We start from the raw sequence: 144,179 nt of genomic DNA on the forward strand, positions 1-144,179 counted from the left end.
ATAATTTGATGAAAACAATGTCATTTTACAGCATACATTACATTACATGTCATTTAGCAGACGCTTATTCAAAGCGACTTACAATATCATATTTTGTTAACAGTAGGCTAGCCTAAGTCAAATATGCAACACCGTCAATGACAGCTAAGACCTTTTGAAGGAATAGAGTAGCACATGTAGAAAGTCGTTTCAGAAGGAATGACATGCAATATGCAGCCTAGATTGAATTTGCAAAGTCTACAGATATATCATCTCATCAAATTAGATTCAATTTAAAGATGTATGACTTGCAGATTTGCATAGCCTATGTGCATCTAGCTATTTACATGATCAAAAACACCAGATGGAGGAATGCACAGAAAAAAAATCACAGTTCATCGCAGAAAATATTTTAATTTAATGTTTGAATATTTCAGTGACACCCAATATGCAAAGCCAACTCAGCCGAAACAAAATTAGCCAGAGCTAATTCTTTATATCAAGCCTGTGAATGATCTCATGCAGGTGATGTCCAAAATGATTTATACCATGGTCTGGGTGAATACTCAATTCTGATTGGTTGCAGGGTGTCCATTAATTTGTAATAACGTACAGTGATAATGTACACCTAGCTAAATGATCTGTTCACCATTCATATCAATGCGCCAGGATCACGATAGAGCCGTTTGAGCTCTATACCACCGTTAATGCTTAATATGGCACTTTTATAAGTTTAGAAAAAAATTGAGTCGGTCAAAGTAACTATTTAGATTACCCCTGTGTGCTCACTTTAACAAAATAACGGCTAGATTTTTTATTTTCGTTTTCGGAGATCTGATGTTTATGTTAGTCAGCTCAGCTGACAGAAGCCGGCTCTCAGCTGTCAACTGTCAAACCCTCTGTTTACAACTGCAGCAAGCCAGCCAGGTGCTCTGGGAGAGCGCACGCGGTCTATCATTGAACGCACGCACGCACACGCCTCTTACGTCGCAGACGTTAACGTAATCCCCTACAATGCGAGTTTAAGTCAAGTCAAGTCAAGTCAAGTTTATTTGTATAGCACATTTCATACACAGAGGCAATTCAAAGTGCTTCACATAAAATGGTTGACAGGAAAAGAAAAGAAAAGAAGAGAATAAAATGGACATTTAAAAGCATCACAACAAAACTTAAAAAAAGAGTATAAAAAGTGCATTAAGCAACAGGCGCAGCAGTTGCAGAAAGAGCTAAAAACTTATAGAGGACTCATTGGGTTTGCATAGTAGCTGTCAGCAGTTAAAAGCGACGGTAAACATAAAAGTATTTAGTCTATTTTTAAAAGTAAGTAAGGTTGGGGCAGATCTGAGGTCTTCAGGCAATTTGTTCCAGCTAGCAGAAGCATAGTGGGTAAATGCAGCCTTCCCATGATTTGATTTGATCCTAGGGACAGTTAATAAGCTGGACCCTGTTGACCTAAGAGTTCTAGACGGTTCATAGCGTGGGAGCAATTCAGCTATGTATTTTGGGCCTAGGCCATTAAGTGATTTATAGACTAATAACAGTATTTTAAAATATATTCTATGACACACTGGCAACCAGTGTAAGGACTTAAGAACTGGAGTGATATGATTAGCTTTCTTAGTCTTCGTTAGAACTCTAGCAGCAGCATTCTGAATGAGTTGAAGTTGCCTAAGTTCTTTTTTGGAGAGACCAGAAAAAAGGCTATTGCAATAGTCTAACCTACTATAAATGAAGGCGTGAATTAGTTTTTCTAGATCCTGTCTGGACATGTATCCCCTAATTCTTGCTAAGATTTTTGACTTGATCCTTAGGCTTCAGGGATAGAGACTCAAGGCGTACAGTGATTTTAAGCCTTTGTTCTTTGGGGCCAAAGACGATCACCTCTGTTTTGTCTTTGTTTAGCTGTAGGAAATTCTGGCATATCCAGTTATTTATTTGATCAATGCACTGGCACAATGATTCTATGGGGGCATAGTCAGCTGAGGAAAGAGTTACATACAACTGAGTTTCGTCTGCATAGTTATGATAGGCTACTTTGTTTTTTTGCATAATTAGGCCTAGAGGGAGCATATAAAGGTTGAAGAGAACGGGCCCCAGAATGGATCCTTGAGGCACCCCACAAGTCATCCTAGTTAGGTCAGATGTGTAATTGCCAATGGAGACGAAGTACTTCCTGTCTTGAAGATAGGACTTCAACCACTGGAGGACCGTACCCGATAGCCCAACCCAGTTTTCCAGTCTGTCCAATAAAATTGAGTGGTCAACAGTGTCAAATGCAGCGCTAAGATCCAGTAGCACTAGAATCGAATTTTTGCCTGAGTCTGTGTTCATTCTGATGTCATTTATGACTTTAGTAAGCGCGGTTTCTGTGCTGTGATGGGGGCGAAAGCCTGATTGGAGTTTATCTAGGAGATCATTTGAGGTTAGGAATCTATTGAGTTGTAGGTAAACAACCTTTTCAATTATTTTGGCTATAAAGGGGAGATTAGATATTGGTCTGTAGTTACTGATTACCGATGCATCAAGGCTACGCTTTTTTAGTAGGGGTTTAATAACTGCAGTTTTCAGGGACTCAGGAAAAGTGCCGGTCAAAAGGGAGCTATTAACTATTTGCAATAGGTCCGACGACAGACAGTTATAAACGCTTTTAAAAAAGCTTGTTGGAAGGGTATCGAGACAGCACGAAGATGATTTAAGGCCTTGCACAGTTTCCTCTAAGATGTCGTGGTCGATAACGCTGAACTGGGACAAATTTATCGAACTAGGGATCTGCGGGTACGATGATGTCACAGCATTTCTTGGTGTGGAGCCACTAATAGCCTGCCTGATATTAATAATTTTATCCGTAAAAAAGGCAGCAAACTCATTACATTTGACAGTAGAGAGGAACTCTACACAGAGAGGCGGGTTAGTCAGTCTATCAACTGTGGCAAATAGAGTGCGTGCATTGTTCCACATTTTTGTTAATTATCTCGGAAAAGAACGATTGTCTCGACCTTTTCAGTTCGAGGTTGTAGGAGTGAAGGCTTTCTTTGTAAATATAGTGAATGTGAAGATTAGTTTTGCGCCATTTACGCTCAGCTTTCCTGCAATCTTTCTTTTTGCATCTAACGGATGCAGAATTTCGCCAGGGTGCTTTAATCTTGCCAGACAGCAATTTTAACCTAACAGGCGCCACACTATCAATAGCATTCAGAATTGTTGAATTGAAGTTATCGAGAATGTCACTGACAGAAGCTGATGTGGGAGGAGATAAAGAAAATGTCTCCATAAACAACACGCTGGTGCCTACATTAATGTCTCGTCTTTTAACGGTTTGTGACCTATTAATGATCTCAGGGGAGATTTCCATTTAAAAAAAGATGCAAAGATGGTCAGACAACGCAACATCAATAGTCGACACAGAAGAGGACTTGAAGCCCCTAGTAATAACTAAATCCAGGGTATGGCCTCGGTTGTGAGTAGGCCCTGAAACATGTTGAGACAGATCAAAAGTATCAAGTAAGATATTCAGTTCTTTGGCAAAATTATCCGTCGGGTTATCAATATGAATATTGAAATCCCCAGCAATAGATATACAGTCATATTCCATGAAAATTAAGGAGAGTAGATCAGCAAATTCAACGAGAAAGCTGCCTGAGTATTTTGGTGGTCTATAGATATTCAGCAGTAACACAGTGGTTGAGCATTTCAGAATAGCAGCAAGGTATTCGAACGATGAGAAGTCTCCAAATGTTACCTGCTTACATTGAAACATATCAGAAAAGACAATCGCTACTCCCCCCCCCCCCCCCCCCCCCCCCTCTTATCAGCTCTGGGAGTGTCAATGAAGCTATAATTAGGCGGTGCTGATTCGGACAGAACAGCCACTCTGTTGTTCATATCGAGCCAGGTTTCGGTGAGGAACATTAAATCCAGATTATGACTGGTAATCAGATCACTGATGAGGAGAGATTTATTTGACAGCGACCTAACATTAAGGAGTGCGGCTTTAATATTTTTAGAGCCTGGAACTTGTATCGTTTGCTTCACAAGGGGAATGGAGATTAAGCCTGATTTAGAGACAGATCGTGTTGGGGGGAAAGTATTATGTCTGTATGAAATCAAGACTGGTATCGAAGCATTGGATCGATAGACCAATAGTGGTTTATCGCAGCCAGTTCCACTTCTAGTGTGTGCTGGTGCAGTTCCTTAATAAGACTGCTGGACCTTGTTTCTATCGGGACAGGCCGGGATGGAGGGGTCTGGCGTCGGGCTGGTCGACGCTTGGGGACTTGGACCACAGAGGGGGGGGCAGATTGGGGGGGGTCTTGGACGGGCGGGGGTGGGGCGTGTTGACTCTTGGGGGACTGCAACCACTGCCGACTCTGCCGATTTGGGGTCGGCAGTGGTGGGTCGGGGGTGGGTCGATGGCAGTGTGGGAGAGGGCTGGAGGGCATGTGAGGGAGGGGATGGTCGGGGGGCCAGGTTCGGGGTCGGGAGTGGTGGGTCGGGGGGGCGTGGGGCATGGCAGTATGGGAGAGGGCTGGAGGGCATGTGAGGGAGGGGACGGTCGAGGGGGCAGGTTTGGGGGCGGGAGGGTAGAATGAGGGGGCTTAGATGGACAGGGGGACTGGGGGATCATAGACAGTCCAACGCTTATCAGTTCGTTCAACCTGCTGGAGAAAGGAATGGGGGAGGGGGGTGGGGAGAGGTGGAGGAGCAAAGAGGTAGAGGAAGGGGCAGCGTCCTCCGCTTCCTGGAAGGAAGACGTCATGGTTGGTTGTTGATGAACTGGGAGTTCACGGAGGGGTGTAGGGGCTCCGAAGGGGGGGGGGGGGATGGGATAAGATAGCCTCGAAGCAGAGGGCAGGAGAGGAGGAGGGGGGGGGCAGCGTCCGCCACTTCATCCCGGAAGGAAGACGTCATGGTTGGTTGTTGATGAGCTGGGAGTTGGCGGGGGGAGTAGAGGCTCCGAAGGGGGGGGGGGGGGGGGATGGGCTGAGATCGCCTGCATGGCAGAGGATGTTTCGTCTAGTCGGCTGACCTCGAGTTGTGGCAACAGGGATTGTTGTTGATGAGATGTGTCGTCTGGTAGCAGTGTGACCTCGCGGGGAGGGTTGGAGATAGTGGAGAGGGGGGGGGGGGGGGGGGCGCATTCCTGGCCGTGGAGTTATCAGATGTTGGATGATTGATGTTGTAGATAAGGTTGGCAGTAAACAGCCTTGTGCCATCTCTGTTGAGTCGACCATTACGACTGTAGAGATGGCTGCAATCCCAGAAGAGATTGTTAGAGTTTAAGAGCCAGTTGCATTCTTAGACATTGCTGTTTGATTTATTTTGTATGTTATTGTTAAGAAATACATACTACCGCATGCGCTGGGACGCGTCATCAGTGATGTTAACTGGGGTCGTAAGGTGTTTCGGGTCTGTCGAACATCATACACCCTCGCCCAGTAGACCCAGCCGAGGCCGATTAAGACCCCGACTCGCATCTCAGAAGCAGCCGCTCACGGATCAGCCCTCCTACTCTGTCTGCAACGTTGCCCGCGGAAGGGCCGATCACGCCCAATCCGCTGCAATAGAGCCAGTGCTACACCGCAGCATGAAAGACCCTTCGATGCATGGAGGCTCAGGCCCTGTGGGTTTACTCCCAGCCGCGCTCCTCCTTCGTCTCACCAGACCCTCCTGGGGCAAAGGCATCCAGAGGCAGAGAGGATCCCTTCAAGAAGGTCTGTGCGTTGCACCACATTCGCCTGCGGCGAGCACCTCGCTCTAGTCTAGCCTGAAGGACCCCAGGCTGCGCCGATCTTTACACAGATTTTCAGGAGGCTAATCCGTAGCGTTTGTGGATTTCTCCCTCACGAGAGAGCCAGGCTGGGGTGCTAAACCCATCCGGTACCGGATGCCGTCTCTCCGACCGTCAACTGTCTCTCCAGCTTGTCACCAATATATACCTGGTTGTCGCCTAGTCTATTCCTAAGTGTCACTGGTCAGGGGAGCCAGAATTCTATGTTAAGAAATACATACCGCATGCGCTGGGACGCGTCATCAGTGATGTTAACTGGGGTCGTAAGGTGTTTCGGGTCTGTCGAACATCATACACCCTCGCCCAGTAGACCCAGCCGAGGCCGATTAAGACCCCGACTCGCATCCCAGAAGCAGCCGCTCACGGATCAGCCCTCCTACTCTGTCTGCAACGTTGCCCGCGGAAGGCTACAATTGGCTAAATTATTAGTTAGCTTATTGTCTAGAAATTCTGCAAGGTGCAGGCACTAAGCAGCCATTTTATCCAATGATAGCCTAATCTTGAGCAACCGACAGGACTATTTTGTCTCGCCGGTTCTCAACTCATATTCAAGGTTATGAAAACTAGATTTTGATTGCAAAATGCATGAAAATATAAATGAATGGTCTTGTTTAGTTTCTTTGGCAAGTGACCATGGTATAAGCGGTGGTGTAATGCACTTTGAGGTGTCCATTATCAGAAATGAATGGACTTCGCGGAAGCCACCGTCCTCGGCGAAAGGTTCACGCCTCCGCGTCGTCCATTAATTTCTGATGATGGACAACTTGTTGTGCATTAACCCTTACATAGGTGCCAGACACACATAGTGATTATTATACCCTGTTACCGATATTCGCACCTCTTGGGTGACTCTCTCTCTCTCTCTCTCTCTCTCTCTCCTTTAGCTAGTCCAAAACCTTTTTTTTTTAGCAGAAGACACAAAGGAGGCTTCAGTGGAGTAGAGCTTGTGTTTTTTCCCTCCTTTTTTCCTAATTTTTAAAGCGAGCTGACAGCGAGCCAGAGTTGGCTGTGTCAGAAGCACCCAGTAAAACAGCAACTGGCCATGGTGAGTGCTGTCTGTTTATGACTCATTTCTACCTGCCGTCAGATGGGAGGGAGAAGCGAGCGCGGGAGAGAGAGAGAGAGAGCCCCGTGGCAACAAGGGAAGAATTGTTTGACGATAGAAGACGGTGTCGTGTGGTTGTCAAGCAAACAAGGTACAAGTGAAACCTATTAGAGATGGGCCATTTAGTAGCTGATATTGGCTGTTCTCTGCCCAGTATGGTCCACACATGGGCATCTTTATGAGGCAGCTGCTGAAGTGGGGGGGGGGGGGAGAAGAGAGAGGATGGTTCAGCTCCACAGTGAAGACATTCTAACTGTGTGGAAAACTAGAATGATTGAAAATTAACCGATTGTTTTTATTAACATTAAAGGGGGGGGGACTAATCATGACTATTTGCCTCGAAATGTTTTTCGCTTTGTGAAAGTCATACACCATTGCACACAGGCTTCTGGGAGAAATATTGGTGGTGTCTGGAGGCAAGCCGATGTTTTCAAATTCAACATAAGGTTCGCCTGGATCCCTCTTCATGAATGAAATGTTTCATTGTATCAACACGGTGAGGAAATTATGGGGGTTTTGAAAGGTTTACTACACACAGTCATGCATCCTTCTGAGAAGGGGGGGCTGAATACATGTTTCCATACATGAGCAGCACATACTGTAAAGCCAAAAGCCTTTATCCACAACACGAGCTGGATTTGAACTGTCATCATATACAGTATATCAGTGGCATACAAAAATAAGGTTAATATCAAGCTTGAATTCAAAAGTATAACCACCATGAAGGCCCAATTGTTTCAGTGAACCAAAGTCATCATATCTTCAACTAATGCTTGAACTAGTTAACTGCTAGTTTCAGAAATCAGTCACTAGCCAGCAGCTTCATTCACTACAGCCAGCAGCTTCAGTCACTACAGCCAGCAGCTTCAGTCACTACAGCCAGCAGCTTCAGTCACTATAGCCAGCAGCTTCATTCACTACAGCCAGCAGCTTCAGTCACTTCACTATAGCCAGCAGCTTCAGTCACTATAGCCAGCAGCTTCAGTCACTATAGCCAGCAGCTTCAGTCACTATAGCCAGCAGCTTCATCCACTACAGCCAGCAGCTTCAGTCACTACAGCCAGCAGCTTCAGTCACTATAGGCAGCAGCTTCAGTCACTATAGCCAGCAGCTTCATTCACTACAGCCAGCAGCTTCAGTCACTACAGCCAGCAGCTTCATTCACTACAGCCAGCAGCTTCATTCACTACAGCCAGCAGCTTCATTCACTACAGCCAGCAGCTTCAGTCACTACAGCCAGCAGCTTCAGTCACTATAGCCAGCAGCTTCATTCACTACAGCCAGCAGCTTCAGTCACTTCACTATAGCCAGCAGCTTCAGTCACTATAGCCAGCAGCTTCAGTCACTACAGCCAGCAGCTTCAGTCACTATAGCCAGCAGCTTCAGTCACTATAGCCAGCAGCTTCATTCACTACAGCCAGCAGCTTCAGTCCCTCCTGCTGAATAACTCCCTCCTGGCTCAGACACACCATGGACCCAGTGGAAAACCCTGAACCGCCTGAGAACAAGAACGGGACGATCCAGGGTTGCTCTGGAAAAATGGGGCTACGAGACTGGACCAACCACCTGTGAATGTGGTGAAGCAGACCACACCATGAAGCACTGCCTCATCTGCCCTCTACTACCCAACCCCTGCAGCCAAAAAGACCTTGCAGAATTCAACACACACGCAAAGATCTGTGTCAAGAAATGGGAGACTGTCGTATAACATCGCTTTGAAGAAACGAAAGAAGCAGCTTCAGTCACTACAGCCAGCAGCTTCAGTCACTACAGCCAGCAGCTTCATTCACTACAGCCAGCAGCTTCAGTCACTACAGCCAGCAGCTTCATTCACTACAGCCAGCAGCTTCAGTCACTACAGCCAGCAGCTTCATTCACTACAGCCAGCAGCTTCAGTCACTACAAATTGAAATACAGTGTACTAAACAAAGTACAGACACGGATCTCAAAGAATAACATCAAGGATAAAGCACAATAAAGTCAAGACTTATTTCCATTGTGGTCCTTGGTCTAAAACAGGTAGATAAAAAAACAACAATTGTTGTTGTTGAACAATATAAACATAAAATAATTAACAGAAGCATTCAATACAGTATGATTTATGCAATGAGAGATGAGAAACATACATATCAAAATACACAAAAGAAGCTGTACATCAGAGCTTAGACAAGGACTTGTTCAAGAAGCCACAATTTGACCTTCTTCTTGAAAACACCTTGGCTGCTTGTACACTTTAAGTGGAGGGGCAACATGTTCCAATTTTTAGCCCCGATAAATTTAAAAGAGCACTTACCTAGGTTTGTTTTAAAGCCAGGTAGACGTAAGTCAGCAGTACTGGCTCTAGTGTTGTGGGAGTGTGTATCTCCACTCCTCTGAAATGATTGCTAAGATATTCAGGGGCTCTGTTGTTATAGATGTTATGAACAATGTTAAGTTGGAGCTGGACATATCTAGCATCCACGGGGAGCCAGCCCAGCTTCTGGAGGAGTACTTTTCCCACATGGTCTCTAGGGGCTAGGCCTAGAGTTAGCCTTACTAATTGGTTCTGGGAAACCTGCAGTTTCTCCTTCAAAACTTTGGTCAAACCTCCGTACCAAGAAGAGATGGCATAATCAAAGCAAGGAGAAACCAGAGAGTTGGCTAACAAAAAAAAGAGTGGCCTGGTCCAGAAAGGGGGCTTTTCTGGCCAGAAACTTGGTTCGTCCAATCACTTTGGTAATTGTTTTTAGGGCCATGGTATCGCCTCCTAAGCTACTGTCTAGGTGGCAGCCTAAATAGCTAACTGAGGCTTTTGCCTCAAAGGACTGGCCCTCAAGGACAATGGTAGACGAGACCAATTTGTGTAACCTGGGTTTAGAACCAAAAATAATATATTCAGTTTTGGCCATATGAAGGGAAAGTTTGTTATCAGTAAGCTAGGCTTTTATTTTCTTAAATTCCTCACATAGAGTAGCTTTAAGTCTCTCCACGTCCTTGTCAGAGGACAGGATGGCAGAATCGTCGGCATACAGAAACATGTTGACATTGCATGCAGTTTGTAGATCATTAATGTAAATTAAAAATAATAAAGGGCCTAAGACACTCCCCTGCGGGACCCCACAGGTCACAGGCAAGGCCGTGGATATTTGATCCTGAAAGACTATTTTTTTTATCTCTACCTGAGAGGTAGGAGATGAACCATCTCAGACAGGGGGGGCTAACGCCTAAAGCAGACAGTTTAAAAAAGAGCAAATTGTGGTCGACAGTGTCAAAGGCCTTTTGAAGATCGATCAAAATCATGCCGCAGAGCTTGCCAGCATCCATTTCTGTTCTAATAAATTCTGTTAAGAAAAGCAGGCAGGAATCAGTAGAGTGAGACTTTCTGAAACCAGACTGGAATTTGAATAACAGTTTAGAGTCGTTTAGATATTCATACAGCTGTTTGTGAATGACTTTTTCAAGGACCTTGGAGGTGACACTGAGAATAGAAATCGGCCTGTAGTTACCTGGGTCAGACCTGCAACCTTTCTTAAAAAGAGGAATAGTTTTAGCGTGTTTCATGTCATCAGGAACAATTCCTTCACTACAGCCAGCAGCTTCAGTCACTACAGCCAACAGCTTCATTCACTACAGCCAGCAGCTTCATTCACTACAGCCAGCAGCTTCAGCCAGCAGCTTCAGTCATACAGCCAGCAGCTTCATTCACTACAGCCAGCAGCTTCATTCACTACAGCCAGCAGCTTCAGTCACTACAGCCAGCAGCTTCATTCACTACAGCCAGCAGCTTCAGTCACTACAGCCAGCAGCTTCATTCACTACAGCCAGCAGCTTCATTCACTACAGCCAGCAGCTTCAGTCACTACAGCCAGCAGCTTCATTCACTACAGCCAGCAGCTTCAGTCACTACAGCCAGCAGCTTCATTCAATACGGCCAGCAGCTTCATTCACTACAGCCAGCAGCTTCAGCCAGCAGCTTCAGTCACTACAGCCAGCAGCTTCAGTTACTACAGCCAGCAGCTTCAGTCACTACAGCCAGCAGCTTCAGCCAGCAGCTTCATTCAATACAGCCAGCAGCTTCATTCACTACAGCCAGCAGCTTCAGTCACTACAGCCAGCAGCTTCAGCCAGCAGCTTCATTCACTACAGCCAGCAGCTTCATTCACTACAGCCAGCAGCTTCAGCCAGCAGCTTAATTCACTACAGCCAGCAGCTTCAGTCACTACAGCCAGCAGCTTAATTCACTACAGCCAGCAGCTTCAGTCACTACAGCCAGCAGCTTCATTCACTACAGGCAGCAGCTTCATTCACTACAGCCAGCAGCTTCAGCCAGCAGCTTCATTCACTACAGCCAGCAGCTTCAGTCACTACAGCCAGCAGCTTCAGTCACTACAGCCAGCAGCTTCAGCCAGCAGCTTCATTCAATACAGCCAGCAGCTTCATTCACTACAGCCAGCAGCTTCATTCACTACAGCCAGCAGCTTCAGCCAGCAGCTTCATTCACTACAGCCAGCAGCTTCAGCCAGCAGCTTCATTCACTACAGCCAGCATCTTCATTCACTACAGCCAGCAGCTTCAGTTACTACAGCCAGCAGCTTCAGTTACTACAGCCAGCAGCTTCAGTTACAGCCAGCAGCTTCAGTCACTACAGCCAGCAGCTTCAGCCAGCAGCTTCATTCAATACAGCCAGCAGCTTCATTCACTACAGCCAGCAGCTTCATTCATTACAGCCAGCAGCTTCAGTCACTACAGCCAGCAGCTTCAGCCAGCAGCTTCATTCACTACAGCCAGCAGCTTCATTCACTACAGCCAGTGAAAATTCGGGGTATGCACGGCCAGGCGAAAACCCTCCGCACGGGAGCCTTGCGGAGGGGCGTGTCTGCTGATTTTCCGTCACGTTTCCGCACGGACACTCGCGGTCCTCGCCGATGCAGGAAGCATAATTCCAGCTTTAGCCTACAAAAATATGTCATCCCTCTATCCCTCTATAGACATACATGTATAAAACGGAGTAAGTGGGTTTTGCGATTTTGGTCACGTTTTTGGTTACACTCGAGCAATTGTGATGTCACAATGTCTTCTATGACATCATCAGTGATGTCACTCGACCACTCAATGATGTCATCAGTGATGGTAAGTATTCTTCTTCTTCTAATGGCTTTCTGGCAGACTGGATGCCTTGCGGCACATTGCTGCCTCTCACAGTTGGATGGTCTCACTCTAGACCTGGTTCTTCTTTTAAGATTCCGGTGTTTCTCACACCTCCTCAATCTTGGCTGTTGCGCCTCGCCTCATGTTCCTCCCCACCTCATCCCTCCTGAGCAACGAGCCTTCACCTTCATGAAGGGTCTCCTTCGTGATGTAAGTGGGCGCTGTCTGTGATTTTGGTCCACGATCTCAAGCAATTGTGATGTCACTGATGATGTCACAATGTCTGGGAGCAATTGTGATGACAGTGAGTGAGAGCGCAGACCTCCGCCAAGACCAATTAGTCCAATCTGTTATGATATGCAAATTCTGCGAATCAGATCCGATCAACTCCAAAATGTAATCCGTTCTTGACCTTCCTTGGCCAGTGCTACACACCCTTCCACAAAGTTTCGTGAAAATTGGACCAGTAGTTTTTCTCTAATCCTACTGACAAACAAACAGACATGGTAAGAAAACATCACCTCCTTGGCGGAGTAATAAGACAGTGCCTAGAGTTGGTGGAGTCAGTAGCGCCGGAACAAGTTTGCAATTAGGGGGACAAAAGCAGGAAGGGAGTCAATTTTACACCTGAGAGACAGAAAAACGTTAATTTATTTTGCCGGCGCCCCATCTTAAAGAATCAGAATCAGAATCACTTTTATTGCCACAGTATGCAAGTTACATACGAGGAATTTGTCTTAGTGTCTGTATGCAGCGTAGCGGTCACAGAGATAAGAAGTAGGAAGATAACTAAAGACAATCACAAAGTTGCAAGTGCAATCAAATCGAGTAAATATATACAATATGTACATGAGTGGTGAAGTGTTCTGTGGATGATAAATATGAATTTACGTTGAATTTACATGAGATTTACAGACTGAGTTAAATAGACGTTAAATAGGCAGTGGATTTACATGAATCTATCATCAAACTTTGCTGGTTCTATATTTTCTCGAGAGTGGGTACTTTTTATTTTATTTTTTATTTTGTACGTAATCCTTGACCTGCAATTATCAGAGAAGTTGTCCCTATGTAAACCATATTGAACCAAATTTAATCTGGTGGGGAAAAAGGGGAGGGGGGGAATCCACCCAGCAAGATTTTACATTTTTAGGCCTTCACACTCACAGAGCCATTGCGAAAGCATGCATCAGCATCCCTTCCCTGTTTCCCACTGATGATGTCACCGATGATGTCACGGTTGATATTGTGACATCATAATGTCCCCCGTAGACCGTAGATCTCCGTGAAGTGAGCAAAAATCTCCCCCAGTTTGACTTCCGGTTTAGCGGTTTTAACCCTAAACCCCCGTAGCGCGTCCAGCTTGGCAAAAATCTTGTCAATAAATATCCAGAGTTGTTCAAAGAGCAACAGAAATAGCGGATGTGATAGATAAAATTATTACATTCCCTCAAATAAGTCGTCAAACGAGTGTATTTATTGTGACAAGCAACTTTTTTTTTCCAGCGTCGTTGTTGCAAGCTGCAACAATCAGTCACGTTCTGAACCGGACCTGAGGAGCGGAGGAACATGAGACGAGGCACAACAGCCAAGATTGAGGAGGTGTGAGAAACACCGGAAACTTGAAAGAAGAAGAATCAGGTCTAGAGTGAGACCATCCAACTGTGAGAGGCAGCAATGTGCCGCAAGGCATCCAGTCTGCGGAAACCATTAAAAGAAGAAGAATAAGCTACTTGACTGTGCCAAAAGGAAGGGACCAGCCCTCTCCAATCCTGAAGCCATGAAAGAAATTGGCTTGAGCCAGAGAAACTCAGCAGTGAACTGTCGAGGAAATCTGAAGGAAGATTGGAACTCCAACCCCATATAATGCAGGTAATAAGATGTGATCTCCCCAGAAGTCTGCTCCAAGCACCTCTGTCCCGTCATCCCCTCTGCCTGCCACAGTACCTGTATCTTCAGCTTCACTCACGTTCAATAGAGCAGAACCTTCTTTTGGCCGAGGCCATGGCAGAGGTTTTGTGAAGAAGACCCCCGATGTTGGCACCCAGCACTTCTGAAGCTTCAAACAAAAATGACACCCGGCACTTCTCAAACCTCTCCAGTAAAAATGGTTCATATTGTTAGTCTCAACCCCTACCAATTCCAGTGGACAATCAGAGCTTGAGTCACCAACAAGTCCAGCATCTGCACCTGGAGTAACTCTAGAGGAGAGGGCAAGCTATTCTTTGAGATTGTGGATGAGAGTGGGGAGATCAGGATCACAGCCTTCAACAAGGAGGTGGACAGGTTTTTCCCTTTAGTGGAGCAAGGCAAGGTGTACTAACATCAGTAAGGCCACATCAAGCTGGCCAACAAGGAGTACACAATGCTGAAGAACGATTACTAGATGATGCTTCACACTAATAGCTTAAATAGCTTGAATGCCCTGCGGTGACAGCCAGGGCATTCCCACCATGCAGTGCGACTTTGTGCACATCACCTATACCCTGGTAAACCAGCCGGTCACATGAACTCGCATTTCATTTCATTCTACCAGATCGTTTGGCCTCAAGCTTTCACCCAGTGTTTGCAGTGGGTGGAAGTTGGGCGGGTGTACTTGCCTTGACACACAACTCCTTCAGCCAATCAGCGTTGGATCCAGTCAAATGCAAATCCAATCGGGAGAACGGCATAAACATATTTTCCGCCGAGAAACTGTTGCACACTCCTGTAATTGCTTAATTGTTGTTATTGAGTCTATTTCTGCAATAACTGCACTTTATGGCTGTTTAAACTCGACGAACGTTGATGTGACGTTACTGCTCAAGGCGGACTAGGCACCGAGGCATGCCATTACTGTTTTGCCAGTGGCATTCCTGATTCACCAGTTACGATGTCAACTAATACTGCATTTGTTTATGGTAGGAGCTGGCAAGTGGCAAGTGGCAAACGCGTCATCTCCAACCTACGTGCGTTCGGGCTTCAAGCTTCAAGTCACAAAACCATGGATGCTAATAGCTGTTAGCTGTCTAAGCTAACAGCTAATAACAACATTAACGTTTTAGTTGTATGGGTTTAACCAACTATTGTATTGCTATGCTGATTGGACTGAAAGCTTACTATTGTTGAAAAGAAAAGAAAAATGTGTAAAAAATGTGTTTTAAATTCTTAGTGGCCATTCACACCACATAAAACTCTCGTAACGGACAAGCCCGTCTTTTATTGTCACACGAACACCACAATACATGCATGCGGCCACAACACACTCATGCTGACGGTGGCCGGTGAAAAGTGTCCTCTGCATTTAACCCATCCATGTCCTTTCCTCCGAGGGGCAGGCCAGGAGCAGTGGTCGCTTTCTCGTACAGCGCCCGGGGACCAACTTCGGATGTTGTCGTCACTGGTCGGATGACGATGACGATCTGATCTTCTGCATGTTTTTAGTGGGGGGGTTATATACGGAGGAACCCCCTGGGGGGTACGGGGAGAACATGTAAACTCCACACAGAGAGAAAGGCCCTTACGACGAGATAACCCACCTGGGCAGTAGGCACTGAAGATATGGGGGGGAACACAACCACAGCGCTCACAGTGTCCCAGGCGAGAATCGAACTCAGGACCTTCTAACTGTGAGACGACAGCGCTACCGACTGCGCCACCGTACCCCCCACATGCCGAAACAACGTCAAAGTCACGCTGAAACCACGCAGTTTCATTTCGGCATCCTTGTTAACAGGTGAGACCGTTCACACCAGCCGCACGCCACGCCACGCTGAAGCCACGCCAATGCCGTGGTGAAGCGATGGTTCAGGATTCAGTCCTATTTTCCAGGCGTGACGCGTGAAGCTTGAAACTGCCGGGCATGATTTCAATGGGAGTTGTGGGCGGGTTCAAGGTGCGCCGAGGAGCCGCTGAGAGGAAAAGAAAAGGCTTCTTGTGTGAACGGTTAAGCATCAGCCTGCCTCAAGCTTCAGTTCTGCCTATGCTCTGCCTATTGTGTGAACGTGCACTTACAATGGTGGGTGCCACGAATTATGTAGGAGAAGAAAAGCCAGCACTCTCAAAAATGTCCTTTTGTTAATTTAATTGAAGCAGATGGCAGGTACAAACGTTTCGACAGAAGTCTTCCTCAGTGTACAAAGAACCAGGAAATGATAGACCCTTATATACTGTCTGTTACTTCCTACTTCAGCTTTTCAAAATAAAATAAAATAAAATAAAAACTTAACAAGTCATATATAGATAAACACAGTAAAGTAAATAAAGTGTCTATGGAAATAACAAAGTAAGATAGAAACCTATAACGCACAGTAAAGTAGATAAAGTGCATGAGCAAACAATACAATAAAGACAAAATCCAGATGATAAAGCACAGTGAAGTAGATAAAGTGCATGAGCAAACAATACAATAAAGGCAAAATTCAGATCATAAAGCACAGTGAAGTAGATAAAATGCATATGAAAAAATACAAGAAGTCAATAAAAATACTAGATCCTAAAGCACAGTCAAATAAATAAAGTGCATATGGAGACCAAGACTAATAGAACATAGGTAATGAAAATATATAACATTACCTAGAGAATAAATAGATAACTATCAAAAATACAAAATTCATAAAAAAACATCCCAGTAATAACTCCTCATTAAGTCCTTTAGGAAACTCAGTCTGTAGTTGGTGTATCCAAAAGGCTTCTCTCTGTAACAGAGCTCTATCACGGTTGCCTCCCCTACGAGGTGTACCTACCATCTCAATACCCTGGAATCTAAGTGTACAAACATCGTGACCTGCTTCATTAAAGTGGCGAGCAACAGGGGATTTAACATCCTTGTTCCTGATGCATCAGGAACAAGGATGTTAAATCCCCTGTAAAGATTTTGTCTTTATTGTATTGTTTGCTCATGCACTTTATCTACTTTACTGTGCGTTATAGGTTTCTATCTTACTTTGTTATTTCCATAGACACTTTATTTACTTTACTGTGTTTATCTATATATGACTTGTTAAGTTTTTATTTTATTTTATTTTATTTTGAAAAGCTGAAGTAGGAAGTAACAGACAGTATATAAGGGTCTATCATTTCCTGGTTCTTTGTACACTGAGGAAGACTTCTGTCGAAACGTTTGTACCTGCCATCTGCTTCAATTAAATTAACAAAAGGACATTTTTGAGAGTGCTGGCTTTTCTTCTCCTTCATAGACCATTTTGAGCCGTGCACCCACCAACTGTTTTTTGTGAGTGTGCTTGCTTTTCCCCCTTTTTCATTGCCACGAATTATGTCAAATGACGCACTGGGAGCAACTGGCGGTTGAGAAATCATACCCAAGTTTGCGAGTAGGAACTCCCAGTTAAAGTGGCATTTTATTTGATTTTTGCTAGTAGCAACTGGCAATTTGCCACTTGCCAGTTATAAACGAATGCAGCATACAAAGCGGGTCGCTGATTGGCTAGAGCACTTTGTTCCTGGACCTCTCGGCCCTCATGCCAGTGTGCCGACCTCCCTCGCTGCTCGACGGCTCCCGCATCAAATCTTTTTTTTTTTTATAATGAAATTTTTATTATTTTTCACAGATTACATCATCATTTATTTAGAACAAAATGAGACTAGTAAGTCTATGATTAGTAACCCATATAAAAGACAGACATCACACAAAACATAAACACATCCCAATACAAATACATCCCAAAACACAACAAAACACAAACACATCCCAATACAAATACATCCCAAAACACAACAAAACGACAATAAATAAATAAATAAAAGACAACAAAGTGGGGTGGGGGGTCAACACTTTTGTCTTGGATATCCTCCACACACACACACAACATCACTGCTTGTTAGGCTACCTACACACACATGCTCTCTTCATACAAGCAACTTTCCATTTCAAGTGAAACGTAAAAGGGTTTCTGGAGCTTTCCACTCTACCGCCGTACTTCCTCTTTGGAGTATATTGCTTAGATAATTTATTAGTGGCTGCCATATTTTCATAAAGTTGTTTTCATTATCTTTCATTCTGGCGCTGAGTCTCTCCATAGGAAGTGCTCTCAAGATTTCTCTGTACCACTGCGTTACATATGTTTTTTTTTCTTGGATCCAATTTAATAGTATACATCTTCTTGCCAGGAAGAGAAGTTTGTTTAATAGCTTAGATTTTTGCAGATCTAGCACCCCTGATGTTGGAGGGAGCCCCAACAAAAACTGCCCTGGATCCGCTTATGATGTCATAACCTGATGCCACTGATGCTATAGCAGGACGGCACGGTGGCTCAGTGGTTAGCACTGTTGCCTCACAGCAAGAGGGTCCCGAGTTCGAACCCCGGTCTGTCCCAGGTCCTTTCTGTGTGGAGTTTGCATGTTCTCCCCATGTTCGTGTGGGTTTTCTCCGGGTGCTCCGGTTTCCTCCCACCATCAAAGACTAGGGTTAATACTCCTGTCAGTGCCCCTGACCAAGGCACTGGCAAAAGAACTGGAGTTGGTCCCCGGGCGCTGCACTGTGGCTGCCCACTGCTCCTAGTTCTAGGAAGGTCCCTGGTAGAGGATGGGTCAAGTGCAGAGGATGAATTTCCCCATGGGGATAAATAAAGGATAACTTAACTTAACTTACACCCACTGATGGTCTGGATGACATGGCATGAGTTGACATGCATGAATTTGGTCAAAACCAAAACAAAGTGTGCCCAAGTGTGCCCATCGTCTCCAACCTAGAATCGAGCACATCTCTGGTTTTATTCAATTATATTTTATCTCTATTTTATGGTTCTTACCCTGCTTTTTGTTACCTTGCTTTTAGTTGTAGATTGTATCACTCTGTTGGTTGGTCGGCCCACAATTTTTTTTCCTACTTCAGTAGTAATGCTGCCTTTCATTGAAAGTCGGATGTCAGAAGTTCTGACACAGTATTTCCGTATTCCGCTCTAAGGGGGTGGCCACACTGATCCGTGGTGTCTGTCTGTCTGCGTACATTTCTCTGTTGACTTCCATTCATTTTCAAGACAGCTGTCGTGTTAAGAGGGCTGAACTTTTTCTGGATGGATCATGGACGTATCGGATCGACGGATAGTCACCGTCCATTTAGCTAATCAGAGTCGAGGAGGCGTTCTCAGAATTAATCGCATGAAAAAACGCAGGTCAGAGTTTCTGCATTAGTGACATCATCACCAATCATCAAGGAGCACTGATGTCATACCTCCTAGGGACAACATTAGAGAGCAGTGATGTCATCGGTGATGGCACATATCGATGACATCATCAGTAGTTACTGTCACAATACTGAGTGACATCATTAGGGGGAGCAGTGGCCTCCGAAACGGTAGCTGGATGTCACCACAGTGGTAGTCTCAACGCCAGACCCATGAGAGTTCTTACGCTGATACACTACGTTACTGCATGCTGCAGATCTCTATCTGGGTCTGGGACACTTTCCCTCAGCCAGCTGGGGTTGGAAGTGAACCGTTCACTTGGCCAGTGATTGGCCAGTGGTGGATTCAGTCTTCCCCAATCAGTAACGACTTTGCGATCAGACGACAGGAGAGAGGCCCAGTCCATTTTCCCAACCGCTCTCTCATTGCTGCTACGACCTGTCACTCATTCAGTTTCAACCCCCCTAGACCTGACCTCAAACCCCAGAAGTGGCGTGACTCATTTATGTAGTACGCGGAGCACAGCGATTCAACGTAATGAGTCTGGGTAGGGGAGAGACTACCACGGCGGTGATGTCACAATAGAAGTGACATCATTAGCAACACGTATCCAGATGGTTTGATTGATGCCATTGATGCCATTCAAAAATCCTACATTGATGACACTCACTTATTTCACCTTTAGGCTATTTAATCATGGTATTAAAAATAATTGAGTTTGCACTTGTTTAACCTTTGGAAAGTGGTTTGTAGATGTGTTTTGAAATGTTTTATATGAATAAGGTGGTTATGGCTTTGTTTTGCTTCTAAATAACAAAACAATGATTGATACATTAGTATTAGTAGCCCTTTAATGCCATTATCCTGGGGATGCTGAGGCGGTCGCTGATTGGTCATTCCCTCCCTACTCTGCTGCATCCGCTTCCTTTCCTCGAGGTAAAGATGGCAGAGTACGACCTCACCACCAGAATTGCCCACTTTTTGGACCGGCATCTCGTTTTTCCTCTGCTGGAGTTCCTGTCTGTCAAAGAGGTATGCACCGTATTTACTTGTAAAGCTTTCAGTGTGTTCTGTGCTATTTGTAGGGACACGTAGATGGTCTTTATCCAGCCCTGAAAGCCATGTGCGAGAGACAGAGAGACAGTCTCAATTCTGCAGTAGCGTCAAGCCAGCCAGAATAGAGCCGGAAGTCTAGCGATTCTGCTTTCAACATAAAAGTGAAGAAAGTCACCGTTAAAAAAAACATCGAAAGTATGCATTGGAATGCATTGTGCACAACCAAATAATAGCATAATATTTAGTAGAGTTGTAACATTATACATGGAGTGAAATACAGGTGAAAAGTATACACAAACGATAGTAAGCTGTGTCATTGTGCATGGCATTTCAGTAAGTTTTTAATTCTGAAAATACATGACCGGAAGTTGTGATTTAGGTTTGACACTGTTTAATTCATCCTGGCGCTGTTTCAGCTGACTGTAGGAGCGCTCGTTTCAGAACTCGGAGTAATAGGATGTAGCGTTAGACATTCGGCGGGCGGTGTTCCCTAAAGCAAGCTACTGAATAGGGCCAATAATGTTGCCGCCCAGTTGGAAAACACAGGGCCATAAAACGTTCGTATTTTCTGTCCCTGAACGCAATGCTAACAGTTAGCTTTGCAGCTGGCTGCTTTAACCTATTTTAACCAAATCCATGGGTTGGATTGGGTAGTACGGCAACAATTGGGAAGCATCAGTAAATAACGTTAGGTGGAATATGTTTATTATAAAGATCAATATCTGTGTCAGTAGAAACAAGCAGGGCCTGCCCGACACCCAGCTAACGTTAGCCGGTGTGACAGCCTAACTGGTCGCTCCACTATCCTGTCTCCATACGCGTGCGTGTGATTGTTGTTTACTTCCTGCAGCAGCTGTTGTGCACTTCTGTCCGCAGATTCACCACAACTCCACAATGAAACGCTGAAGTCTCCGGCGGATGAAAACGACCCTTCTTTGCTTTTTACCATCTTTTAATCTCCACTGTGCCTGTCCAACAAATAAACTCATAAACACAGGATAGGCGGTGGGTGTGACTGTGGTGTTGGAATGAAAACACCTACTCTCTTCCTACTTCCTGGTGTTAAAATATTGAATTCAATTCAATTAAAATGTTAAAATCCGCTTTCATAGCGATCGACACGAGTATATTGGTGATCTGCATGATTACACCTTTTCAAAGCAGTGATCACTGCTAAAATAATAATAAAAAAACGACTCACCTGGCTGCGGGTTTCGATCCGCAAATTCAAAAGGATTCAGCACTGTAAACCATGCACCTACTGCTCTATGCCACCAGTCCATTCACCGTTGCTCAGTTGTTCACCTCATAACTGAGCAACATTGGTGACTGGTTGAACTGAAGCTTGTTAAATTAACTTGTTGCCCGTGAAAATATTGGACTGAATTTGCTCTAATAATAATAATAATAATGATTGGATTTATATAGCGCCTTTCCAAGTGCTCAAAGCGCTTCACAGAATCATTATTCGTTCACACCATTCGTACCGGTGGTTCGAAAGCGTGGCAGCCACACATCGGCGCTCAACGGCCCCTCCGACCACCATCATTCATGTCTACATTCATGCCAATAGACCCTTCTCACGGGGGCCATTTTGTGTCGAGAGGCCAGGGTAAACACAGGTGCAAGCTAAACACTAATGAGGGTTTCCAAATCCCAATCATGGAAGTTGGAAACCCTCATTAGTGTTTTGCTTGCATCTGTGTTTACCCTGGCTTCTCGACACAAAATGGCCCCCGTGAGAAGGGTCTATCATACGAGGCAAGGAGGGTTAAGTGTCTTGCCCAAGGACACAACGACGGCAGCTGGGAGGGAGCGGGGATCGAGCCGCCAGCCCTTGCGTCATTGGCTGACCCGCTCTACCTCCTGAGCTAAAGCCGCCCCACAATCTATGCTGATAGATAGGGACTTCACTTAGAACTGGCAATATAGGCTAGTGATCTCTGGCACGAGGCAACTGAAAATAACTTGAAATATCATAATTATTTTCCACATCCTCTGTTTTCTTATCAATGATGCTCCGCCTTTAAATGTAGTCTGAATGAGCCCACACGCCCTTTTGACAAATTGGGAACCAGATAGACTAACAGCAGATTACATGCCCAGTCAGTCTGCTCTTATTTTGTTTATCATGTCACCCCTGTTTCTTTATTTAACAAAGCCTACTTGGCCATATCAATTACCTTGATAGATATTGCATTATTTTAGAGTTTATGTTATAGAGCCACTCCAGACAGCTCTCGACAAGTGAAAACAAAATATTGTCAAACAAGCGCTGCAGTCGGTGGATTTTCATCATTTGCAATTATGGCATTACATCATTAAAGTCATTGAATTTGATGTTGAAGAAGCTGTGGGAACCCTGTCATGTTCCTCGTTGTTCAGTAACATTGTCTAGGGCTGCCAACTTTTGACTTCAGTTTGGAGTGAGATTTGTTCCGGGAGGACAACACCTATTCTTGTTCATAATAAAATGAGCATTATTCGTGGTAACGTTAGACCTCCCTGTGGCCTTATGAACCAACACCTTTTTCACAAGACTTTTTCTTTCTTTCTTTTTTGCTAATGTATATTTATTGCGTAGCATTTATTATATACACTTCACATATTACCGGTACTCATATTTTTTTCAAAACAGGATAAAAAAGATAAGAAGATATGCTTTGCAAGTCGCTCCCATCATCCAACACCCCCCCCCCCCCCCTTTAGTGTCTCAGACCTATCAAAATAGAAGTAATATCTGAATAAATTATCAAGTTAATACAAAACCAGAGAAACTAGTGGTAGAATATGAATACCACACAATATGAACAAGCATGGGCACCTGGTTATGTTTTAAAATGAGGGCACAAACTTGGAAAGATACATGTTTGGGCCAACAGATACAGTCGGTGTGTGCGTGGCCGTGGGGGGAAACATGAGGATTTTCCCCCACGCTGCCCCATTGACCACGTGTCTATGATGAGACACTGCCTGAATGTATAGGGAGTTCCCAAACGTTTTCATCTTGGGACCAAAAATAAAAATGTATGTGAGAGAGTGTGCATGGGTGTCTCACTCTCATTGAGTGAGAGTTGGCACCTTGTCACCCTTTATGTTCTCAGTACTACGAACACCAATATTATTTAGGGTATGGATGGCAGATACAATTACCATGTCTGTGAGGAGTTGCTGCAGTTTACCAGGTGGAACAAGGGGCATCAATTCTAACCCAATAAATAGTTTTTGCCTTGTTTCTAATAATCAAATTGATTGCAAACACATCTTTCTTTGTAGCTGAGTTAAAACACCTGCGGCCAGTTGCACCAACTGGTCTTACACTGGTCTTAAGCTAAGTTGGTCGTAACTTTACGACCTAACAGCTACGCCGGTTGCACCAAGACGGCTTAAGCCTTCTGTTCACTACGACCAGGCGTAACTCTTACGCCTGGTCAGGAGGAGGAGGCCTGCCTGTAACAGAGATCTCCGCGGAGACCTTTTTGAGTCCTTACCGTCATCGTCGTAACACAGCCAGTTCTCCGTCTTTGAAGCACGATGTTAGATTATAACTAACTAGTTGTGTGGCTTAGCCTTCCCAAATGTTGCCATAAATTTTTTAGAATTTAATACATAGAATTGGGAACGTTACATTCAATTTCATTCAGACTGTCTGTCTGGCTCAATCACCGCCATTTTTCCCCCGGAGCGAGGGAGGATGGGATGAGGGAGGGTGTAGTGATGCACATACAGTAGTGGCTGAGAGAGCGTAGTGGCACAGTGACGCTCCAAGCAGGTCGCGAGGCACATTTTTGCAACATCATCCAATCAGGGTGCATTCCCTGGCAATTCACATGGTCGCGCATTGCTACGACCCACGTAGTTAAGACCAGATGTAAGCCGTGTTGGTGCAACAGGTGTAAATCCACTCTAAAGACTGGTCTTACGACCAGGCATAGTTAAGACTAGGGATGTTCATTTTGAAAAATGTCCAAAATTGAAAATCGGGGAAAATTAACGATCAATTATCGATTATCGATCATATTAATAATAATTATATATATATATATATATATATATATATATATATATTTTTTTTTTACAAAATGAATGCCTATGGCAGAAAATACGAAAGACAACGTGTTCTCCTCAATGAACTCTTTATTTCAATGTGTCTCCTCTCCAACACTCTGCTGTCCCCGGCGCATGCCGGTGTGAATTCCCCATGTTTAAAACAAAGGCCCGTGCCCAGCCAGAAAACTAGAGACTATATGAAGATCCACCTCACGTTAGTCGGCTGTGCAATTGAGTGGGGCGAGGAGGAACGAATTCCACCCAAACCTAGTCCGCAAAAAAAAAAAAAAATTTTTTTTTATAATAACAATAATCGATAAGAATTCCACATGATCGATTCCATTCCTTAACGATCAATTATCGATTTTCGATAACTGATGAACATCCCTAGTTAAGACCACTTGGTGCAACCGGCCCCTGGTAAGATGAGAATATCATACAAGAGCATCCACCTCACCTCGATCGTCTGTTATTGCCTCTGTCAGATCTACAATGAGAAGGAGCTGCTTCATGGAAAGTTGGACCTACTTAGTGAGACCAACATGGTGGACTTCGCCATGGATGTGTACAAAAACCTCTTCCTTGAGAAGGAGATTCCCCACAGTAAGTGCTGTGTCTAATGGCTTCTTTACATGTTAACGTTACATGCCTGAGAACGAAGCTCAGTAGCTACTGTACACACTCCCCCCCCCCCCCCCCCATCTTTTTCCCCCCAGCACACGCAAAATGTATAAAACATGCATCGCCACCAAGAAAGATATTAATATTGCTTGATAGGCTTCAGGCAGGAATACTGTGCTACACCACTCAATATTGAGTGGCTATAATGGTTGTTTTATCAACTATGTAATAAGATTTTATCAGTTCAGTGGTGGAGCACAGACTATATACTGGTTGGTTTATGGTGTTGCTACAATAAAAACACTCTTTATCCTTTGCCATAATAAAAACAAACACTGTATCCTTCCTGTGTCATTCAGCTCTAAGGGAGAAGAGGACAGCAGCTTAAGCAGCTCCAGTCTGAGACCGAGCCTATCGTGAAGATGTTTGAGGACCAAGAGACCACAAGGCAGATGCAGTCCACCAGGTGAATAACAATATCATCATCAAGTATATTGACTGAAACTCGAGAGTCGTCAGCTTTTTTGTTTTTGCCAAGACATCCCGAAACATTACTCTATCTTTAGATGTTATTAGGCGTATTGCAGCTAATAAGATCGTTAGATTTATTAGTGGTCTTACTTGAATGATTCTAGGATTAGTGAAAACGGTTTATGGCATGGCAGCATCGCAAGGGGATTTTGTAATTCAAGAATCAACCACTTTCCCAACTGTCTTTGGAGGGTTTCATTGAGCGAAGTCAGCAAATGCAGAAGGGAAAGGAGACAGACACAATATGCTGCGGCTAACGTTATTAAGGCTTTTGTCGTCTGCGGTGATTAAAATAGTTTTGTCATATTCAGTCTTCATCCTTTCCTTTGTTTCTTGGCGAGAGTGAGCACAGTTAATCAAAAGCATTTTTTATTTTGATCCTCTTTCCAGTTTTTTGTTGTTGTTGTTTTTTGTTGCTGAGTTGTGTAGACATTTGTTTATTTAAGCCAAAGTTTTGCAGAGGTTCCCGTTGAACTGTTATGTGAGAAGTGAAGCCTGATAATTGCAACGTAGACTTAGCTCTTGTCTGTGTTGTTGTTAGTTTGCTGTCAGTTTGCAGTTGGGGGAAATCTCTCTTTTGGATGAAGAGTCATGTTTCTGTCTTTAGCACATGAATTGTTTTTGATACCAATGGATTTGTAAAACAATAGGAAACTCATCTGGGGTCACTGAAGAATGTTGTCTTAAGCCAAAGGACAAGCAACGGTCTAATTCAACTATTGTGACCTATCAGTTTAAGTTATGCTTGATGCAGTTGTTTGTTTTTGACAAGATTTCTGGATTTATACAGAGGATCATCCAGTACTGGAAATGACAAATGGTTAGATATTTGAATCCCTTAGCTCTGTACATTTGGGTTAATACAGACCGATTTTGATATACAAATTATTTTACAGTGCAGTAGAGCCTATTAGGGTTAGTCTTTTTATTGAACAGTTAGCAAATATGGGCCATACCAGACTTTATTTGGATAGCAACTGAAGCCAGAAATCTCAGGCCAAGCCAAGCCATCATACTCAATCATGTTATAGCCTAATCTATAAACAATCTGTCATTATTAGAAACACTTTATGGATTAGGAGTAAACTGTGTTCTAATTTGTTTGGATTTGTTGAAGTAATGAAAACCACTTTAAGGTTTTTGTCCCAGCATCTTGCCTGTGCTTCCTTGACTTGTTTGGTGCAGAAGGTGGCAGTAATGCTGTGCAGACTTTTGTGTGAAGGGCAGACACTTGATGGACATCTCAGCAGCAGTTCTCTCATCTAGGGCCTAACTAGTTTTGACACTGGAGAGATGTTTTGCATTACCATTAGAGCATGGATAATAGGGATGCACTAGGGATGCACATTTTCCACAAATTCCAAACTCGATCATTGGTAACGTTAACGAGCAATCAATCGAGTAATTGTAATTAAAAATAACTAAATTTTCCAAACCAAACCAAATGCGTTTTTTCCTCAATAAAACCTTCATTTATACAGCAGCAACTTATTGTATATTTCTCACAGCATTGCATAGCCTACCTACGCTCTGAAACACATAAAAACGTAGAGGCATAACTTTTAGACATGTCAACATTTGCCCAGAATCCCCGCCGCGGCCACAGGGGCTCACTTACCGCACGCAGATTGTTTACTTTTTCTGTTGCAGTGCGTTGCAGCTCTTAAACGCTGTTGCCGAGTTGCTCAGCTCCAGTCCAGGTGAGACTAGGATCTGAATGAACATTGTTCAAGTGATTGTTGTTGTACGTGGGTCGCGACTCTTCCTCTTCATCGCTGAGCTGATGGTGGGTTGCTCCAGGTTTGAGGAAGAGGAGCCAGCCAATTTATCCGAATTAACACTGTTCAAGTAGAGCCTAGATCCTCGATGCGCGGCTCGCGAGACGATGGCAGCTCTAAACTCTTTCATTGGCGGCTCGCAGCCCGCGAACCCGGTCCAATTTTTTTTTTTTTTTTTTTTTTACAAACTACAAACATAAATAAACGTCAACTTGAAACTATGTTTCAACTACCACACAGCCTATAATATTATAGCCTATGTTTATAAAAATAATATATATATACACTGTATATATTAAAATTGACAACCGGTCCGTGACTTTCCTTTTCATCTATCTACCGGTCCTTGGCACAAAAAAGGTTGGGAACCCCTGGTTTAGCCTACTGAGCTGGGTGTGGAGCATCAACATAAATAAGGTGTGGAGACCAGGGGCCTGTACTACGAATGTTGTATAAGAAGATCCAGGATCTGTCCCTTGATCTGGTTTGTCTAAACCAGATCAGCTCGATTGTAGTTAACTTGTACTACGAACGTCGATTGCCACTCGTTAACTCGAACCAGGTTTTTCTAATCAAGCTCTCAGCTCGTGCACATAAAAATGCCCGTGCACTGGAGCTCGTGCCCGCAAAAGAGGCGTGGTTTTTAACAACTGCCAATCAGAGTGCAATATGGACTGCTCCAACTCCTACAGCGCAAGACACGCCTATTTCCTCATTGAATGAAACCGCAAATGCAAATCTGCGTTGGATATTATTACTGTTCCCGAATGACTGTCTAAAGTGACCACTTTTATCCACACCAGTAATTTCTTTGAAGAGCGGTTTCGTAGGCTATCTACAGCTCTCTATCTACAGTCTTTTGTGGAAGCAATGTGTAATCTATCTCAGTCCAAAATCCGTATGTAGCTATAGACCATTTAGGCTCAATGAATAATAATGATCCGTGTCTGTACTTTGTTCAGTATATTGTATTTCAATTTGTAACCGTCAAATAAAATAAAATAAAATAAAATAAAATCAATGTGTTTAGTCGCACTGATTGAATAATTCCTATAGGCTAATCAATAAAAAAAAGAATGATAATAAAATAAAATAAATGCTTCTGAACTGAATCGACACGGTACGTGCGGGCATAGATTTCATTTATAAAAAATAGCCTATTTTGTGGTCACACTTATTGTCAGCAGAGTCGCACTCTCCTGATGAAGTGCTTAAACTCATCAGCTCAAACCGAGCCACTTACTGCCCCCTCGATCCTATCCCTTCCTCTCTCCTCCAAACCATCTCACCTAACATATCTCCCTTCCTCACTACCTTCATTAACTCCTCTCTGTCCTCTGGTCTTGTTCCACCTGCTCTAAAGACTGCAAGAGTCAAGCCTCTGCTTAAGAAACCCTCCCTTGACCCTACTGCTATTCACAACTACAGACCTGTCTCTCTTCTCTCATTCCTTTCCAAAACCCTCGAACGAGCAGCGTCCGAACAACTTTCTCTCTATCTCTCCCAAAATGACCTCCTGGACCCTCTGCAGTCCGGTTTCAAGGCCTCTCACTCCACTGAGACAGCTCTTCTTGCTGTCACAGAGGCCCTTCACACTGCTAAGGCCTCATCCCTCTCTTCTGTTCTTGTCCTCCTTGACCTGTCTGCTGCCTTCGATACAGTCAACCACCAAATCCTTCTTTCCACTCTGTCTGACCTCGGCATTTCAGGCTCTGCACTCTCCTGGTTTGCTTCCTACCTCTCGAATCGCTCATACCAGGTCTCATGGAGAGGGTCCCTCTCCAGATCCTGTCCTCTTACCACCGGTGTCCCCCAGGGCTCAGTCCTGGGCCCCTTACTTTTCCTTCTCTATATCAGATCTCTTGCCTATGTGATCTCTTCTCATGGCTTTTCCTATCACTGCTATGCTGATGACACCCAGCTTTTCCTTTCCTTCCCCCCCTCTGACACGCAAATCGAGGCTCGCATCTCTGCATGCCTCAAAGACATTGGCGACTGGATGTCTGCCCACCACCTCAGGCTCAACCTTGGTAAGACCGAGCTACTCTTCCTCCCAGGAAAAGACTGCCCTCTTACAGATCTCTCCATCTCCATTGACAACACCACTGTACTTCCCTCCCAAACAGCCAAGAACCTTGGGGTGATCCTTGACAACCAGCTGTCTTGCTCTGCCAACATAGCTGCTACAGCGCGCTCCTGTAGGTTCTCTCTCTACAACATCCGCAAAATCCGTCCCTTTCTCACAAGAGAAGCGACTCAACTCCTGGTCCAGTCTCTTGTCTCCTCCCGCCTGGACTACTGCAACGTGCTTCTGGCCGGCTTACCTGCCACCGACATCCGACCGCTTCAGCTCATTCAGAACGCTGCAGCCCGTCTGATATTCAACCAACCCAAATTCTCTCACGTCACTCCCCTCTTCCAGGAGCTCCACTGGCTTCCCATCTTGGCCCGCATCAAATTCAAGACACTGGTACTGGCCTACAGGGCAGTACACCAGTCTGCTCCCCGGTACCTGCAATCCATGGTCAGGTTCCAAACCTCTCACCGCTCCCTTCGCTCCTCCACCAGTGCAGGTCGCCTCGCCCCTCCTGCGCTACGGGGGCTCAAAAGTCGCTCATCCCGATCTCGACTCTTCTCGTCCCTGGCACCTCAATGGTGGAACGAGCTTCCACCTTCGGTCAGGACTGCTGAATCACTGCCGATCTTTCGGAAAAGACTAAAGACACACCTTTTCAGGCTCCATCTGGGCCCTCCTTGATCTAACTTCGTCTCTCTCTTTCCTTATATAAAAAAAAAAAAAAAAAAACTAACCAACCTTGTACCACTAACCTAAACTTGTACCACTGTTCCTTCAGAAGCTGTAGTTGTCACAGACTGTGCTCCATAGTTGATTGTTCTATTGCTGACAAAAAATGTGTTATTGTAAGTCGCTTTGGATAAAAGCGTCTGCCAAATGACGTAATGTAATGTAAATGTAATGTAATATCTCCATATTTCATATAATGATGCTGGAAATATGAAGTTCAATCGAATCATACAGGCCAAAAGCAACAGAGTTGCAGCTGCAAAATGCAGGAGTAGCCTAGATATGAATCATCTTAATATGGGATCGCCTGTGTGCAGGTGATCCCATATTAAATTGCTTAGATGTAGTAGGCTATTCCAGCATGTAGGCTATGACCATTTCAATTCCAACCCAACGTCAGTCTCAGCTCCGTTGCGCACACGGCACCATGCGCTTTGGAGAGTTTATGTAACCTTTTTATGCCGGTTTAGTGATATTTCTCCACTCACTATTCAGCTGCAATCGATCAGCGGGATCAAACAACGTATCTAGGCTACTTAAAAGCACAAAAATGAATATATAAAAACATATTCCAAAGTGGTAAGTAGGGCTTAATTAAAATAGCCAACAAGTGCAAGGCTTTAGTCCTTGATTAACATTAACATTGATTAACATTACTCATTCAACATTCAACAATTCGTGCTCCTTCCTAGATGGGAAACTCATCCAGAAAGGGGTTGGCCATTTTTCCAAACTGCTGATTTGATTGGTTCGTGGGCGGTGTATTTAAGGTCTAATCTTATCCTTGCAACTTAACCTGCTGCGGACCAGGTTAAGTGTGAAGCATAAGTTGCTATGGAAATATATGTCGGTAAGAAGTTAACTTGCTTTGTAGTACGGCCAAACCAGGTTTAAACCTGAAGTTACCTCGCTAAACCACTAATCTTGCTTTGTAGTACAGGCCCCAGGAAAACACAGGCTGTTTACTGAGCTGGAGGTGTGTGGAGCTGCATCCCAGAGAGAGACAGACTGGACATCAGAATTTTTTCATATATATATTTTTAATCAAGTCGGTGTGAATGTTTTCATCACTTTTATCAGTTTTTTATTAAGTCGGCCTGAATGTTTTTTATATTATATATATATATATATATATATATATATATATATATATATATATATATATATACATGCATACATACATACATACATACATGCATGCATATATATATATATATATACATATTAGGGGTATAATGGTACACAAAAGTCACGGTTCGGTACGTACCTCGGTTTTGAGGTTTTGTCTGTATTCCAGCTGTTTGACAGGGCAAAGGCATTTCCCCCCACTTTAAATCTTTATTGTACACAAGTTTGTAAACAGAGCACATGTGTGGAGTAGCCTACTCCCACCAACCCCTCCCCCACTGTCTGACACTGGTGGGTTTCACTTTCCCAGTAAGTAGGGCGTACTTAGTACTTAACTAGCTAGTACGCTAACGTTATTGGATGCGGGTTTTGTTTACCATAATGATTACGTTCGGTCATCGTAATGGATTATTGGAACATGACAAGGAGTCATCCCCTCTTCCTCACCGCATCTTGCTTGTCATCCCACGCAATGTAAGTTGCTGGTTTACAAGTTAACAGCTTTGTCAGTGTTATGTAACGTTTAGCCGCAACGCGCAACTATAAAGGACTTTGTCGCGGCTACCGAACGTTACATTAGCAAGCTTACATCGTTGGCTTGATGTTGACAGAATTTGCAAAACAGCTTATCGCCTGAGTCATAAAAGTCATTAGGATACTGCTCTGCACTTTTTTGACGACGGTAACGGGAGAGCAGCTGGACGCTTCAATACTGTTGTGGTTTGTTCTCTGTTCTGGAGCGACCCCCGGGAATGTTTCCTCTCCACAAAACGTTAGATTCTGTGAACGCGGATTTCTATGGCCCTTGTATTGTTTTCGTGTGTCTTCTGTGGCGTTTAATTCAATTCAATTCAATTCAATTCAATGGCGTTCAAACAGCATTTAGGTGCTCCTGGATTTGTCGTATTTGTCGTGTCGTTACGTGAAACCCGTACCGTGAACTCACGGAAGGAATACATGTACCGTGAAACCCCTAATATATATATATAAAAAAAAAATTATAAAGTCGGTCTGAATGTTTTTATGATTTTTATAATTGTTTCTAACATTTTTATCATTGGTTCTACATTTTTTATTATTGGTTTCATCATTGTGCTGTGTGGTTTTGCGGTAAAAGTGGCTCTCCTCTTGACTTTGACCGGCTAGTGTGGCTCTCATGGAGAAAATAGTGAGGATCACAGAAGTAGAGCATCTTATGACTTGTCTGAAAAGGGCTAACGTTATAGGTTAAGCTGGTGTGCTTAGGGGGAGGGCCGAGCAAAGGAAGGGGTGCGCTTGATTTATAACACAAGACAGAACGAGAGAGACAAGAGCCGCAAAATCGTTTGATGTCGATTATCTTGTTTTCATAATCGTGGACAGCCCAAATCGTAATCTAGATTAAAATTCGATTAATCGAGCAGCCCTACTTCATAATGGTGCATACATTTCCAAATACCAACACTGAAGATCACATGGAGAGAAGGCCATAGAGTCAAGGGGACATTCACACCAAAAGCGTTTTTTTCAGTCAGAACGCTATGAAAATCATGTTGAGAGCGCTTCCATTGTGCACAAAACACAGCGCACGGAGCGTTTTTTTGCGCTCCGTTTGTTTTCCCCTGTAGTCGCGTGCAGTACAGATCAGAACACAACGACCACAAGGACGGTAGCCAGCTAGTTTTGTCTGTTTGATGTTGTTCACTGTCAACATGAAAGCCAGATTATTGCTAATTGTGGCAGAAGCGGAGGTTGGAGGATCCCTCAGGAGGAGAAAAGGTAGGATGAGTGGAAATGACGAGCAGGGCGCTTTTCCTCTAATGTTCAACTTTTTTCAGCTTTAAAACGCCCACAGCGCTCCTCCAAAAACAACAGATGCCACCAGCGCTTAAATGCCAGGTGCGTTCATTAAAAGAGGAGCACGTCTAGCGCGTCCTTACATAGAGAATGAATTGCAGAAAGACGCTGGCAGCTCCAAAAACGCTTTTGGTTTGAATGTCCCCTAAGACTGTACTGAGAAATCAGGATAGATTTTATTCACCAGATGTCATTTGTTAGACCTGGATTAGATTTGTAGTAGCCAAACCAAACATAATGAACAGCCCATCACTTTGCTTTAAATGTGAAATGGAAAAATACACCTGAATAAGGCTCCAAAGACCAGGATGTCAGCCAACTGGCGACTCCAGTTAAATGGCTTCTAACTACAGGAACTGTTGGGCTTTTTTTTTCAGGGATGGACGGATGCTGTTTGACTATTTGGCAGAGAAACACAACGTAAGTTGGCTTTGCTTTGCTGACATCTCACTTCTCCACTGCGTTTCCCATGACTCCTCTGTGAACCCATGGTTGTTTAGGGGTGTAGTGGGAGGGGCAGGGAAATGCAAAATTACTTCCCAAAACCCTTAACTCATTTTGGGGGTTTGTATGGCTTGCAGAAATTCTGCGGACATTTACATTCTGTGGTGAATTGTTAAGAATAAACGGACTAGCTCGGGACTCGTGGATAGAGCCGCAAGAATGCCGGAGGTTCTATATTTGGCGTGATGTTTGGCTTCTTACCCTCCCCTCCGTTGGTTCCCTCCCACTCCGGTATCCCGTTGACCTGCACCCTGTCCTCACTGCACCTCCACACTGCCCAGCCCGGGGGCCCTCAGCCTCTCCTCACTGCACCTCCACACTGCCCAGCCCGGGGGCCCCTCAGTCTGCCTCTACACTGACCAGCCCGGGGGCCCCTCAGCCTGCCTCCACACTGACCAGGCCAGGGTCCCCTCAGCCTGCCTCCACACTGACCAGGCCAGGGGCCCCTCAGTCTGCCTCTACACTGACCAGGCCGGGGGCCCCTCAGCCTGCCTCCACACTGACCAGGCCAGGGGCCACTCAGCCTGCCTCCACACTGCCCAGGCCAGGGGCCACTCAGCCTGCCCCCACACTGACACAGCCTGCTGTGGGACAGGCTTGGAGCACCCGCTGCCTGTTACAGCTACACTGAATCTCAGTGAAAAGCCTCTGTTCACACTGACATCAGCACAAACTGCTCTGAGAAACTGGACAACAGGAAGGATGTTTAAATATAGGCAGACATGTAGGCCTGAAATGTTATCCCATACATATCATGTATATACATACACCTTATTTAGTTCACATGACCACTTCTTGGTGTGTTTGTTACACAACAATTGGAATGTTCTAGCTTTGTGAACTTTAAAATAGATGTACTTGTGTTGATTATTTTTTGTAGTATTCTGGTATGGTTGGCTATTTCTTTGTTCTGTACACTGCCCATGCATGACAAAAAAGACTGCTGGCACTTTGGGGGGAGGGAGAGTTATGCTTAACCTCTGGTTATGTTTATTTTTTTCTGTGGTATTGATACTCTTGTGTTTCTCTTGAAGTTCCGGCAGGAGTACTTGGACACTCTGTATAGATATGCCAAGTTCCAATATGAGTGTGGAAACTACTCCGGTGCTGCAGAGTACCTCTACTTCTTTCGTGTCTTGGTAAGTTTGCAGGCTTTGTCAGACACACATAGCACAACAATAATCATTAATCGTGATTTCTGCAGATTTTTATTTCACAGGACAGACTCAAGGGTAATAATTATAGTAATAACCGTACAGCTTGCCTTGCTTAACAATGTGGTTGTAGTATTGCAATATTTTCATGGATATGTTAGCCTGAGGCATTTCTACTATGACATATTAAAATGGCATACCACATTTTGTTTGCCAGATTACTTTAATTCTTCCAAAGGCCGGTGCTTGCATCGAGGAGGAAAGGAACACTTACAAGTAATTGAATGTGAAAAGCTTACGTCATTCCCTGTTCAATTCCCTGCACGTCTTCTGTATTAGGGGGCGGCTGCTTCTCTAGGACTTGCGTAGGATCTTTTTACTGGGCCAAGTGATCAGTGGCAGACTGCATAATCTCTCTTTAGTCTTGTCACTGGCCGGGCCTCAGTAGACAGCGTATTGATTTGAATGCTGTGGCCAGATAGCTCCTTGTCACGATTCCTGGGCTCATGGTGTGCTCAAGTTATGCAGGGCATCCCTTAGTAAGCCTCAAGAGGGCTACATGTAGTCTATTCTATTTGAGTAGAACTGAGAGGGCTACATGTAGCCCTCTCAGTTCTACTCAAATAGAATAGACTACATGTAGCCCTCTCAGTTCTACTCAAATAGAATAGACTACATGTAGCCCTCTCAGTTCTACTCAAATAGTATAGACTACATGTAGCCCTCTCAGTTCTACTCAAATAGTATAGACTACATGTAGCCCTCTCAGTTCTACTCAAATAGAATAGACTACATGTAGCCCTCTCAGTTCTACTCAAATAGTATAGACTACATGTAGCCCTCTCAGTTCTACTCAAATAGTATAGACTACATGTAGCCCTCTCAGTTCTACTCAAATAGAATAGACTACATGTAGCCCTCTTGAGGCTTACTAAGGGATGCCCTGCATAACTTGAGCACACCATGAGCCCAGGAATCGTGACAAGGAGCTATCTGGCCACAGCATTCAAATCAATACGCTGTCTACTGAGGCCCGCCCAGTGACAAGACTAAAGAGATGTCCATCACCAAACCCTTTAATCACAACTCTGATCAACACACGAGACTAAGATGATGTATTTTCCTATATGTTTTTTTATGGCTCCGCCGGCGATAGCCAGGCCAGAGCCTGGCTATCGTCCGTCCGATGTTCGTTAATGCGATATCTGAGGAACAGCTTGACGGAATTTCATCAAATTTGCCTCAAACATCGACTTAGACTCAAGGATGATCTGATTAGATTTTGGTGGTCAAAGGTCAAGGTCACTGTGACCTCTCGAACGCCATTTTCAAGCTTGTTAACGTGATATCTCAGAAATGCCTTGACGGAATTTCATCAAATTTGCCTCAAACATCAACTTGGACTCAAGGATGAACTGATTAGATTTTGGCAGTGGTGTATAAAGTACTCAAAATCCATACTTGAGTAAGAGTATAGATACTTTACCAGAAAATTGCTTGGGTAAAAGTCAAAGTCACCCATTAAAATATTACTTGAGTAAAAGTCTTAGGGCCCTATTCTCCCACAGGCCTTAGGCGCAAAAACTGGCGCAAAAAAACGTGCCTTGCGCCTGCCTCGGGAAGATAGCAACATGGCTTTAGGCCCCGAAATACGCTTTACGCCAAAGAGGCATGGCGTAGTGCCAGAATAGGCCAGAATGGGCGTTTCGGCCTTAAATACTGGCCTAACGATATCTTCCGCCCTGGCGTTAATTTTGCGCTTAGCGCTTTTCAAAACCAGGCCTATTCAGTGCGCCGGTTGCGCGGAGCTCTCCTCTGCCATCTCACTCTCTGTCCCCCCTCTCTCTGTGTCACTCCCTCTCTCTTGCTCATCAGACAGGCACAATGACTGATGGAAAAAATGTTCGCCGGTTCTATTATTGTGCGTAATTGCGCGGACTCTCCTCTGCCATCTCACTCTCTCTCTCTCACTCCCTCGCGCATCAGACAGCAGACAGGCACAAAGCCACACATGTGAAATGACTGATGGAAAAAATGTTCGCCGGTTCTATTATTGTGCGTAATTGCGCGGACTCTCCTCTGCCATCTCACTCTCTCTCTCTCACTCCCTCACGCATCAGACAGCAGACGGGCACAAAGCCACACATGTGAAATCTCCCAGCATGCATTGGGCTAATACATTTCGATAATAAATAGCAACCAAATGAGCCTAAATAGATAGAAAGGTAGATAGAAATAATGAAGTAATGTTAACACAACATGCAATGTAGAACATTTCAATATTGGACAAAATAAAATCTCGAAATCAAAACACAACCCTATGTGAAACATATATGTCATCCTGGTGGTATATATATCCCTCGCAGATTTAACGTAATTTAGGAGATGAGTGACAGCCGTAACTCGGTTCTACTGTGACTTCCTACTGTGATGTCGCTCCAATAAGACGACTTACTTCACATTTTCTTTTACAATAAAAACACATTTATGCAATGACTTTACATAATGTAGGCTATATTTATGTGCATCATCCTACCTGTGCAGCAGTGGAGAGAAAACGATATTCTGGACAAACTTTCACCAATCTAATCTCATCATGACATAGGGATAGGCTTTTTCTAGCCAATGCGTTTAGAACATTCTTTTCACTTTGATCTTGCTATAGTGTAGCGTATTTACATGCTTGCAGTATTTAAACTGTAGTTAGATTGGTTTGAGAAGCATAATAATATGGAATAATAGCCTATATATGGAGACAGACAGACGGGGATGAAAGGGAGGGGGGGAGCAGAGCGCTTGGCTTTTCTGGCTTTTCTGGCTTTTCTGGCTTTACTGGATCGCTCCGTGGAATTGGAGCTTAAAAGGCAAGCTTGTGATTCGTTTACTGCACTTCCCCAATGAGCAGATTGTGCATAATTTTACGCTTAAAAGGCGTGGTTATAATGCTTAAGGCCACCTGTAGCGCCGACACCAAAATATCGAGTGCGCTGGTCCACACCCACTAATCTGCGCTGCGCCTGGCACTAAGCGCAGTTTTTAGGCCGTTGCAATGATAGAGCCCATAAAGTAGCTACTAGCTAATATTTTCTGTACTTAAATATCAAAAGTATTTTTTTATATTAACTCATTGAGTGCCATGGACGAGTATGTTCGTCATTTCGTTTAGTAACGTAGAGTGCCAAGGACGAGTATGTTCGTCAATTGCGTTTTTTGACGGTGGGACGTGGATCAAAGCATCAGGCATCTCCTGTACAAATATGGGAGCTATTGAAGGTGTATAACCTATTTTACGGACTCATTAGGTGGCGACAGTGCTCTCCAGATTACAGAAAGGTCCGGAAAACTGCAGCAAAAAGCCGTGATCAAAGAGAAGCCGATGCATGCTGCAGCCAGAGCCATATAGATTGCTCTGTCTGCAGCTGACGTCGGGCTGCGAACATCAGTCAATCCGCGCACACAACTGAGCTCCTCTGCCTCTGTCTGTCTGCATATAGTTTCTCCACACGATTACCCGCCAGAAAGGCAGCACCCGACGCCGAAGGGCCAAACCTATCCCTGCAGTCCCGTTTGGCATTTCCTTGTCGCGCTGGGAGCCGCCCGGGAGCCGCCCGGCGCAAAAACGGAGGCTCCAAAAATAGACTGGGTGCGTGTGGGGAGGAGTTTGCAGCTGAGGCGGGGAGAGGGGGGTGGGGCACGCAGGCTCCACAGAACTACACCACGTCACTACATCAGAAAATATTAGCTAGCGTCAGTGAATGTGCTTGAAATGCTGCATTTCACAAAAGGCTGAATATCTCAGCTTATAATTTGAAACCTGTCTTTTTGCTCAAAACAGCCTATCTTCTCCGGCTCATAACTAAAGAACGGAAAATGGGATCAATAAACTTTTTTTTGCAGATGATAGAAGAGAGTCTCCTCGTTCTTTGTGCGTGTTCGGTCTTTACATAGTAATATCACACAATATTCTGTGGGCCTCGAGAAATCACTGAAAACGCTCTGAAACTCTGGCACTGGGAGCTTCCGTTCTCCAAAAGTGGCTGGCACTCAATGAGTTAATGTACTTAAAAGTATTGAAAGTAAAAGTACAAGTAAATCCTGTTTATAAGAAAGCAAGCGGTCCGGATTTTCTGAATTTTTAGCTTTATTGTGAGTTTGCTTACATTACATATTTACCTGTCTGCCATTTGAACTGACTGCAGCTTTTGGCACAAGTGCCTGCTTTAGGCTATCATGGCGATGAGATATTTCCATCAAGGGGAAATATATAATAATAATCATCATCATCATCATCATTATCACCATCCATCATGGATATCTCCTCCATATAGCTATATGCCTGGATATTGTCACGGCCAAATAAACAGTTAATCAATGTAATCACTCTATAGAAAATAGAAATTGAAACTGACGTTACCTTTCTGAAACACATGACATTATTTGGGCTGTGACAAAATAGCGACAGTTACACCAGAGTAGCAACGGAAATAGCACAATTTACTTTCAGAATAAAATGCTTCTCACCTTTGGAGAAACAAATACATAATTTCAACGAATGAAACGGAAAATCAAAATACTTGTTTTGATGTTAAGATTACATATGGCATTAAACTGTGGCTGTAAAGCATGACTCAAGATTCATATTAAGTATAAGGATTTTATTTTGAAATCCTTAAGCGGAAGACCTATACTTTTACATTCTGGCTCCGTGGATGCTTGACCAATTTGAAGCTTACCTCAAGAGACACTTGTTTTCGGGTTTTCTGGTGGCATATTCCCTCATTTTTGTTCCATTGGACAAAATGTAAAGACAATTTAAAGTAATTAACTGTCGGATTTCAGTCTGTGGGAACTTGTAACATGGATGAAAAGACTTGAAGAAGCGCTGACGGTAAGCGATTGGCAAACGCAACTTGTAACACAGAAGCACGGATTCGCTAGCCAGGCTACTGATTCGCCACAACACCAGGTGTTTGTTTATTTTATAGTAACGACTAACTAAGGTGCTTTTGGGAAATGTATCAGAGTAAAAGTATAGATTTTATTATGAAAATGTGGTTGAGTAAAAGTGAAAGTTGAAAGAAAAATAAATACTCAAGTAAAGTACAGATACAAAAAAAAATGCTAAGTACAGTAACGAAGTATTTGTACTTTGTTACTATTTACACCACTGGATTTTGGTGGTCAAAGGCCAAGGTCACTGTGACCTCTCGAACGCCATTTTCAAGCTTAACGCGATATCTCAGGAATGCCTTGACGGAATCTCATCAAATTTGCCTCAAACATCGCCTTGGACTCAAGCATGAACTGATTAGATTTTGGTGGTCAAAGGTCAAAGGCCAAGGTCACTGACCTCTTGAACGCCATTTTCAAGCTTGTTAACGTAATATCTCAGGAATGCCTTGACGGAGTTTAATCACATTTGCCTCAAACATCGACTTGGACTCAAGGATGAACTGATTAGATTTTGATGGTTAAAGGTCAAAGTTCAAGGTCACTGTGACCTCACCCAATTTCCAAGCTGTGTAACACAACATCTCAGGAGCACCTTGACGGAATTTCTTCCAATTTGCCTCAAATGGCGATATTATATAGTTTATATTATATATTTTTATTTCATTAACGGAGCATGTGAACTTGGGCATAAGGGAAATTAATAATCCATCCACATATAAAAACATTTTGGCAAAATACCCAAAAGCAGATTGCCAACATTTTCTCCCCCCTTACTCATCAGAAGTATTTGCATGCATAACACATTTGTTGAGACAAAATGTGATGAGCAAAAACAAGAAATCAATCCACAAGCTATTAATGCTAGGCTGTGAAAAATGCTACCTTATCTCTAGAGGGGAGACTCGTGGGTACCCATTGAACCAATTTTCATTCAGATAAATTGAGCTGAGAGGTCAAGGGACCCCTTTGAAATAGTTTTCCCTTGCCAAAATCTATCCTATGTTTGGAGTGTTATTTAGCCCCCTTGCCAAGAAGCTAGCATATTATGCTTGGTATCAATGGATGCTTTAGGTCTTCTAGTTTCTTCTGATAACAGGATCTCCACTGTAGCTTTAAAAATTACCCTGCTACAGCCATTTGATTGCCCGCGGAAATCGGGAATGTTGGCAGACCACTCGGGGCCCACCTGCAGTACCTCCACGGCCCACTAGTGGGCTGCGGCCACAGTTTGGGAATCACTGGTCTATACTATTTGAGCAGAACTGCTTGTTATTGAGAGGGCTACATGTAGTCTATACTATTTGATAGGGCTGTGGCGATTCACTTATCTCCCGATTCGATACTATCACGATTCTTGGGTGCCGATTCGATTTATATTGCGATTCTTAAGTATTGCGATTCTACGATTATTGCGATTCGATATTACGATTTATTGCGATTTTTGTTTATTTTTTTCTTTTCTTTTTTCAGTTTGTTTGCTTTTTTACACTAGATTAGAACATGGGAAAAGTTGAATCATACACTAGAGACTGTATATTATATATCATGAGTAGGGCTGGGCGATATAGTTAAAAACAGGGGCGGACTGGGATCATAATTCAGGCCGGGCATTAGATACCAAGCAGGCCAGGCCGATATGGGCCAACGCGCGTGAAATTTGGGCCGTTTGAAGCCAGATTTGGGCCGTTTGAAGTCCAATTTTACAATGAGATGCACCCACTTTAACCCTGAAGTGTAATTATTACTTCAGACTAACTAATAAAGTAATAAAACCACTAGTAAACCAGTAGGCGGCGCCTGGCCTGCTGTTCAGTGAGTGGCCTGACTGCAAGCACCCAAAAAAAATTTTTTTTTTTTTTTTTTTTTTTTTTTTTTATTATTATTTGCGATTATCGATTCTGGAATAAAAGATCGATCCAAAAAATCGTGACATTAAAAATCGCGATACTTAGGTGAATCGATTTTTTCCCCCACCCCTACTATTTGAGCAGAACTGCTTGTTATTGAGAGGTCTATTGCAGCGGTTTTCAAACTGTGAGGCACGCCTCCCCTAGGGGGCGCGAGAGAGCTTCAGGGGAGGCGCCAAGTGATGGGAAAAAAACTGAAGAAGAGAGAGGAAAAAAATAAACTCTGGTAGTAGAGATGTAGAGACTATGAAAATTTCACGATTATCATGACCAAAATTATCACGGTTATCGTATTATCACGGTATTCGTAAAAAATAGCTGAAAATGTTCAAAAAGTACTGAGAGACTCACTGAAATCATTTTACAATGTTTTATATTGAAAACTCAGACCCAAAAAGGATTGATACACTCACTGAAATAATTTCTCCAAGGCTGCACGTTTGCATCTGGGAGACTGTTGCCAACTTTGGTTGATGATGGACAGTATTTACGATGTTTTTCAAAGCACTGTAATCACGGTACCACGGTAATCACAGTACCACGGTTTTAATGATAATGAAAATTTGAAACAGTATGTTATCATAAAGAATTTTATCGCGGTTATCATTAAAAACCGGTTATCGTTACATCCCTATCTGGTAGAGTAGAGTAGAGTAAATCTTTATTTATCCCCCCTGGGGCAATTAATGTGCAGCATAACAAAAAAATGTATTTAAAAACATACAGACATGAAACAGTAAAAAGTAGGGATGTCTTAAAACATAGTACCGGTACATTTAAAAGGACACAAAACCATGTAAGTTAAAACAGAAAAGGGGGCATGAAGTAGGCTACTATTCGATCCAACAGTTCAGACAGCGAATAGCCTCAGGAACAAAAGAATGGCTGTATCTGTTCCTGCAACAGCGGGGCATCCTATTAGCCTGACTCCGCCATATGGGGGCGGCATTGTTCCACAAATTCACAATCCCACCTCTGTCTGAATTTGGCTCAACATTGGAGTTTAAACCGGTTTAAACCAGGCGACCCAATCAGCGTGAGCTACGGGTGGCCCTTAGGCGAGACCGGGTGTGACGCCACCGAGAAGCGCCTGTGCGTTTGTATTTCTTTCACTATTCAACATGGCGGCGGCTACCGATGCTAGCTCCAGTGGGCTAGTCAAACATTATTCAAAACAATAAGCTAACATAAACGTTAAACACTTGATCTTACAGTGAGTACGAAACCGTAACTGTATTGCTGTAACATTATCAACTATGAACGTTAGTAAACAAGACATTGTTGTAGAATTTGGGGAGATAGCCTTCAGACCGTTGCTAGGCTGGGAGAATTTAGCAGCCATCAGCTAGCTGTAAGGCTAGTGAATGGCTAGCCGTTAGCCATTCACGCAAGTCACACAAACGCAAAGCCCTTCTCACCACTGCCCAGTAAACATGTAATCTGTTATAGTAGTTTAAACCATAATTTTTGTTCCAAATAGAAATAAATCATAACGTTAATCAAAATGCCACTGAATAGCTAATCAACACAGAACTGCAAAGATCAGTGTGATGTATTGTCCCTTTACTGTTAGCTGAACGCAGTGTATTCTGCTATGACTGGCATGATTGGAATGTTGGCTGCTGTTTAATAAACCATGTTAACTCACGTTGGTGTCCGAGTGACATATTATGTTATACAGGCGAGTTTAAAGATCTCAGGATATAACAATCAGTTTATCTGATATTTTCCCCCGTATGACGCTTGCATAAATTATACTGTGAAGTGTGAATATAGCTCTCACAAGCATATTGTAGTCCTTTATGTCTGATATTTTGGAGCTGTTACTCAAGAAATTGGTTTATCGATAGAACATAGCTTAAGATTTTGCACTTGCACTTTTGATAGGGGGTAAACAAACGGCATGGGAGCCAATACTAGGAATAAATAAACAAGGAACCATTCTTAAAGTTTGAGATTATATCCAAATACATGCTGCATGGTGTAGTTTTTCCTCTTCTCTGTGCATTCCTTGATACCTTGACGTCCTCTGGGCTCCAAGCAGCTCCCTTTCGCAGATTCATCCGACATCAACATCTTTATGAATTTACATCATCTTATCATTGTATCCAATCGTGCCTCAAGACCAGCAGATTATGTAACAAGTAACAACACCACACACGGTCTTTTCTCCGTTTAGTTTATTATCAGAAAAGTAAGCAAATAACATTCTCCAGTCATGCGTAAACATCTACCATTCCACTGACAGATATGCTAAAATTCACCAGTCCTTAATGCTAAATAGTAGCGTTAAATCATTATATTGGCTAGAGAGCGTTGCGTCTCCATGACGTTAGCCGTCCAGGGTGCGTGCCACTCGGTGTCATATCGTGTCATCAGTTCCCTGAAGAAACAAACAACGATATGTGTTAGTAATTAATCGCTGTTAACGTTAACATTAATCATCAATCATCAGACGTAGCACCCCAACCTCCGGGCGGGCGGCGCCTGTGCCGGGAGCCCCCCTCCCGGCCGCGGGCACCCAGCACAGCCACCGCCCAAGCCAAGAGCCCCTCGCGTGGGCGGTGGCTGCCCTGGGTCTCCACAGCCGGGAGAGGGGCCCCCGGCACGGGCGGCGCCCGCCCGGAGGCCGGGGCGGCTGCTAGCTAGTTGTGGATTGCTGCTGCCAAGCTAACTCGCAAATGTTGCTAATGTTAGCGTAACATCAGTTAATCCAATCATTTACATTTAACGTGCAAAATGGCCTACCTGCACTTCATCCTCAGTCAGACATCTGCAGTTATTCTTCTTTGTTTTGGCAAATTGAATAGTCAATGTTTGCACCCAATATTCACCTTACAAAAACAGCAGAAATCTGCGACCTCCATGCTAACTATTTAGCAATTGTAGTCCTAGCTAGCTGTTTACCAGGCGCTGCCGCTGCTACGTCATGAAGGCAAGTCGATCTGATTGGTTGGTGTTGGCACGCCCAGACGGTGACAGACAGACGGTTCATCCAATCACCTGCCAAGTAGCTTGAAAAAAGTGACCGCCCTCTTCAGCAAGGTAGCTTGGCCAAACCCAGATGGATGTTGGTTGTGAAACAAATGTGAACGAACTTACATCCATCTGGCAGCGTCAGGTTAGCATCCTATACCTGTGCCCAAAAGGAAGGAGGGAGCTAACGTCAGCTATGTGTGCCATGCAATGTAGGAATTTAGCCAGGGGCAAGGGCAAAAATGCCCCCAAGAAATCTCAGAATGCCCCTAAAAACCATGATCCGGGGTCAAAAATTGCCCCAATATTTAATTAGCAACATTCTGCCAATTGATCAAGGTGGATTCACTTGCACTGTTGATTCTGGCTGGCAGTTGACAACTCCAGGTACACGACATCCAGAAAGGAGAGGACCCAATGTCTGATGGTGAGAGAGTGAGGAGGCTTCCAACGTAACGCAACCATATTTTTAGCAGCTGTAATACCAGCTAGTACACTACGCCTTGCAGCCTTCGACAAATTGAGCCCGGACAAGTCATTCAACAGTAAAGCGGGTACAGTTACTGGAACAGTTACAGATGTTAAGTCAGATAATTTAGCAGCCACCTTCGTCCAGAACTGTATAACCGGTGGACATTCCCACACCATGTGAATAAAAGTGCCAGCAGCATTCAAACTACACAGACTGCAAGATCGGATCATTTATCAGTTTCATAGCGTATAGTCTAGGTGGGGTCAAATAAGTTCTATGCGCGTAATAAAATGAATCTGTTGGTGGTCTGGGTTACGGGAAGCCTCCCTGATATTTGCCCACACCTGATCCCACTCAAAATCGGGGTCTAGCCCTGGGAAGTCACACCAACACAACCTGTCCAACGATAAATCAAAGTAAGAAGACGCAAGCAAAAAGTTATATAATTTGGAAAGTAGGCCCCTGTTATTTCTTTGTGCAGTAAACATGTTAGCTTTGCGGAATTACCGGTACCTCAACACAATTTTGTATCAGCTTTAAATGTCCAATATATACAGCATTAAACAAACGACCATCAGCATTCAAATGTGCAAAAACGTTATATTTATTGAAATGTCGTGATCTCATGTCACATTACATACCGTTATGCCCAAATGTTCTACTGCCCAGAAGCGTCACTTTACATGTATGGTAGGGAATTATTTTCATTATGTTAAACCAACATTTATCTTCCATAATGCATTCAATCATAATCACAATGCTATGAAGACATTAGCTAATCACCACAGAGCTGCACAGACCAGTTTATCAGATAATTTTGCCGTAAAATGTGTCCAGGTGATCAGCTCTGAAGCCCCGGCTTGTATGGTCGCTGCCCGTCCGCTAAAATCCGCTTTCGATATAGGTGTTATTTTGATAAACTGACCTCATAACCGGGATCTATACTGTTACGTGTGTCTACTAACATCATTAAAATATCATAAAGATAATGCTGTTTCTGGTAGTTTACTTTTAATCTATGGCTACGTTGCTAGGCTAGCTAGCCTGCCTTGGCAACTGGCTGTGCTGTGGTTGGGATCATCTGGTTTGCTGTGGCTGGTGTCAATCAAGGAAACTTCGCTCCAAAAGTTAGTCTTTTTTATCGCCTCTTTTACTCAACTTTTACTGACTTGAAATTGTTTATTCAGACCATAAACTCATTCGAAAAATGTTTATTTAAGACACAGACCGAGAGACAAGTCTGCTCATTTTTCCATTGAGGACAATGTACGTGACGTCACTTGCGGACCGTGACGTGACCATGACGTGCGCCCCCTCCGGCCTTTTGAGAGAATGAAATTTCAGGACCGGCTTCACAGCCCCATTGTGTTGGCCACTGTTTAGTACCTATGAGAGAGGAGACAGCGTCTGGTGCGAGCAGAAAACAGAGGAAGTATGACCCTGATTAATTATTATTTGGACTTACATCGTTTGGTCCCGAGGATGCTCCCCTGTCACAGTGTGGACTCTGCAAAGAGGTGCTAGCAAATGACAGTATCCCCCACCTCTCCAAAAAGGCTATAAAAGTCCTCATCGCCTTCAGCTCAACATACCTGTGTGAGTGCGGGTTTTCCGCATTCACCATGATTAACAGCAAGTACCAGTCAAGACTGCAGGTAGAGGATGATCTGCATTTATTCCTTTGTACAGTGTGTCCATCACTCGTATATGCGCATCCAAGACATAGACTCATTGTTATGCCTCCGCCTGCAATAGCCAGGCCGAAGGCATTATGGTTTCGGGTTGTCCATACGTCCGTCCGATGTTCGTTAACGCGATATGAGGAATGCCTTGACGGAATTTAATCAAATTTGCCTCAAATGTCAACTTGGACTCAATGATGAACTGATTAGATTTTGGTGGTCAAAGGTCAAAGTTCAAGGTCACTGTGACCTCACGAGCGCCATTTCCAAGCTCGTTGACGCGATATCTCAGGAACGCCTTGTAAAGGATTTATGCAGTGTTGAGACATTGATATAAAAAGCAATGCTATGGTGCACAGATATTGCCGAGAGCGTACATAAGGATTTACGCACAATGGGTAAGACAGCTCTGAAAATCAGCTGTCTCACCCATCATCACTCATGCACAGTGATGATGTTTTAAAATCTTAAAAAATAAAGATAAAGATGTTTACAATATTTTGCAACACATTTGTATGCCTGAGTGCATACAACAATTATCTATCTTTTTTGGGTGGGGGGGGGGGGGGGGGGGCGTGACTGTCTACATGTTTTCTCAGGGGAGGTTATTGAGAGGACTTGCAGACATGATCATTTTGCAAAGTGTGTCCAGTGGGCCAGTTTGAAATTGGCCTAATGAAGGCAGTGTCATTTCTTCCTCACCTGTATTATTCTACTCAATTTTTGAACTGAACTTTATAATGATGATGAGTCAGGTCACAAAGAGAGAGGTGTACAATATGGAGACTTAGATTAAATAATTTTCAAGAGTTTAAGTATTTACAAAATCAGATAATACAGTACCACACTAGAGTAGGTTTTTGTGGGGGAAGATAATTACAGTTCACAAAGAGTACTGGCAGTATTCTCGTTACACATGCGTACTCCTTATTTCCTCTATAAACAAAGAGACTCATTGCCTGGGCTCTGGCATTTGTGGCCTCTCTCCCACCGCCCTCAGAAATGAGTGAAAGATGAACTAGGCAGTGAATAGGCGAGGTGCTGCAGCAGAACTGTGACGGCTATACTGCCTCTCTGAGGACTGGAAAGCCCTTTACTGGCCTTGGTGGCAAATTGAGTGAAGAGAGGGGTGTTTGGGTCACAGAGTTGTGTCACATTAGATTAGATACCTGTAGGTCCTGGGAATGGACAGTGAGTGATGTTTTCATTCTGTGGAAGATGCCATCAAGGCTTTTAGAAATGCCTTCATGAGATTATTGACCTAGTAGTGGTCCTTGATTCTTTTTTGTGTGTGTGTTTTACTTCCTTTACATTCTCTTCGGAGGTTATACTTCCATTTAGAATGAAACGCAACACCGCCCACATGTATTATCGATCAAATTGCCAGCAGGAATTTAGCTCCATTTGGACTCCTGTGGTGTTATCTTGCACCAAGTGTTAGCAAGTTCAGCTCAACCGACTGTCCTGTAATGACCGATGGAACCAGCCGGCATGGTCGGTGGTTTCCAAGTGTCACTCAGTTGTCTTCTTGTTTTTGTTTGTCTTCGGTTCGCCCTCGAGCTTTGCGGTAAAACAAAGACTCGTGCCAAAGCCAGTCCTGAAAGAATGGGCAAGAATAAAATCAACATTTTGTCTCTTCATTAGAGTGGAAAACATTAAGACCATCTTTTGTTCCTATTCTAATTGGCATTTGATACTGCACTGCATTGTCTCTTGTCTTGCAGATGTCAGTGACTCTGTGCATCTATGCAGATGGACGGTGCTGGAGTGTCCCTACTGAAAAGCTTGGCAGAGGCTCTGAGCCATGATGAGCCCTCTTGGCGATAAACAGCCCTCTTAACCCAAAGCAGTTGGGTACTTCATTTGATGGCTTGTCTCACTGATGTACTATAGAAAGAAGACAAGATGATGGCTAATTCACCCAAGATTTCCACTTCCACCCCTTCCTAAAGAAAAAAAAAACATTAAGAAGAAAAGTCTTCAAAAGCTTGCAACGGACATACCCCCACCGTACCAAAAACAGTTGTTTATGGCTTTGCAACTCAGTCTAAATAAACCAAAATTGCTCTAATTGAGGTATGTTCAGTCCAGCATAGATTTTTTTTTTTTACCCCTCACATCATTAGATCCCTCATTTTAGGTTTCAGCCAGAACAGGCTCGGTAACTAGATATCTGTTGCTTACTCTTGACAATGCAAGAGGCTTTTCAGAAGGGGGGAAAGGTAGAAATGGATTTCATTAGTGCAAGTCCGTATACTGCACTCCCCCTCGTCTCTTTTTGGTGTTTTGTTGGACCTCCCATCTTCACAGGCCCCTCGCCTCCCTCCCCCTTATGGGAGAGGTGAGGCTCCACAAGTCATTTAACGTGGGAAACCCAGTCAATTAAACGAAGGAAGCCAGCCTTGCAAAATCCAGGCCTCAGGTCCTGTTACAGTGTGGCCTAGCGCGAAAAGAGCAACTTATTCATATCATCACTTAATGCAGGGATTGGATGTTGAGAATAAAGATTGAGTATCCCGACGGATCCCTAGCACAGTCAATTTATTGTTGCTGGTCAGTCAGCGAAAATGTGCCCATTTCGCAAACCAACGGAAACTTAAGGTAACTGCTGGAAAAACCCAGGTATTGAAACTTTTCTAGCATGGCCACTAGTGAAAGCCAGGCAGTGTGTGTGGAGAAAGCTGCCATAATGACCTGGAGGTCAGCCAAACGAAGCAGGCAGTGGCTTCCAAGAGAGGGAGAAAAAATAACAAACAAAACAAAACACTTCAACAGATGAAACACACTGACCTTTATACGGGCAGTGCAGCCAAACTTCTCTCTCGCTGTTACAATGCTGATCTTTCTTGTGACTTCAGAACTTAAAAAGTAATTGGGAGCGGACCTGAGTAGGGCTCTCTGTGATCAAAGCAACTCCGCTGCTTGGCCTGGGTGGATGGACATGTCGTCTGTGCTCTCCTGTCGGGGGAATACCGCAGGAGATTCCCCCCACCCCCACCGCTACCTGCCATGCTCTCATACAGCAGTTTGTTGAAATGTTATCAGAGTATAAATGGCGAAGTAAAAAAAAAATAAAAAAAACTTTTATATCCGAATAACCTTACCAATTTGTGGGGTTTCCAGCGGAAACCTGATCTTTTTTGGTGTTTCCTCTACTTGTGGCTCTGTCGTGTCTCACAGTCCACTCCAGCGGCTGTCCGCCGGTGTATGGGGGTGTGTGGTTAGCGTCTAGGTTTCTCTGGCCGCGCAGCAGACACCCACTCTGACTTCCTGCTTGACTCATGTCACTGTGTCTGGCATTTGGTGTTATCATGGAGAGCTTCCCATGAGCCTGAGGGTGTAGCCTAACGTCCACTACAGAGTGATTGCCCTACTGAGGTTCAGAGGCATTCTCAACCTGCGTTTGATTACCTGATTATGTTGTTTGTTTTAGCCCTTTCTGGAAATCAAAAACGGTAGTCTGCAACCTTTTTTTAGGGTGATTATCCTCACAAAGATGTGTCTTGTTAGCGTCAGTTCATATTTCAACCCAATTAACTTCTGATAACGACGGAGTTGTCCCAAGACTTTCAAACATAATTCACACACGGATGTTTTTTTTTTCTTAGGTAATGGATGGAGATTATCATAATTATCATCCACGTGATTGAAGTTGACTAGAGTTTGTTTAAACAGTCTAAATGGAAGCACTATACTGGCAATGTACCATGCAGAGTAGGGGCTGTTATTTGCTAGGTTGGTGGTAAGTTATTTGCCAGTGATGTGCAAGTGCCTGACAACCAGCTAAGGACATTGCTTGAGTAGCATGTGATACTACTTGAATTAATGAATTGTGGAGAAACACATTCTGATTAGGTTCGACCGCTCTCTTTCTCTCACTCGTCTTCTTTTTGATGTCTCTCTCACTCTGTCCTTATTCACCTTATTCTTTGCCCACACATGGACGCTTCCGCATTACGTCATTCCGTAATAGTATTTCCGTTTTGACTTGCCAAAAACTCCGCAGGCAAGATGGCTGCGCACACTCCGCATCTAAACTGGCAGAATTACTCCGCCATAAACTAACATATCTTGGCCAATACGTATGTAACATGCAAAATAAAACAACCCGTAATATCTTAATTTTATGTAGAATGCAGAGGATATGTAACTGTTTAGTTAAACTTGCATTCCAGGAATATTGTGCTCTTAAGATGACGTTAGTGGAGTCGAGGCTGTTGCGTCCTGAAACCCACTAGCGTAACCTATGTGCGATTCGAAATAATGCATCCGAGATAGAAACGTTATGAATATAGCCACGTTATAAACAACAAACTAACGCTGGTGATCCGTATGGAAACAGTGTTACTCGAAATGGTTAAAAGTTATTATCAATTTGGTCATTCAGTGGCATTTTACTGCCATATAACATAACTAACTAGTGGCTAACCACAGAAGCCACAGAAGGCAACTAGCGCTGAAACGGAAGAACAAATACGTTTGCGTTGGAACGCGGAAGAGAGAAAAAGTGGGCGTGGTGAATAAGGTGAATAGTCTTGCTGATCAAAGCTCTCAGACATGTGTTTCACCAACCAGCAATAGTAGCAGCAGCAGTAGTGGTGGTGGTGGTACACTTCATTATAGAACATATAAAAAGTAGAGCGTGCACATCCACTCAAATTGCAGGTGCAGGACAAAAGCAATGAAACATATAAAAAGAAATAGAGTCCGCACACTGCTTGACTTGCTCCCAGTCGATTTATTTTTGACGTTTCGGTCAACAAGGACCTTCTTCAGAAGAAGGTCCTTGTTGACCGAAACGTCAAAAATAAATCGACTGGGAGCAAGTCAAGCAGTGTGCGGACTCTATTTCTTTTTATACACTTCATTATAGAGCCCTCAGAGAGGCCAGTGTCTTGGGGTCAGTGCAGAGTCAGACGAACGAGGGATGCCCCCCCTCCTCCCTGCCCTCCCCATCCATACCCTTCAGATTGATTGTTATTCTTTTAGATTGGTGGCACAGCTCATTTTCACTTAATTGCAGTTGATTATACAATTTCAGCTTTTTTCAGGTATGGGATCTAGGATAAACCAAATGTTTGATGTAGAGGATCTGAACACAACCATGCCTGTCTACAGCTCTTTTATACTGATTAGGATGCATCTGACCCATGTCGTGCTGTGGTATGGAAATGTCAATGACCACCTGACTTTTGGCTTTGTGACCCTGTCTCATAACATCTGAACTTTGCAACTTGCCAAAAAGTGTTAGTGACCAAAGGGGCAGGTTGACCTGGTAAGAGTTGGGTTAAATTATACTTTCCACTCTTATATCCAATTGAAAACAGTTAAATGGCCTTTGGAACATTTGTTGCAAATACTGTAGGCTTATGTAGAAGCTTATAATGCAGGCTTTCATTTTCCATCTCCACATTTTAAGACCTTCAGCATTATGCTGGATAACTAAACAAGACTACTACCAAATGTTTTAGCGCTAGCAAATTGTTCAGACAGCACAGAGACACATGCTTCAAATATGCCTCTACTTATTGTGGTAATCTGAAAGGATCGCACAGTATGGTCATCTGCAATGCAGCGGTCGTAGTATCTCAAAGTGCAGCAAATTAGGTTTTATAAAAAGCTAAACAGTCTTTCATGATCCATTTCTCTTTTTCTGTCAAGCCCCATTCCCTTAGGATGACATAATTTAATTCATTTATCCAGTATAAATAAGAAAAGTGACTACACCGTGCAGCAGTGCCACTGAAGCCAAGCAAGTGGTGGCAACAGCCCGGCCTCACTGTACGGATGCAGATGTTATTGAACAGTCAGTCAGCCAGGATGAGGAGACTTTTAATCAGTATTTAGTCTGCCAAGTAATGTGGAAAAACTGTTGTTTCATATGTTGGGAGAGCTGCCAGTGCCAGGTTTGAACAAGTGTGTCATGTTGTCTGTTCTCTAGGTCCCGTCTACAGACAGGAATGCCCTGAGCTCTCTGTGGGGCAAACTGGCATCTGAGATCCTGATGCAGAACTGGGAGGCTGCCATGGAGGATCTGACTCGCCTGAGGGAGACTATCGATAACAACGTAAATGCCCCACTTCTCAGAATCTGATACGCTGTTTAGATTCCCTTACATAGACTCTCATATTGACCACTTGGCATTTCAGCACAGCACTGCTGTGGTGGTTCGTTTTTTTTCTCTCTCCCTCCCCACTCTCACTCATCCCACTACTTAAGAACTTGGATTTGAGTACTTACTGGCTGTAGGTATTTGACTGATGGCTGTTTAGGAGGCAAGAACATTTCTTTTGCATTACTGGAGAATGTGTGAATGATCTCTTTATCTCTTGTTGCTTGTCCCTTCCTGGCTTTTTCCCCCGTTGCATCCTGCCCTTCCACCTTTGTCCTGTCCAGTCTGTCAGCTCCCCTCTCCATCTCTCCAGCAGAGGACATGGCTCATTCACTGGTCTCTCTTCGTCTTCTTCAACCACCCCAAAGGCAGAGACAATATCATTGAGCTTTTCCTGTATCAGCCTCAGTAAGTATGATTTACGACAATATTGTTTACAGTCTGGTTTCTTGTTTTACCCCTTGCTTTACACCCAGAAAATTGCAATACTACACCAGATCTACACTTGGCTCTTGGGCCAAGCAGGAGGTGGTTGTAAAGATAAGACTCCGTTTCCACAAAGCAAAGGCTGCATGGCCACAGGAAAGGCAAAGCAGAGTGCTGCAGCTCAGTTGGACCTCGACTCTCAGGGTTGTTGGCCCAGGAAGGTGAATCTAAATGGGCATACAGCGACTTCATTGGCAGATAATCCTAGGTCCTGTGAGATTTGGATGAAAAGTTGGAGCTATTTTCTAGAACTAACTCGAGTTGAAGAAAACCATTTGCTTTAAGAAAGCTTTTTTTTGTGGGGGGGTGTGCTTCTTCATGAACCCCACTGGTATTTTTCAAGTGCTTTCAGTCGTGTGTGTTTTTTGTGTGCTCTGTTTACTCTCTCAAGTGGAGAATGAGGCCATGTGTATCGCAGATCGGAAACTTTATACGCTGTGTTAAAATTTGCACACCACCTATTTTGATGTTTTTGCTCCCTCCTCCTGTCCTGATTGTAGGTTTGTGCAATTGAACAGATGATTGGACTCCACAGATAGGATGACAGGCCACCACAACACAGCAGACATGAGATGTCTGCTGCCCTGCAAAGCTAAAAGGGGGTAACTCGCCAGAGTGTAGAACTGAGAAAAATGACTTTAAAGTTTTGTTGTTGTCCAGCCAAATGTATTGTAGGAAGAAAACTGGAAATGTGTTAATTATTTGTTTATTTAATGTAGTTATTTATCTACATAATTTTTTTTAGCTCAAACTTGACCTTTGACCCTTATTTGGAAGTTACCTTACTCTGGCTTTGCATTGTCTGCAAAATAATAAGGGGTGATGCCAAGCAAAAAGACAGTAACTTCAATTTGATCCTTCACTTGGTTGCTTATCACTATATAAAACCAGTATATATGATAATAATGATAACATAGACATGAAGTCTCATGTTCATGACACAATTACGCTTAATATAATACACGTATAAATATAATATAACTAGATTATCAGGCCGCTACACATCCTTCAAGCCTAGTTTGGTGGGAGTCTTGTTGGCCCGTTGTGTTTCTGTGTGTTGGCGCCTCGGGGGTTAATGTCATATGAGCTGGCTCCTCGGGGGTTGATGTCGTATGAGCTGGCACATCTGGGGTTAATTTCATATGAGTGGCACCTCGGGGGTTAATGTTGTATGAGCTGGTACCTCAGGGGTTAATGTCATATGAGCTGGCGCCTCGGGGGTTAATGTTGTATGACCTGGTAGCTCAGTGGCTAATGTCATATGAGCTGGTGCCTCGGGGGTTAATGTCATATGAGCTGGCACCTCTGGGGTTAATTTCATATGTGCGGCGCCTCGGGGGTTAATGTTGTATGAGCTGGTACCTGGAGGGTTAATGTTGTATGAGCTGGCACCTCTGGGGTTAATTTTATATGAGCGGCACCTCGGGGGTTAATGTTGTATGAGCTGGTACCTCAGGGGTTAATGTCATATGAGCTGGCGCCTCGGTGGTTAATGTTGTATCAGCTGGTACCTCTGGGGTTAATTTCATATGAGCGACGCCTCGGGGGTTAATGTTGTATAAGCTGGCCCCTCCGGGGGTTAATTTCATATGAGCAGTGCCTCTGGGGTTAATGTGGTATGAGCTGGTGCCTCGGGGGTTAATGTGGTATGAGCTGGCACCTCGGGGGTTAATGTCGTATGAGCTGGCGCCTCGGGGGTTAATGTCATATAAGTTGCCGTCTCTGGGGATAATGTTGTACGAGCTGGAGCCTCGGGGGTAAATGTGGTATGAGCTGGAGCCTCGGGGGTTAATGTCATATGAGGTGCCTCGCGGGTTAATGTATAAAGGTTAGGGGGTTAATGCCATATGAGCTGGCAACCTTGGGAGTTAATGTGGGTGTCTGTGTGGGTGGGGGTGGTAATTGGTCCGATGTCACAATCATGGCATTAGGCCTGCCCAGTAATGTAACTCATACCTCAACTCAACCTGAGCATTCTGGTGAGTTACCCCCTTTTTGCGTTGCAGGGCAGAGCATTCAGAGTGCAGTCAAACCAAACCAAACAACCGTAACTGATGTTACCTTAGTCTTGCTTGGCTTTTCTAGGGCTTTTGGAAGTTACTGTAAATATGACCGCCTATTTTCTCCAAAAAACAACACAATTGACTCAAGATATTTTTCCACATGATAAAGCAGATCTTCAATGTTCCAAAAATGACAAAAACTCATTTTTGACAAAAATTGAGTTACCCCCTTTTAGCTTTGCAGGGCAGTCTGGTTCTCTGAATTCTACTCGGTTTTTAATTTTATTGTGGATGATTAAGGGTGCCTGCCCAATAATTACTCATGAAAAGTGCACCCGACCATCTGTGTGGACAAACTGAGGTGGTTTTGTGTGCTTTGCAGTTTCACAGTCTAGAAACCTCATGTTTTCCCCAGTGAGGCTTGGCTTGGCTCTTGCCCCCATCTCTTGACCATTACTTCCTTTGGCTGAAGTCAGTGACCAGTGGCTGGCCTTCAGCTCCACATTTGACCTCCCTTACCCCTGCAGTCAGCAGTTGTTGCCCAAAGCCTTGTTTGTGTTCTAATGACAGACTGCACTGAGTTCAAGGGCATTTGTGTAGGAAATGATGTTCGATAACAAACTGTGAGTTAACTGTGAACAACTGCAGGTGCAAACAGGACAAATAACACTGTGGTAATGCAACCCAAGCAGTCACTTGATTGTCTGTATCACATGTTCTACATAATTTTCTTCTCCAGATGGGCTATGAAATTGGAACTTGTATCCCTGTCCCTATTCCCTGTAGTCTCTCTGTTTCCCCATTCCTCCCCCTCCCTTCTCTCCTCTCTGGTACCTCTCTGTTTCCCAATTCCTCCCCCTCCCTTCTCTCCTCTCTGGTACCTCTCTGTTTCCCCATTCCCCCCCTCCATTCTCTCCTCTCTGGTACCTCTCTGTTTCCCCATTCCCCCCCTCCATTCTCTCATTGCTGGTGTCTCTGTTTCCCCTTTCCTCCCCCTCCCTTGTCTCCTCTCTGGTACCTCTCTGTTTCCCAATTCCTCCCCCTCCCTTCTCTCCTCTCTGGTACCTCTCTGTTTCCCCATTCCCCCCCTCCATTCTCTCCTCTCTGGTACCTCTCTGTTTCCCCATTCCCCCCCTCCATTCTCTCATTGCTGGTGTCTCTGTTTCCCCATTCCTCCCCCTCCGTTCTCTCCTCTCTGGTACCTCTCTGTTTACCCTTTCCTCCCCCTCCCTTCTCTGGTACCTCTCTGTTTCCCCTTTCCTCCCCCTCCCTTCTCTCTTCTCTGGTACCTCTCTGTTTCCCCATTCCTCCCCCTCCCTTCTCTCTTCTCTGGTACCTCTCTGTTTCCCCATTCCCCCCCCCCCCCCTCCCTTCTCTCCTCTCTGGTACCTCTCTGTTTACCCTTTCCTCCCCCTCCATTCTCTCATTGCTGGTGTCTCTGTTTCCCCATTCCTCCCCCTCCATTCTCTCCTCTCTGGTACCTCTCTGTTTCCCCTTTCCTCCCCCTCCCTTCTCTCTTCTCTGGTACCTCTTTGTTTCCCCTTTCCTCCCCCTCCCTTCTCTCCTCTTTGGTACCTCTCTGTTTCCCCATTCCTCCCCCTCCATTCTCTCATTGCTGGTGTCTCTGTTTCCCCATTCCTCCCCCTCCCTTCTCTCCTCTCTGGTACCTCTCTGTTTACCCATTCCTCCCCCTCCCTTCTCTGGTACCTCTCTGTTTCCCCATCCCCCCCTCCATTCTCTCCTCTCTGGTACCTCTCTGTTTCCCAATTCCTCCCCCTCCCTTCTCTCCTCTCTGGTACCTCTCTGTTTCCCCATTCCCCCCTCTCCCTTTCTCTCCTCTCTGGTACCTCTCTGTTTCCCCATTCCCCATTCCTCCCCCTCCCTTCTCTCCTCTCTGGTACCTCTCTGCTTCCCCATTCCCCCCCTCCATTCTCTCCTCTCTGGTACCTCTCTGTTTCCCAATTCCTCCCCCTCCCTTCTCTCCTCTCTGGTACCTCTCTGTTTCCCCATTCCCCCCCCTCCCTTTCTCTCCTCTCTGGTACCTCTCTGTTTCCCCATTCCCCATTCCTCCCCCTCCCTTCTCTCCTCTCTGGTACCTCTCTGCTTCCCCATTCCCCCCCTCCATTCTCTCCTCTCTGGTACCTCTCTGTTTCCCAATTCCTCCCCCTCCCTTCTCTCCTCTCTGGTACCTCTCTGTTTCCCAATTCCTCCCCCTCCCTTCTCTTCTCTCTGGTACCTCTCTGTTTCCCATTCCCCCCCTCCATTCTCTCATTGCTGGTGTCTCTGTTTCCCCATTCCTCCCCCTCCCTTCTCTCCTCTCTGGTACCTCTCTGTTTCTTGTAACGTTGAAAATGTTTTGAACAGGGGAAATTTGAACTCTGACTTGATTTCTTGGCTGCATGCCTCAGTAGCATCTTCAGCAGCCAGTACAGCAGCGTTGTTGCCCCAAACTCGAAAATGATTAAGTCCCCTAAGTGGGGTTGGGTGAACGTTACTTATCCACCCTCCCACCCTCCACCCCCAGGCCTTCCAATCCCAGATATGGTACAGTGACTCATGCAGGATTGCTTGCCATTGGAGCCCCCCCTGGAGAGTGAGTAGGTGTAAGTTAATCAGGAACACAGCATGGAGCATTGTGGTCTGCCACGGGAGTCAAGCAACTACAAAGGGAGGGAGGGAGGGAGGGGGAGAGCTCCTCTAAAACCAGGCTTGACGATTGCTCCGCCGAGCAACCCACTGCTGTTTTTAGCCCCGACATCACAACTGCCACAGGTCCCTTGTCCCTTTAATTGTTCCAGCTAATTAAATCGTCGTCGGCGCTCTTTCTCTGAACGCCATGTGTTCCTCTGGCCTAAGCTATAGGAGAGTTGAAGGGGCCCCACTTACTGTGGCGGGGTGAACTCCACTTCCGCTTTTCAGATTTAATTTGGTCAGTGGGGGTTGAGTGGAGGGTGAAGTTCAAAGATAGATGTTGGGATAAGAATAAGGAGTGGTCCTGATACAGTTATTGCACATCTTGAAAAGGCAGGCGTTGTATGTGTGCAGACCGTACATGGGATTAGAATGAGCCTGTAACAGGGCCCTGTCTCTCGTGCTCAGCCCTTAGCCAGTTGACCTGTGGTTGAAACACCAGTCCCTGACGGATAGGGTTTCAGCTACTGGGCAGGTCCCTGCTCGCTGATCTGTATCTACTAGCCAGGGTTTCCTTTCCCCCTCCCTCTCATAAGACGCTAATGAAAGAGACGGCTTAGAGTTGGGACCCATGTCCTGCAGAGAGGGTCCCGTTAGGTCACTTATCTATTTAGCTGGAAAGGCTATTTCTCCTTTCTAAATGCCAGGAACCCAATAAGCAGCCAAAATGTTATATTGTGTGTCCTTGTAAAGATCATGTCTTTGCTTACGTTGGTCGGATAAGTGATGACGACCTTTTATTTTGTCATTCCAGATACCTCAATGCCATTCAGACCATGTGCCCTCACATCTTGCGTTACCTAACCACAGCGGTCATCACAAACAAGGATGTCCGTAAGCGCCGGGCAGGTTCTGAAAGATCTGGTGAAGGTCATACAGCAGGTAAAACTGTCTTTTTCATCTCATGATGTTTCTTACACTTTACAAAGTACACACAGTTATTAGGTCATTACTAGCCCGGTGTTTCATACAGGCATCGGTGAGTGAGCAACTGACCATGTAAAGCCAACAGCACAGTCCCTTCCAAGAGCAGTGATAGTTTATTGGGGTTTGGGTCCATGCTGGAGAAGTCTTGAACCCATTACATTTGATGAATGGTAGTGCACTGTCTGATTGTAGTGTACCGATGCCTTCCCCACCAATGACAGTAGCTTCTTCAGAGATCAATGGCTCTGAAATCCAAATAAGCACCGTCTCGGTGGGTTGTGGGTAATCACTAAAACATGTGCTCACTGCTCTCTGCTGCAAGGCCTTAGGTCTTCTTGGGACTCTTCCTCTAAGCATGGTTTGGAACTGTTGGGAGTTTAGAATGTGTTTTTGCTCAAGTCCTTGTAAATCGTAATGTTTATTTAGCTATGGTCCCCAGCAATTGGCATTTTGATTACGTAATAGGCATTGTTCTTTGCTTGTCAAGCAACTTGAACTAAATCATGTTTTATATTATTATTTTTTATCTGATTTTATCAGTGATTTGTTGGACTAGAACAAACACACAATTTGAATGCCTTACATGCATAGTGTTGGATCATGAATCACACAGGATTCAGATATTACAAGTTCAACATGATTTAAAGATAATTTCATTTAAAAGCTTTATTTGCATCCAGACATAGTTCAACCTTGGTTTCATTTGCAATAGGTTTAACAGTTACAACAGACAGACAAGATGCTAAAAGACACTAAGGCCATGTTTAGACGACAACCATCTCTGCATAAAACGGCAAACTAGCGTTGCGTCCTCACCTTTTATTTCGCATTTACACACAGCTGGTGTGATAACAATTTGCGTGCAGACTGTCAGGCTGACTGAAGCCGCAAAAGCGTCAAGTGAGCCAGAATAACATTGAAACTTCTGGTTAAAACCTTCACAATAATGGTAATTAAATAAACTAATAGTCTTATTGATGCATGTCGCAAAGTTTTTGTGTGATCCGAAATACACAGAAGACATATAGAACACAGACAACTAAAAGTCAATTTTAACACGCAGTGAGTCAACGACCCTGATTTTTATTTACCCAGTTATAAAATACGGCTTTTATTTTGAAGGTAAAAATGCCTAGCTTCCCCTATTCTGTCTGTTTCTAACGGGCTTGATTTAGCTTTGTGATTAAAGTTTTTAAATGCATTATCCACGCGTCTGACACAGAAGTCACAAATGGTAGCCTAATAAACTGCTCCAGATCATGCTCCAGATTGGATTACCAAATAAGAACCCAGTAAAGCAACATAAAAAAGACCTGAGCACAATTGGGACTTCACTTGAGGAAATGCATCGCAGACAGTGAGTTGTTGTCAATTATTCAATGCGGGAGACAGTGATTAATAGGCTATGTGCGACGTTAGTAGGGGGGATTTAACGCAGATTGTGTTTTTAGCAAATCGTTATCACGTTTGTTGAATGTCAATGTGACTCATTGTGCCTGTGCCATAAGGCTGTATTGGGCTAGTTCAATGTTCCCATTGCCTACCATTGTCTAACATGGCGAAGGGGGGCTGTGTCGTCACCTGAATAGCGTTTCTCCACTTTACACAGCGACAGTAAGGGGCAACGTTTTCAAGAATTCCACTCTGGGAGCTGTTTTCAGATTTGGGCATTTTCACCCCCCAATAACGCCGTCACCGTGTAAAAGGAAGGCACTAACACTAAAAAAGTTTGCCGTTTTATGCAGGGAGCGTCGCCGTGTAAACAGGGCCTAAATGTACTTATTTATTTATTTTTTCCAGGAGTCTTACACCTACAAAGATCCAATCACAGAGTTTGTGGAGTTGCCTGTATGTGAACTTTGACTTTGATGGTGCACAGAAGAAACTGAGGGAGTGTGAGTCGGTAAGTACTTCACCACTCATGACTCATTTCAACCTGTTTTGGGAAGAGCAGTCAGCCCTGGTTTATGGTTCTCTGTGGTGATAGTGTGATGTACGGGCGACCCCTGATTTGTGTGTCACTCTCCTGAACGTTCTCATGGACCATAGTAGTAAACACCATTCATGATCATGTCATTTTTCATGAACCATAGTAGTAAATATGATCATGTGATTTTGCTTTGACCTTATTTGCTGGAGTTCTACATGGGACCAGTGCAGCAGATGCATACAGACCAATGATAGTCTGTGCCTTACATCATACTGAGTGATACCGAGGTCCTGTTGGACACCCTATGACTCAAGCCCTCTTGTCAGATTTTTACTATTGCCTGTAATTGTCCATCAGGCTAGTAGTTAACCATAAAAGCTTTATAAGCAAAAGTCTATGCAGAGGCGTGCAGACACTCATTTTAAGAGAGAGGTCTGTCATACAAAAACCATTTAGGGCACTTATTTCCATTTTGGTTTGTAATGGCTCAATGGCTTATACCATAACAATTGCAACATAGTCCTTGAGCTAAGAATGGAATATGAGTAGCATGCTGTAAAATACCTAGGGCTGCAACAACGAATGAATACAATTCGATTATTAAATTTGTTGGCAACAAATTGCATTCTCTATTTGTTGGTTTGCGATTCGTTGGGTCACAGAGCTATGTAATTATATAAACGTATAATATATAGCTACTATGCTGTGACTTGCTGTATCTGCTTTGTCGCGCAGCTGCCGACTTCCTGTGTTGTGACTACGTCACGTGTTGTATCAGGAGCACCTACAGCACACAGAAGTTTGCATATATAATTGAAAGGAGAATTTCTTTATTTCTAAGCGGTGCAGCTGCTTCTATCACTGATTTTGTATGTAGTGTCCTTCCTTCTGTCCGTTAGTTACGGCATGACCCATCCTTCCGTCCGTTATGGCATGGACCGTCTTGTCTGTCCTGTGGGCCCCAGCCCCACAATGTCCTGTGGGCACCAGCCTCAACAATCGTCAATTGGTGGGGCTGTCCTTCCGGCCGTTGTGGTACGGACGTCTGTCCATCCGTCCCTTATGGCACGGACCGTCGGCCTGTCCTGTGGGCCCCCACAATCGTTGATTGGTGGCCAGTAGGGATGCACACAATTAATCGAAGCTCGATTACTCGCTCGTTAAGGATTTACTCAAGCATGTGAAAATGTACTCGATCAAAACAAAAGAAAAAGCAACGTGCATTCTGTCAGTAGAACAGTGTTTTCAAATCATTTTTCAATTATCCTCCAGAGGGTGCATTGATATCACTGTAGCAGACTGTTCAGTGTGTATGCGAGGCTCTGTGGATGTCCCCTCAGAGTTGCCGTAGAACAGGAAGTGGGGGACTTATGTTGTTGACCGAGCCGGTTTTGACGAGTGTGCTAACGCTAGGCGCTAGCTGTCTGAGAATAGTGTTATAATGTTACAGCCCGACTCTCATTTATTGTTTTATTAACAAAGTGTAAGTAATAGGCGGACCCGGACACTCGGCTACATCACTATAGCCCTTTCCAGACGAGTCATAAGATACTTGAACAGTGTTCATTCAGATAAATTGGCTCGCTCCTCTTCCTCAAACCTGGAGCAACCCACCATCAGCGAGGAAGAGAAAGAGTTGCGACGCACGTACAACAACAATCACTTGAACAATGTTCATTCAGATCCTAGTCTCACCTGGACTGGAGCTGAACAACTCGGCAACAGCGTTTAAAATTGCGTTTAAAATTCTGTTGTACGTCGCTTTGAATAAAAGCGTCTGCCAAGTGAAATAAAAGTAAAAGAGCTGCGATGGCTGCAACGCACTGCGAGCAGAAAAAGTCAACAATAAGTAAGTGAGCCCCTGCGGACACGACGGGGATTCTGGGCAAATGTTGACATGTCTAAAAGTTATGCCTCTACGTTTTTATGTGTTTCAGAGCGTAGGTAGGCTATGCAATGCTGTGAGAAATATACAATAAGTTGCTGCTGTATAAATAAAGGTTTTATTGAGGAAAAAACACATTTGGTTTGGTTTGGAAAGTTTGTATTTTTAATTACAATTACTCGATTGATTGCTCGTTAACGTTACCAATGATCGATTTCGGAATTTGTGGAAAATGTGCATCCCTAGTGGCCAGTCATTGTCATCATTGTTGAGTCGTGGCCTGTTGTGACTGATGATGTCATATTCATGAAGTAAACAAACACAATCCATCCATGATGTCATACCCACTGATGATGTCATGCCCCACAATCATCGAGTGATGTGACGGATGATGTCATGTCCCACAATCATCGAGTGGGCCAGTCTTGACTGATGATGTCACAATATCTATGACATCACTGATAACCCAACTTGCAAAACCTGCACCGCTTACTTCTCACCTGGGTGTGATTTTTCAACCTGGACCCTATTTTCCCAACTTTCTGCACCAATTTAAAAAAATGTCCCGGGCGTCTGGGTATTGTAGCGGTAGATTCCCTGCCTACTAACACAAGGGTCGCAGGTTCGCGCCCTGTGTTACCTCCGGCTTGGACAGGCATCCATACAGGCACGATTGGCTGTGTCTGCGCCGGGTGGGAAGCCGGATTGAGGGTTGTCGTGGTCACTGCACTAGCGCCTCCTCTGGTCAGTCGGGGCACCTGTTTGGGGCAGAAGGGAACTGGTGGGATTAGCGGGATCCTCCCACATGCTTACGTCCTGTGGGTGAAGCTCCCCGCTGTCAGGTGAAAAGAAGCGGCTGGCAACTGCATGTAGATTTGAATCTGTATTCTGTACCCATCATACACTAACAGATTAGAATCTGTACCCATCATACACTAACACAGTGTTTCACATACATAAAGGAATTTGTGGCGGGCCGCCACAATAATATTTGGACCGCCACAATAAGATGTTGACCAAATTTTTTTTTTTTTTTTTTTTTTACAGTGCACCTGAACGCAACATGCAAGATATCCGCTGAATAAGTGTCCAATAAATGTTCATGTCATTCTGGCCAATACTTCTGTTATAGCATTTCAGTCTGGAATATGGAATATCTTTCAATAATCTATGATTTAGCTGCTAAATTGTCAAATACCACCATCTGCTCGCTACCCAGGCACTTATGTATGTACTTAACCCAACTAACTTAACCTACCGTAACTAATTATCCGGTGTGCACAACACTGTCAGCCTAAACTCCGGCTGACACCCCAAAAACCTACAATCCGCTACAGAAAAATGTATGTTTGTTTATTAACTGGCCCCTCGCCTTCTATCATTTCACGAAAGTGACAAAGCAAGTTGAGTATCCCTGACCTATAGGGAGAAATTTAGTTTGTCATTGTAAACCCACAGCACAGTAATGATGACATGTTCTTCATAGATCTAGCCTTTTAATTTTGCTCTTAAGCTTTCTCAAAGTACACCAAATTCATGCATTTTACTTTAAAATGTTTAAAAAAATCTCGCGGGGGGCCATGCCCCCGCACCCCCCTAGGGGGTCTGCGGTCCCCCACCACAAATTCTCAAAATCTTGTGGGAAACACTGCTAACAGATTAGAATCTGTACCCGTCATACACTAACAGATTAGAATCTGTACCCGTCATACACTAACAGATTTTGATGCCGACTGGCCACGCCGACTGCCCACAACAAATGCAGACTAGTGTAGACAAAGACAGACTGTGCCCAACTGGAAATCCTGTCTAAAATCAAGGGGACTGTCTAAAGTCTTGTAGTGTAACCTCAGCTTTAGACACTTTTGTTGTTTTTGGAAAATATGGGCCAGGTTCAAAAATACAAAAATTCTCCTTTAATACAATTCATCATATATCACTGTGTGGTTTGTATCAATTCACTGCCAATTTCAGTCATACAGTATTGTATAATGCAGTAGTTCTCAACTGGTCTAGTGTCAGGACCCAAGTTTTTCCTTAGCCTTTACGTCGCGACCGTTTTTTTTTTTTTTTTATACCACTCAAATTTATTTCACAAAAAATAGTGCAGTAATAGACCAATTATACGCCTACGTCACAATGACAACAAAGCAAGCTGCGCGCGCAACGTGTAGGCAGAAAGTCGTTAGCCCAGCATAGACAGACAGCGAAAACTCTGTCAAAGCCCCGCTGTCAGGACTGCTCTATGCCCATCTGCAACACACAGTTATATTTTAGTTTTAAAATGCAGTTCTCGGCTTACTACCACAGCTTATCGCCTGGTGATAAGCAATGTTATGCATCGAAATTAACGTTGTTTAATGGGACATGTCTTACAGACCCATACGCACTGGCGCTGTCAATTGGCCAAGCCTAGTGGCCGGCAATACATATCGTGCATTCCTTTATAACTGGGGATAGCGTAGATAATTATTCTGTAACTTGCAAAGATATATTGTTATGTTGATAATGCACACAACTCAATGACATTATGTAACGTTACTTGGTCGTTAACTAACCGAGCGATGTGGCTGAGCAGCCTACAGCTACAGGCAGCTTACCTGATTATGAAGAGCACAAAGTCGGGCATTTTTAATGATGTCCTCGTTCCAATCAGTTCAACTTAATAATGACATTATTTAACGTTACTTGGTCGTTAACTAACCTAGCGATGTGGCTGAGCAGCCTACAGTTTCAGTTCAGGCAGCTTACCTGATTATGAAGAGCACTGCAAAGTCGGGCATTTTTAACGATTTCCTCTTTCGGCTTGCAACCAAAGACACCTACGGTTAGCATTAAAAGCAGTATGAGTTGACGGGATTCGGTAAAACTTTACTCCTTGCTTTGTTGATAGTGCAACAGACTGTGTTGTGTTGTGTTCTATTGCGTGTGTGCGAGGCTAACCGTAGGTGTCTTTGGTTAAGCCGAAAGAGGAAATCGTTAAAAATACCCGACTTTGCAGTGCTCTTCATAATCAGGTAAGCTGCCTGAACTGAAACTAGGCTGCTCAGCCACATCGCTAGGTTAGTTAACGACCAAGTAACGTTAAATAATGTCATTATTAAGTTGAACTGATTGGAACGAGGACATCATTAAAAATGCCCGACTTTGTAGTGCTCTTCATAATCAGGTAAGCTGCCTGTAGCTGTAGGCTGCTCAGCCACATCGCTCGGTTAGTTAACGACCAAGTAACGTTACATAATGTCATTGAATTGTGTGCATTATCAACATAACAATATATCTTTGCAAGTTACAGAATAATTATCTACGCTATCCCCAGTTATAAAGGAATGCACGATATGTATTGCCAGCCACTAGGCTTGGCCAATTGACAGCGCCAGTGCGTATGGGTCTGTAAGACATGTCCCATTAAACAACTTAATTTCGATGCATAACATTGCTTATCACCAGGCGATAAGCTGTGGTAGTAAGCCGAGAACTGCATTTTAAAACTAAAATATAACTGTGTGTTGCAGATGGGCATAGAGCAGTCCTGACAGCGGGGCTTTGACAGAGTTTTCGCTGTCTGTCTATGCTGGGCTAACGACTTTCTGCCTACACGTTGCGCGCGCAGCTCAATGTTGACAAGCTGTATAAGGGGTCTATACACAATGCATTCATCCCCTGTTAGAAACATGAAAAAAAAAATGCAACAAAATTGCAACAATGACTAAAAACCCAATGAGATAAAAGGCAGACTTAAACTGATGATGCTCAAGTTTCAAGAATCTGAATTTGGAGTTTTTTCTGCACAGGCATCCACAACCAACTCAAAATGGCCCCGCGACCCACGTTTGGGTCCTGACCCACCGCTTGAGCAAGCCTGGGTATAATAGCAACACTGTATTCATAATCTATGTAATAACACTGTATTCCAACACTGTATTCCAATCATAATCTAATTGGAATTTTACCCTGACCCATGATATTGAAATCCGAATGTATTGTGAGGTCCTTGGAAAAACCCAGCGGTAATGATATAGACTCACCGAGCACTTTATTAGGATCACCTGTACACCTGCTGCGTATTCATGCAATTATCCAGTCAGCTGATCATGTGGCAGCCCTGCAATGCATAAGATCATGCAGTTACAAGTCAGCAGCTTCAGTTAATGTTAACATCAAACTCTGGGCCCTCAGACTGGGTCAAAAATGTGATCTCAGTGACTTTGGCAGCATGGTTGTTGGTTTTTGAGGATGAAGAAAGTGTCGCACACTCACTGCTCCATATGCAAAAAGTTTTTAATGAAATAACGTTTCGGCCTATGGCCTTCTTCAGATTTACAGACACTACATAACCGAGTGGTTTTTATAGGTCTGGATCTAATTAATGGCACCCCTGATGGTGATGACAATTTACATAATTGACAAGTCATCAGGTAGACTAGAGCAGCCAATCAAAGCGATTCCGGTGATCAGCACCTCCTGAAACGTATTATTGGTGTGCGTTACTATCTTCTTTCAAAGCATGGTTGTTGGTACCAGACAGGCTGGTTTGAGTATTTCTGAACCTGATGATCTCCTGGGATTTTCATGCACAACAGTCTCTAGAGTTCACACAGAATCAGAATCGGAATTATTTTATTCGTGTATGTTTGCACATACACGGACACATTAAATGACAATATAAACCACTCGGTACAATACAAAGAAAAATACAATAACAATGAATATGCATAAGTTTAAACACTATACAAGATATGGACAGAGTATTTACAGCCACATTTGGCAGAATACAAATTTAGCAAGGCAAAGTGACAGTTACAGTACAAGGTTGCCAGTAGTACAGTTTCCAGAGTTGACAATTTTAGCAGAATATATACACGATACAAATAAGAGTTAACAGGTTCTATTCACAGGTTATATGCATGAATTGCATTGTATTGCACATGTTTAACTGCCTAGGGTGGTGGGAGGTGCAACATCAGTGCAGGAGCACAGTGCATTGTGTGTTTGTGTGTGTGTGTGTGTGTGTGTGTGTGTGTGTGTGTGTGTGTGTGTGTGCCTGTGTGAGTAACAGAGTGGAGGGGGAGAGGTTTGGAAGTCTCAGAGTCAATGGGGGGGACAGGGAGCTTGTTTGTGAGCCTCACAGCCATGGGATAGAAACTGTTCAGGTAGCGCAAGGTTCTGGTCCTGATAGACCGGAACCTTTTGCCGAGTGGAAGTCTTTGGAAGAGATAGTGACCAGGATGGGAAGGGTCAGCGATGATGTTTTCTGCCCGCTTCTTGGTCCTGGCGTTGTACAGGTCCTGGAGAGATGGAAGGTTGCAGCCAATGATCTTCTTGGCTGACCGTATGATCCGCTGCAGTCTGCCTCTGTCCTTAGCGGTGGAGACAGCGAACCAGATGGTGATCGATGAGGTGAGGATGGACTCAACGATGGCTGGACTATTGTTTTCTGGGGCAGTTTGTGTTTCCGCAGCTCAGAATGGTGCGAAAAACCAAAAACATCCAGCGTGCAGCAGTTCTGCGGACGGAAACGTCTTGTTGATGAGCGAGGTCAGAGCAGAACGGCCAGACTGGTTGGAGCTGACAGAAAGGTGACAGTAACTTAGATTACCTTTACAACTGGTGAGCAGAAAAGCATCTCAGCAAGCACAACTCTTCCAACCTGGATTAGGGTGTCACTTTGGTAGCTGATACCTGGACAGTGGTTGGCACTACTGCCTAGGGATGTTAGATCATCCCTGTTTTCATATCGTCCAATCATGGTCATTAGAGATTGGCGATAGACGATCAAATCGCCATAATCATTTTAATTTTTTTTTTTTTTATAAAAAGACCTATTCCTATTTAATGACATTACTAATTTGGAGGGGCAAAACAATCAATCGTAATATTATTGAATACAGCCCGTAGATTAGAAGAACAAATGTAACATTAAATTATGCATTTATAAGAGAAAAGATTAAAGAGAGACCGACCATGCGTTCTGAAGCTGCAGTTTCAAGAGCACGGCAAATAACAACCATTTCCGTTTCTAGCCTTAAAAATAAAAGCATGCAGTGCAAAATCAACTTAAATCACTCATAGCCTTTAACAATGAGGAAGCTCCATAAAATATGTTAGACATCAAAAATACTGGTTGTGATGTTATGATTGCATATGGATCGAAACTAGTTTAAAGCATTACTCAAAATTTATATTAAAGTTTACACCGCTAGCTGGGCGCTTCTCGCTCATGCACTACGTAGTGAGCGCTAGCGCCCGGCCAACCAAATAACATTGACTCGTAGACCAGGTTTCCACTCTCACAGCAACGTCTGAAAACATTACTTACCTGAGCCACAAACTTGAAGATAAATGAGATGAGATATAGAGAAAATGAGATACACCAAGCCTTCAATATGCATTTTGCAAATGCTGGTTATCTGTTTGAAAATAATTATGTGGGGCTCCCTCCTGATGATGAGAAATACGTACGGGTAAGACATGATCATGATCACCAATTCCATTACCAGCCCCTCACAAATAATCTTGTTTTAGAAGCTCTACAATCAATTGACACCAGGAAATCAACAGGAGAGGATAGTCTAGCCCCCTTTTTCCTTAAATTGGCTGCACCCTTGATCTCAGAACAGGTAACACATATTTTTAATCTTTCTCTGTTAACAGGTACAGTCCCTATAGCCTGGAAAACAGCCCATGTAACCGCATTGCATAAAGGAGGAGATGAAAGTGACCTAAATAATAATTGTTATTGTTGTGTCAGCTAGATTTAGCTAGACATTCTCTGTGAAGTCCTCTGAGACATGCTTGTGAATTATGGCTATACAAATAAACTTGACTTGAATCATACAGTGTGAAATCCTGTCATTCGCACATTTCAGGTTTCTCACAACTTGCAATATAAGGTCACTTTGACTTAATTGTGTGGTGCCATGGTCATTTGCTGTTGTCCAAAATGGTTCCTATCTCAAATGGCTTTCATGTGTGACCTTCAGGGAATTCCTACATTGTTTAAAAAATGTTCAAGTTGATGGGGCTTCTAATTGCCAGGGCTTTCATATTTTGAGATATTTACCATGCATGTGCTGCATTTCGTTCAGTTAGATATACACCATCATTGTGAGGAAATTCAGGTCACGTGCTGCATTGATGAACTAGCCTATGCCCCGGATATGACTAATTGACGTCTACTGATGGGGGGCTGATCAGCTTCTAGAGACCCAATCAATGGATAGCAATCAGATTTAGAGGGAGAACAGGTGTCCTAAGTGGTGTTGTGCTGTATGTATATTCTGTGAAACTTGATCTTCTGGTACATTCTTAGCATACACACTGTAATTTGGTTTTCCCAGATGACTTGATAATTTGGACCTGCAGAGGAATAAAAGACTAAACTAGGGGCTATTGGGCCCCTTTTTCATCTTTTGACTCTTGAAGATAAACGTTCCCAATGAAAAACATCTGGCCTGATCAAATGGCTCTTTCACAGGAGTAAATGTTTATAAATCATGTCAGCGGTTTACTGAAGGTTCCATTTCGTTCTAATCTATTTTTGAGCTAATATAAAGAGTCTGCAGCTCTCCGAGTCACCATTTAACAAATGAGGAAGTTATAACCAAAGTCATTTGCGCAGATTTGTTTTTACTTAGCTATCCCCTCACAAAATCTGTGCTTGGTCAGAAAGAATTCAAAGCACGGTCCCAGAGAAAATTTGGTTTTTCCTGTGCAAAAGCCTCCAGGGGCCATCTCCAGATGATGACATGTACTACCAACAATATTAGGGCTGGATCCTATTTCAGCGAAGACCTGACACACTCCCTCAATCACCAGCTAAGACCTGACACACTCCCTCAATCACCCACCTTGTTAAACACTTGCACGCACTTGTTAAGGACTCTCCGGGTTGCTCTTGACCCCCACGCCACAGGGTTCTGTTTACAGAGCCTCTAGTGTGGTTACATCTCAGGCCAGAGCCCAAGTTATCCCAGGTGCTTGTGACACGGCCTGGAAATAGGTACCTGTCAGTCTTATCAGAGCATGCACAATGTACACAAGCCCTCATCAGACCTTGTTCAGTTCACAAGCAGGTCTGGTGAGGTGGGTGGTGACACAGAAGTTTTAACTACACCTTCAATGCATTACCTGTGATGGTCTGCAAACATTTTCACAAAATGGTCTTGTTTGAAGTGGATAAGGAAAGAGCCCCCCCCCCCCCCCCCCACACACACACACACACACACACAGACACTGACACGCGAGCCTTTAAAAAGCACATCACTCTTGGGTTAAAGGGACGCTTGGTAGAATGTGGAGTGATGGTTGAAGTACATAGATACTCTCTCATCCCCCTGAGCATTTGTAATGCATCAATTTGGAGCCATTGAGAAGAGAAAAGAAAAGCTCCGTTGCTCTGAGTGGCACCCATCTATTTACTGATTGCTGTAATAGCTAGATATGGCTATTGTTTTCAGCTCCCCTGTCTTCAGTTCCCTGTACCCTTCACAATGGTTTGAGCCAAGTGCTTTCAAAGTGGGGAGTTTAGCTTGGTTTAAATTGTCCTGTTCGGGGTGTTTTTTCTTTCCCACTCCACCCAATCTGGAATCACTGTCAGATGTTAGATGCGTGCATGTCAAAGAATGAAAAGTATAGGCCTACCTATAGTTCAACCCCTCAGATTGTGCATGAAAGGGCTCTTGAAGCCCCTTTCAGAATTTGTTTAAGCTTTGTGGTCTGAATCCCAGATGACAGTAATTATAGCACTTAGCTGTTCAAAGTTTATCAGCCTTAGATAAGCGTTGTCATAGCTGAAATGTGCATTGCCTGATAGTGCCATGTAGTTGGGATTTATTCTAGCAGAACCTTGGGCAGATAGCAGCTTTCTAAACTTAAGCAAACAAAGAGCTGGTAATTCTTGGGAGGACTTTTGAAGATGGAGGTCTGTGATGTGAAATCGCACTCAAAGGATAGTTGGAACACAGCAAACACTGAGGAATGTGAGCATTTCACACAGTGCTACCTCTGGGTGCACAGCTGGGTCATGAACATTTACAGTAGATGGATGAATCGCCCATCTGCACTTTTTGGGTAGTGTCAAAGAGTCCAAGCAATACTCTTGTTTCTTCATGTAGCAGGCCACAGGTGATGCATGAACTTCATGTACAGTAGCAGGCCACAGGTGATACATGAACTGCTGAAAAGCATTGCTCTCATCTGCGGCTTTGTGTAGACTGGAGGCTCTCATGTGTCTTTGGATGACTGTAGCACCCCTGAAAATGGGATGGTGTCTAAATTGGTGATCCCACACAGCAGGATTGACATGGTACCACTGGACCAGATGAAGGGTGATAAGTCACAGACACTGTGGTCAGTCACTGACACTGTGGTCAGTTCAGTGGCTGGCTCCACTCTTCTGTTCTTGTCTCATGTGGAGGCGGCCGAATTCAAAGATTTGTGGTTGATTTGGAGCACCCTGCATGGCCTGGGATTACTCTCTTACAGATGGAGCTTTCTCTTTTTTGCCAAAATAAACTGTTGGATAACTTAAATGTGGCCAGAATGGACCTCTCTACTGCATTCACTCTGACTGTATCTCAGAATGGACCTCTCTACTGCATTCACTCTGACTGTATCTCAGAAAGGGTGATTTCTTTTTAATTTTCTTTTTAATTTGATTTGGGTTTTCACGGAATTGAGTTTCCCCACAATTGAATCAGGCTTGAATCCACAAAAAGGGGAAGAGATTGAAACCTGTAATGCTGCACTTAATGACTCTCTGGGCTATTCAGTCTAAACCAAGCTTGATTGCCATAATAAGTCTCTGAAAAGCTCTAAACTCCAGCCTTATTCAACTGTTTTACCTTCCTGGGACTGAACAGTGTTTTAATAGAAATGTTCGGCTAGTGGCTAGTGTACAGGCTAGCAGCTAGCCTGACAGAAATAACTGTTGGTATAATATTTACACTAGTGGTATGTAGCCTGTTTTCTGTGGTCTAGGTTCTTGTGAATGACTTCTTCCTGGTGGCTTGTTTGGAAGACTTTATTGAGAACGCTCGCCTCTTCATCTTTGAGACCTTCTGCAGAATTCACCAGTGCATCAGCATCAGGTCAGTCACTCATGCAGACATGCACTCACACAACCCAAACAAGATAAACTAACAATTAGAAGTTTTGAAAGCAGTTATTTTTGCCGTTGTAAGGAGACAATACAGTCGCCTTGAAACTAAAGCGGAAAACAGCCTTGTGTGATAGCCTCGACTTAGGGCCTTCCCGGCGGCAGCTAGCCCTACATACTCTAACGTCAGCTTGACGAGGGGTCGCAGGGGAGTCCCCAGAAGAATTTGTAAATTGTGTGATTTCACTAGGATTTCAATGACTAGAAGTTAGCCCAAGGAGAGAATATAGTAACCTGACTCTGCCAGATGGGGCGGTATTGAGTACACAACTCCACCACCATCTGATTCCGGCCCAAGGATTGGAGTAGAAGCCGGCCCTGGCCCAGGCAACCCAATCAGCGGCAGCTAGGGCGGGCTTTATGGCGAGACCGGGTGTGACGCCACCAAGAAGCGCCGGTGTGCTGTAGTTCTTTCACTATTCAACATGGCGGCGACTACCGTGACTAGCATGAATGCTGCAATAACAAGTTATGTTGTATGTTGGGGTCAAACATTCTATTCAAAACAATAAGCTAACATAAACGTTAAACACTTGATCTTACAGTGAGTACGAAACTGTAACCGTATTGCTGTAACGTTATCAACTAAAAGTTTGAACTTTTTCACTGATAGACCACGGGAAACAAAAGTCTGGGAGCCAAGACTAGGAATAAATAAACCAGGAACCATTATTTAAGTTTGAGATTATATCCAACTACACGCTGCATGGTGTACTTACTGGATGTGCCGAATTGTTAAAGATATTACCACATTTCAATGAATATAAACCTAAAGCTTTCATGAGATTTGGAGGCTGCGAGCAGGGTTTTCCTCTTCTCTGTGCCTCCCTTCCTCTGCAGCTCCCTTTCGCATTCATCTGACGACAACATCTTTATGAATTTACATCTGCATCTTATCGTTTGATCTGACCAGACGACGGAAAATGAGCGATCATCTGCGATACATGATTCATATTTAACGTTACAGTATTGTAACAGCAGCACACCCCAGAAGTAGCACCACCGTGTGCGTGTGAGCAGAATTTCGGCCGGCCACGGCTATGCTGTTTTACGTGAGATCGGGCTGAAACTTTCAGGGAGTGTAAAGAGCACCAGTGCGGGTGACCTGACCGGATTTTTTAATTAGGTTATTGCCCTAATTACCTGATGATGTGATGTCAAATATCAGCTATGGGGCGGCTGTAGCTCAGGAGGTAGAGCGGGTCGTCCACTAATCGCTTTGGATAAAAGAGGTCGGTGGTTCGATTCCCGCCTCCTCCGGTCTGCGTGTCGAAGTGTCCTTGGGCAAGATACTGAACCCCAAATTGCTCCCGATGGTGTGCCAGCACCCTGCGTGGTAACCTGCCGCCATCGGTGTATGAATGGGTGAATGTACCTACTGACTGTAAAGCGCTTTGGATAAAACCGCTATATAAACGCAGGCCATTTTACCATTTACCAATATCAGTGATGTCATAACTTCAATGATGATGTCATCAGTGATGATGTCATGTTCCAGACCAGGGGGGCCTAACTCACAGGGGGGTCCCCACGGGTCCACTAGTATATTATTATATTATTATTATACATTTGGCATATGTGGACTGTTTCTCTGTTTCAAGAATGTTGTCCAACCACAGCTATGCCATTTTACGTGCAATCGGGCTGAAAGTTTCAGGGGGTGTAAAGAACACCCGTGCGGGTGACCTGACGGAGCCATATTTTTTTAATTAGGGCAGATTAATTGCCATAAGGCTGTAGATCAGTGATAATGTCACTGATGACATGAGTGATGTCATCAATGATGATGTCATACATAGGCATTGTGACATCTGTCACACTGCCTGACACACACACACACACACACACACACGAGAGAGACTAAGGAAGAGGGAGAGAGAGGAGAAGGAGAGAGACTGAGGGAGAGGAGAAGGAGAGAGGGGGGAGAGACTGAGAGAGAGAGAGGGAGACATTGCGTGCACGCCAATAGGGCAGGCGAGGCTACGCAGCAGCCAAGCTGCGAGGCCACGCATCGGCCGAGCTGTGTATGCGAGGGCCAGCTTGGTGAGCTGCAGGGAGGGTGAGCGAGCCTGGGAATCGAATGCCTAGTTATTAATAATCTCGGTAATATAAGCACATGCACAGTGTTTACCTTCTCTCTCTGTTTTCCCTCATGGAGAAAAATGCTCCCTTTCTATACCTGCAGAAACTCCGCCCCCGCCAGCTGCAAGTCATTAAGGCTCGTTAAGGCTCTAGATGCGATTCTCCATGGATGTGCGCATACTTAAAAAATAAAAAATAAACAAAAACAGCCGGCCGTTGGAGCAGATTCCGCGTCTCGAGCAGAACTTCCGCAGTTCCATTGTGACGCGTTGTGACGTAAAACGCGTCACAACGAAACGCTTTGCCAGAGGAGGAAATGGGAGATCTCCGTGAGGAAAACAGAGAGAGAAGGTAAACACTGCCCATGTGCTTATATTACCGCGATTATTAATGATACAAAGTGGGTTGATTATCGGTAAAGCCATCCTTTAAGTGCGTCTTGCAGAGAATCCATACGGATCTCAGAAGACTATAGCAGGAAGTGACATTTGCTGTCACTAGATTAGCACGGAGACCCCGGGCAGGAAGCAAGACCATCGGCCTTGTGATTAGTTGAATGTTCTCCACAAATAAGTGTTTATTGCCCCTCTTCCCCACACACATCCTTGCTGCCCCCACACATCTTGGGGATTAAGCATTGGGAGGTTTAACTGCTTCCAGGTCTCCACCGGTTGTTCTGCTCACTAAACTTTAAAAGACCACCTGAGCGAGACCAATTCATGGACAGGTTTCTCCCAAGAAGAGGTCAGGGTTTAGACAGCTTTAGACGTTGCCAGCTGCTGTAGCAGACAGGAACATTTCAGCTCCCTTTCGTTGGGTGGATGGAGGTCAGGGGGTTCTGACGGTCTCTATTGACCCCTAGTTCAAAATACAGTGTTGTTACATGAAAATTAAATTGACCTTGGATGCCCACCAAAACCAAGAAATTTAGTCAATGCTAATTATAGTGAGCATTAGGGGAGTATAGTAATTGTCTGCAATTAAGAGGGATTATAGGATTTGGCTGCCTCTTTACATAAATTTTAGAGAAAGACATCTTAAGAGAGAGCATCCACCCTTCGCAGCGAGTCCTCATCTTTATATTGCCCCTCAGGCATATTAGTGATGTTCAAAGTTTGAAGGCAGACCTGCATTTCAAATATGCTACCACGGACACACGCTGCTCAGTGGGAAGAGGGAATGAATGACTTCTCTTGACACAAAAATGATTGCATTGACTGTTATATAGAGCTGTGGAGGTCTGTAGTCAAGGTTGAACCATGGAACATGATCAGGCTCTGTCCAAATCTCCTGTTGCAGATTGTCTGGAATTGATTAGGAGTCCTGGTTCTTTTTGGCAGTCTTACTGCAATTGGATCCATTTACTTGTTAAAGACCACAAAGGTTAGTGGTAACAGTGAAATAGGAAGTTGAATGGTGAGTTTTCTACTTTTCACCTTTTTTCAGTGTTTGGGGGTCTTTGTTGAGGTTTCTAAAGCAGGAATGCACATCATGGTCAGTGTCAGGGATTTCCGTGTTTATTTTTGGTGTTGTTATGACGATGGACAGAACATGTCTATTTTTGACCCACGCCCAAATTCCAAGTCATTAGTTCTCTACCCAGAAGCCCACAGCACCCAAGCATGGACTCGAATGAATTTGATGCCTGTTTTTAATGAGGCCATTTTTACAGCTATTGGCCATGATGGTTTCACAGATATTTAGCTTGCCTTTTGCCCACGGCATGGGACACAAAAGTAGACCAGAAGTTGGCGTAATTGAGTTATTTTTTGCAATAAAGGCTTATGTAAAACGTACTGTAGGCAGTGAAAATGTGACCCCATGATTCAAGCCTGCACTCGTAATTGCATACACACACATCCTTTTGTCTAGACTTTTGTGTGTGTGTGTGTGTGTGTGTGTGTGTGTGTGTGTGTGTGTGTGTGTTTCCAATTGAGTTTTATTTTCATTGTTTGATTTACAGAGCTTATTCTCTTAGTTCTTACATTGATGTTTCAGTGGCAAGACCCTATGTTGACCTCAACTGGCACACTTGTCCTTTGACGTTTGAAGTAAGTGCTTGAGACATGATCATTTAGCCCTCACTGCACTGGAAATGGTCGGCAGTGGACAGTTTTACCCCATCACCACATTGTATTTGTACACAACAGCTCACTGGTAGTTGGAAGGATTGTGTTGTGTATTTGGACGTAAAATGGAAGATCTTTCCACCTCACAATTGAGTCATTAGAAAGACCACACGGTCATTTCGGTTTCCCCGAAAAATCAATTTTACCCCAAGCTGAAAGCGAGGTTGCTCCAAATGGCTTTCAAACACTATCATATGTTAGTGTTTAACAATGCATTCATTTTAGCCCAGCCATGTAAAGAACCCCCCCCTTCCCTTTCTGCTCTAACCTAGTTATACCCCCATGCCTGACCTCTCTCACAGAGTGTGAGGTTGGTATTGAGACACACAGGAGTCCCCTGAAGCCTGAAGTGGAAAGCTCAGGAGCCAGAGTGAGCAAGGGGTTGAAATGCAAGTGATCCCCTCTCCACCAAGGAACAGGCCCATGGTTGTGTAAAACAAAACCAGTCATGGAGGCTGTCTGCTTGGCTTAAGGGCCAGCGGATGTCAATAGTGTAGCTTGTGTAAGTCCAGCCCACTCCCTTGCCCCTCTCTCATCTCCCTTCTTTTTTCTCTCCCATTCCCCTACATCTCTTATTCTCTCTCTTAAAGGATAATTCAGTTTTTTTTACAGCCCAGACCTTATTTCCATCTTAAAATACGATGTTTTACTCACTCAGAGAACTTTGGTTTCATTCTGATCGCCATAGAAGATATTCAGGTCCGAGTACAGTCCGAACTGGCCAAAACGGGCGAAAATGGGGCATACGTAGTACACAGGCAGCCGGGCAGCCTTGGTTTCCTCATCCGGGGTCTGTGAATCCAACTCTCGCCCCAAGTCCCGTTGAAGTCTCGTGAGTTTCCTGCTGACTCCTTTGTCTACCTGGCTATCACCGCGCACCGGGGCCATTTTCCCACGACTATCGACTTGTTTACAACAGCGGATGAAGAGCTAATCGAAATTGAAGAGCGGACGACAGAGTCCTGCAACGGGTCGGGTACCCGCGGGTTACCCGCATAAAGCTTGTCTAACGGGTCAAAAAAATACTTCTATAGATTCACGGGCATGGGTAAACATGAACTAAACGCGGGTGGGCAGTGCTTGGGAACAATAATTGACCGTATTAGAGCCATGTATGTTTCTGTGCTCAGGCTGAATTCACAGTCACTACGGTAATCTCTGGTGCATGATGTGGGTAGTGTGTGTGTGTCAGGCAGACAGAGCGAGAGGATAGATTTTTTTACCCCCTGTCAAACAGTTGTTTTACGATTTGTTTCTCTACATAACTGGCATGTTTCAAGTGTGCATACTGCATTGTTTGATGCTACGGACTGCACAACATAAACATTTAAAACTCAGCCGCGGGAGTCAACGTGACTGGAGAAAACAAGACGCTCTCTGGTTTCCATAACAACGTGCAAGTGGTGGAGAGATAACGTTAGTTATAGGACATTGTAAAACTGCATTTCTGTCAGCGGAACAGCGATCATAAAGGCAGCGTGGATTATACCAGACATGTTTTTGATGGAAATATTTGGTAAGTCTGCTTGTTGCACAACACTGTGTTGTCTGATAGTGCTGACCAGCTGGTTAGGTTACTGAACTAACATTAGCTGCTGCTGCTAAGTGCTACTGCTAACGTTACAGGTGATGTGATGAGTCTCAGCTAGAGACTGCTAATTATTAGCCTCCTGGGCAGTTTGTTTTGGTTCAAAGTGAGCGTCTGTGTTTCTAGGCTGTGTGATTCATTGATCATGGGTAACGGGTCGGGCCACGGGTCTTATATTAACGGGTGTGGGGGGGGGGGGGGGGTGGCGTTTTTGAGATCATCACGGGTAACGGGGTGGGCACGGTTCTCATATTGACGGGTCTGGGCGGGCACGGGTTTGCAAAATTGGACCCGTGCAGGACTCTGGCAGACGAGGAGAGAGAGAGAGAAACCCCAGGCCAGTGATGAACAAGCGCTGCACGGCCGAGAACAGAGGAGGAATGCCTCTGTTGGATTCACAGTCCCGGATGAGGAAACCGAGGCTGCCCGAAGCTGTCCGAGGCAGCCCGGAGGAGACTAGACGGATTCACGTTAATTTATGAATGAGATATTATGAGGATATGAACCCTTACATTGCAGAAAATATGTTATTTACAGTCTGTACTACATATGCCCCGTTTTGGCCCGTTTGGACTATACTCTGACCTGAATATCTTCTATGACCATCAGAATGAAACCAAAGTTCTCTGAGTGAGTAAAACATATTTTAAGCTGGAAATAAGGTCTGGGGTGTAGAAAACGGAATTATCCTTTAAGGTCTAAGAACGGCTAGCTGTTCAAGACGTTTCAGAAAGACGACCAGATAACAACAAGCCCCTCTGATATACAAATGTCCTTCCTAGAAGGAAAACATTGCCAGACTTTCCTTTATAAATTAGATTACATGACTTTGGCTGGTACCAGGCCATGGCCCTGGGCCTTTTGGGGCACTCTGTGTTCCTGTGTTATGCTGGAGAGATCACGTTCAGAGGGGTTAGGGGTTAGCCTAACTCCCCGGCGAGGAAACCGGAGCATGTTTGTTTTGATCATCATATCTGACCTGGGCTTGACTGACATGTGCCCCCACTTTACCAAATTGTCAAACAAAACACCCAGGGCCCCTGCGCGGCAATCACTTAATCACACGGGGAAAATCAGAATCATAACAAATTGTATTTGTGATTTATATATTTATTTACCTTTGATTGTTGGGTAATAAGTGTAAGGGCTTTTCTGAATGTCAGGACTGGGCTACGATGGAGTGTCACCCTTACAAGATGTTGACTATTTTCATGTAGTTCTTCTGTGCATGCCTTACAAGGCATGCACAGTTGCAGAGCAGTCCTGATTGTGGGATCACTTTGAAGGAATTGTCTTTAGCTATGAGTATGAGCTGCAACTATCCTCTTGTCTTTAGCTATGAGTATGAGCTGCAACTATCCTCTTGTCTTTAGCTATGAGTATGAGCTGCAACTATCCTCTTGTCTTTAGCTATGAGTATGAGCTGCAACTATCCTCTTGTCTTTAGCTATGAGTATGAGCTGCAACTATCCTCTTGTCTTTAGCTATGAGTATGAGCTGCATCTATCCTCTTGTCTTTAGCTATGAGTATGAGCTGCAACTATCCTCTTGTCTTTAGCTATGAGTATGAGCTGCAACTATCCTCTTGTCTTTAGCTATGAGTAATGAGCTGCATCTATCCTCTTGTCTTTAGCTATGAGTATGAGCTGCAACTATCCTCATCTTGTCTTTAGCTATGAGTATGAGCTGCATCTATCCTCCTCTTGTCTTTAGCTATGAGTATGAGCTGCATCTATCCTCCTCTTGTCTTTAGCTATGAGTATGAGCTGCAACTATCCTCTTGTCTTTAGCTATGAGTATGAGCTGCAACTATCCTCTTGTCTTTAGCTATGAGTATGAGCTGCATCTATCCTCTTGTCTTTAGCTATGAGTATGAGCTGCAACTATCCTCTTGTCTTTAGCTATGAGTATGAGCTGCATCTATCCTCCTCTTGTCTTTAGCTATGAGTATGAGCTGCAACTATCCTCATCTTGTCTTTAGCTATGAGTATGAGCTGCATCTATCCTCCTCTTGTCTTTAGCTATGAGTATGAGCTGCATCTATCCTCCTCTTGTCTTTAGCTATGAGTATGAGCTGCAACTATCCTCTTGTCTTTAGCTATGAGTATGAGCTGCATCTATCCTCTTGTCTTTAGCTATGAGTATGAGCTGCATCTATCCTCTTGTCTTTAGCTATGAGTATGAGCTGCAACTATCCTCTTGTCTTTAGCTATGAGTATGAGCTGCAACTATCCTCTTGTCTTTAGCTATGAGTATGAGCTGCAACTATCCTCTTGTCTTTAGCTATGAGTATGAGCTGCAACTATCCTCTTGTCTTTAGCTATGAGTATGAGCTGCAACTATCCTCTTGTCTTTAGCTATGAGTATGAGCTGCAACTATCCTCTTGTCTTTAGCTATGAGTAATGAGCTGCATCTATCCTCTTGTCTTTAGCTATGAGTATGAGCTGCATCTATCCTCTTGTCTTTAGCTATGAGTATGAGCTGCAACTATCCTCTTGTCTTTAGCTATGAGTATGAGCTGCATCTATCCTCTTGTCTTTAGCTATGAGTATGAGCTGCATCTATCCTCTTGTCTTTAGCTATGAGTATGAGCTGCATCTATCCTCTTGTCTTTAGCTATGAGTATGAGCTGCAACTATCCTCCTCTTGTCTTTAGCTATGAGTATGAGCTGCATCTATCCTCTTGTCTTTAGCTATGAGTATGAGCTGCAACTATCCTCCTCTTGTCTTTAGCTATGAGTATGAGCTGCAACTATCCTCTTGTCTTTAGCTATGAGTATGAGCTGCAACTATCCTCCTCTTGTCTTTAGCTATGAGTATGAGCTGCAACTATCCTCTTGTCTTTAGCTATGAGTATGAGCTGCAACTATCCTCCTCTTGTCTTTAGCTATGAGTATGAGCTGCAACTATCCTCTTGTCTTTAGCTATGAGTATGAGCTGCAACTATCCTCTTGTCTTTAGCTATGAGTATGAGCTGCAACTATCCTCTTGTCTTTAGCTATGAGTATGAGCTGCATCTATCCTCCTCTTGTCTTTAGCTATGAGTATGAGCTGCAACTATCCTCCTCTTGTCTTTAGCTATGAGTATGAGCTGCATCTATCCTCTTGTCTTTAGCTATGAGTATGAGCTGCATCTATCCTCCTCTTGTCTTTAGCTATGAGTATGAGCTGCATCTATCCTCTTGTCTTTAGCTATGAGTATGAGCTGCATCTATCCTCTTGTCTTTAGATATGAGTATGAGCTGCATCTATCCTCCTCTTGTCTTTAGCTATGAGTATGAGCTGCATCTATCCTCTTGTCTTTAGCTATGAGTATGAGCTGCATCTATCCTCCTCTTGTCTTTAGCTATGAGTATGAGCTGCAACTATCCTCTTGTCTTTAGCTATGAGTATGAGCTGCATCTATCCTCTTGTCTTTAGCTATGAGTATGAGCTGCATCTATCCTCTTGTCTTTAGCTATGAGTATGAGCTGCAACTATCCTCTTGTCTTTAGCTATGAGTATGAGCTGCAACTATCCTCCTCTTGTCTTTAGCTATGAGTATGAGCTGCATCTATCCTCCTCTTGTCTTTAGCTATGAGTATGAGCTGCAACTATCCTCCTCTTGTCTTTAGCTATGAGTATGAGCTGCATCTATCCTCTTGTCTTTAGCTATGAGTATGAGCTGCATCTATCCTCCTCTTGTCTTTAGCTATGAGTATGAGCTGCAACTATCCTCTTGTCTTTAGCTATGAGTATGAGCTGCATCTATCCTCTTGTCTTTAGCTATGAGTATGAGCTGCATCTATCCTCTTGTCTTTAGCTATGAGTATGAGCTGCATCTATCCTCCTCTTGTCTTTAGCTATGAGTATGAGCTGCAACTATCCTCTTGTCTTTAGCTATGAGTATGAGCTGCATCTATCCTCTTGTCTTTAGCTATGAGTATGAGCTGCATCTATCCTCATCTTGTCTTTAGCTATGAGTATGAGCTGCAACTATCCTCTTGTCTTTAGCTATGAGTATGAGCTGCATCTATCCTCTTGTCTTTAGCTATGAGTATGAGCTGCAACTATCCTCTTGTCTTTAGCTATGAGTATGAGCTGCATCTATCCTCTTGTCTTTAGCTATGAGTATGAGCTGCAACTATCCTCTTGTCTTTAGCTATGAGTATGAGCTGCAACTATCCTCCTCTTGTCTTTAGCTATGAGTATGAGCTGCAACTATCCTCTTGTCTTTAGCTATGAGTATGAGCTGCAACTATCCTCTTGTCTTTAGCTATGAGTATGAGCTGCAACTATCCTCTTGTCTTTAGCTATGAGTATGAGCTGCAACTATCCTCTTGTCTTTAGCTATGAGTATGAGCTGCAACTATCCTCTTGTCTTTAGCTATGAGTATGAGCTGCATCTATCCTCATCTTGTCTTTAGCTATGAGTATGAGCTGCAACTATCCTCTTGTCTTTAGCTATGAGTATGAGCTGCAACTATCCTCTTGTCTTTAGCTATGAGTATGAGCTGCATCTATCCTCTTGTCTTTAGCTATGAGTATGAGCTGCAACTATCCTCTTGTCTTTAGCTATGAGTATGAGCTGCATCTATCCTCCTCTTGTCTTTAGCTATGAGTATGAGCTGCAACTATCCTCATCTTGTCTTTAGCTATGAGTATGAGCTGCATCTATCCTCCTCTTGTCTTTAGCTATGAGTATGAGCTGCATCTATCCTCCTCTTGTCTTTAGCTATGAGTATGAGCTGCAACTATCCTCTTGTCTTTAGCTATGAGTATGAGCTGCATCTATCCTCTTGTCTTTAGCTATGAGTATGAGCTGCATCTATCCTCTTGTCTTTAGCTATGAGTATGAGCTGCAACTATCCTCTTGTCTTTAGCTATGAGTATGAGCTGCAACTATCCTCTTGTCTTTAGCTATGAGTATGAGCTGCAACTATCCTCTTGTCTTTAGCTATGAGTATGAGCTGCAACTATCCTCTTGTCTTTAGCTATGAGTATGAGCTGCAACTATCCTCTTGTCTTTAGCTATGAGTATGAGCTGCAACTATCCTCTTGTCTTTAGCTATGAGTAATGAGCTGCATCTATCCTCTTGTCTTTAGCTATGAGTATGAGCTGCATCTATCCTCTTGTCTTTAGCTATGAGTATGAGCTGCAACTATCCTCTTGTCTTTAGCTATGAGTATGAGCTGCATCTATCCTCTTGTCTTTAGCTATGAGTATGAGCTGCATCTATCCTCTTGTCTTTAGCTATGAGTATGAGCTGCATCTATCCTCTTGTCTTTAGCTATGAGTATGAGCTGCAACTATCCTCCTCTTGTCTTTAGCTATGAGTATGAGCTGCATCTATCCTCTTGTCTTTAGCTATGAGTATGAGCTGCAACTATCCTCCTCTTGTCTTTAGCTATGAGTATGAGCTGCAACTATCCTCTTGTCTTTAGCTATGAGTATGAGCTGCAACTATCCTCCTCTTGTCTTTAGCTATGAGTATGAGCTGCAACTATCCTCTTGTCTTTAGCTATGAGTATGAGCTGCAACTATCCTCCTCTTGTCTTTAGCTATGAGTATGAGCTGCAACTATCCTCTTGTCTTTAGCTATGAGTATGAGCTGCAACTATCCTCTTGTCTTTAGCTATGAGTATGAGCTGCAACTATCCTCTTGTCTTTAGCTATGAGTATGAGCTGCATCTATCCTCCTCTTGTCTTTAGCTATGAGTATGAGCTGCAACTATCCTCCTCTTGTCTTTAGCTATGAGTATGAGCTGCATCTATCCTCTTGTCTTTAGCTATGAGTATGAGCTGCATCTATCCTCCTCTTGTCTTTAGCTATGAGTATGAGCTGCATCTATCCTCTTGTCTTTAGCTATGAGTATGAGCTGCATCTATCCTCTTGTCTTTAGATATGAGTATGAGCTGCATCTATCCTCCTCTTGTCTTTAGCTATGAGTATGAGCTGCATCTATCCTCTTGTCTTTAGCTATGAGTATGAGCTGCATCTATCCTCCTCTTGTCTTTAGCTATGAGTATGAGCTGCAACTATCCTCTTGTCTTTAGCTATGAGTATGAGCTGCATCTATCCTCTTGTCTTTAGCTATGAGTATGAGCTGCATCTATCCTCTTGTCTTTAGCTATGAGTATGAGCTGCAACTATCCTCTTGTCTTTAGCTATGAGTATGAGCTGCAACTATCCTCCTCTTGTCTTTAGCTATGAGTATGAGCTGCATCTATCCTCCTCTTGTCTTTAGCTATGAGTATGAGCTGCAACTATCCTCCTCTTGTCTTTAGCTATGAGTATGAGCTGCATCTATCCTCTTGTCTTTAGCTATGAGTATGAGCTGCATCTATCCTCCTCTTGTCTTTAGCTATGAGTATGAGCTGCAACTATCCTCTTGTCTTTAGCTATGAGTATGAGCTGCATCTATCCTCTTGTCTTTAGCTATGAGTATGAGCTGCATCTATCCTCTTGTCTTTAGCTATGAGTATGAGCTGCATCTATCCTCCTCTTGTCTTTAGCTATGAGTATGAGCTGCAACTATCCTCTTGTCTTTAGCTATGAGTATGAGCTGCATCTATCCTCTTGTCTTTAGCTATGAGTATGAGCTGCATCTATCCTCATCTTGTCTTTAGCTATGAGTATGAGCTGCAACTATCCTCTTGTCTTTAGCTATGAGTATGAGCTGCATCTATCCTCTTGTCTTTAGCTATGAGTATGAGCTGCAACTATCCTCTTGTCTTTAGCTATGAGTATGAGCTGCATCTATCCTCTTGTCTTTAGCTATGAGTATGAGCTGCAACTATCCTCTTGTCTTTAGCTATGAGTATGAGCTGCAACTATCCTCCTCTTGTCTTTAGCTATGAGTATGAGCTGCAACTATCCTCTTGTCTTTAGCTATGAGTATGAGCTGCAACTATCCTCTTGTCTTTAGCTATGAGTATGAGCTGCAACTATCCTCTTGTCTTTAGCTATGAGTATGAGCTGCAACTATCCTCTTGTCTTTAGCTATGAGTATGAGCTGCAACTATCCTCTTGTCTTTAGCTATGAGTATGAGCTGCATCTATCCTCATCTTGTCTTTAGCTATGAGTATGAGCTGCAACTATCCTCTTGTCTTTAGCTATGAGTATGAGCTGCAACTATCCTCTTGTCTTTAGCTATGAGTATGAGCTGCATCTATCCTCCTCTTGTCTTTAGCTATGAGTATGAGCTGCAACTATCCTCCTCTTGTCTTTAGCTATGAGTATGAGCTGCATCTATCCTCTTGTCTTTAGCTATGAGTATGAGCTGCAACTATCCTCTTGTCTTTAGCTATGAGTATGAGCTGCAACTATCCTCTTGTCTTTAGCTATGAGTATGAGCTGCAACTATCCTCTTGTCTTTAGCTATGAGTATGAGCTGCAACTATCCTCTTGTCTTTAGCTATGAGTATGAGCTGCATCTATCCTCCTCTTGTCTTTAGCTATGAGTATGAGCTGCATCTATCCTCCTCTTGTCTTTAGCTATGAGTATGAGCTGCAACTATCCTCTTGTCTTTAGCTATGAGTATGAGCTGCATCTATCCTCTTGTCTTTAGCTATGAGTATGAGCTGCATCTATCCTCTTGTCTTTAGCTATGAGTATGAGCTGCATCTATCCTCTTGTCTTTAGCTATGAGTATGAGCTGCAACTATCCTCTTGTCTTTAGCTATGAGTATGAGCTGCAACTATCCTCCTCTTGTCTTTAGCTATGAGTATGAGCTGCATCTATCCTCCTCTTGTCTTTAGCTATGAGTATGAGCTGCAACTATCCTCTTGTCTTTAGCTATGAGTATGAGCTGCATCTATCCTCTTGTCTTTAGCTATGAGTATGAGCTGCAACTATCCTCTTGTCTTTAGCTATGAGTATGAGCTGCAACTATCCTCTTGTCTTTAGCTATGAGTATGAGCTGCAACTATCCTCTTGTCTTTAGCTATGAGTATGAGCTGCATCTATCCTCTTGTCTTTAGCTATGAGTATGAGCTGCATCTATCCTCTTGTCTTTAGCTATGAGTATGAGCTGCAACTATCCTCTTGTCTTTAGCTATGAGTATGAGCTGCAACTATCCTCTTGTCTTTAGCTATGAGTATGAGCTGCAACTATCCTCTTGTCTTTAGCTATGAGTATGAGCTGCAACTATCCTCCTCTTGTCTTTAGCTATGAGTATGAGCTGCAACTATCCTCTTGTCTTTAGCTATGAGTATGAGCTGCAACTATCCTCCTCTTGTCTTTAGCTATGAGTATGAGCTGCATCTATCCTCATCTTGTCTTTAGCTATGAGTAATGAGCTGCAACTATCCTCTTGTCTTTAGCTATGAGTATGAGCTGCAACTATCCTCCTCAATGCAGAATTTGCTCTGCAGGAGCAGCATTTTGGCCTGCAGACTGTTGCACCACAAAATGTCGCCTTACTCTGAAGCAAAACCTCTGCCCGCCCTTCCTGGTGTTAATAGTGTCACTCTGTGATGGCCGACATGTGTTAGCCATCATGACCTCAACTCGCGTCATTTGACGGCTGACACTTTCCCTACTTGTTATGTCCCAAATAATGATCCATAAGGGCAATTCATTTGCCATACATCATTTTCCACAGGCTTTGCTGAGCCTAAGCCTAAGCCTGAGCCTAAGCACAACCTGCTGTCCGGCACAACTAGAGGTGGGACTTTTTGTCAGCATGAAACGATGATGACAGGTTGATCCCTGTGCACCTCAACATTTATCAATCCCCAAATGCTGTATTCTATCCTCTTATATCAACCGTTTAACACACACATAGTCAGGCTCAAGTTTAATCGCATGTTCTAAATTCATCTGCTACCCAACCTGCACAGCTGTTAATTTAAACAGCTCAGCTAACATTATTAAACTTGCTACCTCAGGCTGACAGAACCTATCTCATCGTTCGTGAAAATCTGCATATTCATTTGGGAACAATAACACGGCTGGATAGCAAGCTTGTCTTGTTGTTAAACATAGGCTACTGTTATATTACTGTTTTGTTATTGACTTTGAAAATTGCTAGCAAAACAATGTTAGCTGTTGGGCAATGGCTTTCTGGCACAGATAAGCCAATTAAAGGGTTCTTCTGTGAGCTGAGCAGACTAGACTCCCTGCACCATACCAGCTCATATCCAAGGTTCCACCTATTTATTGGAACAGCGACCGTTTCCATTGCATGAGAAGCTGACGGGATGGTAATCATTGTTCCAGGTATTAGTCGCTTTCCCAAGTGTTGCTGGGTATGGCTTGTGAAAAACTTTACTTTGGATACCGGTAATCAACTCCTAGGTGTGCGTTAAACGGTTTTAATCCACTTCGCGGAGGCCTGCGGCGTCGGGTGATTCTTCGCCTCCACGCCGTGCATTAAAATCATTTAACGCACACCTAGGAGTTGAGTATCCCTTACCCTTCGCCATCACTTCACTGTGGTGAAAGTGCTGATAGATGATGCACTGAAAGAGCAGAACTAATTTTGTTCATTATGCTGAGGCAATGCTATTTAGTTGTTTATGCTTTGAATGACCCTTCCAGACACTGATTTAACTTCCATTCCCTTATTCACCTTATTCTTTGCCCATACAAGGACGCTTCTGCATGACGTCATTTCGTAATTGTCTTTCCGGTTTTAAACACGGACTGTACGCCTACCGCAGTCATTTAGACTTGCCAAAAAGCTGTTTTCAAGCAAAGAAAAAACCCAAACTGTTTTAAAGTTTTGATATTTGTCGGGTGAGAACGTAACATATATGTGACCAGTTTATCAGAATAACGCCTATTGGAAATCCTTAACGAGCAGCGAGGACCGGGAGCGCTGACTGTGCTGACAACGGTCGGACTAGCTATCTGTCAAACCCTACTGTAGTTAGGCTACTGGCAGTGAGAACACACTGTCGACGTGCTTTTGTAACTAACGTTTCTTCCGGCTGAACCGGAAGAACAATTACGTTGCGTCGAACGCGGAAGAGAGAAAAAGTGGGCGTGGTGAATAAGGTGAATATATGTGGTTTTGCCACCATTTGGAGGGGAGGGAGGGAATTGTGGGTTATAAATGTAAGACATTTTTTTATTAGTCTTGAGCTAAGGCAAACATTATCATAAATGAGTTACATTAAACCAGAAGAATGTGTTGAAGACGTCAGGATCTGGAAGCAACAGTTGAAACCAGTTTTGGTGGTAGTGGGATGTGACTGTGGACCCATAGCGTGAGAAATAGTTTGGTCTGGCCAGATTCTAGCTTACTCACTGGTCCGCTGCACTGAAGGAGACTCACAAAATGTGATTAATGGACCAGGAAGTGATAATTAGTGGGGTAAATTGTTTTTATATAGGTCTCATAACCCCTATTATTTTGTACACACACACACACACACACACACCAAGGACACGAGGCTGTATGCACTCACAAATTAGTACCTATTTAACCAAGTACTGTGTGTGTGTGTGTGTGTGTGTGTGTGTGTGTGTGTGTGTGTGTGTGTGTGTGTGAGATAAGGGAGTATGTATGTGTTTTAGGTGTCTAGCTTTTGAGATGAGAAGGAGGCTTGCTGTAGTAATTGTGGGCAGTGCAGCAGAGGGGGCAAGGATATTTATTGGGGCCCTTATATGAAATGGGGCAGGAGGAAGGGGACAGGAAATGTAGGGAAGGGGGGTCTAGATGGGGGTATTGCGGGGGTCTAGTTATTTTGAAAGCCACAAGGGAAGCCAGCTGCACTGGGGAAGGCTTTGGATCAAAGAATAGCAGCCACCCTCCTACCGCCCTCCCTGTGTTGTGACACATCCATGTCCTGCTGTATCAAAGAGCAGCCAACCTGGCTTTCATTTGGAGGGACAGTAGCTACTTGGACCAGTGGTGTCACGTCAGGCTGTAGCGATCAGGTGGGGAAAGAGTGTGTGTCTGACCAGGACATACATCAAAGAGTATGAGGGGAAGAGGCCTCGGAGAGAACAGGCGTACACCGTGGGGGAGTCCCACCACACCTAATTGAGTTAGTCTTACAAATCTCTAAATCATGCTCCTTTTCGTAGAAGGCCATCGCAAGTCTCTGGCTTTTGCAGTTTTTTTTGCTTCCTTCATATTATACGACTTTCAGCCTGAAGTACAACATGTTGTACTTCAATGTATTAACATTGTCAGATTGTAATTAGCAACTGGTCATTTGGCACCTAATGTGCAGCATCCATCATGATGTAGTGTTAAATAAAGTTATTAAATAGAGTTATTAGGTTCAACAATTACCTATTTCATGTATGCGTCATCAGTTTCATTTCCAGGCCACTTAAACATAAGCCCTATTCACACAGGACTAATATTACCTGGGGACGTCAAGTGATTTGTAATAACTGCAGAGATCGTCTGTGGATTTTAAGTCTATGTGATCTGCCATGTTGGTAACTTGTAAAGTAAAAATGCATGCACCTACCTAACATATTACAACATGTAACGTAAAAATATAATCACAGATTAATAACAATTTTGGTAATTTGCAGGCATTTGCATAATTTGTTTATTTTTGGCATGCAATTTCTTCTGTAGCAAATACCTTCCTTTCACATGAAAACTGGAGGCAGTAGTGCAATCTATAGAACATTAGGGCCTGAATTTCAGTGCGGGATTGCGGGTATTGCACATAATTTCATCAATTCCTACAGATCTAACACTTATAATCTGGGAAATTCCCGCACAAATGTATAATTTAATAATGTTCAGCCAATGTTTGCACCGGTGTGGCCAGACGTGCTGCATTTAAAACTGGTAAAAAATAAGAGAAAAGAATAAAGCACTTTGTTAAAATTCACTGTTTTTTAAAGGTTCTTTGGTGGACACAGGAAGTCAGCGACCTAAGCTGTTTGCTCAGCTTCTCTAATAATTTAAGATCCAGACATCCGGTGACCAAAATCCTTCATCCAGTTAAAATATATGGTTAAAAAACGACAAATTTCTAAAAAGTGACAGTGATGTGAATTGAAAAAGTAAGAAAATAGTTGGTTGAACTTGTCCAGGTGACAGCCAGCGCTCTGCCGACATTGAAAGGCGACCAAATGACATGGTCCATGTCCTTGAATAAAGTTACGGATTTATCTGGGTTTGAACATTGTTGGAAACATTTGGAATAATGTGTCCTTGTGTCCTTAGGTTTGCATTACATCAAATCTTTAATGTAATGCAAACCTTTGATGCAATGCAAACCCAAGTACACAACAAAAAAATATATATAACATAGGTCTACTCGGTTTTAGATATCTTAATGCGGAAATCAGAGATGCACCGATACACATTTTTTCAGTTCCGATCCGATTCCGATTCATTTGGATATGTATCGATACTGATTCCGATACCAGAGTTCTTGGCAACTCTCCCAAGGAGCTGCAGCCTCCACCTTTACATAACAGCTGGCTCCTACTGTGACATCATTTAGTATTTGGTTTGGGAATCAATTATCTCATCATTAGTTACTTGGTTCATAATATTCCGCTATAGAGCTCGACAGTCACGTGACTTTTCTGTGACGTTTCCTGCCCCGGAAGTGAGTTCCCCATTTGTTTTCTCCATAGACATTTCGAAAACTCCTTATATAATGTGTTTTAAGGTTGGAACAAAGCCAACCGTGACTGTATCGTGAGTGACCATAAAACATTTCACTTGGAGCAAAAACAGAAAATAAAAATATGCAAAAACAAAAAAAATTCTCCAAAGCCCGAGAGACCCCCCCCCCCCCCTGTTGTTATTTTTAAATGAATTATACATATCCAGGGCATCTGTGATTTCAGCTAATTTAATTCCTCAAAATGCAAAGATGAGGTCTCCACATGATACTAGTCATTGCTGTGGGCTGATTTCTTAGACATGTCATACAGTACATCCTTGTAGCTATCATCAGTATCGTCTCAATCCAGTTCCCTCAGCACCTAGACAAAGCTCCTTGTACCTATCATCAGTATCGTCTCAATCCAGTTCCCTCAGCACCTAGACGAAGCTCACTACCCTTCACGTTGCCTCTCAACAAGATTAGAACCTGATGCCTGTCTGTCTCTTTTCTACAGCATGCTGCTGGCAGACAAGCTGAACATGACGCCCGAGGAGGCGGAGAGATGGATCGTCAACCTTATCCGCAACGCCAGGCTTGATGCCAAGATAGACTCCAAACTGGTGAGACGTCCCGTCTGCTTCCTCGATCAATCAACTCAGGGCTCAATTGATTAATCAAAGCTTTTTAAACATGGTCCTTTTACCTGTACCTTGTGTGTGGCTCCCGGAATGATAAAGGTGCAAGTATGCCATTATCTGTGTCATGAATTTGTAATTGAAGGGTACACCGTAAGCAGTGTTTCCCCTAGAACATTTTTCAGGCCTGGAGGGATTTCGAAACGTACCCCGACGGCAACTGCGGGGGCCCTCGCTGGTGGCGCTAAACTTTTAGCTAACCTGTTCGCATCTATGTTCGCAATGGCATCCCAAGTATCATCATACTATTATGGGATGTGATGCGAACAGTTGTAATATGGGATGTGCGTTTCCCAGGCAACGGCACACGTTGACATGTTCTGGAACAGCGCGCCGCACGGTGGCCCGATGCTCCTAAAAGCAAAATGCTTATTGTTTTGAATGATTTGGCATCGTCTATTACTGTCAACACCAGTATTGTTGTATTGTAGTCGCTAGACCTGTAGAATGGTAGGGGGAAACACTGCCGTAAGGACGTTCTAACCGTAATATCTCGCCCTCATTAGGTCCCTTTTGTGAGGCTCCATGTTGAACCTGCATGTTTTGGCATACACATCACAGCAGAAGTCCTCTGTAATCAGCAAATCATACCCCATTGCTCTGGAATGACATAGAATTATCTAGATGTGCCTCGATATGAACGTGACCATGTAGCCACTGGTTGGTGTTTGAGAGATGGTGTGTCTGCAAGGCCAAATGTGATTGGCTCCTTTGTTTTCGATTGTGTCTCTGCTGTCCCATTTTCTAGGGCCATGTGGTTATGGGCAACAACGCCATATCACCTTACCAGCAGGTGATCGAGAAGACCAAGAGCTTGTCTTTCCGCAGCCAAATGTTGGCCATGAACATTGAGAAGAAGCAGGCCCACAGCACCCGGAACGAGGTGAGTGACACACACACACACACACACACACACACACACACACAAACCTCCACCCCAACTCATCACCAAAGGCCACCGTCTCTCCCTTAACTGATCACATCTCTAGAAGGTCGACACAAGTTAGTTCAAAGCGTCTCCAATGATCAGCTCAGAAGAACAAGGCCGAAGAATGTTGATGAACAACCATCAACAAAAGCTCTCTTTACACGAAATAAGCCAGTAAGAGCAAGTTTAACAGAGCTAACGCTTTCATCCCTCCATTGCTCTTCAAAGGCCTAATGACAAGGTAGATTCCAAACTGCCATAAAAGGAGGCCCGAGCACGGTGACTCAGCGCGGCGACGTAAATAAGGTGGACTCTCACACTGGCTTTTGGTGAACATTACTCAAAGCCTGGAGTTCCCTGCACTTAGGATCTACTGCAGATGTCTGGCTCTGGGTCCAGTCATCCCGCTTGTGTGTTTTTGATGTTGACCTTGTGCGTATGAGTGGTATGTAGAGTAGACCACTCAAAACGACTACAACGGCCCAGAATGTCATAATCACACACGCGCACGCACACACACACACACACACATCCTCTGACCTGGCCCTGTCAGTCGTTCTTTCACGCAACTCTCCACTCCTTGAAGTTGGTAAAGAAAGGCACGTCTGTCAAAGCAGATTGATGTGTTGGTTATTAGGCCAGGGAGTTACGACAGACATGTTCAATGTTCACTTTTTAACTGCGCTGCTCTTCGGTGGGTATCTTTTGATGTGCTCAATTACCCTCCTCCCTATTGTTTGTATATCTGCTGCGGGAGTGCTGCCATAACCCTGTCCTGTAAAAAGGCCCCCCTCATTAAGGACTTTTTGTAATTAGACAAAAGAGGCTGCAAACAACTCACAGAGCACCATTACATCCTGCTATCCTCAAGGCTACAAATCACTTACATATAGAGAGCAGTTACTGCCGACCATCTGGGTCGGCTGCTGAGGGTCCCTGTCAGCTCTCTCAGCCACCCAGTGCCTACTACCAATAGAACACACACATTATACACTCCGAGAAGGAAAACGTCACCACTTAACTGCTTGCACATGTACTGTACCATACTTTCCCCCCGCACAATCAACAACAAAGTGTTTGTTTTGATCACTCTAGCAGATCTCAAAATGCTCTAATTTTATGTTTTCTTCGCCCTTTTCTTCCAGACACCGAACTGGGCAGGTCAAGAAACTGGATTTTAGCAACACAAAGAAGAGGGATGGATTTTGCCCCATTTTTGTATGCATCATCATACCCTCAAGGAGCAGAGGACTTTTTTGCACTTTGGTTCAAGTCATCACCAATTAAATAAAGAAAATGACCTACAAAACAATTTTCACCCATGATTACCTTATTTCTGGACATTACAAACGGTGGTTGAGGTTTGAGTGGTCAGATGTTTTTGTATCAGTAATACTTGATGAAGTTTTAATGTGTGCATTGAGTCACTGAGTGGGGACAGTTCAGACTGCTGTGTGCGATGCGGCTCATGCGCTGTAATGATGAATGGCTGTTTAGTCTGTTGGTTTTATGGTGTTTTAGTGGTTTGCTTCACCGTGGCAGGTATGTCTCCCTGAGTGGGACGCACCGTGGCAGGTATGTCTCACTGAGTGGGACGCACCGGGGCAGATATGTCTCACTGAGTGGGACACACCGTGGCAGGTATGTCTCACTGAGTGGGACGCACCGTGGCAGGTATGTCTCACTGAGTGGGACGCACCGTGGCAGGTATGTCTCACTGAGTGGGACGCACCGTGGCAGGTATGTCTCACTGAGTGGGACACACCGTGGCAGGTATGTCTCCCTGAGTGGGACGCACCGTGGCAGGTATGTCTCACTGAGTGGGACACACCGTGGCAGGTATGTCTCCCTGAGTGGGACGCACCGTGGCAGGTATGTCTCACTGAGTGGGACGCACCGTGGCAGGTATGTCTCACTGAGTGGGACGCACCGGGGCAGGTATGTCTCCCTGAGTGGGACGCACCGGGGCAGGTATGTCTCCCTGAGTGGGACGCACCGGGGCAGGTATGTCTCACTGAGTGGGACGCACCGGGGCAGATATGTCTCACTGAGTGGGACGCACCGGGGCAGGTATGTCTCACTGAGTGGGACGCACCGTGGCAGATATGTCTCACTGAGTGGGACGCACCGTGGCAGATATGTCTCACTGAGTGGGACGCACCGGGGCAGATATGTCTCACTGAGTGGGACGCACCGGGGCAGGTATGTCTCACTGAGTGGGACACACCGTGGCAGGTATGTCTCACTGAGTGGGACGCACCGTGGCAGGTATGTCTCACTGAGTGGGACACACCGTGGCAGGTATGTCTCACTGAGTGGGACGCACCGGGGCAGGTATGTCTCACTGAGTGGGACGCACCGTGGCAGGTATGTCTCACTGAGTGGGACACACCGTGGCAGGTATGTCTCACTGAGTGGGACGCACCGAGGCAGATATGTCTCACTGAGTGGGACACACCGTGGCAGGTATGTCTCACTGAGTGGGACGCACCGTGGCAGGTATGTCTCACTGAGTGGGACACACCGTGGCAGGTATGTCTCACTGAGTGGGACGCACCGAGGCAGATATGTCTCACTGAGTGGGACACACCGTGGCAGATATGTCTCACTGAGTGGGACACACCGTGGCAGGTATGTCTCACTGAGTGGGACACACCGTGGCAGGTATGTCTCACTGAGTGGGACGCACCGTGGCAGGTATGTCTCACTGAGTGGGACGCACTGGGGCAGATATGTCTCACTGAGTGGGACGCACCGGGGCAGATATGTCTCACTGAGTGGGATGTGGGATGAAGGGGGCAAACGGAGGTGATGTACAGTTATACTAGTGGTCATACTCTCTGCCAGTCATCCTCCCCATCTGAGGACATGAGGGAGTCATAAAAAGCATTAGCCAGACGGACACAATCTTTTTAATGTCCTGCCCCCCCTCTCTCTCTTTTCTCTACTTTCGACCTTCTCATAACTCACCCTTCTCTCTCTCACTCTCTCTCTCTGTCTCGCTCTCTCCTGTATCGCAGCTGCTCACAAACCACTCTTTCATTGCTCTCCCTGCCTGCCTTAAGCTTTCTTACTACTAAGGTACTCCTAAGATTTGTATGCACAAATACACCCGTTTTATCAGCCTGACTCACCAAGTGTTCATGTAATGGAGAAGAGCATCCAGTCCCTCCCAACTGAAACTTGCCCTATTTGACCACATAAAGCTGGTGTCAGGTACGGTCAGTTGTCCACCCACCACAGGAGGGCGTTGAATCAAACGTGAGGGTGGGTCTCGTTAACAGCGGTGAGTGAGCGCTTTCTTCAAAGAAAGCTGGACTCATCGACGTATCTTTTGTCTCTTTTCCATTTGGTATCAAGCATCACAGGTGGACGTCACCTTGCTGACAGCTTCTTTGGTATCAAGCATCACAGGTGGACGTCACCTTGCTTACAGTTTTTCTGGGTACCTCACTGCAATTTGGACCTGCCAACATGCAAAATTGTCTAGTGGAGCTTTGACTTGCTCACTCTTCTCCATCCCCTCTCCTTGATAATGACAGATAGGACTGCATCCATTATGGCCTGGATGTTTGTTTTCTTTTCGGTCAAGGGTTTTCACACCTAGTAAACTGACAAGCCACCTTGAGGACCAGCCAGTCTGGGTCTTTGAGGAGGAGAGAGTGTAGCAGCTCCCCTCATTGCTGCTATGGCACCCAGGGCTCGGAGCCAGACCATCCAAATGCTGACATCACCTCCACTCTTGCTGGTGGAGTGGGAGGGAGGGATGGAGAGAGAGAGAGAATAAAGTGATTGGTTTACCGGCTCCCTTCTCCATGACACATCATGAAAATAAAAGTCCTCAAGGCCTAAATGATCGCATTCACCTTACCAGTGCACTCTCACATGTTGTTTTAGAGAGGAGTCCAGACCAATACCAGGCCTGCGGCTAACAGCCGTCCTGACCACAATGTCTGTCACTGCTCTCTGAATAAATAAATAAACAAAAGTCAGGACAAAGGTCACTATCGGTTTTGGCGAGGAAACTTCCATGGTTCTTTTTTTACATATTGTTTGAGGTTTTCCCCCCGCAAAAAGGTTTTTTGCGAGAATTTCCAGTGATGAAATGGAAACTTGTACTTTTGTGTGTGTGTGTGTGTGTGTGTGTGTGTGTGTGTTTTTTATTGCCTGAGGGTAGAATTCTCCCTTACTCTGGTGTCTCATGTACAGACCAGTGTAGGACGTGTAAATTAATCTTTGTAATGTTAAGATGGGAGGTCTGTGTGGTTTGCTCTGTGGGACGGCCAGGCCTATCAAATTTTCTTAACTTTATTGTCAGGTTATCTGAAAAAAAAAAAAAAATGCTTTTTTTTTTAAGGTGAGTTCAGCTTTCCATTCTGAAATTTAGGGGGAAAGTGGTCAGATTCCTTGATTATGTGTGTGTTTATTTATGTTATTTGATTTGATGTGTCAAAGTATATCTGTAAGATTGATACATTATGAATTCACGCTGGTGTGACTGGTGCAGGAATGAGTGACATGCACAAAATAAAGGATCCCATAATATTGCCTCTCACTTGGATTCCCTGGAATAAATAAAAGATTAAGTGCCACACCTAGTGGTTGAAGGGGGTAGAGCATTTGCAACTCTTATTCAAATCAGGACAAGGTGCAGTTGCTGAAGGTGATGATAGAGCGTCAGAAATGTCCCGAAGACAGTCAAACAAAAACAGACAGAAATGCCTCTCCCTAACTTCCCTCTGCCTTAACACTGCTGTGCAGACGCACACTCATCTGTGATTTTTTTATCCACTTGTAATTATTCCCTGCAATGATCTGCAGAGTTGACTTGCAGCCAGTTTCTGAATGTCATTCATTGTGGAGTGGAGGGGTGCCAGCCCACATGGCTTTCCCAGAAGGTAGGTGAGGTCTAAACCCCGGTTACTGCAATCTTAACTGAAGTAAATGAGAAGGTTGTAAATACGAGGTCACATAGGTCAGTGTAGGCCTGCGCCTAGAAAACCCTCAAATAATTGAATAATATACATATGCATATTCCACAATTACAGCCTCTCCAACAATTATGGGGGAGCAGCATATACTAGGATGCACAATAAAAGACGCGTGACGGGATGATTGACCTAATTAGGCTCCGCACATTATGCAGAAATTTGCGTTCTGGCGAACCTCTAATTGTTCAATAGTCCTATGATGAGCAAAGGAAAAGAGATAATCCACGGTCAGTACCGAGTCCATACGCAGCAATTTACTCATTTCAGTTCAGTCTTGATTCAACAGATTTGCAGAGGGGGAAGCATATGATTGGTCATTGAACTTTCCTCCAACTCTGCCTAATTTCACCCTTGAATTAAAACTCCCTTAGGGAAAGAGCTATTGTAATCCTATAATGAATTTCTACGCAATTTAGAGCATCAAGGAATATTCCAGTGCCATGGGAGTCCAAAAAAAATGCCGTAAATGCGCTATAAACTCACTGTCTGGTACCGCAGACACACTACAATTCCCTGTAGGAACTAGGGATATTGCAGGGTCTTTTTCCTTAGGCTGCTTGCTTCCCAGTCCTGTTAAGTTTTGTGCGCTCGCTAGGACCCTGAGGCAACCTCACATCGGTTTGTGTGTGTGTGTGTGTGTGTGTGTGTGTGTGTGTGTGTGTGTGTGTGTGTGTGTGTGTGTGTGTGTGTGTGTGTGTGTGTGTGTGTGTGTGTGTGTGTGTGTGTGTGTGTGTGTGTGTGTGTGTGTGTGTGTGTGTGTGTGTGTGTGTGTGTGTGTGTGTGTGTGTGTGTGCGCGTACGGCGTGTGTGTGTAGGGGTAGAAACTCCATGAAATGTCATCTTCAAAATGAAGAAACAGAAAACTGGAAATCTCCACACGTGACAGGAGCACGGCGCTATATGAGAAAAAGCAGCAAGCATCAGGACCAGTCGGGAGTCAAGTCACCGCTCAACCTCAGCAGCAGCGCGCAAAACGCACACGACCCAGTGGAGATGAGATACTTACCGGGCGACTCTCGTTATTATCTCTGTTCTCAGCCCCCCAGAAAGCAACAGAAGTGAGTTTGCTGCTACAGGACGTGGGACACGCTTGAGTTAGGAAAACGCAGGTAAACGGAATCTAACCTTTACTAAGAGGAGGAACCCCCGCTCACCACCACCACCGTTTTCCTCCTCGGACCTCTGTTCTCCCCCGAAGACTGAAGTTTTTCATACAAAGAGGGATGCTGCATGTTCCCGAGCCGCACTTGCACGCAGAGGGAACCTAAAAGTGGACCGGAGCGGAATTACACTTCATCTAATGCAAGGTAGCCTAGCCTATATAATAGACAAACACGTTGTTTCACGGAGCGCCTTAATTGGCGACGATTACGCACGCTAGTTTGCGCTCATTTATGGACGGGGGCTGGTTGAGCAGAACGCATTGCCTTTGCATCTGCGATTGTTATAGCACATTAACACACAGAAGAAGAGCTAATCATTTGGTTTATCCCCACGACACCAGCACACATCATTGTTTAGGTGTTGATCTTGTTACACTGTTATCACAATAACCTCCTTTGTCGTTTTCCCCGCAGCGCTCCAAAACGGACACTTTAGTGACTGAAGGATCGGCGCGCGCTTCATAAAATGATTCAAATCAACGGTGTGACACCATGTCGCATCTCGTCTGATGTTTGACACCTTTGGGGATCGACCTAAGAAACTGGAGGACAGTGAAAGAAAACCGAGAATTCATCCCAAGTCTCCGCTGGCACTTTGTTTTTTTCTACTGGAGTCGGAACAACAGATCACCGTCCAGATGCAGTTTCGACTGTTCTCATTTGCCCTGATCATATTGAACTGTATGGAGTACAGCAACTGTCAGGCGCCGACGTCGCACCGCTGGAGGAGAAACAAAAGAGGTACAAGGGGGTTAGCTATACGGGCAACATCCAGGGGTGAGTGAGAGGCAGAGAGCCATGAGTTTGGATACTGCAGCATGGGTCACGGGAGTCAACGGTTTACAACAATCCCAAACAATGTCGTTCACACATTCTCCAAAAGTCCATCTTGTATATTCGCACAGGGGCACGGAAAGTCAGAATAAAAACTAATGTGAAATAATCAGAATATTGCTAATGAGCTGATTTACGCACAGGTGAGAGCGCTCAATCCAATTGTATAGAGATTGTACATTTTAGGAACGCCTGAGACATTTTACAAATGAAATTAATCTATATTTAAATAGTCACAATTTATTATTTATTTATTGTTACTTGTTAACCTCTTGGAATAATATTTTCTGGATTATGTAATGATTTCACAGACAAGTAGCTAATGCGTAAAATGTGCGCAAAATTGCCTACGCGTGAGACTGCCACGATTAATGTTAAATCTAAAACCGTGTTGCTTCAGTGGATAGACTAGTTGTAGCTAGCTCTCAGACAGACTATTAACGTTATTTCGCGATCTTGTGGCCCCAATAACCTGCCAGACAAAGAGCGCCCGAGACATCTTTAATTAGATCTGACCTGCTTGGATCAGTTGGAACGCAAAAAGCTGCCGGTGCGGATCGGTCTGACTCTGTAGGCTACAGAGCGGTGGCTTATAGGGGCGTATTGTGGGAGTTATTTAATGAATAGATACGGAATCCCCTTCCTTTGACTTATGAAATGCACATCTCCACTCTAACCCCCCCCCCACCACCACCACCACCACCACCTAAGCTGGTTTTAATTGATCTCATAACCACTTTGAACAGTTGGTAGGAAAACCACATAACAATCGCCCATGGGAAGCGCAGGGGTGGGGGGTTCAGCCCCTTTGTAAATACGACTCTATGCTCTGAATGAATGAGGAGACAGTGGGCTTAGGATAGTGGCCCCAAGCAAGTCCCCTTTAGACCTGTGACATGACATAACTCAGGTCCTTAGGGTGGCCAATGTGTGCCACTTGATCCGGAGTGCGCACAGGGACTGAACCAGTCCACACAGTATGGTAGTACAGTGGGATAACTCATAAGTCACATTTTGGAGAGGAAGGCTTGTAAATTGTAAGGCAATCACAGATTTAATCATATGCGCTGCGTGCCAGGGGGAACCTCCACACACTCTACAAGCCCTCCACTGCCCATCTGCAAATAATCAGCCAATCACTGCGGGGTACTGGCAAACACACACACACACACACACACACACGTTTTTCTGCTCTTCTGTGTGTTTTTTTTCTAAGGACTATGTGATCTCAGATACTAGCCTATGTAATATAATTTCCTTAATGGGATCAAACTTTTTTGGAACCGATTACATTTGGATGGTATGGTTTTGGGGGGGTTAAGCAGCAAAAGTCTACAGGTTAATCTTTTATGTGTGTGTGTTTTTTCTGTATGGAGTGTGTGTTGTGTGAGTGTGTGTGTGTGAGTGTTGGGGGTTGGTGGGACCGGTGGGGTTGAGATCTTGAGATCAAGAGGTTAACTTACACATTTGACCCTATAGGAACAGCTTTAGGCTGAGCAATACACATTGTTACTGCAAACTCTATGGACTTCTTAGAGTGGATGTGTCTTGTCAAACTGATCCCACGCAACAACGTACAGGCGAGGCTTTGCCCTTATAGTTATGTTGCATGATGGTGTGGGTTATGTCTGTCTGTCTGTCTGTCTGTCTGTCTGTCTGTCTGTCTGTCTGTCTGTCTGTCTGTCTGTCTGTATGTCTGTCTCTGTGTGTGTGTGTGTGGGGGGGGGGGGGGGGACCTGAACTTAGTTAAGGCCCAAAGTGACATTCTAGCAAGTGGTGGCAGCGGTCCAAGTTTGAGGTATTTGCTTCCTTTATTTATCATGGTTGTATTGAGAGAAGCATGTGTAAGAGATCACTGTTCAATAGGCTCTGAAATGCTTGAATATTTTTCTAGCCCTCAAGGTTCCTGTGACAGCTTTATATACAGTCTGTCTGGCATGCACAGGGAGCTATCCAAACCGTTCAGGAGTGTTGAGTCCCAGACACATTCTAAACTCCGCTCCCCAGACATACCTATTTTATGCATAACAAAACATATACTGCATAATTTAGCAAATGTCTTTGCCTTGTAAATTGTATGTGCATGAAAAAGTTTGGCCGTTGATATATCTACATGACTGGATTACCGAGTGAGGTGTAAGGGACTCCATTATAATTAGGGTACATGTCAAAAGAGAAAAACAGCCATTGCAGGTGACTAGAGCCCACTAGAAACCATTAACATGTTTGAGCGCAGTGGAGATTGGGATCTTCGTGTGGTTTCTGGGCTGATCTTGTCTTGCTTACATACTGCATGGCATGACCCAACCCTCCCATTTGGCTCTGGTAACTCTTTTTTCTTCTTGTTGTTTTTCTTCATATAAAACAGATGACAAAACATATTAAATTTACACCTCCTTACCCCCTATCCTGCCCAGTAGAAACAGGGAAATCATGCCAATGAGCCCTGCTATGATTTCATAGCTAGACTCAAGAGTATTACTTTTCATTTTTATTCTCTGTCTAATGATGCCACCTGCTGACTACATAAAATCAGGCTCAAGTACCAACGCTGCCTGGAGGAGCAGAAAGACACTGTGGGCCCCAAGACATTTAAACAAGCAATAGGTCATAGCAGTCGGAGTAGTGAAAAGTTGCCATGTGATACTGTTAACCCTTCCATTTCTATTCTGCCTGTTCAACATAAAAATCCAAATTTTTTACCTAGAAATTCCCAAACAGGCCACGGCATGTTTAGGATCGTGTTCAGCTGTATTTTATTCAATGTTTGTGTTTCCCAGATATTTTGCATGGCAAACCTGATTAGATGAAACTGGGTGGAGGAGGTAGTGAGGTCAGAAATGTGAGACATTTTGTACCAATGGTGACAGTATAGGTCAGTGTCAAGGGTGTGTGGGCCTTGTTTTTAAGGCTAAAATACAGAAAACAGCCCTGCTGCATAGCCGAATAATGACATTCCTTAAAAGAGGAACACACAGATGAAAATAAAATGTCAATTTCTGATTGATTTTCGAGTGATGCCAACTGAAAGCTAATATCTTGGTATTTAAAGAATGGTTCAGAGGGGAGAAAATGAAGGCGTGGGACGAAACTTGAGATTCTCAGATGTTTCAAGTCTGAGTTTGCTGTGTGGCTTTAGTTTGTTTTATATTGTTGATAACAGAGCTGGGACAACATTATTTGGCAACGTTTGTAAGTAACATGCCGTTTTTGGCAGTTAAAAAATTTGAATGTCATGGTATCTTTGGATGCGGTTGAATAGATTCAGCCGTCAAAGACTCAATGACACAGTGATTCCTCTCTTTCCTGGTTTCTCCCCCCGCCCCCACCTCTCTAAGCCCTGGAAATCAAGCCTGTCTATGTGCTGAAAGCTTACAGAAGGTCCCAGGTTTGTGGGTGTAAGTGTTAATGTTGGATCCCGGTACTCCAGCGCAATATAATATGTTGATGAAGTGCCTAACGGCGAGTAGAGAGAATGCTCCAAGAGGCAGCTTTGAAAAGCAGCCTTGCCACTCTGCCGTTGGAAAATGTGAAAGAGCTCTGCAGATATGGCATGTCTTTTAGCTTTTAACTTTTAGCAAGCACATGATGCCACTCTAATGCGGGTGATGGAGCCCTGCGCTCTGCTGAGTGTCGCTCTTTTCTCCTTTTCTTATTCCACAAAGCTGTAGAACTTAAACAAAAAAAATCCAAAGTAGGTTTCTTCTCAGGCACCGGGTCATCCCACGGATTGATCGCTTTACGGAAATGCTGAAAAGTGATCCGAGGTTGATGGTGGGGAATAGCACTAACACCCGCTCCCACCACACACACCACCCCCAATGTCCTCGCAGTTTGCGCTGCCGAGGAAAGGAGGTGGGGGTGAGGGGGTCAGATCAGCTGGAAGCGGCTGAATGTGAACAGCATCACCTGAGAGGGATTACAGCGAGCCAAGGCCTGACCTGAGCCCGAGCTCCAGCGTCAAGGAACAGAGCTCTGTCTTTTCTCTCCTAGGCCCCATCAGCCAAGCTCCTAGAAGTGTGCACTTGTGTGTGTGTGTTACAGTGTGAGAGAGAGAGAGGATGATACATGGACACATTGCAGGTGCATTTTCCTGATGCATTAATCAAGACATCAGTCCAGAACAATACTCTTCATAACACCCCCCCCCCCCCCTTCCCGTGGACCAATTATAACCGTGACCCGCCCCGGGGGATTATCATGGCCATTAGACTTTAGGGACAATGATTCACTTCTGTGCTGTATTGATAAATCACATTAGTCTGACCCAGCCTTCGAAACTCAATGGAAAGACTAGCTCCTTGTTTGACCTAGTAACCCATGCATGTCGATGGAGGCCCACAGTGCAGCTCCTACTCCGACTCACAGCGGTATCAGATGAAGCCAGTGAAAGGCTCCTCAGTGCACCGATGCCATGCTACACTGCTGCAAACCCCCGGCAGAGGAGAGAACATGCAGTGGCATGAAGTTTCTCCTGGGGAGTCAGACACACACACACAGAGATTCTTTTGGGCCTTACGTGACGCGCCAAGGATGATCCGTCTCTTTCTTTGTTTTCCCCTAGAAAACAATTAGAGGCAATCTCTTCCCCCGTCTCGCCTCCATCCAAAAGACTCAATTGAGCCGAATTAATTTAAATCTGCCCCGATGATTCTTTCCTCTCAGTTGGCGCAGTAAGGTTTGTGAAGTGAGTGAGGCGAGGGAAACGGGGGAGGGGGGGGGGGGGGGGTGGGGGGATGTCGTATTCATCTCTCAGCTCTTCGGGTGTTGTTTGGTGTACGAGCAGAGAGACTGAGCAGGATCCATTTCGCGCGGGCGAGAGAAGCTTGTTTTGTAACACTTCTGCACTTTTCCATCCATCACATCACAGCGGAGAAACAGCCATTATGCGCAGATTTGGACCCTCCTTTATTTCTTTCGGGAAGAATACGCATGGGGATCTTTTCTCCCACCCTCAATCATTGTCATCAGACAATCCCATGTGCTGGCAGAGCTAAATGCCAAACAGATGTTTTTCTTTCAGGCTACATTTTACCACACTGTGAAAGTTCATTTTCGGAAATGTGAAATAAAATGAACTTGTTATAAATGTTATAATACACCCCATATTTCCCCATGATGATAGGAAACTCCAGAGCAGCGCACAAAAAGTCCAGTGTCCCTTCTGAGTGCGAGGGAGATTTTGTAAGCCTCACCTATGCTATTCTCTCAGGAGCTCACTCCCCTGAAGCAATTATACCTTAATATGTTTCCTTATAAAGCTACTAAATATGACCAGCCAATTTGTTCCAATTCTCTCAAGTTTATTGGGCCATAAAAATTCTAATGTGGGAATCATTTCTAAGTGCCACGCATAAAACAACAACACAAAAGAAGCATTTAAAAAAAATGAGTCATACATACGGCTTCACAGGTAGGAGAGCTGCCCAGAGCGGAGATGGAGCCCCTCAGGCTTACACCGAAATGCACTTCCAGACTACTTACCTCACATGACTAATACACACCTCCCAAAGAATCCACTTCCAGACTACTTACCTCACATGACTAATACACACCTCCCAAAGAATCCACTTCCAGACTACTTACCTCTCACATGACTAATACACACCTCCCAAAGAATCCACTTCCAGACTACTTACCTCACATGACTAATACACACCTCCCAAAGAATCCACTTCCAGACTACTTACCTCACATGACTAATACACACCTCCCAAATAATCCACTTCCAGACTACTTACCTCTCATATGACTAATACACACCTCCCAAAGAATCCACTTCCAGACTACTTACCTCTCATATGACTAATACACACCTCCCAAAGAATCCACTTCCAGACTACTTACCTCTCACATGACTAATACACACCTCCCAAATAATCCACTTCCAGACTACTTACCTCTCACATGACTAATACACACCTCCCAAATAATCCACTTCCAGACTACTTACCTCTCACATGACTAATACACACCTCCCAAATAATCCACTTCCAGACTACTTACCTCTCACATGACTAATACACACCTCCCAAAGAATCCACTTCCAGACTACTTACCTCACATGACTAATACACACCTCCCAAAGAATCCACTTCCAGACTACTTACCTCTCACATGACTAATACACACCTCCCAAAGAATCCACTTCCAGACTACTTACCTCACATGACTAATACACACCTCCCAAAGAATCCACTTCCAGACTACTTACCTCACATGACTAATACACACCTCCCAAATAATCCACTTCCAGACTACTTACCTCACATGACTAATACACACCTCCCAAAGAATCCACTTCCAGACTACTTACCTCACATGACTAATACACACCTCCCAAATAATCCACTTCCAGACTACTTACCTCTCATATGACTAATACACACCTCCCAAATAATCCACTTCCAGACTACTTACCTCTCATGACTAATACACACCTCCCAAATAATCCACTTCCAGACTACTTACCTCACATGACTAATACACACCTCCCAAAGAATCCACTTCCAGACTACTTACCTCTCACATGACTAATACACACCTCCCAAAGAATCCACTTCCAGACTACTTACCTCACATGACTAATACACACCTCCCAAAGAATCCACTTCCAGACTACTTACCTCTCACATGACTAATACACACCTCCCAAAGAATCCACTTCCAGACTACTTACCTCACATGACTAATACACACCTCCCAAAGAATCCACTTCCAGACTACTTACCTCACATGACTAATACACACCTCCCAAATAATCCACTTCCAGACTACTTACCTCACATGACTAATACACACCTCCCAAAGAATCCACTTCCAGACTACTTACCTCACATGACTAATACACACCTCCCAAATAATCCACTTCCAGACTACTTACCTCTCATATGACTAATACACACCTCCCAAATAATCCACTTCCAGACTACTTACCTCTCATGACTAATACACACCTCCCAAATAATCCACTTCCAGACTACTTACCTCTCACATGACTAATACACACCTCCCAAAGAATCCACTTCCAGACTACTTACCTCACATGACTAATACACACCTCCCAAATAATCCACTTCCAGACTACTTACCTCTCATATGACTAATACACACCTCCCAAATAATCCACTTCCAGACTACTTACCTCTCATGACTAATACACACCTCCCAAATAATCCACTTCCAGACTACTTACCTCACATGACTAATACACACCTCCCAAAGAATCCACTTTCAGACTACTTACCTCTCATATGACTAATACACACCTCCCAAAGAATCCACTTCCAGACTACTTACCTCTCACATGACTAATACACACCTCCCAAAGAATCCACTTCCAGACTACTTACCTCTCACATGACTAATACACACCTCCCAAAGAATCCACTTCCAGACTACTTACCTCTCATATGACTAATACACACCTCCCAAATAATCCACTTCCAGACTACTTACCTCTCACATGACTAATACACACCTCCCAAAGAATCCACTTCCAGACTACTTACCTCTCACATGACTAATACACACCTCCCAAATAATCCACTTACAGACTACTTACCTCACATGACTAATACACACCTCCCAAAGAATCCACTTCCAGACTACTTACCTCTCACATAACTAATACACACCTCCCAAATAATCCACTTCCAGACTACTTACCTCTCACATGACTAATACACACCTCCCAAAGAATCCACTTCCAGACTACTTACCTCTCACATGACTAATACACACCTCCCAAATAATCCACTTCCAGACTACTTACCTCTCATATGACTAATACACACCTCCCAAATAATCCACTTCCAGACTACTTACCTCTCACATGACTAATACACACCTCCCAAAGAATCCACTTCCAGACTACTTACCTCTCACATGACTAATACACACCTCCCAAAGAATCCACTTCCAGACTACTTACCTCTCATATGACTAATACACACCTCCCAAATAATCCACTTCCAGACTACTTACCTCTCACATAACTAATACACACCTCCCAAATAATCCACTTCCAGACTACTTACCTCTCACATGACTAATACACACCTCCCAAATAATCCACTTCCAGACTACTTACCTCTCACATGACTAATACACACCTCCCAAAGAATCCACTTCCAGACTACTTACCTCTCACATGACTAATACACACCTCCCAAAGAATCCACTTCCAGACTACTTACCTCTCATATGACTAATACACACCTCCCAAATAATCCACTTCCAGACTACTTACCTCACATGACTAATACACACCTCCCAAAGAATCCACTTCCAGACTACTTACCTCTCACATGACTAATACACACCTCCCAAAGAATCCACTTCCAGACTACTTACCTCTCACATGACTAATACACACCTCCCAAATAATCCACTTCCAGACTACTTACCTCTCATATGACTAATACACACCTCCCAAATAATCCACTTCCAGACTACTTACCTCTCACATGACTAATACACACCTCCCAAAGAATCCACTTCCAGACTACTTACCTCTCACATGACTAATACACACCTCCCAAAGAATCCACTTCCAGACTACTTACCTCTCATATGACTAATACACACCTCCCAAATAATCCACTTCCAGACTACTTACCTCTCACATAACTAATACACACCTCCCAAATAATCCACTTCCAGACTACTTACCTCTCACATGACTAATACACACCTCCCAAATAATCCACTTCCAGACTACTTACCTCTCACATGACTAATACACACCTCCCAAAGAATCCACTTCCAGACTACTTACCTCTCACATGACTAATACACACCTCCCAAAGAATCCACTTCCAGACTACTTACCTCTCATATGACTAATACACACCTCCCAAATAATCCACTTCCAGACTACTTACCTCACATGACTAATACACACCTCCCAAAGAATCCACTTCCAGACTACTTACCTCTCACATGACTAATACACACCTCCCAAAGAATCCACTTCCAGACTACTTACCTCACATGACTAATACACACCTCCCAAAGAATCCACTTCCAGACTACTTACCTCTCACATAACTAATACACACCTCCCAAATAATCCACTTCCAGACTACTTACCTCTCACATGACTAATACACACCTCCCAAATAATCCACTTCCAGACTACTTACCTCACATGACTAATACACACCTCCCAAATAATCCACTTCCAGACTACTTACCTCACATGACTAATACACACCTCCCAAATAATCCACTTCCAGACTACTTACCTCTCACATAACTAAATCACACCTCCCAAATAATCCACTTCCAGACTACTTACCTCTCACATAACTAATACACACCTCCCAAATAATCCACTTCCAGACTACTTACCTCACACGACTAATACACACCTCCCAAATAATCCACTTCCAGACTACTTACCTCTCACATGACTAATACACACCTCCCAAAGAATCCACTTCCAGACTACTTACCTCTCACATGACTAATACACACCTCCCAAATAATCCACTTCCAGACTACTTACCTCACACGACTAATACACACCTCCCAAATAATCCACTTCCAGACTACTTACCTCACATGACTAATACACACCTCCCAAAGAATCCACTTCCAGACTACTTACCTCACATGACTAATACACACCTCCCAAAGAATCCACTTCCAGACTATACCTCTCATATGACTAATACACACCTCCCAAAGAATCCACTTCCAGACTACTTACCTCTCACATGACTAATACACACCTCCCAAATAATCCACTTCCAGACTACTTACCTCTCATATGACTAATACACACCTCCCAAAGAATCCACTTCCAGACTACTTACCTCTCACATGACTAATACACACCTCCCAAATAATCCACTTCCAGACTACTTACCTCTCACATAACTAATACACACCTCCCAAATAATCCACTTCCAGACTACTTACCTCTCACATGACTAATACACACCTCCCAAATAATCCACTTACAGACTACTTACCTCTCACATGACTAATACACACCTCCCAAAGAATCCACTTACAGACTACTTACCTCACATGACTAATACACACCTCCCAAATAATCCACTTCCAGACTACTTACCTCACATGACTAATACACACCTCCCAAATAATCCACTTACAGACTACTTACCTCACATGACTAATACACACCTCCCAAATAATCCACTTCCAGACTACTTACCTCACATGACTAATACACACCTCCCAAATAATCCACTTCCAGACTACTTACCTCACATGACTAATACACACCTCCCAAATAATCCACTTCCAGACTACTTACCTCACATGACTAATACACACCTCCCAAATAATCCACTTCCAGACTACTTACCTCACACGACTAATACACACCTCCCAAAGAATCCACTTCCAGACTACTTACCTCACATGACTAATACACACCTCCCAAAGAATCCACTTCCAGACTACTTACCTCACATGACTAATACACACCTCCCAAAGAATCCACTTCCAGACTACTTACCTCACATGACTAATACACACCTCCCAAATAATCCACTTCCAGACTACTTACCTCTCATATGACTAATACACACCTCCCAAATAATCCACTTCCAGACTACTTACCTCTCACATGACTAATACACACCTCCCAAATAATCCACTTCCAGACTACTTACCTCACATGACTAATACACACCTCCCAAATAATCCACTTCCAGACTACTTACCTCACATGACTAATACACACCTCCCAAATAATCCACTTCCAGACTACTTACCTCTCTAATACACACCTCCCAAAGAATTCAGTTCAGAGCTGTTTAGAGCTCATGACGTGGTTACGAGAGGCATCCATCATATTTTTTGCCCCTAGAATCTGATCATTGGAATTGTTGAAAATGACCAATCTCCCATTGTTGGAGAGATTTGATGTCCCATAAAGTGCCTACCTAGAATTTAACCAACACTTTGGCATGCTGGGTAGTAACTGAGCCTATTTGACGGGCCATGAATCTGATAGCCCAGCCTCCACCTGCCCTAGATGTGTAGAAGGGCCATACACATTTGGAGAGCCAGGAAGGATGCTTAAAGTCCCAGTGTTGTGTTTCCACCAAAGGCGACATACTGTATCTGCTCTTGTTTGCCATGTCAGTGTGCGTGCAGACTTGTACCTACTTTGCATCGATCTGCGAGGCCTGGAAATGTGAAACTCAGCAGGTCTCTTGGGAAAATACACCAATGTGTGTTGAAACACACACAAACCTAGGTACTCTCGCACACACTCACGCACGCACACACACACACACACAAACCTAGGTACTCTCGCACACACTCACGCACGCACACACACACACACACACACACACACAAACCTAGGTACTCTCGCACACACTCACGCGCACACACACACACACACACACACACACACACACAAACCTAGGTACTCTCGCACACACTCACGCACGCACACACACACACACACACAAACCTAGGTACTCTCGCACACACACACACACACACACACACACACACACACAGACTCTTCTTCGGCGCTAACGGCTATTTGCATCCATGCCTGAATGGCTGGTGCTGTAACAACGGGGAGGCATGGGGCTGTGATCCACTCCCCCCTCCCCACCCTGCAAACACAAGCCTCCTTTCCCCCTCTCTCTGCTTTTATGGGACCTCTAATTATGCTTACATGCCACATCAAAATAAAGCTCAGCATGCAATGCCTTTGGTATGGAGAGGAAGTGAGCTGGTCACATGTCATAAAGCGTCTCTCTGTGCAGCTCGCCTGTCATTTGCCCGTCTGATATGGACACAGAGAGAGGTCATCATGGTAGGTAGGGGTGGGCGATATGGCAAAAATATCACATCACATATTTTTTTCAGGCAGGATCCCGATCCGCGATCTTATCACGATTCTTTTTCATGTTGGTTAAAGACTATTTTGCAAGTTACTGAACAGTACAATTAGGGCCGAGTGATATGGACCGAAAATCATATCTCTGTATTTTTAGGCTGAATGATGATACATATCTTGGTATTTTGTACAAAGTGGGCTAAATGTTCAGTTGTAAGTACAAAGCTACATGTGAGATGTCACAAGCACTTTTAATGTGCATATAATGACTCAATGGGCAAAGGCAAATAGAACAGCTAGATTCTAGAACATTCTGGTAAGCTCATGAAATTACATCACTTTACTGTAACGCAGACTTTAAGACAACACTTAAATACCATATCACGATATTACGATCTCCAAAGTCTACGACGATACCTATTACCCAGCCCTAGGTCAAGGTAAACATGCTGCTGGACCCTTTTAGTCGCCCGCTGCCTGCCTGATGCACTGTGTCTATCTGTTGAGCCATAGCAAGTACTGATAAGCGCATGCTGAGGACAATAACATGTTGAATACATTTGAAAATACTTTATGAACGTGATGGACACTGGGGTTACGTTGCTAAGAGTCATTTTGCCAATGTTGCCATGCATGAAGCTGTGTAAAAATGCGTCAAAAAATTCAAACAAGCATCAAGTAGTACTGCAAATATCTGAACGCATATTTTGTTGCCCCACCCTGGATGCACCAGAGTCTCAGACTGTAGACAGGCTCTGTTATGGTTCTGTTAGGGTTTTGGCTGAGGTTGGGGTTGGGGTTAATGTTGGTAATTGGGCACCCTTAGACTAAATCAAGACTTGCCTGTGGAATTAGACCTGGACTAGTTGGGACAAGAGCTTTGAATGCTACAATGAGTAAGGCTAAGTTACACTGGATTTAGATTTTTTTTTTGGGTGGGGGGGGGGGGGGGGGGGGGCTGTGTTGAGGCTGGCTTGTTCTTCTATCTCCTCGCTCTCAGGCCTTGTGGTGTGAGGAGGGGAAGGCCTCATGGCAGCCTGCGGAGTGCAGAAGCACCCGGTGTGTTTTTAATCAGGAACAAGGCTGGGAGTCATTACTGGGCCTCGATGCTGAGCTCATTGTCTCTCTGACTCCCTCTGCGGAGGGAGAGATGGAGAGAGAGAGAGAGAGAGAGGGGGGGGGGGGGGGGAGATATAGCGTGCATGTCAGATGTAAAGAGGTCTTAGAGGGTCATCCCCTCTAGATTGATGTGGTCAGAACAGAAGGAAAGTGATGGGAAGAGAGGGTGCAGGGAGTGAAGAGAGGGTGCAGGGAGTGAAGAGAGGGTGCAGGGAGTGAAGAGAGGGTGCAGGGAGTGAAGAGAGGGTGCAGGGAGGAGTGGTGGAAGAATGATTGAATGAGACATACATCCGTCTGTTTTCAGGACAAACCAATAAGATTGGCGATCAATCATGTGATGGAGGCTACAATAAGCAACTTTTTTTTGCCTTGAGGCAGCAAAGTGTATTGCTGGTCCCGCCCTCCATCCCCCTCAGTTGGTCAAGTTCACGCCCCAACACTTGTCACTCATCTGGCAGTGCTTGCTAGCTACACAGAAAACCTACATGTAGCAGACTAGCAGCAGATCTGTCTCGCACTAAACAAGAAGCTCTGGCATCACTTCTCAGCCCTCTTGGCTCCTTCAAACGGCTCCAGTGGGGAGAAACAACAATGATGTTCATCAGGTTTTTGAACAGGACAGGCACATTTTGCTTCCCTTTTTTACTGATTTCCCCCATTGTTGTTGCTGCTTTGGCTTACGTGGCCGCTAGCCTTACCTTGCTAGTCTTTGCTATGTTCAGTCCTAAAATGCATCAATCTTACTAGAATTATACAGAATACAGGAAGCTAGACGTTTTTACCTTCAAAATAAAATAAATGTATTACTTGGTAACAAAAAATCAGAACGGTCGACTCACTACGGGTTAAAGACTTTTCGAAGGGAGCAGATATTCTTCGAGTTTATCTCTGTTCTGTATCTTTCGGATCACACACACAAAAAAACATTACACGTGCATTTACTTTATTTAATTGCCATTATTGCAAAGGTTATACCCGGAAGTTTTCATTTTATACTGCCTGACTTGACGCTACTTGGAATTTGCGGTTCTGCATGTGAATCTTCACAAACGCTGTGTAAACGTTAAATCAAAGGCATGAACGCAAGCAACCACATCCAGGTGGCAGATACCCTACCTAGCGATGACCAATACTGGGAAGCAGGACGACCCTCGTGTCCAAAAATGCTCTATTTTAAATGTGTGTGCTGTGCGAAGCTATGCAGAAATGCAATAAGATCAAAGCCATGAGCATTTCAATCCAGCAACATGTAGCCTGTTGGCTGACGCACACGGAGCAGGTTCGAGCTTCATTTGGAAAAACTGAAACTGCATGATGTTTTTTTTCGCTCGCTCATTCACATCGACTATTTATACAATAATAATCTGTCACACTGGCTTTCTGTCTCTCTCCCCTGCCTCATGCATGGGGGAACTTCTGATACTAGGGCTCGAGGTTGTCTTACCTCCGGATAGTAGGAGGGTCGCGGGAGCGCGCACAGCTCACCAAAATGTGTTCATACATACACCGCCATCCAGATGCCCTCTAGATAACTCCCGAATTCAAAGGCATGTCTGAAAGCGGCTATATAGTGCATGACTGGCCCAGCCCTGTTCACAGTAATATAGTGCATGACTGGCCCAGCCCTGTTCACAGTAATATAGTGCATGACTGGCCCAGCCCTGTTCACAGTAATATAGTGCATGACTGGCCCAGCCCTGTTCACAGTAATATAGTGCATGACTGGCCCAGCCCTGTTCACAGTCACAAGCCTCTTCTAAACATGCAGCCTGGATCATGTCCGGCTAGCCAGAGCAGGATATTTTCCGGTTTTACCTTTCTAAACATGAGGAGTCTGTGTTTAGAAACAGCTGGAAATGGTTCGTATTCTCTCTGCCAGTGGGCGGGGGGAGGGGGTGCGGTAGCATGTATCGATAACAAGAAATGTGATATGGAAACAGCTTTAGCAAATCTTTAACCAAACCTCATTAAAAAACATGTCGTTTTAACGGAGGATCCATTCCGACCATTCAGGCAATAACGAGGGGTGGCAATGTGCCAAAAATGAGCGCTTGCCTTTGTTACATAAAGCCTCCCAGTCAAAATAGTGGTAGCACCGTCGTCAATCACTGTGGGTGATTTATTTTAAAAGTGGCATTAAAGTCATATCTGACTAGCTTTCAATTTATTTCTCCCCACAAAAGTTAGGCTAGGCCTATGTCTCGATATAGGCCGTCAGACAGTCAGCTCCTCTCATCGACATAACCAATAGGCTCCTCTCCGCAGCTGTGTTAGCTTGGATGCTCACAGTCACAACACTGGCTGGCTGCCTCACAATACTTGGCTGCATCCAACTCGAGACAACTTTTCAGACCCTCCTGGAGACAATCTTTCTCAGAAGAGACTAACGTTAGCGACAAATCGGGAGACTTTTTCTGACATGGGATTAACATTATACCAGCAAGCAGCAGTAAGCAGGCAATGACGATAGCAAAGTACCGCAGCTGAAGCACATGGCTAATTAATATGGATGTTAACGTCCATATTAATGCGCAATGACATTGTGTATTGGCGATGTCAAAGGGTGGCGATTGACGATCTGACTGAGGTCAAGATCGCGCAACTCTAGACTATCATCTCCTTGTTGCATTTTTAAACTGGCAGATGGGGGACAAAGAAACGATTCAACTTTTACTTGTTTACTCATAATTTGGCTCTCTTCCAAATAATCCAGCCACGTAACTAACGCTACGTCCATTCATGAAAATAATGATCACTGGGACATTAATGGTTTGTAAAGTGCCATTTAACCACCCGCCCACTCAGACATAACAGCTACATGATCCGGATCATGAGCTGCCAGTGTTAAACAACAGCTGCTTTTCCAATAATGCGGATCCTATACTAGGGGCTCAGATGGTCATGATCCGCACTCGTGGGAGTGCGCATAAGCCGGCTAATTGTTTCTAAACATGCAGGCCGACCGGCTAGGAGCTGGTTATAATCCGGATTCCACTGCATGTTTAGAAGGGGCTATATAGTGCATGACTGGCCCAGCCCTGTTCACAGTAATATAGTTACTGACTATAAGTAACTATAGTCGTGTGGTTGTGGTCTTTGTTGTTGTTTGCCTTGTTGTTGTCTGTGTTGACTTAAGGCCATGTATGTTTTTGTGCTTTGCTCTGGCTGCATGCCACGCAGCCCTGGGACACAGATCCACTCACACGTCTTATAGGAAGAGAAGTGGAGCTGTTGAGGGTAATAATAGTAGGGAGATTTGTATGTTGGATTATGATTTTAACACAACACCTTGTGCTTTGTCACAGAGGACATACATTGTGGGGGATCGTTCCTTTTTTGCATCACCATTAGGGTTTCTTGCTAACCTTGTTTTAGGGGCCAGACAATGAAACAAAACTGTGGTAAAGACAAATGTTGGAGAGAAAGTACAACTGAAAAGAAGGAGAAGTCCATTAACATTTCTCAAATTCCTTCACTTTCCCCCCCTCTAGTTATGCACTTGTATTACATCTTGGCTGACTTCTCCTTAACTGGATATTATTTGATTTGAACCTGGGCCAGGTCTCAGGAGCACCAGCCTTAGCTGTGTAAACAACTGTCACCAGCAGGAGTCATAAGTCATAGGTATCTGTAGGCAGGGGTCACATGTAGTTTACATGTTTACCAGCTAATGGCTTTAGAGATGGTACTGCCTTGGTGCAGTAATGGACAGTAGAGAAGTGTAATGGACAATCTGGAGCTGGTTATTATCATCAATGAACACGAGTGCTCACATGCATATGAATATGAATAGGCGTATTACAGGTTATATTCTTGACGATAGCCCAAAAGGTTGGATGTCTTACAAGGTAAAAGGTCATTGACTGTTTAGAGAAGAGGAGAGAACTCCTGTGGTTGAGTTATTATTGCATAGCTCTTTGGCACATCCAGTGCCTTGGGGCTTTGTTATAACAGCAGTCATTACATGACAAGCCAATTTGCTGCTCATTTGTAGCAGTAAACACTGTAGCGTGTTGGCACCTGCCAGGTACAGCTTGATCTGACTCTGTTGCTTCCATGTAATAATACACAGGGATTTCGTGCCACCCAGGGCTTTGGATCGACGCCCGTCTCCTAATCCAATAGTTCCTTGTATCCCAACATCTAACACCTTAGTTAGATTCTAGTTCACTTGCATACCCAAGCTCACTTTTTTGTGACTGCTGCGCAAAATAGAGCCAATTACATTTCCGCACCCAGAAGCAGTAAGAATGCACACTAGACTCTTAAGCCCCAAACGCATAGGGAGCGTCAGATCCCAGCGTTTGGAAGCCCACCCATTGTTTTAAACGGCCGAACACCAAGAGCACCAAGAGCGTTCTGATGCGCGTCAAACTGCCTTGACGCCCGTACTCCAAACCTGTTTCGATTTTCGAGCGTCAAATGAGGTTCCAGCAGCGACCAAAGCCTCTGAGCTCCCCCCCTCCCTCTCTGCCCCCTTCCATCCCCGTCTCTGTCTCGATAAGTAGTGCTCCTCAAACAAATCTCACAGCAGTTTAAATACAGCAGGCATTAATACGCTACACTAGCAAGACTACAACGTGAGAATAACCTGTTAGTGTTCAGGCAAAGATCAGACTAGAGCAGAGTAGGATAGGCCAGATTAGGCTGTAGACTAGCTAGATACTATGTCCCAGTTAGCTCTGGTTAATGCTTAGAGTAGTCAGTTGTCTGATCTCCCCCCCCCCCCTCTCTTTCTCTTTCCCCCGCTCCTTTCCCTTCTTCCCCCTCCTGTTCCCCACTCTCCCACATTTCCCACTCCCCCCCCCCCGCACCCTCTCCTTCCATGCTCTTCCCTCCCCCGCCGCCCCTTCCCACGTTCCCCCTGCTCTCCCTCCCCTGCACCCTCCCACCTCTCCTTCTCTGTTCTCTCCTCCTCCCTGTCCTCTCCCCTCTCTCACATTCCCCCTGCACTCCTTCCCCTGCACCCCCCCACCTCTCTTTCTCTGCTCTCTCCTCCCCTCTGTCCTCTCGGGGGGGGGGGGGGAGGAGGGGGCGGAGAGGTCTGTTCCCTCCCCCGCCTCCTCCTCCCGCGATCCCCCTGCACCCTCCCACCTCTCCTTCTCTGTTCTCTCCTCCTCTCCCCCTGCACTCCTTCCCCTGCACCCTCCCACCTCTCCTTCTCTCCTCCTCCACATTCCTATCTTCTCCCCACCTCCCCCCTCTCCTCCGTCTATATTGCTCATTCTCTCCCCACCTCCTCCCTCCCCCTGCTCTCTTCTCCCCCACACCTCCCCTCCCTTCCCCTCTCCTGCTCTCTCCTCTTGCTCCTCCCCACCTCCTATACCCTCCCCACCCCATCACTCTCTCACATTCCCCCTGCTATTCTCCCTTCTCCTGCGCTCTCCTCTGCTCTCCCCTCATTCCTATATTTCTATATTATCAATTGTTCAAATGTTATCTTTATTCTGTATATTCTTGTTACTGTTGTGTCAGCTAGAATTAGCTAGACATACTTTCTGTGAAGCCCTCTGAGACATGCTTGTGAATTAGGGCTATATAAATAAACTTGACTTGACTTGACTTGAATAAGGTTCTAAACACATCGGCTAGCAAAACATAGCCTATCCCTGGATGTCATGAAGAGATTAGAATAAGTTTGGACAGAATTGCATAATTTCCCCGCGCAGCGCTGCCTTTTTTCTCTCCCCCTCTGCACGGCAGACCGACAGACAGGTAGGATGATCCAACAGCCTCTATCCTAAGCTTGCCCAGAATGACGTGCTGAACAAAAGGCTATATTTCCCGCTGCAAAGTCGATCTCTGAGAAGAATACTAGAGGAATAAATGCATTCGGAACATATTGATCCAGAGCAGAGAATTGTAGCCTATTTTGTAGCCTACCTTTCCTCTGCAGTAGGCAGCAGCACTGTGCTCCAAACCGCGCCCGAGCTTCTCCCCATGTTTAGAAAGTGATTAAGCGGTTTATTGAGTCATGTCTAGCAGGGTAACTGCGGCGGATAGTTGGACCTGATTCTACGGTTTTAATCCGCAGTTCATGTTTAGAAGAGGCTTATGACAGGGGCTCAAAACTACAGTACAACAACTTTTTTTAATCGGTCAATTGTGCCTGATTACATATAAATTAGTGGTCTTTCCCCCCAAATAGTGATGGTTCTGTCATTCTGTGGTGTATACATTTCAGATCTGATGCTTGCAGTGCACTATAGGGGCAGATCTTGACGCACGTCAAATGACACCCGTCAAGATTAGCTCCCTGTGCGTGTATGCATGCAATTAATTATCCAGTCAGTCAATCATGTGGCAGACTCCATTGTAAGATGACGTCCCTCTTGCGGCGAGAGGGGGGCATCTGTTTAGCTAGGATAGAGAATCCCCCCCCCCCTTCCCCCCGTGGGGGATTCTTCAGGAGTCAAGACTCGTTGGTGGCGGTCGGACTGGGGAGGTGGGTGGGGCGAAACGAGAGCTCAGTGGGGACAACCGAGATGCCAGCTGCTACTATGAGCTATGGCCAGAGAGGAAGGTGAGCTAAGATCTTTGCTATATATACTAGGATGAAACTGGCGACGACTAACGTCATAACTGACGTCATACGTCATAACTGACGTCATACTTGACCGACGTCACGGGCTGATCAGATATGAGAATATGGAATATGGAGGTCGGTCTACGTGGGTTGAAATTCAGTCTGCGACCACGAGAGACTTAATTTAAGATTAAGACAAAAAATAACAACAGGGGGAAAAAAATCTGAAATCACGAAAAGTCACGTGACTGTTGAGCTCTATATTGGCAAATAAAAACAGTGGCCCTGCCTCCGGCCTGGCCACCAATAATAATAATAATAATAATAATAATAATAATACATATTCAGGAATACATGGAAACATAGAAGGAAGGGGAGGGAGCGTGTGGGAATAAGAGAGGGAAGTGGAGAGAGGGAGTGTCTATTCATATTCCTGTACTTTGAAGCATTGATCCCATGCCTCCCTCAGATGGGCACCACAGAGAAATGTAGACTCCTGGGGGCTCAGTTAGGCTTTTAGAGCCAACTCCAGCTGGTTCCTGATAAGAAGCCCAGGCAGTGCCAGGCACTCAGGTTCAGTTCTGTTAAGAAGCCCAGGCAGTGCCAGGCACTCAGGTTCAGTTCTGTTAAGAAGCCCAGTCAGTGCCAGGCACTCAGGTTCAGTTCTGTTAAGAAGCCCAGGCAGTGCCAGGCACTCGGGTTCAGTTCTGTTAAGAAGCCCAGTCAGTGCCAGGCACTCAGGTTCAGTTCTGTTAAGAAGCCCAGGCAGTGCCAGGCACTCAGGTTCAGTTCTGTGATGTGGCCCAGACACCTGCAGGAGGAGGAGACTCTCAGCTGGATAGATCCTACAATATCTGACTTCTACCTCTAACCACCATTCCATCTCTGCAATCTATCGATTTGTATTTGTTTTGTATTTGTATGCATTCTTGTTATTTAGTTTTGTTTACTGTTTTACTTTTCTATGTATTGTAAAGCGTCTTTGAGTTCCCCAGAAAAGCGCTATATAAAACTTATGTATTATTATTATTATTATTATTATCCATCTCAATAAACTGTACATTACAGGCCTGCTAAATCCCTCAGATGAACTCCTCTGTAAATATGACTTCAAAGTCTTACTGAATACTTTGTGTGCAGGTGTATAGCGCAGGTTCTCTCTCCATGATCCAAAGTTGGTCCTTAGTTTGTTAGTAACTCAAATCAGTTTTTAAAGGACAGCCATATGACTTCTTGATTGTGACCTTTTGTTCCTTTACTTGCCATTGGTTCAGCAGAAAGTTACACTGATCTTGTATCTTGCATAGTTCAATTCCAGTCCTTTCTGTTATACTAATTGCATTAATTGTAAATGACAATAGGTCTGTTTGTTTCCATTTATGGATTACGAATAGGGTTAGACTGATATATTGGGCCGATATTGGTCTTTTATTACTAATCGGATATTTGCGAGCCATTGTCATCCACCTCAAATATAATGGAGGTAATGCAATATACTTCTGGGAGAAACACCGAATTTTCGAACAATAATAATGATCCGTGCAATATAATGCCTGCCGGCAGCTTAATTCAGAATTAATGGTATCATACAAACCTGAGCTAAATTATTTGCTTAAATAGTTTAACCATCTAATCACTACAATGGACCACTAAGGGAATATCCATTAATCTCATAGGAAACAGACTTCATTTAAACAAGCAAGATAGTCTCCTGTGAAAGATCTAATGTAGATATTGGATCCAGCCCAGGTTTTTGGGGGAAGAAGGAGGCTTTGATGTTTGGTGTTTCTGTGGCAGGCACCATGTGTGAAAGCGAGACCGGGTCGTTGCCATCTCTCTCCTGTGGAGCACTCCACTTTTGACCCTGGCCATCACCTCAGATCTCCCTGTGGGCCGCAGAGGGCAGGGAGGGGTGTGAGTTTGTGTCTTGTTAAAGGGTTAGGAGGGCAGGGAGGGGTGTGAGTTTGTGTCTTGTTAAAGGGTTAGGAGGGCAGAGAGGGGTGTGCGTTTGTGTCTTGTTAAAGGGTTAGGAGGGCAGGGAGGGGTGTGAGTTTGTGTCTTGTTAAAGGGTTAGGAGGGCAAAGAGGTGTGTGAGTTTGTCTCTTGTTAAAGGGTTAGGAGGGCAGAGAGGGGTGTGAGTTTGTCTCTTGTTAAAGGGTTAGGAGGGCAGGGAGGGGTGTGAGTTTGTGTCTTGTTAAAGGGTTAGGAGGGCAGGGAGGTGTGAGTTTGTGTCTTGTTAAAGGGTTAGGAGGGCAGAGAGGTGTGAGTTTGTCTCTTGTTAAAGGGTTAGGAGGGCAGGGAGGTGTGAGTTTGTCTCTTGTTAAAGGGTTAGGAGGGCAGGGAGGTGTGAGTTTGTGTCTTGTTAAAGGGTTAGGAGGGCAGGGAGGGGTGTGAGTTTGTGTCTTGTTAAAGGGTTAGGAGGGCAGAGAGGGGTGTGAGTTTGTGTCTTGTTAAAGGGTTAGGAGGGCAGAGAGGGGTGTGAGTTTGTGTCTTGTTAAAGGGTTAGGAGGGCAGAGAGGGGTGTGAGTTTGTGTCTTGTTAAAGGGTTAGGAGGGCAGAGAGGGGTGTGAGTTTGTGTCTTGTTAAAGGGTTAGGAGGGCAGAGAGGGGTGTGCGTTTGTGTCTTGTTAAAGGGTTAGGAGGGCAGGGAGGGGTGTGAGTTTGTCTCTTGTTAAAGGGTTAGGAGGGCAAAGAGGTGTGTGAGTTTGTCTCTTGTTAAAGGGTTAGGAGGGCAGAGAGGGGTGTGAGTTTGTGTCTTGTTAAAGGGTTAGGAGGGCAGAGAGGGGTGTGAGTTTGTGTCTTGTTAAAGGGTTAGGAGGGCAGAGAGGGGTGTGAGTTTGTGTCTTGTTAAAGGGTTAGGAGGGCAGAGAGGGGTGTGAGTTTGTGTCTTGTTAAAGGGTTAGGAGGGCAGAGAGGGGTGTGAGTTTGTCTCTTGTTAAAGGGTTAGGAGGGCAGAGAGGGGTGTGAGTTTGTGTCTTGTTAAAGGGTTAGGAGGGCAGGGAGGGGTGTGAGTTTGTGTCTTGTTAAAGGGTTAGGAGGGCAGGGAGGTGTGAGTTTGTGTCTTGTTAAAGGGTTAGGAGGGCAGGGAGGGGTGTGAGTTTGTGTCTTGTTAAAGGGTTAGGAGGGCAGGGAGGGGTGTGAGTTTGTGTCTTGTTAAAGGGTTAGGAGGGCAGGGAGGGGTGTGAGTTTGTGTCTTGTTAAAGGGTTAGGAGGGCAGGGAGGTGTGAGTTTGTCTCTTGTTAAAGGGTTAGGAGGGCAGGGAGGTGTGAGTTTGTGTCTTGTTAAAGGGTTAGGAGGGCAGGGAGGGGTGTGAGTTTGTGTCTTGTTAAAGGGTTAGGAGGGCAGGGAGGTGTGAGTTTGTCTCTTGTTAAAGGGTTAGGAGGGCAGGGAGGGGTGTGAGTTTGTGTCTTGTTAAAGGGTTAGGAGGGCAGGGAGGGGTGTGAGTTTGTGTCTTGTTAAAGGGTTAGGAGGGCAGGGAGGGGTGTGAGTTTGTGTCTTGTTAAAGGGTTAGGAGGGCAGAGAGGGGTGTGAGTTTGTGTCTTGTTAAAGGGTTAGGAGGGCAGGGAGGTGTGAGTTTGTCTCTTGTTAAAGGGTTAGGAGGGCAGGGAGGTGTGAGTTTGTGTCTTGTTAAAGGGTTAGGAGGGCAGGGAGGGGTGTGAGTTTGTGTCTTGTTAAAGGGTTAGGAGGGCAGGGAGGGGTGTGAGTTTGTCTCTTGTTAAAGGGTTAGGAGGGCAGAGAGGGGTGTGAGTTTGTGTCTTGTTAAAGGGTTAGGAGGGCAGGGAGGGGTGTGAGTTTGTGTCTTGTTAAAGGGTTAGGAGGGCAGGGAGGGGTGTGAGTTTGTGTCTTGTTAAAGGGTTAGGAGGGCAGGGAGGGGTGTGAGTTTGTCTCTTGTTAAAGGGTTAGGAGGGCAGGGAGGTGTGAGTTTGTGTCTTGTTAAAGGGTTAGGAGGGCAGAGAGGGGTGTGAGTTTGTGTCTTGTTAAAGGGTTAGGAGGGCAGGGAGGGGTGTGAGTTTGTGTCTTGTTAAAGGGTTAGGAGGGCAGGGAGGGGTGTGAGTTTGTGTCTTGTTAAAGGGTTAGGAGGGCAGGGAGGGGTGTGAGTTTGTGTCTTGTTAAAGGGTTAGGAGGGCAGAGAGGGGTGTGAGTTTGTGTCTTGTTAAAGGGTTAGGAGGGCAGGGAGGGGTGTGAGTTTGTGTCTTGTTAAAGGGTTAGGAGAGCAGAGAGGGGTGTGAGTTTGTGTCTTGTTAAAGGGTTAGGAGGGCAGGGAGGGGTGTGAGTTTGTGTCTTGTTAAAGGGTTAGGAGGGCAGAGAGGGGTGTGAGTTTGTGTCTTGTTAAAGGGTTAGGAGGGCAGGGAGGGGTGTGAGTTTGTGTCTTGTTAAAGGGTTAGGAGGGCAGGGAGGGGTGTGAGTTTGTCTCTTGTTAAAGGGTTAGGAGGGCAGGGAGGTGTGAGTTTGTGTCTTGTTAAAGGGTTAGGAGGGCAGAGAGGGGTGTGAGTTTGTGTCTTGTTAAAGGGTTAGGAGGGCAGGGAGGGGTGTGAGTTTGTGTCTTGTTAAAGGGTTAGGAGGGCAGGGAGGGGTGTGAGTTTGTGTCTTGTTAAAGGGTTAGGAGGGCAGGGAGGGGTGTGAGTTTGTGTCTTGTTAAAGGGTTAGGAGGGCAGGGAGGGGTGTGAGTTTGTGTCTTGTTAAAGGGTTAGGAGGGCAGGGAGGGGTGTGAGTTTGTGTCTTGTTAAAGGGTTAGGAGGGCAGGGAGGGGTGTGAGTTTGTGTCTTGTTAAAGGGTTAGGAGGGCAGGGAGGGGTGTGAGTTTGTGTCTTGTTAAAGGGTTAGGAGGGCAGGGAGGGGTGTGAGTTTGTGTCTTGTTAAAGGGTTAGGAGGGCAGAGAGGGGTGTGAGTTTGTCTCTTGTTAAAGGGTTAGGAGGGCAGGGAGGGGTGTGAGTTTGTCTCTTGTTAAAGGGTTAGGAGGGCAGGGAGGGGTGTGAGTTTGTGTCTTGTTAAAGGGTTAGGAGGGCAGGGAGGGGTGTGAGTTTGTGTCTTGTTAAAGGGTTAGGAGGGCAGAGAGGGGTGTGAGTTTGTGTCTTGTTAAAGGGTTAGGAGGGCAGGGAGGGGTGTGAGTTTGTGTCTTGTTAAAGGGTTAGGAGGGCAGGGAGGGGTGTGAGTTTGTGTCTTGTTAAAGGGTTAGGAGGGCAGGGAGGGGTGTGAGTTTGTGTCTTGTTAAAGGGTTAGGAGGGCAGGGAGGGGTGTGAGTTTGTCTCTTGTTAAAGGGTTAGGAGGGCAGGGAGGGGTGTGAGTTTGTGTCTTGTTAAAGGGTTAGGAGGGCAGGGAGGGGTGTGAGTTTGTGTCTTGTTAAAGGGTTAGGAGGGCAGAGAGGGGTGTGAGTTTGTCTCTTGTTAAAGGGTTAGGAGGGCAGGGAGGGGTGTGAGTTTGTGTCTTGTTAAAGGGTTAGGAGGGCAGGGAGGGGTGTGAGTTTGTGTCTTGTTAAAGGGTTAGGAGGGCAGAGAGGGGTGTGAGTTTGTGTCTTGTTAAAGGGTTAGGAGGTAGTGTAGCAAACTGTGTAGCAAACGGTTCATGTTCTGCCTGTTCAAGATCGGGGGGGGGGGGGGGGGGGGGGGCGCTGTAGACTAGCTAGTCAATGTTGTGGCTTCATTATCTTTCCTCTTACAAAATGGATGAGTTCTTGCTGGGGATTATTTAATCTTTGAGATCCTCATTACTTTTTCTCTCTCATTTTTGGTACTATTTCTAAGTGCCCATTGCAGTGCAGTAGATCTGGGTTCGGGCCGCATTTTTCGGTCCAAACCGGTACCCAGGCTGAGACAGTATTAGTTGAGCCCGGCCCAAGTCCGACTGCAGACTGCTGTGTTTAGACAATGAATTTCGCACCAATCAGGCACACTTCCCATGTTTTGAAAACAATTTGCTTCAGAAAATTAATATATGCCATGGATTAGATACACTAACTGGGGGAGTTTTGCACCGCAATCATCAGTGCACTTGCAAATAAGATAATGTTGCAATATGACCGACACACACACACACACACACACACACACACACACACACACACACACACACACACACACACACACACACACACACCATGGCGGGTGCTGATTAAGCGCACAGGGTCACAGACACACATTAGACACGTAATCAGTATAAATATAATGCAATTTCAGTCTTAGCATTGACAGAGTCTATTTTCAACAACTCTTGAACTCAGCTAGGACTGTTAACAAGTGAACAACGCTGTAGCCGTTGTCAACAGAACTCTTTACATAATTCAAACGTCGTGGAAATGCTTCCATACCATCAATTTCCCTGCATTGTTTTTAGTAACCTTAGTTTTAAAACTTAAGTGTTGTGTTGCCTTCAGGTGCTGTCCATAACATAGTAAATAACAACTCCAGCCCATCAACAGCATGATGTGAATCCAAAAACTACACAACACATTACGGTGACTGAACAACGCTTACCGAGCCCGGTCCAAGGCCGACCTGGCGCGTCAAATCCAGACAGGCTCGGGTCAGGTAACCCAGCTCTACTGTGCACTGCACTCCCCTGAGCTCACCTGTCAATCTAAAAGTGTGTCAGTACTGTGATGTCTTGTTCCTCCAGTTTCTGTTGGATGGCATGGTTGGCCCGCCCTGCAGCTCGCATACGCAGTTCGGCAGCTGTGCAGCCTTGCCCGCAGCTCGGCTGCTGCGTGGCCTCGCCTGCCCTATTGGCGCACGCGCAATGTCTCTCTCTCTCTATCCCTCAGTCTCCCCCTATCTCTCTCTCCCTCAGTCTCTCCCTCTCTCTCTCTCCATCTCCTCTCTCTCCCTCAGTCTCTCTCTCTCTGCTCTCCCTCCCTCTCCCTCAGTCTCTCTTCCTCTCTCTCTCTGATCTCTCCCTCTCCTCTCTCCCTCTCCCTCAGTCTCTCTTCCTCTCTCTCTCTCTGATCTCTCCCTCTCCTCTCTCCCTCTCCCTCAGTCTCTCTGGTGGAAGCCATCGTCTCTGTCTGGTTCCTCCCTGATTCTACCTACGTATACTCCCATCACTTATATAGCCTCAGACTGATGACATCACTGATGACATCATCACTGATGGCATCATCACTGATGACATCATCACTGAACTAGCCTCAGCCTTAGGCCAATCAGCCATAGGGCTATTAATCTGCCCTAATTAAAAAATCTGTCTCTGTCAGGTCACCCGCATGGGTGCTCTTTAGACCCCCTGAAAGTTTCAGCCCGATCGCACGTAAAACGGCATAGCTGTGGCCGGCCAAAATTATTCAAACAAACAAACAAACAAACAAACAGACAGACAAACAGAGTCCACACATTGCCAAATGTATAGATAGATAGATAGATAGATAGATAGATAGATAGATAGATAGATAGATAGATAGATAGATAGATAGATAGATAGATAGATAGATGGATGTTCATTAATGTGCATTGTACCTCAAATAAATTACAGTAAGTAAGTGAACTGAGTTTCTGTAGGTGGTGCTCTTTTCTTTGTTCAGCCATGGTAGCTATTGCTGCTTATACTAACTGTCCAGTTCTTCTTCTGCTTATTCCAACTTAATGCAAAACGAATCACTTTCTGTTCACCTTTCTGTTACATTTTTCCATGGGTAAGTCCTACCAGACACAGTGTTTAGAACAGGAAATGTATAGATTGAATTGTGTTATGCCATTCAGAGATATAGAGTAGAAAAAGAACACACATTTATTTATGAACATATCACAGGTTATTACTTTAAGATCTGTTTTTTATGACGCCACAAATAAAAGGATAATCTGTATTCCTCACTTTTTGGCCCTCTCTGCATCCCCCTTTTCCCCTGTCCCCTTTGTTGGTCAGAAGTGTGAGCTGAAAAGCCAGGATGGGTTTAGTTAAGGTGATGGCATATGGGGATGGATAGTGAAACCAGTTTTGGGTTTTAGTGGAAGAACCAGAGCGATGCTGCATGGGGTGCAAATATGCCAAGCACGTCTGTCCCGTCCACTGATTCCCCCCCCCCCCCCCCCCCCCCCCCCACACACACACACACACACACACACACACCCTGTCCAGTGATCCCCTCTGATGTCCTCCTGCGGAAACCTACGGCCAAGTCCCGCTCAGGAGCGTGTGTGAGTGAGTCAGTGAGTGAGTGAGTGAGTGAGTGAGTGAGTGAGTGAATTACTAGACTTCCAGCATGTTGAGCTACAGGTGTGAAAATGAGGTGTGAGGTTTATGTGTGATAAATTAGCAACATGTGGGCTAATCTGAGCCACTCCACCCTTTCCTCCAACCTCCTCTCGCCCGACTGCTTTTTTTCCCTCCTCTAGTCTGAAGGGGAAACACATTTGGCTCACGCAGCTTGAGTGCATTAATTTACGGGGTGAAAAATATCAAGATATTCCAAGAAGCTGTATGTTTTCGCCTGACTTTCTGGGCTCACTTTTACTTCATCTGTAGCTTGAAGTGGCTTGCATGGCGTTCTTCATCTGTAGCTTGATGTTGCTTTGAATGGTGTTCTTGTTATAATTTGGAGTACAGTCCCAAAGGCTGCTCAGTCTCATGGGCTTGTGTGTTCAGTAGGGATGGGAATTGATAAGATTTTAGCGATTCCGATTCCATTTTCGATTCTGCTTATCGATCCGATTCCTTATCGATTCTCTTATCGATTCTCATTGGGCAAGGAAAAAAAAAAAGAGTACAAACGGGTTTATTAACATTAATTTTCTTTTATATTATTATCATTATAATTATGTATTCTTATTCAGCTCTGAGATCAGATTGCTCTTTTCTTATTCAGCTCTGAGATCAGATTGCTCTTTTCAATCCCATACCAAGCAGGGATCAGTGTCTGTTAAACTGGCTTTGTTTGGGGGTTTGTATTTTGGGTTGAGCATCTTTGTCATCTCCCTATAGAAAATATATAGTGGGAATGAATGAAACAGAACTAGTGGTTAGAATGACAACATGCAACTTTGACATTTTACTTTAGCTGGCATGTCAGACAAACTTAGTCACTGCTCGGTGACATTCGTTTACCCTCGCCTCGGTCATTTTACTCTTCCCTGCCTGGGTGAATGGGGCTAGAAGTGCGCAGCACAAGAAGTACTTTGCTGCAGCCTCTGAACCAGTCTGACTCTGAACGTCATCATCCTCTAAATTAAATGGATGGAAATGGAGTATTGGTGAAATCTGGTTTACGCAATGAAACAAATGGCACAAACAATAAACACACAATAGACAGGGTCTGGAGGAGCGCTAACGTTAGCCGCGCTGCTGTTAGCCACGTTATCGTCACTCCGTAGCACATCAGAAACGTGACAGTCCTCCAAAATTATTGCATGCTGTGTGGACAAATGCTTCTGCATATTGCTAGTATTTCCCCCCTTTGACGAAATAGAGGTTTTGCAAGCATTGCAAGTGGCACTGTGGTCATCGTTTTGCTTCTGCCTAGACGGTGGCTAGACCGGTGGCTGCGGTCTAAACAAGACAAGGCTGCGTTGCGTGCGTGTCGCAGCGTGTGACGTCATCGCGCATGGAATCGATAGTGGAATTGTTAAGGATTTTGGCTAACGATTCCAAGGAATTGATTCACTGGGACCCGGTTCTCAACAAGAAACGGTTCTCGATTCCCATCCCTAGTGTTCAGGTAACTGAGCAATGTCCAGTTGATACATAACATGGACCAACCAAAACCTTTACATCCATCACTGCTCATTTGCGCAACTTTGGGCCTTTCTTTCACACACTTCTCGCATTCCTTTGTTTCCTGAGGGGGAAATAACGTTTTCTCACAGCTTTTCCTCCATCGGGTGAAGGATTTCCAGTCAAGCATTTTGGCTCGTTCAATGATGGATCGTCTCTTTGATATTCTTTACTCTTCTGTTGCAAAGTATGGCTTACCAACTTGACATTGGTAAGCCAAATGTTTTCATCTATCAGTGCCAACCATATTGTTTTTGCTTACATGTAGCTCTTTAATTCAAATGGAATGTATACAGGCAGTTGTCATCAAGCTATTTGCTGAAAGGAATAAGTAAGTGGTTTCTATAAATGGATCAATGTTTTATGGATGCGCATTCAAATATATATATTGATTGATTTGCACTCCAGTTCATAATCAAATATCAATGTTTGTTAGGCCCAAACATGTTACAAGCCCACCCAGCACCCCCACACACCTCCCCCAATCAACACACACACACACACACACACACACACACACACACACGCACACACACACACACACACACACACACACGCACACAGACACACACACACACACACACACACACACACACACACACACACACACACACACACACAGAATGGAGGCTATAATCATATTATGTAGACTGAGGCTACATTATTAGTCTGTGCAGGCAATGGAGTTGGCTCGTGAAAGCTGCCACATTCTCATCTCGCATTCTCATATTCCCATATTAGTCCGCCTGAAATAACTTTTCTAAACTCCAAAGGAAATTAAAAATGCTTATTGTTGAACAAGTGGGGTGGGGTTAACTGTTTTAGGCCTTTTGCCTGAACGTTTTGACTCATAAAGATCAGCGTATCCAAACGCTCCAGAGGAACTCACCACATACAAAACGTCTGTTCACCGCCAGCCCAGCAGCAGAGGAGACGTGCTGACGCAGCCAGAGGTCCGCAGTGCAGAGGGACTGCCGCCTCGGGAGGTGGTCCGCGATGCAGAGGGACTGCTGCCTCGGGAGTCCTGTTGGTTGGCTTTCCACCAGTCCAGTGTATCCATATTAAGTGGTGGAGGGATTTCTTGCAAGTAGCTCTCCACTTCGGTTTCGTGGCCACTGCAATTCAAAATGTTGTTACGACCAGTCGATGTGATACATAACAAACAATAAATCGTTCATCGATTTATTTTTCTTCTTATTTTTGGGTGAACATCCCTACTCAGTTTGCACTGCTGGACTGTCACTATATGTTATGTTATGTCACAGTATGACTAACTGTCACACTGCTGGACTGTCACTATATGTTATGTTATGTCACAGTATGACTAACTGTCACACTGCTGGACTGTCACTATATGTTATGTTATGTCACAGTATGACTAACTGTCACACTGCTGGACTGTCACTATATGTTATGTTATGTCTCAGTATGACTAACTGTCACACTGCTGGACTGTCACTATATGTTATGTTATGTCACAGTATGACTAACTGTCACACTGCTGGACTGTCACTATATGTTATGTTATGTCACAGTATGACTAACTGTCACACTGCTGGACTGTCACTATATGTTATGTTATGTCACAGTATGACTAACTGTCACACTGCTGGACTGTCACTTTATGTTATGTTATGTCACAGTATGACTAACTGTCCCACTGCTGGACTGTCACTATATGTTATGTTATGTCACAGTATGACTAACTGTCACACTGCTGGACTGTCACTATATGTTATGTTATGTCACAGTATGACTAACTGTCACACTGCTGGACTGTCACTTTATGTTATGTTATGTCACAGTATGACTAACTGTCACACTGCTGGACTGTCACTTTATGTTATGTTATGTCACAGTATGACTAACTGTCACACTGCTGGACTGTCACTATATGTTATGTTATGTCACAGTATGACTAACTGTCACACTGCTGGACTGTCACTATATGTTATGTTATGTCACAGTATGACTAACTGTCACACTGCTGGACTGTCACTATATGTTATGTTATGTCACAGTATGACTAACTGTCACACTGCTGGACTGTCACTATATGTTATGTTATGTCACAGTATGACTAACTGTCACACTGCTGGACTGTCACTATATGTTATGTTATGTCACAGTATGACTAACTGTCACACTGCTGGACTGTCACTATATGTTATGTTATGTCACAGTATGACTAACTGTCACACTGCTGGACTGTCACTATATGTTATGTTATGTCACAGTATGACTAACTGTCACACTGCTGGACTGTCACTTTATGTTATGTTATGTCACAGTATGACTAACTGTCACACTGCTGGACTGTCACTTTATGTTATGTTATGTCACAGTATGACTAACTGTCACACTGCTGGACTGTCACTATATGTTATGTTATGTCACAGTATGACTAACTGTCACACTGCTGGACTGTCACTATATGTTATGTTATGTCACAGTATGACTAACTGTCACACTGCTGGACTGTCACTATATGTTATGTTATGTCACAGTATGACTAACTGTCACACTGCTGGACTGTCACTATATGTTATGTTATGTCACAGTATGACTAACTGTCACACTGCTGGACTGTCACTATATGTTATGTTATGTCACAGTATGACTAACTGTCACACTGCTGGACTGTCACTATATGTTATGTTATGTCACAGTATGACTAACTGTCATACTGCTGGACTGTCACTTTATGTTATGTTATGTCACAGTATGACTAACTGTCACACTGCTGGACTGTCACTATATGTTATGTTATGTCACAGTATGACTAACTGTCACACTGCTGGACTGTCACTTTATGTTATGTTATGTCACAGTATGACTAACTGTCACACTGCTGGACTGTCACTATATGTTATGTTATGTCACAGTATGACTAACTGTCACACTGCTGGACTGTCACTATATGTTATGTTATGTCACAGTATGACTAACTGTCATACTGCTGGACTGTCACTTTATGTTATGTTATGTCACAGTATGACTAACTGTCACACTGCTGGACTGTCACTATATGTTATGTTATGTCACAGTATGACTAACTGTCACACTGCTGGACTGTCACTATATGTTATGTTATGTCACAGTATGACTAACTGTCACACTGCTGGACTGTCACTATATGTTATGTTATGTCACAGTATGACTAACTGTCACACTGCTGGACTGTCACTATATGTTATGTTATGTCACAGTATGACTAACTGTCACACTGCTGGACTGTCACTATATGTTATGTTATGTCACAGTATGACTAACTGTCACACTGCTGGACTGTCACTATGTTATGTTATGTCACAGTATGACTAACTGTCACACTGCTGGACTGTCACTATATGTTATGTTATGTCACAGTATGACTAACTGTCACACTGCTGGACTGTCACTATATGTTATGTTATGTCACAGTATGACTAACTGTCACACTGCTGGACTGTCACTATATGTTATGTTATGTCACAGTATGACTAACTGTCACACTGCTGGACTGTCACTATATGTTATGTTATGTCACAGTATGACTAACTGTCACACTGCTGGACTGTCACTATATGTTATGTTATGTCACAGTATGACTAACTGTCATACTGCTGGACTGTCACTTTATGTTATGTTATGTCACAGTATGACTAACTGTCATACTGCTGGACTGTCACTATATGTTATGTTATGTCACAGTATGACTAACTGTCACACTGCTGGACTGTCACTATATGTTATGTTATGTCACAGTATGACTAACTGTCACACTGCTGGACTGTCACTATATGTTATGTTATGTCACAGTATGACTAACTGTCACACTGCTGGACTGTCACTATATGTTATGTTATGTCACAGTATGACTAACTGTCACACTGCTGGACTGTCACTATATGTTATGTTATGTCACAGTATGACTAACTGTCACACTGCTGGACTGTCACTATATGTTATGTTATGTCACAGTATGACTAACTGTCATACTGCTGGACTGTCACTTTATGTTATGTTATGTCACAGTATGACTAACTGTCACACTGCTGGACTGTCACTATATGTTATGTTATGTCACAGTATGACTAACTGTCACACTGCTGGACTGTCACTATATGTTATGTTATGTCACAGTATGACTAACTGTCACACTGCTGGACTGTCACTTTATGTTATGTTATGTCACAGTATGACTAACTGTCACACTGCTGGACTGTCACTATATGTTATGTTATGTCACAGTATGACTAACTGTCACACTGCTGGACTGTCACTTTATGTTATGTTATGTCACAGTATGACTAACTGTCACACTGCTGGACTGTCACTATATGTTATGTTATGTCACAGTATGACTAACTGTCACACTGCTGGACTGTCACTATATGTTATGTTATGTCACAGTATGACTAACTGTCACACTGCTGGACTGTCACTTTATGTTATGTTATGTCACAGTATGACTAACTGTCACACTGCTGGACTGTCACTATATGTTATGTTATGTCTCAGTATGACTAACTGTCACACTGCTGGACTGTCACTTTATGTTATGTTATGTCACAGTATGACTAACTGTCACACTGCTGGACTGTCACTATATGTTATGTTATGTCACAGTATGACTAACTGTCACACTGCTGGACTGTCACTATATGTTATGTTATGTCACAGTATGACTAACTGTCACACTGCTGGACTGTCACTATATGTTATGTTATGTCACAGTATGACTAACTGTCACACTGCTGGACTGTCACTTTATGTTATGTTATGTCACAGTATGACTAACTGTCATACTGCTGGACTGTCACTTTATGTTATGTTATGTCACAGTATGACTAACTGTCACACTGCTGGACTGTCACTATATGTTATGTTATGTCACAGTATGACTAACTGTCACACTGCTGGACTGTCACTATATGTTATGTTATGTCACAGTATGACTAACTGTCACACTGCTGGACTGTCACTATATGTTATGTTATGTCACAGTATGACTAACTGTCACACTGCTGGACTGTCACTATATGTTATGTTATGTCACAGTATGACTAACTGTCACACTGCTGGACTGTCACTATATGTTATGTTATGTCACAGTATGACTAACTGTCACACTGCTGGACTGTCACTTTATGTTATGTTATGTCACAGTATGACTAACTGTCACACTGCTGGACTGTCACTTTGGATTTTGGACATTTCACCTTTTCCTTTGAAAAAGAAGAAATAAAGAGGGGGCGAGAGAAGAAGAAGAAGAGCTGGGAAGAAACATAAACCACATGTTTGTCTTCTCGTGCCCAGAGAGCGATAAAGTCATCTATCTACTGTGCTTCCATTCCTGAGTGTCATAAACTCCTTTGCACCTGCACTGACCGGCCATAGAGTATAAACTGAGTATCACCTGCACTGACCGGCCACAACGTATAAACTGAGTATCACCTGCACTGACCGGCCATAGAGTATAAACTGAGTATCACCTGCACTGACCGGCCATAGCATATAAACTGAGTATCACCTGCACTGACCGGCCATAGCATATAAACTGAGTATCACCTGCACTGACCGGCCATAGCGTATAAACTGAGTATCACCTGCACTGACCGGCCATAGAGTATAAACTGAGTATCACCTGCACTGACCGGCCATAGAGTATAAACTGAGTATCACCTGCACTGACCGGCCACAACGTATAAACTGAGTATCACCTGCACTGACCGGCCATAGCATATAAACTGAGTATCACCTGCACTGACCGGCCATAGAGTATAAACTGAGTATCACCTGCACTGACCGGCCATAGAGTATAAACTGAGTATCACCTGCACTGACCGGCCATAGCATATAAACTGAGTATCACCTGCACTGACCGGCCATAGAGTATAAACTGAGTATCACCTGCACTGACCGGCCATAGCATATAAACTGAGTATCACCTGCACTGACCGGCCATAGAGTATAAACTGAGTATCACCTGCACTGACCGGCCATAGAGTATAAACTGAGTATCACCTGCACTGACCGGCCATAGAGTATAAACTGAGTATCACCTGCACTGACCGGCCATAGCATATAAACTGAGTATCACCTGCACTGACCGGCCATAGAGTATAAACTGAGTATCACCTGCACTGACCGGCCATAGAGTATAAACTGAGTATCACCTACACTGACCGGCCATAGAGTATAAACTGAGTATCACCTGCACTGACCGGCCATAGAGTATAAACTGAGTATCACCTGCACTGACCGGCCATAGCGTATAAACTGAGTATCACCTGCACTGACCGGCCATAGCATATAAACTGAGTATCACCTGCACTGACCGGCCATAGAGTATAAACTGAGTATCACCTGCACTGACCGGCCATAGCATATAAACTGAGTATCACCTGCACTGACCGGCCATAGAGTATAAACTGAGTATCACCTGCACTGACCGGCCATAGCATATAAACTGAGTATCACCTGCACTGACCGGCCATAGAGTATAAACTGAGTATCACCTGCACTGACCGGCCATAGAGTATAAACTGAGTATCACCTGCACTGACCGGCCATAGCATATAAACTGAGTATCACCTGCACTGACCGGCCATAGCGTATAAACTGAGTATCACCTGCACTGACCGGCCACAACGTATAAACTGAGTATCACCTGCACTGACCGGCCATAGCATATAAACTGAGTATCACCTGCACTGACCGGCCATAGAGTATAAACTGAGTATCACCTGCACTGACCGGCCATAGCATATAAACTGAGTATCACCTGCACTGACCGGCCATAGAGTATAAACTGAGTATCACCTGCACTGACCGGCCATAGAGTATAAACTGAGTATCACCTGCACTGACCGGCCATAGAGTATAAACTGAGTATCACCTGCACTGACCGGCCATAGCATATAAACTGAGTATCACCTGCACTGACCGGCCATAGAGTATAAACTGAGTATCACCTGCACTGACCGGCCATAGAGTATAAACTGAGTATCACCTGCACTGACCGGCCACACCGTATAAACTGAGTATCACCTGCACTGACCGGCCATAGCATATAAACTGAGTATCACCTGCACTGACCGGCCATAGCATATAAACTGAGTATCACCTGCACTGACCGGCCATAGCATATAAACTGAGTATCACCTGCACTGACCGGCCATAGCATATAAACTGAGTATCACCTGCACTGACCGGCCATAGCATATAAACTGAGTATCACCTGCACTGACCGGCCATAGCGTATAAACTGAGTATCACCTGCACTGACCGGCCATAGAGTATAAACTGAGTATCACCTGCACTGACCGGCCATAGAGTATAAACTGAGTATCACCTGCACTGACCGGCCACAACGTATAAACTGAGTATCACCTGCACTGACCGGCCATAGCATATAAACTGAGTATCACCTGCACTGACCGGCCATAGAGTATAAACTGAGTATCACCTGCACTGACCGGCCATAGCATATAAACTGAGTATCACCTGCACTGACCGGCCATAGAGTATAAACTGAGTATCACCTGCACTGACCGGCCACAACGTATAAACTGAGTATCACCTGCACTGACCGGCCACAACGTATAAACTGAGTATCATCATCAAGAGAATTTGAGGCAGATGCTGACTGAGGACCGTGCCACGGTAGCAAGTGTCAGGTCATCTGTCTGCACTGATGCTAACAGAGTGCAGGCTGTGTTTACCGTACTGAAGCCCTAAAGGAAAGATACACCCTCGGATGTTCTTACACTATATATCATCAATCTTACCCGGTTATATATCATGAATCTTAGCTGTTATATAGATATCATCAATCTGTTCGGTGCATTCCATTTTATGATGTAGTGTTGTGATTTCCTTTTTTCGTGAACCAAAACAACAACAACAGCTAGTGATTTCCTACATTTCCCAGAACAAGGTTTGACAACCTCCAGAGAGGAGGCAGCAACGTGTCTATGATGGTGGCCATGCCCCTTACTCAAAACACAACATTGCATACTGTTCTATTGAGGCTACTGTGGGTGGCTGCCTCTTCTACGATGCATTTCTCCCTGTATGATTGGTGAATGTTGGTGCAATATGGCTGCTGGAGAAAGAAGCTGAGCTTTGATTCTGAGGGACTGACACCAAAAGCTGATGTTTATGGCTGATGTTTTAGATCGCTGCAGAAAGTTCTCCTATCTAGCTCCATTGGAGCTGCGCAGGAAATCTCTTGGCTTGATGTCCCGTCATGATGTCCTGTCATGATGTCCTGTCATGATGTCCTGTCATGATGTCCTGTCATGATGTCCTGTCATGATGTCCTGTCATAATGTCCTGTCATGATGTCCTGCCATGATGTCCTGTCATGATGTCCTGTCATGATGTCCTGTCATAATGTCCTGTCATGATGTCCTGTCATGATGTCCTGTCATGATGTCCTGTCATGATGTCCTGTCATGATGTCCTGTCATGATGTCCTGCCATGATGTCCTGTCATGATGTCCTGTCATGATGTCCTGTCATAATGTCCTGTCATGATGTCCTGTCATGATGTCCTGTCATGATGTCCTGTCATGATGTCCTGTCATGATGTCCTGTCATGATGTTCTGTCATAATGTCTGTCATGATGTCCTGTCATGATGTCCCGTCATGATGTCCCGTCATGATGTCCCGTCATGATGTCCTGTCATGATGTCCTGTCATGATGTTCTGTCATGATGTCCCGTCATGATGTCCCGTCATGATGTCCCGTCATGATGTCCCGTCATAATGTCCTGTCATGATGTCCTGTCATGATGTCCTGTCATGATGTCCTGCCATGATGTCCTGTCATGATGTCCTGTCATGATGTCCTGTCATGATGTCCTGTCATGATGTTCTGTCATGATGTCCTGTCATAATGTCTGTCATGATGTCCTGTCATGATGTCCTGTCATGATGTCCTGTCATAATGTCTGTCATGATGTCCCGTCATGATGTCCCGTCATGATGTCCCGTCATGATGTCCTGTCATAATGTCCTGTCATGATGTCCCGTCATGATGTTCTGTCATGATGTCCCGTCATGATGTCCCGTCATGATGTCCTGTCATGATGTCCTGTCATAATGTCCTGTCATGATGTTCTGTCATGATGTTCTGTCATGATGTCCCGTCATGATGTTCTGTCATGATGTCCCGTCATGATGTTCTGTCATGATGTCCCGTCATGATGTCCTGTCATGATGTCCCGTCATGATGTCCCGTCATAATGTCCTGTCATGATGTCCCGTCATGATGTTCTGTCATGATGTTCTGTCATGATGTCCCGTCATAATGTCTGTCATGATGTCCTGTCATGATGTCCTGTCATGATGTCCTGTCATAATGTCTGTCATGATGTCCTGTCATGATGTCCCGTCATGATGTCCCGTCATGATGTCCTGTCATAATGTCCTGTCATGATGTCCCGTCATGATGTTCTGTCATGATGTCCCGTCATGATGTCCCGTAATGATGTTCTGTCATGATGTCCTGCCATGATGTCCTGTCATGATGTCCTGTCATGATGTCCTGTCATGATGTTCTGTCATGATGTCCTGTCATGATGTCCTGTCATGATGTTCTGTCATAATGTCTGTCATGATGTCCTGTCATGATGTCCTGTCATGATGTCCCGTCATGATGTCCCGTCATGATGTCCTGTCATGATGTCCTCCCATGATGTTCTGTCATGATGTCCCGTCATGATGTCCTGTCATGATGTCCTGTCATGATGTCCTGTCATGATGTTCCGTCATGATGTTCTGTCATGATGTTCTGTCATGATGTCCTGTCATAATGTCTGTCATGATGTCCTGTCATGATGTCCTGTCATAATGTCCTGTCATAATGTCCTGTCATGATGTCCTGTCATGATGTCCTGTCATAATGTCCTGTCATGATGTCCCGTCATGATGTTCTGTCATGATGTTCTGTCATGATGTCCTGTCATGATGTTCTGTCATGATGTTCTGTCATGATGTCCTGTCATGATGTCCTGTCATGATGTCATAATGTCTGTCATGATGTCCTGTCATGATGTTCTGTCATAATGTCTGTCATGATGTCCTGTCATGATGTCCTGTCATGATGTCCTGTCATGATGTCCTGTCATGATGTCCTGTCATGATGTTCTGTCATGATGTCCTGTCATGATGTTCTGTCATGATGTCCTGTCATGATGTCCTGTCATGATGTCCTGTCATGATGTCCTGTCATGATGTCCTGTCATGATGTCCTGTCATGATGTCCTGTCATGATGTTCTGTCATGATGTCCTGTCATGATGTCCTGTCATGATGTCCTGTCATGATGTTCTGTCATAATGTCCTGTCATGATGTCCTGTCATGATGTCCTGTCATGATGTCCTGTCATGATGTCCTGTCATGATGTCCTGTCATGATGTCCTGTCATGATGTCCTGTCATGATGTCCTGCCATGATGTCCTGCCATGATGTCCTGTCATGATGTCCTGTCATGATGTCCTGTCATGATGTCCTGTCATGATGTCCTGTCTTGATGTCCTGTCGTGTTTGGCCAGTTAAGCCAAATACAGCACCAAACAACACAACGGGGAACAAATGCAAAGTACATCACAATTTTTTTTAACACTGTTGAAGTGTTTAGGATGGATTTTCCTCTATAACAGTTTGAGTTGAATTGAACCTTATTAGACAGGGTGTCAAAGCATCCACAAGTATTTTAGTGGATTGTTTAAGCAGCGTGGACAGTGACTGTGAACGACGTGAACGACTGTGAACGACGGGCGCAGGCTGTGTGGCTCCTCTGCCAGCCTGGAGGGTTAGGTGGTTTGAGTGGAGGCCCAGAGAGCGGTTCGATCGGAGGCCAGTCTGCCCGCCGGTGGCTGTCCCGCGTCTGCCCTCCTCTCCCCTGCACACGCTCTGTCCCGCGTCTGCCCTCCTCTCCCCTGCACACGCTCTGTCCCGCGTCTGCCCTCCCCTCCCCTGCACACGCTCTGTCCCGCGTCTGCCCTCCTCTCCCCTGCACACGCTCTGTCCCGCGTCTGCCCTCCTCTCCCTTATTACCTTATTACACCTTATTAGACAGGGTGTCAAAGCATCCACAAGTATTTTAGTGGATTGTTTAAGCAGCGTGGACAGTGACTGTGAGCAGTGACGCGGTTGTTTTCAAGTCCTGGCTGCACTGTAAAACATTTTCACTGTAAAACATTTTACGGGACCACAACAACAACCCATGGAGAAAAGGCGATGCTGTTGCTTGACCACCACATCAAGGTCATTCCCCCTCCCTTTCAGAAGAGCTTTCCATCCTATTTCATCTCTATTATGGTCAGGGTTATTCCCATTTTCAGTGTCTATCAATGTGACAGAATGTGGGAAAAGACCGCACAGCGCATACCGTGAGATTAGGTCAGTCACCTTTTCTTTCTTTTTTCTTAAAGGAGGAATTACGAGGTTTCTTTGGCGTCAGGGGTTCCAGATGTGGGATTTGACCCGGTACGCAGGACTTAAGTCACAATCCATCATAAAGATATTAATAAGGAAGTGAACCGACCAAAAAAAGAGAAGAAGGGAGTGCAGGGGTGAGAGCCATGACGAGCAGATGGACAGATGGGTTAAAAGTGGAGAGAGCGTTTCCAGATTGACTCCAGCACGCTGATGTCTCTATCTCAGTGTTTCCCAAACTCTGAGTCATGACCTCATTTGGGTCGCGGACCCGTGGGGGGTAGGTTGCCAACTGGGCATAATGACAACTCATTACCGTATATTATGTTTTTTGTGAGTTTGGGTCCCAGGGACACAAAAATTCTCTTTTGGGTCCCAAGATGGAAAAGTTTAGGAACCCCTATCTGCATTGCTGCAGGTTGAGACTAGATAGAACAGAGAGGGCATTGTCAATACAAGCTACATTTTCTTAATAGTTTCATTTTGAGAAACCAGTGATGATTCCATATATATTTTTTATTGAGTTGTATTAGTGGATTTCATGTTTTTAAGGGCATGGGATTCTATGAAAAATGGCATCAGTAATGAAAGCATAGTGTAGATGGAGTGTCAACTCTCCAGTCACCTCCAAAATTGTCAATGAAAGATCAACACATATTAACACTGGAAACTTTGCTTTTTATGACGGTGACTTCATCATCCAAATGAGTTTTCACCTGCGTCTGACAGTGACTCAACCTGTTGAATGACACCAAAGTACTAATTACCTCAAGCTGATATTTTATTGTGCACTTAAAATGTAGCTTTTAAATTGGCTCCTATTCTCCGGTCGCCTGTTTGAACTGTAGCTGCCTGTTTTACCCATTCACCGCTATATAAACCTCCAGCCTTTTAAGTGAAGGTTCAAATGTGCTGCCCACCTCCTCGCCCAGTGGATCTGTGTCACAGGAACATTTTGGCTAAGCTAATAAGTCTGACAGCAAATGTGTTTGCTCAGACTCATGCTGCAAAATCATTATAAGCAGCAGGACTGTCCTAAATTATAAACATGTGCTTACAGTATGATCTGTTAAAGTAAACTGGGGGGGGGGGGGGGAAACGTAGATCCTAAAACCTGACTATTTCCAGCTGGAAAGGAGTCGGAGGCGAGTCCAACATATTTTCTGCTAAATTGGAACAGAAATGTGCCTTCAGCGCACGGGGCTGATGTACACCCCCGTAACCCTTCTGTTTTTTCTCCAGAATTTTTTGAGCAAAAGTGTGACTTCCAGATCCGTGACAAATTAAGTCTCGGGCTTAAAATGCGGGTGGTTTGATGTCATTTTCCATGTACCGACTTTTAACGAGCTAGAACCCTTGTGGAGCCGTTACGGGGGCTGGTTGGGTAACGACGGGCGCAGGCTGTGTGGCTCCTCTGCCAGCCTGGAGGGTTAGGTGGTTTGAGTGGAGGCCCAGAGAGCGGTTCGATCGGAGGCCAGTCTGCCCGCCGGTGGCTGTCCCGCATCTGCCCTCCTCTCCCCTGCACACGCTCTGTCCCGCATCTGCCCTCCTCTCCCCTGCACACGCTCTGTCCCGCGTCTGCCCTCCTCTCCCCTGCACACGCTCTGTCCTGCGTCTGCCCTCCTCTCCCCTGCACACGCTCTGTCCCGCGTCTGCCCTCCTCTCCCCTGCACACGCTCTGTCCCGCGTCTGCCCTCCTCTCCCCTGCACACGCTCTGTCCCGCGTCTGCCCTCCTCTCCCCTGCACACGCTCTGTCCCGCGTCTGCCCTCCTCTCCCCTGCACACGCTCTGTCCTGCGTCTGCCCTCCTCTCCCCTGCACACGCTCTGTCCTGCGTCTGCCCTCCTCTCCCCTGCACACGCTCTGTCCCGCGTCTGCCCTCCTCTCCCCTGCACACGCTCTGTCCTGCGTCTGCCCTCCTCTCCCCTGCACACGCTCTGTCCTGCGTCTGCCCTCCTCTCCCCTGCACACGCTCTGTCCTGCGTCTGCCCTCCTCTCCCCTGCACACGCTCTGTCCTGCGTCTGCCCTCCTCTCCCCTGCACACGCTCTGTCCTGCGTCTGCCCTCCTCTCCCCTGCACACGCTCTGTCCTGCGTCTGCCCTCCTCTCCCCTGCACACGCTCTGTCCTGCGTCTGCCCTCCTCTCCCCTGCACACGCTCTGTCCTGCGTCTGCCCTCCTCTCCCCTGCACACGCTCTGTCCTGCGTCTGCCCTCCTCTCCCCTGCACACGCTCTGTCCCGCGTCTGCCCTCCTCTCCCCTGCACACGCTCTGTCCCGTGTCTGCCCTCCTCTCCCCTGCACACGCTCTGTCCCGCGTCTGCCCTCCTCTCCCCTGCACACGCTCTTGAGCGGAGCAGCAGTAAGCTTATACCATCATTTGGGGGGATTGGGGGAGGTAGACAATAAACAATCATGGTCTCAGTGCCGTGAGGGAAGCACACATATAATTCCGTTAGTGAATGTGATGCTTGCCACATGAGAGGAGAAATCGTCTTGACCTGCTGCGGCTATGTAACTCCACAGTCTGAGGTTTCCCTTTGGCGGTTCTTCACCGTTTGTGTCCTATAGTCAGTATACCATGCAGGGAATATTTTTTTGTCATAGTACTTGACGCCAAGGTTTCTTGTGCTTCTATGCACTGTACTGTAAGTGCCTTTTCCAAACAATGGACAGTGTTGCTGCTGGCTAGTTGCATTCATAGCCTGTGTTATTAGATTTACATACCAGGGGCCCTTGGAGAAATGGAGGGGAGCTGTGAGAATAGAAACTGTTGTGCTGTGTTTTAATAAACGCTTTTGTCTCCCATTGGCTGTTTGGAATCGCCCCAAATCCACTGCCACATCATAATATTGCCACAAGACTGTGAATATAAATGGCTGATGAATCTGCAGTATTACCTCAACAATTAGTCAAGACGTACAGTTGGTTCATTATGAAGCTGGTGCTGAAATGATAAGGGAACCATCTTTCCCTAGCGTCATCACCATACAGAAAGCATAGCAGTGCAAATACAGTATGAGTGACCTTCCTTCAGGGAATAATCAGTATTCTTGGTTCATGAAGGGAGGTATGGATGTGACTGGAAGGTGTCTGGTTCAGTTGGGAATATCTACTGGGCTGGCCTGACTGCAGCTGCTAACAAGGCTGTGACTGAGCTGAGCAGGGTAACGTTTGAGGTGTGAAAGAGGGATGTGTCTAAGTCGAACCACTTGTTCCCCTACTTTCTTTGAGAAGTGCACAGCTACAAAGTTCCCACCGCTGCTGCAAGAAATATGAGGCTGTAACTAGTGCTAGGAGTTCTTTTCTTTTCTTCAAAACATAAAACAGGAATGTTGTCTGTCTCTGATATGATGGATATGACACTGATTGGATTTGATTTCGTATTTATTATAGTACTGTATAGTAGTAGTACACTGCTCAGTACTACACTGCTTGCCTATGGAAGCTCCTCACCTGAATTGATTCTAATGAGGCATTTTGATCAGACTCCAGACAAGTATGATATGAGTATTGTCATCATTATTATTATCATCCTGGTTTTCAGAGTTTTCTTGTCTCTAAATGCTGTTTCAGCCCCGCCCCCCCCCCCCCCCCATACCCCCCCCCCCCCCCCCCCCTACACACACACACACACACACACACACACACACACAAATTATGTGCAAATTTGCCTTCTTAGGGTTTCGGGTTGCAGAAAGCTGTAACGGGTGGACGTGAATGATTTCATGGGTAGCGGTAGGTGAGTGAAAGGCAGGAAGTCAGTTGGCCGTGGGTGGAACCCCCCGTATGCGGAGGCTCTGGCAGCTGAGAGCGTATAGCCTGTCACGCTTGCTTTGGACTCGTAAAAATGTACCTGAGACG

General features: G+C 44.6%; 2 protein-coding genes across 2 annotated transcripts in view; both read left to right on the forward strand.

The window, feature by feature from the left end:
• Nucleotides 1-20,065: 20,065 nt before the first annotated feature.
• On the forward strand, nucleotides 20,066-93,996 carry eif3ea (eukaryotic translation initiation factor 3, subunit E, a; the record flags this gene model as incomplete). The annotated part of the gene is given in 17 exon segments (XM_083637877.1): nucleotides 20,066-20,155; nucleotides 24,715-24,832; nucleotides 25,210-25,228; nucleotides 25,230-25,316; nucleotides 33,307-33,349; nucleotides 34,468-34,572; nucleotides 52,519-52,644; nucleotides 52,974-52,989; nucleotides 52,992-53,097; nucleotides 58,624-58,714; nucleotides 58,716-58,751; nucleotides 60,597-60,638; nucleotides 60,640-60,699; nucleotides 72,593-72,702; nucleotides 91,609-91,714; nucleotides 92,538-92,672; nucleotides 93,863-93,996. Coding segments are annotated over 17 exon segments (1,326 nt in total). The 3' UTR covers nucleotides 93,899-93,996.
• Nucleotides 93,997-98,927: 4,931 nt separating this feature from the next.
• The window catches only part of rspo2 (R-spondin 2), a gene marked incomplete at its 3' end in the record, with an annotated part of 101,212 nt that continues 55,960 nt past the window's right edge, over nucleotides 98,928-144,179 (forward strand). The window contains exons 1-2 of the mRNA XM_083648950.1: nucleotides 98,928-99,015; nucleotides 99,286-99,612. Of these exons, the coding sequence (XP_083505076.1) occupies nucleotides 99,381-99,612 (232 nt within the window). The 5' untranslated portion in view covers nucleotides 98,928-99,015; nucleotides 99,286-99,380. The remainder of the gene's footprint in view (nucleotides 99,016-99,285; nucleotides 99,613-144,179) is intronic.

The sequence above is a fragment of the Poromitra crassiceps genome (genome assembly GCF_964638095.1).
Source record: "Poromitra crassiceps genome assembly, chromosome: 1".
Lineage (NCBI taxonomy): Eukaryota > Metazoa > Chordata > Actinopteri > Beryciformes > Melamphaidae > Poromitra > Poromitra crassiceps.